This window comes from Vigna unguiculata, chromosome 8 (genome assembly GCF_004118075.2).
Source record: "Vigna unguiculata cultivar IT97K-499-35 chromosome 8, ASM411807v1, whole genome shotgun sequence".
In the NCBI taxonomy this organism is placed as follows: Eukaryota; Viridiplantae; Streptophyta; class Magnoliopsida; order Fabales; family Fabaceae; genus Vigna; species Vigna unguiculata.
In genome coordinates this window covers 13,174,750-13,318,928 of record NC_040286.1, presented here as the reverse complement: position 1 = coordinate 13,318,928, position 144,179 = coordinate 13,174,750, and the positions used below count along the sequence as shown (strand labels likewise).

The window sequence follows — 144,179 nt, the reverse complement described above, 5'->3', positions numbered from 1 at the left end:
AAGATTGAAAAGGATACCAGAGAGGTTGATACTCGGTGTAGCCTAGAGAGCTTGACACTCGTGTAACCTAGAAAGGGTAATACTCGTTACTGATCAAAGTTGTTAATTAGTGGAATTTCTTAAGTAGGTTGCTTAAAAGATTGAACGTAGCCTCAAGTGGAGACACAAAATAATGTTTATTATAAAGTTTGATTTCCATTCTCTATGATTGTCGTGCCTGGGTTCACTGTTGTTCTTATTGACACCATCTCTCTTGAGATCTACTCGGCCTCAGTGGGGGCCAAAATGTTCTTATATTGAATCGATTTGCCTCAAGAGTCTTCAATCCATCATCCCCTTTCGCAAGGCTCCCCTTAGACTACTACTTAGCGACACTCCCAAAGGATTGGAAGTTCTCAATACTGTTTTTATTCCTTCATCAATACCTATAAACCCGATGAATGCCCTATCATAACTCACATTCATTGTAGCTTCTCATTACACCATGAAGGCTCTTGAAATCTATCTAGAATGTATGTCTGTACCCCTAAGCCTATATGTAATGTACATTTATACTTTAAATCCATATGTAGATTGGATCGAGATATACCTGTCCTTGTTGAGGTTGTGATGTACTCATCCTTAGATGGGGCCGAAATGAATTTGACTCTATAAAAGTATTTTTTAATAAGTCGATGTTTGTATATTAATGAAATTTAATTTTTATTTATGTTTCATAATTGCAAAACATTTTATTTCTTTTTTTTACCTTGTTCGTTATGTCTAATTTTCACATAACATTTGGTAATAAAATATTAGTAATTTGAATTTGTAATGTTAAATTCCTTTTAATTTGAATCGGATAAAAGAAATTACGAAAAGAAAAGATGAAAAATAGTACAATAATTAATAATATTTATAGAATTGAAAAATATATATATATATATATATATATATATATATATATATATATATATATATATATATATATATATATATATATATATATATATATATATATATATAAGGAAATTAAGAATAATAAAAACATTTGTTAAAAAAGAATGGAGAGTAGTGAGAAAACCAAATAAATGACATGAGCTAAAATTATTTGAAAAAATTAGAGGAAATAAATTGTAACTTATAAACTACAACTTTTGAAAATATTATTTTGATATCTTACCGAATATACTTGTACATGATTTATAAACTAGTAAAATAAGTTAATAACAAGGTAGATACTTGACTTTACTAAGTACTTGTTTATGATTCTTAAGACAAGATATATTATAACCGTTAACAAAAAATAATTTACGAGCATTAAAATAAAAATAATTGGAGAGCACCTTTTTATGTGTAAGTCCAAACACAAATTATTGTATTTGAAAGGAAAGAAAAAAGAAACAACTAGTGTAAAAATCATAGTTAATTATTATTAATTTTGGTGAGGACCTAGCAAATTTACCTAAATTTCAGTTAAACTAGAAACAATAGAAAGAACCTGTTGTGCTAATGCTGATCTAAAAAAAGAAAAAAAAAAGTCAAACGTTAACATTTCTTGTTATTTGTTTGTTTTGAAAAGTTTGAAGTTCATATGAATTAAATACAACTATGCTACTCCCACTATATGAAGTTACCAGTAGTAACGTGGCTTCACTGTTTCTCCCTTGCAATTAAATGTGTTCTTAGGTTAAAGATAAGTGGAAACGTTAGTATGTAAGTTAATAGAAAGGTTTCTGCTTTTTAGCTGTTAATTAATTACTTACATAAGTTTTCATTTCATCATGAAGAAAATTAAAACCTAACCATTAGCAATATTATTGAGCTATAAATATAACTTGTCCCAACCTATTTCAGCACCATCATCAAAGTGTCGTTGTAATTAAGTTACAATAATCAAGACATTCTTCGGCATCAAACATGGCCACATTCAGTAGCAACTTTTGTCTAATGTTGTTATGTTTAATGATGAGTTGGTCACTGATGTGCAACACTGTGCTTTCTAACGTTGCTCCGGCACCATCAAATTGGCCTGGGCCAGTGTCATCGTACCAAAGTTATTTGGCTAATTGTGCTGCAAATTTAGATCCAATTTGTGGCAGAGACATATACTTTGCTGTATTTTATGGTAACGCAACTGTTATTGAAGATTGTTGTGACAAACTTGTGAGCAATGTTGGAAAAGTGTGCCACGATGATATGACCAAATTTGTTTTGACTAAGACACAGTTCTTGAGCAGTGCTGTTCAGATCGTGGAGAGGAGTCAGAAGGTTTGGAATGACTGTGTTGCTGTCGTTAAATCATGAGAGTTTATACAATTATTACACTGTAATCTCATCTCATAAAATAAAACATTAATTTCAAGTGATGGTTTAATGCATTTTTTTTTCTTCTTCTTGAAATTAAATAATAATTCCATATTTTAACATCTTTAGTGACTTGGTAAGAGTGCCTTAAATATATAATTAACTATTTTTATTTTACAAAATTTATGTTAGATAATAACTCAGGTCACATATTTAATTCCACGTGAAATTTTGTGTAAGGAAAAATTTTTGCGAGGTGTACAAGTCTTATTATGTAAGTTAAGTGGCCTATAATCGTTAGTCAATAGTATCTCTGTGAATACATCAATCATTCCATTTTTTTACCCACCATATGATATCCACAAATCCCATTATAGACTTTTACAATTGTAATATATAAGCTCCACCAAGATATTGTATAGTAATATTCTTTCAACACAGATAATTTAGATTTACATAATTATTAGCCCGATATTTCACTGTTCATTCTATTATAGATTACAATATAAGAAAACAAAAAATAATGACCAATTTTATGACCAAAATGATTAGAGACCAATTCAGAAACAAATTTCTTAATTAGAGACTAATTTAGAAATCAATTCTTTTGTTAGTCAAAACCTAGGTAGCTAATGTTAGTGACCAATTTAGATACCAATTCATAATAGAAATTATTTTAGTTACCAATTTAGAGACCAATTATAATTTTTTGAAAATATTTTAGTTATCAATAATTTCTAGTTTATAAATTATTGTAATGACCAATTATTTTTTTGTTACTAAAATTGGTCATAGATAAGAATTTTCTTGTAATGTTAGGATTATTTAAATATTTGACTATGGGACTTCTTGGATCATTACCTTTCAAATCATCTATTTGTAAAACGTCAAATTCTTTAGGTTAATATATTTTTTTTATTTTGATTAACTTATCAAAACTTAGATTGAAAATTTTATACTTTGAGGTTATTTGTGCCAAATCAATGGCTTCAATATTAAACTCTCAAGATATACTCAACTAAATTAGTGTTTACACAATTATATTCTCGAGTTACTTGTTTTATAAGCAATTGTGAATCACAATGTACTAACACAGTTTTTGCATGTAACATCGTCAATGTCTTGAGTCCTAAAATGCCTCACAAAACACTTTTGTGCGAACATTATTAGGAAAAATTATTACTACTCCTACACTAGTATCATTAATTGTTCTTGATCCAATATTCTTTGATCAGTTTCCCTATAATTTTGTGTATGACCATTCATAAAATAAGCCACTACTTGGCCTTTAATTACGCAAAATAGGTTTCGATAAAAAGAACTTTAATATATTGTTCCATGAAAACACAATAACTCCATCAGGTCTCAAAATAATGCTTCAACTTACAACAAGAATAAAACAAACATAAAAACATTTTCTCAATATAAATGTATCGAGTTTTAGCATCTATCAACATTCTACTAAAATAATAAATAGTACATTGGACCCATTTGAGTCTAACACATATAACTTCGATGATCTTCCTCGAGTCACTAGAATCAATCACTATTTGATTAACCAACGCTAACTTCACCTGTGCAAAAGCTTCCTCGTGTTCTTTCTCCCACTTGAGCTCTTGCTCTTTCTTTAATCTTAACAAAGGAGAAAACACATCAGTTTTTCTCGCTAAATTTGAAATAAATCTTCTCAAATATATTATCTTACCCAAAACAAATTATATTTGTTTCTTATTTATTGAGGATCTTGTATCAATTATCAACTTGGCCTTGTTTCTATCCATCACATTTTAATGGATTTATTTTCAAACCATGTTTTCTCATTGTTCCAAAAGATTCACTCAAATTATCTAAATGAAGGCATTTCAATTTGATCTCAATATCATCGATATATACTTGCATAAAATCACCAATTAAATCATGAAAAATCAAGTTTGTAGCTCTTTGATATGTAGCTCCATCATTTTTCAATCCAAAAGACACTACTAACCATTCATATGTTCCTAATGTCTCGAGCATAAAAAGCTATTTCTGAAATGTCATTTTCAGCTATAAAAATTTGTTTGTGTCCAAAATATCCATCTAACAAACTCCACATTTCATTTCGTTCTACCTCATTAATTAACATCTCAACAATTTGCATAGGGTATTCATCTTTTAAAGTAGTGTTATTAAGATCTTTAAAATAAATACAAATCCTCATTTTTCTATTTTTCTTAATTATTGGAACTATATTCGAAGTCTAATCAACATACTAGTTGCTTTGATAAACTTTGCCTTTAGCAACTTTTCAATTTCTTCATTGATAATAAGAAACGATGTTCAATACCACTTCAAGTGCAAATCTTCGAGGGGGCTTGTTTAACTGGCTTCTTTCCCTTGATAATAAGAAACGATGTTCATTTAGGTTCCTATCCAATCTAGACATCTCCTACTCCCAAGCAATAGTATAAATTTGTTGTGTGCATTCTCTCTATCCATATACTTTTATTTTCAATGTCTAAACCCTAAATTTGTAATTGTATAGTTGTGTGCATAATTTTTGAATTTGCTTTCAGACTCTATTCGCTTCCCCTTTTAGAGCCGCATCACACAAACAAAACTTACAATATTTTCTTCCTCTTCCTTGTTCTAAAGAGTGGATTTTATGATCATATTTCCACTTTGTTTGTTTATCTATCTACAAAATATAAAAAATTTCATCAACTTTAGACACTTCAAATGTATAAGTTCAATTTTCCATTTTATCATTGACCTCACTTTTTGTAATAATTTACATATATAAGGAGGCCCTACTTTTAATTTAGCTTAGTTAACTTTTTCACTTTCACTCATACTGTCCCCATCAATTTTTGATATCTTTGGCAAATTACTTCTTGAAGTGCCTATATAACAACAACCCTATGCTTTTATATTTTCACCCGCACTCTTTGTTTTTCTACCTACTTTGTTGCTCGTATATCAGTTGTCCCAGACAAAGAAAGTAGTGATGTTAATAATTAGAAACAATATTTCTTCTAGTGATTAGAATCAAGATTACTAATGGTGATTGATTTTGTGATATGATTTAACTCTAAACTTAAAGATACCGTTTCTCCAGTGGCAAAACTTGGACCAAAATTTTAGTGGGGCAAATTATATTTTTTATATATAAAATATTTTTTCTATATTAAAAAAAATTATTATTATCTTATGTCATTCTCTCTATTCAAAACAAGCACATATGATAATAGAATCCAAAAAATATGAAAATAATAAATATGAAAGTGTAACATAAAGTTTATTATCATCAATCATATATTAAAAAAAGCAAAAGTTACCTTTAGTCAGAGTGATTCTCAACACTCTTTCAATGACTTAAAATCTTCAATAATTGAATCAGAACTGAAGCTTGTGGCAATATTCCTTTCAATATAGATTATCATAGTACTTGCTACAAAAAATTTTAAAACCTATAAAAAAACACTCAAAAAAGTTAAAACATGTTGATGACAATCAACTCAATGGCAATTAGAATTCAATGAAAATCTACTCAATTACCTACAACAATGAAGACATCTGAGTCAGGTCGTCCACTTGGGTTTTTATTAAAAAGATAGTACGGTAAGCAATATGTAGCATCTTTTAATGGCGAATACTCTAACCATGAAGGAAATAAACTAAACCTTGTGCATTGAAATCTTTTTAGATGATCATTTTTACCAAACAACGAATAATTTTCTAGATGCATTTGACATGGTTTAGATAAACCCTTTGTACCTCATCAATTTTATTTGGTGGGTATTGCCAAATTTGAGGACGTTTCCCCGGATCACGTTCTAACACTAGTACAGAATGTCCATTTTACCTCGCCTTATATGCCTCGGTTGGCCAGGAACCGAAGCATATAATGGCGCGGTGGCATTTTTGCAATTAGAGCCAAGTTTTAGGCCTCGGTTCTCCAAATACCCGAAGCCAAAGAGGGTATAGGCCCCGGTTCGCTCAAAACCGGTGCCAAAGAGGGGTATAGGCCTCGATCCAGTAGGACCCGAAGCCAAAAAGTGGCTGGAAGTCAAGGTATAGGCCTCGGTCCAAGAAGACCTGGTGCCAAAAGGGGGTCAATGGCTTCGGTTCCTCTAACAACCGAAGCCATAGGGTTTATTTAGGGTTCGAAATTCGCGAACCCTTTTTCCTCCCCGCGCTAGCGCCTCTGTTCAAGTCCCAGCGTGGAGTGCCCTTGTCCCCTCGTCGCCACCTTGAAGGGGACAGCCCCCCTGTACGACGCCTTGATCAGCCTTGATCAGCCGCGCGATGTCCTGCGCCGACGCCGGGTGGAACACCGCCAGTGGGACTTCCCGCGCTATGTTGTCGTAGTCCTTGAAGAGCTTCGGAGTCTCCTCGGAGCTTGTCGAGGACATCCTCGTCTACCCCGGCAAGCTTGGCAGGTAAAACAGCCTTCCATTGGGAGGTTTTTCCGACAGTGGAGATCAAACGCGTGATGGTTATGAGCAGGAGGATGAAGTATGTGGGAGAAGGGTGGTTCTCAGCAAGTCAGGCACCACCGAGGAGCTCCTCCACCTGGTGCCTTGCACGAGGGCGAAGGGCGCAAATCCAGAAACCATGGATGAACTCCTTCAGAACTTCCAAAATTCTGGAGTTTTTCTTCTCCAAGTACGTTCCTTCCTCTCTTCATCTCTTTCTTACCATTTTCTCTTTTCACACCATTTGTTTTCCCCTAATTTGTTGTCTGATTGGAATTTGAATTGAGAATTTGAATTGCAGGTGAAGGATGTGATGAGGAATCAGGACGACCTTCCAATTTGCAGAGAATCAGATTTGATTATGGACCAGCTTGTGGAACTGACGAGTAAAGGAATATGCCTCGGTTCTTACCAAGACCGAGGCAAAAAACTGGGTCTATGGCTTCGGGTGATAACTGAGGCCAAAAGATGTACCTTTTGGCCTCGCTCCAATATGCCTCGGTTCCAGACCCGAGGCAAAATGTGGAAAATAACCGGGGCAGAAAGCCCTTTCTGCACTGGTGTAAAGCATTTTCAAATTCATTGTATGTAACTCTAAGAACTTTAGAGAGTTGTTTTTCATTTTCTTCAATTTGTGGATTATCGTGAAGTTTCTCAAGTTTAGATGACGTAGATGCATTTTTTTTATCTCCATCACAAGCCTTCCTCTTGAAAAAAAAGATCATTTCTTCTACTCTTTATCATAATTTTCGTAATAAAAATTTGTCATCTCTCACCTATTTAGGAAAAGATAAAATTATGAATACCCTAAACTAAATGACACAACCAAGACTTAATATTTTAAGAAAATTAACACCTTCTAAATGATTATTTTCTTTACCTTAAAGTAGATTTCTAATATTGCTAAAATAGCTCAATCTACACAAAGAGAGTTTGATCAACAATTAAAGCATGATTTTATGATCTCTAACCGATAGAAATATATGTAGAGTGTAGAAAAGTCATACAAGAGGAAAACATATTGCTTCGAAAAAAAAAAGGTAAAAAATAAACTTATTCAAAAGAAAAAATTGTTCGGTTTAAAATGTTTTTTAACTCTTCAATTTTACTGTGGTGCAATTTAATTTTATAAATAATAAAAAATTGAGGATGAGAATTGGAATAGAAAGAAGAACAGAGAAAAAGATAAAAATACCAAAAAAAGAAAAACCAAATAAAAAAGTAAAAAAAATGACAACAGAGAGAAAAAAAATGTGATTTTTAAATTTAAATAAAACTTTTTAAAACTAAATTATATAAATAATGTAATAATATATAAATATATTTTTAAAATATATAAATAAAAAAGAAAAAACGTTTTAGGGAGGGGCTCCCCCGTCGTCTCTAAGTTCCGCCCTGCTTCTCCCTATTTTTTTTCCCCTAAATCTCATACACAAAAACCCACTCTCCTCGTTTCCGAAATCACTCACTCTTCATTTTCTCGTACCTCAAAGATTCTCCACCTCCATTGTCATCTTCAACCCACACCATTCACTTTCCCAACTAACTCACGTTCCATACACCTCCCAACCCATTTCTAATATTGTTTTAATTTCTTTTTCAACCCCCACTTGCTATCCTCCTTCGATGTTGAACCTCTGAGATTTTCTCTAGCGCTTGGAGCTGGGACTCAATATGGATTATAGTGATTGCACGAAATTATATGCTGATGGTGATGAAGGATTGACCCCAACCAAGGATGAAGGCACATGCTTAAGAAGACTAAGCATGTTTAGAAAGGAAGTTCACTAATCCTTCATCCCTTTTCATTTGTGTTTATTATTTTTGATTTCCAAAGTTGACTTAGTTGAATCAACTTTAGTTGACTTTTTGACCTTTGACTAGGTTTGACTTATTGACTATAGTTGACTTGACTTAAGCCAACATGCTAATCTATGTTTATTTGCTTTGTAGGTTAATTAGGAGTAAGAAAGCAATGCTAGGTGGCGCATGGTGATTGGGGAGCATAAATGATGTGGAAGAGAGAGTAAAGCAAAGGCATAAAGCATAAAGTAAAAGGCATGAAGCAAGTGTACCTATGTACCTTTGGTCTCCTTTGTTTTTAGCACTCTTTGGCCACTTTTTGGAGACATATGAGACACATTCTTTGTCTCCTTTTGTGCTAGAACGAAATTAGCCTTGCACACACCATAGCTAGTTCTTTTGTCTCTCATTTTTTGTAACCTTATTTGACCTAGTTTCTAGAAGCTAGGGTTAGGTTTTTGTAGAGACATCGTTAGGTATCTTTTGTTTGCTTAGAGGCCCCTAAACTCTTCTATATAAGGGGTGCTCCTAGACATGTAAAAGGGTTAAACATTTTGAAGTAAAAACACTCTTGTGTCTCAACCATTTGTGAGAGTTTCCTCCCTTGGGAGTGAAACTTTTAAGCCTTATCTTGCATAGCAAGTGGCGGCACACATCCACTCATCTTCAAGGTTGCCATGGCTTCTAGCCTAGCCTTGTAGTGGCGTGCTTCTCACATTTTTACCATTTCTTCCCTTTCCATTTTATGTTTTCTTCTTCCTTTAATTGTTCTTGGTTTTCTATGATTTATGTGATTTCCATTGCCTTTTCATTTTGAATCAATCCATCATCTTCTTCTTTTGAGCTTTGTGAAAGGAACCTTCACATCTAGATAGCTTGCTATCTTAATGTCCAGTGGGGATTTCACTTAGCTTTCTTAATCAACTCACACCATATTCAATAATCTTGAAAAGGAACAAGATAATCCTTCATCAGATGGGTTTAATTTTGTTTTGAATTTGAAGTTTTTAAGTTTTCATGAGATATGACATTGAGAATGGGGAAGTTCATATACCGACAGAGCTCTAATTAGCCTAATCCTGTTGTCTAAGAATTTATTTGCAGGCCAAGTTTTGAGAATGGGATGTTGGGATTGTATTTTTATAACTTTACTATTGCCAAAAACTCATTTGCAGGGTTAGGTCGGGTATATGTTGGAATCATAGGTTAATGCATTTAAAATCAAAAAGGTAACATAATATTGGTGCATGTGATAGAATAGTGTGTGGGTGGATTCCACTTTGATTCATGTACCACTTTCTTTATTATGTTTTCGATCGATTGCAATAACCATTATGTGATTCTACGTGTGGAACATTTGATTGAAAGGTGGATGTTACACCGTGGGCCCGTTTGGAATTTACATAGCATATATGGTGGGCTCCATTATGCCGTATTATTTAATGCCTTTTGTTCTTAAAGAAATTATTTAAATATATTTTTTAAAAGTGAGTAATTATTGAGTGGTTTGTGTAAGCTGATGTCTTTCATTTTTAAATATATGTTTAATTAGTCAGATGATACTCACTTACTTTTGTTCAGATGTGTTAGTTTGGTATCTATTTTTAAGAAGGTGTCAATCGAGTTTTAACTTTTGAAAAATGTCTCAACTAGCTAGGTCCTTTTCAGAACAAAATTATTAATGTCGTTAACTTTATTCATGACTTTTACCACTAAATTTTAATATAAATATCAATACTTAATTTTGTAAGTCATTTTAAATATCAATATGTTAATGACGTTAATATTTTTTTTCTAAAAAATACTTAATTGAGACATATTTTCAAAAGTTAAGACTCAATTGACACATTTTTAAAGGTGGGTACCAAACTGACACAACTAAACGAAAGTGGATACCATCCGACTAATTAAACCTTAAATATATCATCAAAATATGCTTTTTAAAAGGTAAGAGTACTCGAGTGACCGTCCAGATTATCCTGGTACTTTGTACTTTCTCTTATTTTTCTTTTAAAAAACAATATCCAAAACAATATAATATTTTCAAAAATTAAACAATCAATATTCACCCACTTAAGTCTAGGGATGACAATATGTCGGGTCGGACACGGATAGCGCGTACTTGCAACAAAAAAATCCACACACAACTCGCTCGTTTACCCTTTGAGTACTTGTTTAAAAAATACTTGCGGTTATTTTAAAACCCGCGAGTATCCGTGGATACCCACAAATATTTAAAAAAAAATTTATAAAATTTTAAAATAAAATTAATATAATATTACAAAAGATATATATAAAAAATAAAATATAAGTTAACTTTTAATTTTAATTAAGTTTAATCTAATAAAATATAATTTTAATCTTAATTAACTTTAGCTTAATAAAACATAAATTAAATTTTACTTTAACTTTTTGTAAGTAATAGGTACTCGCGGGATATCCACACCCGACCCATTTATAAATGAGTATTAAAATATTCTTTAACCGCGGGTAATAAGTACTCGCTACCTACGGGTGTCAATTATCCGTCGCGGATTTTATCCGAGGGTACCTCAAGCTCAAGTAGACTATTTTTCCCTCTATTTTTTTTTATAGATACTTTGCTATACTTTTATCCTATAAATAGAAGGCTTACCTCATGTAAAAATCAGCTTGAATTTGAGTGTTGAATTTCTGCAAAATTGAGTGCAGAATCCTCTTACTTGAGCTCACTCTAGCGTAACCTCTCTACTAGTCTACTTTAGCTTTTTTCATGGAGAGTTGACCTCACCTCTATTAAGATTTCTTCACCTCCATTGAACCAAAAACATTTCTCCTTCATCCTTCATAGCTTTCGCAACCTTCAACCTTCAATGGAGTCCTCCATTTATGCATTACACTTCATGGAGCAAAGAAGAAGCCATCATTTGGTATCATGAACTTAGGTTGCTTTCGGTTCTTCAAGAGTTAAGTGCTTTTTCTCCATTTTCTTTCACTTTTGTGTTGTTCATCTATTCTTCTATATATCGTGATGTGTTTGACCGATTAGTTTGGTGATCATTGTCTTCTAGGTTGGTTCAAAGTTTTTAGTTCATCACAAACTTCCATTTCTATGCTTTAGGTGCTTTATTTTGTGTTTACCCATTTGTTTTTTTTCCTGAGTATTTTGTTGTTTTGTTCAGTCGAATCTCCTTATCTTTGATTCATTTTGATTTTGTGATCTATACATGTTGTCTTGAAGTCATGTTTAGTCCATATATGTTATCACTTCCTTGTTTAGCCTTTTAAATTTACTTTGAATTTGTGTTGTTTCCTTGAAATGGTGACTTGTGTTTCTATTCATATTTTTGATGCAATATTCTGTTTTAAAATGAACATTCTCTTCTCTCTTTGAGTCTTGGAAATGCACCTTCTCTTCTAGATAACCTTGGTTATCTTAATGTCCAATGAGAATTTCCTTGTGATTGCTTAAGCATCTAATCACCATTTCTTATTCTTGTTGTGCTTTTGAGTGCTTTTCCTTTCTATTTTTGAGTTCTAGTTTGCTAATTAGTTCTTAGCAAATTCTTAGAGTTAAGATTTTATTATGTTTCATTGAGTTTCTTGTTCTATACTTTGCTTCCACTTGTTTCTTTCCTTGAGTAGCTTCTTCTTTTCAATAATTTGATTCAAGAATTGTGATATGTTGAATATGGAATAGTAGTAGTTCTATTTTGAATTAAAAGTGTTGTTGGAAAATAGTTAACAGCAGAAAAGAAAGCATAGCAAACGAATAAAAGAAAAGAGCAAAAAGAGTTATGCAAAAAGAGCAAAAGAAATTGAAAAAAAAAAATGCACTAGAATCATTATTACTATTGGCATTTGGTGTTGTTTATGTGCTTTCAACTTTGAAGTTTTTAAATCTGGAAAACAACACAAGTATGTCTTGATTCATGGCACATTGAGTGACTTTATGCACCAATAGTCACAACCTTAAGATGATGATAAGTTTCTAGTATTAGTTAAATTGCATATCATTTAGACACTTATCGCAATAATTCAATATAAAAATCATTAAAATAGCCCATTTTGCGTATCAATATAAAATGAACAGAGTTTGAATAATAAAAAGTGGAAGTTAATATATTTGTGCTGTTTTTGCAGGAAAATGAAGGAAATTGAGAAGTTGATGCTAAGTCCCAAACTTGCAGTTTAGTCAAAAAGATAAATTGTGAAAATTCAAATTATGAGCCTACGACTAAGCAGTGATATTGGCGCAGAGCCACATTTTAGGAAACCTTTATTGCAACAAACCCACTCATGAAGGAAACCTCTATGGCTGATCTTCAAGGATGGAAGTTAGAGTAGTATTGTAACATCCCGTCTCAATGTTACTTGGTACAATTTAGAACTTTCCATTCACAATACTTCCCAATTTCATATCATACACATCTGATACCATCCTATTAACATAGGAAAAATATTTAAAACTTTCCATTCACAATACTTCCCAATTTCATCCAAATAAAAAACCATGCAAAAATATTTATAAATTAACCTTGATGGTTAATATTATAAACCATAAACTATACTTAAAAAAAAAAAAAACTCAACTTAAAACAATTTCTAAACTCTTTTACAAAACCTATCCAAATAAAATCTCAAAGCTTTTCCCTAGTGCATCTCTCCTCGTCTAGGTGTCGCCAACCGCACTTGTATCATCCATTGCTCCCCACACATTATATGATCATCACACAAACACAAACAAGAGAAGGGGTGAGCTAACATCAAACAATTAATCATGATTAATTTACATCATCTCATCCAATAAACATCACAATGCATAACACGTCAACCATAACAAATCCTTACACGACGAAGGATATCAATTCAATCTTGAACTTGATCACGCGCATGCATACACCATCATGAATATTCCTAGCTAATCACAAAGTATACCAACCAATGTCAATGGAAAAATGAATAGTAACTCTCGCACATAAGACTACACAAGATGCCACATTAACACAAAAAAGGCTTTTAACGTCTGATATATTTGGCCTTTGATGTCTGCCCAAAATCCAACGTCGTATTAGGTCACGTCGAAAATATACACCGATGTCAATTAACGTTGGGGGACTGGACAACCGACATGCATTTTCGTGCCGAAAGAAGGGGAAAATCTGTTATATTTGAACACGTGAAACAACTATGAAGTAACCACAATCAACCAAACCCGAAACGGAGATGGCATGGCCACTGAATGAGCAAAGCAACTGGTCTTAGATGCACTGTACATTTCGAAACGCAGCACATGATTAGTAACTAGCTATGTTTTAAATCATGTGTTGATTAGGCTTATTTTAAAGAAAACTCTTTATGAGTTCTTCAGAGGTAGAAGGTCTGTTTTGACTCACCTAAAAGTGTTTCGCTGTAAATGTTTCGTTTTAAATAATAGCAAAGAACAACTTGGCAAGTTTGATGCTAAAGCATATGAAGGTATATTTCTTGGTTATGCTACAAATAGTCATTCATATAGAGTATATAATAAAAGGTTAATATTTGTTGAAAAGTCTATGCATGTGGTATTTGATTAAACTAACCCTAAACTTCAAGATCAAGTGTTAAAAGATTTAGATGAGTAACACATTGTCTTGGAAAAGCAATCTGGATCATGAAATGAATCAGTTGAAAAGGAAAACAATTGACTAAAACAACAATTCATAACAACTTACCTAAGGAATGCATTGCTCCTAAAGCGCTATCAAAGGAGAACATCATTGCTGACATTAATAAGGGAGTATCTATTAGACGCAAACTTAGTTACTGTGAACATGTTGCATTTGTTTCATAAAATGAACCTGGGAATGTGAATGATGCTTTAAATGATAGTATTGGGTTGTTGCTATGCAAGATGAACTCAACCAATTTACTAAAAATGATGTGTGGTCTTGAGTTCCTAAAAGTGATGACATGAATGTAATTGGTACTAAATGGGTGTTTAGAAATAAAATGGATGAAGATGGAAATATAGTTAGGAATAAAGCTAGGCTAGTGGCTAAAGGGTATAATCAAGAGGAATGTATTGATTTTGATGAAACATATGCACTTGTGGCAAGACTAGAAGTTGTGAGATTACTATTAGCATATGCTTCCATGTGTAATTTTAAACTTTCCCAAATGGATGTGAAAAGTTTATTCTTGAATGTTTCTTACATGAAGAAGTGTATGTATCACAACCTCTTGGTTTTGAAGTTCACCTCTAATCCTAATCATGTTTTTAAATTGAAAAAGACCTTGTATGGTTTGAAACAAGCACCACGACAATGGTATGAAAGGCTAATCAATTTTCTTTTATCAAAAGGATATGCTAGAGCTGTTGTTGATAAAATAATCTTCATTAGAAAAATGAAATATATGTCATACTTATTCAAGTATATATTGATGATATATCTTTGGTTAAAACAATAACTCTCTGTGAAAAGTTTGGTTAGAGCTATTTTTAACCTACTTTCTAGGGATGCAAGTCAAACAACTTGAACAAGAGACATTTTAAAGTTAGTTAAAATAATGTTTTGATCTCCTGAAAAAGTTTGAAATGGAGAATTGCAAGAAATTGTCACTCCAATTGCTATAAAATATTTTATGGATTCAGATGAGGCTAGACAACAAGTGGATTTAACTAAATATAGAAGGTTGATTGGTTCCTGGTTCTATCTAACAACAAGTAGGCTATGCATTCAATTTAGTGTGTGTTTGTGTGCATGATTTCAATCCAATCCAAAGGAGTCACATTATAAAGATGCAAAGAGGATTCTCAAGTATCTAAAAGGGAAAATCAATGTTGGATTATGATATCCAGGTAATTCTATGACAACTCTTATGTTAGTTTTGAAATGGTTGAAAAGCCAAGAAGGGGAGGTTGAATTGGTTAGTTAAAAATTTAGGCTATCTTTGCAAACTAAAAACCACCTTTAAATGAATCAAATAGATCACCAAGTTAGGATGCAAACAGTACTGAACTATGCACTTTCAATCGATCAAAAATAGAGTTAACAGAGTGATTTTACTAAACAGATTTTGTTCTGGTATAATCAATCGATTGAAACTGAAAAACAGTCGACTGAAATACTGGGAAAAATGCAGAAATGCGAATTTAAATTTTAAAACAAAAACAATGCTCAAGAATGATCAAGACCAGTTCCAAATGATCATACAAACATGTTTAATGCTGCAGATGCCATGAAAACATGCAAGAACATGAAAAAGATGATTAAAGCACAAGTTCTTGAAACTTTAAAATGAAAATGCAAGAGAGAAAGGTTAGAGAAGAGAGGACACCACGAATTTTTATACTGGTTCACTCATACCTCAGCTACATCCAGTTTGTCAAGGCAACCTTAGCTTGACTTTGCACTATTTCAAAAGTTTTACAAAGTATCCACCCTTACACTTCCAAAATATGCAAAAACACCACAAAAGACTCTTGAATCACACAATAATCACACCAGCACAGCAAGAACCCTCTTGCAGACCTGGAAAACCACCAGGCACACACACAAAGCTTAAGAAAGATCAAACCTTAGTGGTAGCACAACCTAGCCTACCACAAACCACTTTCTCCAAGCTTCAAACCAAGCCAAAAGCTCTAAGAATTGATCCAAGATCAATCTTCAACAGCTGCAACACCTATGATCACGAAGGAGAGAGTTTCCACAAGTTTCCAGAACCAAATCGTGCTAAAAAATGATCAACTACTCTCTCTTTCGAAAATCACAGCTTAAATAGTCAAACTGTTACGAAATTCAATAGGTTGATTTTCAAATCAGTCGGTTGATTTCACTTGACTTAAGTGAAATCAGTCGATTAAAAACTAAATCAACTGATTAAATTTGTTGCAGTTTAAGACTACTACAACCAATCTTTTAACCTGTTAAAAAGTCATTCAATAGATTAAAAGAGACATTTTAACCTGTTGAAAACCATTCAACAGATTAAAAACACAATAAAGACCAAACTACATCTAATTAATGCTATAAGGTCTACAACATGAATTACAAACTACAAATACACTTTCTTAATGATGTAACTACATGGAGAGCACACGTTCCAGCCTTGATCACCATGGATATCATTAAATCTCCTTTCCTTCATCAATGTAGGCTTCATTCTAATGGTAATGGCTTTAAGATAGTTCAAAAGAGATTCATTCAATCTTCATTAAATCTTCAAGAAGCAAACCACCTTGGCTTCTCATGTCAACATCTTAGTGAATTCTTAGATTCTAACTATGCAGGGTGCAAATTGGATAGGAAAAGCACAAGTGAACATATAACCTACTTGGTTGAAGCTTGATATCATGGAATAACAAGAAGAAAGCTTGTGTCGCACTCTCCATAGTTGAGGCGGAATATATAGCAGTTGGTCATGGTTGTGCTCAAATCATATGGCTAAAACTTCAACTCTTGGACTATGGTATGAAGTTGGAAAAGGTACCTTTGTATTGTGATAACACTAGTGCAATTAATCTAACTAACAGTCCAAAACAACACTCTAAAACCAAACTTATTGAGATAAGACATCACTTTATTAGAGACATGTACAAAAAGGTGATTGTGAAATTAAGCTTGTTAAAACATAGAACTAATTAGCTTATTGGTTCACCAAACCACTTGTTTGTGATAGGTTTAACAAGATTAGAACAAAATTATGTATTCTAGATATGAAAATTTTGATTTAACACATTTCTAGGTTGTTAATCTCATTGAATCATGTATTATTTTCACTTAAATAGTTAAAATTTGCATAAAGTGTGAACTGCTAGTATTTTAATCTGTTGATTCTACAAAACAACACATAGATTTCACTTAAATTGTTAAATTCTTCATAAATTGTGCTCTGCCAGTATTTTCATCTGTTGATTTCATAAAACAACACAATAATTTCACTCAAATTATCAAATTCTACATAAAGTGTGATTTGCCAATGTTTTAATCTATGGGTTTTGCAAAACAGCATGAAGATTTCACTTAACTGTTAAATTATGCATAAAGAGTGATATACCAATATTTTGATTTGTTGATTATGTACCTTTCATGTGTTGATTTCACTTACGCTAATTTAAATCTGAATGAATTAAAATCAATTAATTGACCCAATCAAATAATCCATCATGTGACATTATAAGTACTATAGTAACAACTATTGCATCAGCAAAAACTACCTTTTGAATTTCATTGACCATATAAACACCTTTATTACATGAATCCCAATGTGTATGCATTTGTTGTGATTAGAAAAGATTAGATAACACATAAAAAGCCTAAGAAACATCATGCTTTATGATCATACTTAGATTACAATACATTTAATTGGCTCTGATTGCTTATGCTGCTTTGAATACAAAAATATTGTGCAAATGAATTGACTGATTGTAAAATTCAATATGTTGATTTTATAAATATTGATCTTGGCATAATGCATTTGCATTCATATTTGCTAGTAAGAGCCAAACTACAATACAAAATGCCTCGCAGATAGAGAAATGTGCAATTTGATGGGGAAATCTCCACCCCTCCTACACTAAGGCCATGCCGACAAAATCTAGGTGTTCCTCATTGAGATAACTTGCAAGCAGATTATCATCCCCAAGATGTTGTGTTTCTCTTGGTTGAGGGATGAAAAATGTAAGGCTTTCTATTAACAACTAAGAACACAAGAGCTTAAAACCTTTTTTGAGCTTTCAGCTAAAAAAAATTATCCAGATTTGGTGAAAGTATTCTATGTCAACCTTAAGTTTGGTGGTGATGTGCTAAAATCCAATGCGAAAGGTGTCCAGATGGAGATAACAAGGAAAGCATGGAAGGATGTGGCTAGTTTGAGACAAAGAGAGGTGCATGTTAAATATAAAGAAACCACGACTGTTGAGGAATTCAAAATAGTTCAGTACTTTGGCCAATGTGTGAGAAATCCAGGTGTTCAAATTCGTAATTTTCATGTGGGGAGACTTCGTATTGATAAGAGACTGCTAGCCATGATTGTGATAAAAATGATTGTTCTTAGGGGGAGCAATTACTCAAATTTGAATGAGGGTGTGGTTATGTACTACATCCAAAATGATATGTGATGAAGGATTGACCCCAACCAAGGATGAAGGCACATGCTTAAGAAGACTAAGCATGTTTAGAAAGGAAGTTCACTAATCCTTCATCCCTTTCATTTGTGTTTGTTATTTTTGATTCCCTAAGTTGACTTAGTTGAATCAACTTTAGTTGACTTGTTGACCTTTGACTAGGTTTGACTTGTTGACTATAGTTGACTTGAATTAAGCCAACATGCTAATCTATGTTTATTTGCTTTGTAGGTTAATTAGGAGTAAGAAAGCAATGCTAGGTGGCGCATGGTGATTGGGGAGCATAAATGGTGTGGAGGAGAGAGTAAAGCAAAGGCATAAAGCATAAAGTAAAAGGCATGAAGCAAGTGTACCTATGTACCTTTGGTCTCCTTTATTTTTAGCACACTTTGGCCACTTTTTGGAGACATATGAAACACATTCTTTGTCTCCTTTTGTGCTAGAACGAAATTAGCCTTGCACACACCATAGTTAGCTTCTTTGTCTCTCATTTTTGTAACCTTATTTGACCTAGTTTCTAGAAGCTAGGGTTAGGTTTTTATAGAGACATCCTTATGTATCTTTTATTTGCTTAGAGGCCCCTAAACTCTTCTATATAAGGGGTGCTCCTAGACATGTAAAAGGGTTGAACATTTTGAAGTAAAAACACTCTTGTGTCTCAACCATTTGTGAGAGTTTCCTCCCTTGGGAGTGAATACTTCTAAGCCTTATCTTGCATAGCAAGTGGCGGCACACATCCACTCATCTTCAAGGTTGCCATGGCTTCTAGCCTAGCCTTGTAGTGGCGTGCTTCTCACATTTTTACCATTTCTTTCCTTTCCATTTTATGTTTTCTTCTTCCTTTAATTGTTCATTGTTTTCTATGGTTTATTTTCTTTCCATTTCCTTTTTGTTTTGAATCAATCCATCATCTTCTTCTCTTGAGCTTTGTGAAAGGAACCTTCACATCTAGATAGCTTGCTATCTTAATGTCCAGTGGGGATTTCACTTAGCTTTCTTAATCAACTCACACCATATTCAATATTCTTAAAAAGGAACAACATAATCCTTCATCATTTGGTATCTAGAGCCTATGTTACCTTGAATATGGTGTTTTTCATGTGCTAACCTTGTCTTGTTGTGGCTATCTTTGTATGGTTCAAATCCATTTCCATTGCACACAAAAACAATGCTGGCAGAAACTGTTCACGATTTTAAAAGATTAAACTGCACCTGCTCAGTGATCCAAAATTTACGTTCTTTATATCAAAAGAAAGCTCTGTGAGTCTAGTTTCCATCAAAAAAAGAATTAACGCATTTGGAGTTCTGTGGAGAGAGTTATGATCAAATGAATGAGCAAAGGTCAGAGCTGTCGAGAATACGAAAAACAACGTTTTCAGGTTATGTTGTGGCAATTTTGGCTTCGGTTTTGTGACTCTTTTGTTCCTAAATGTGGTTGGATAACATGTCTTTTGATGCTTAGTCTTTGAGCCTCAAATCCATGAGTTTAAATGCATGATAGCTACATGTTTGTGTCTTTGTGTATGTCATGTTGAGTCTTTAAATGTGTCTAACTTTTGCTTGAGTCTCTTGTCATATGCTTCTTTGAATTTTCTTGTTCTTGTTTCTAAGTTTTTGAACTATTGCATGAGATATATGCCTTGTGTTGTTGTATGCTCCTTGAAATTGATTTTGACCTAATTTTAAGGAACTAAGTGTTCAAGACACCCTAAAACATCCTTCTCATCATTTTAAGTACCTAGTTTTGAAAAGAAAAAGTGTTTTCAAGACCAAAAACAGTTTGGCCAAGAGCTTTTACAATGCTTGGTGAATCCATTTGGCAATTTTTACAAGGTGTTATGCTACCAAATTTTATACTTGGATTTTGGGTGATATTGGCGAATTAGTTCCATGTTTTGACTTGGTTATGATCTTTCATGGTGTATGCATGATTTGAGGTATAATCTTGGCTTGTTCAAATGTTTTCCATAGAGTCCTTAAAAGTGCTTTTCATTGTTTTAGTCTTGTTAAAAGTTTTGTCTCAAACTTTTCTTCTTTAGAGTGTAGCTTTCCTTGTTTTTGTGCTTTTCTTGCTTGTCACTAGGTGTTCTTTGTTTTGTCTTAGTAGTTTTCTTTTCTTGAAACTCTTGGGATGTTGTGGCCGAATCACTTGTATTGCATTTGAAAGGTTTTGAACAAGTTTTGAAAAGTGTTTGCTTCACTCCTTTGGTGGATTTTGAGTGCTAGCCTTGCCTTGTTACTTTGGGAGAGTGAACTAAACACTTGGGTTACAATTTGGGTTGGATTTGGTCTCGGTTTTCATGTTGTCTAACCTCTAATCCATTTATTTTGTCTCGGATTTGAGTGTTTTTGTTGTAGGAATCATGGCAAGTTCATCAAATGCACCTACACCAAACAAAAATAATACATTGATGAGATTGCTTCGGGATTTGGAGTTGTCTAGTAAAGAGGCCTTTGAACAATTGATAAAAGACAAGGAGCAAAGTGACCTAAGAATCCAAGAGCACATTGAAAGGCTTGAAGCTAAAGAGCAAGAAAGAGAGGCTAGGAAAAGAGGGCATTCTAGGCGCAAACCATCACAAGAGAAGCAAACTCTAAAGATTCCTAAGTTCTATGGTGGAAGTGATCCCAAAATCTTCCTTGATTGGGAAGCTAAAGTTGATCACATTTTCAATGAAAATCATGTAAAGGATCAAGCACAAGTTGATCTAGTAGTTTTAGGATTTTTGGAGTATGCCAATACTTGGTGGCATAAAGTTTGTAAGAATTATGACCAAGGGCCACCCGCGGCTTCTTGGATGGACATTAAATCTCTTATGCGCGCTAGATTTGTTCCTCCCTCCTATAGGAAGGAACTTCTTTTGAAGCTCCAAAGGCTTCATCAAGGTTCTATGAGTGTGAGTGAGTACTTTAAAGAATTAGAGTCTCAAATGCGTAGGGTTGAAATAAAAGAAACTAACAAAGAGAAAATAAAAAGATTTGTGAGTGGTCTTAGGAGAGACATACAAGATTTAGTAGAGTTATATGAGTACTCCTCTCTTGACAAAGTTTTACATTTGGCCACCAAAGTTGAAACTCAATTGCAAAAGAAAAAAGAGGCCAAGAGGAGTAGTTCATACAATGACTACTATTCTAGTACTTGGAAAGATAAAGAAAGAAAACATGATAAATCACCACTCAAGAGTTCCCAAGACCCACCTCCTAGGACTAATTCATCTAGGCCTTCTAATGAAACTCCTAATTCTTCTCAAGGTATAAGGATAAGTTCTATAAAATGTTTTAAGTGTTTGGGATATGGGCACATAGCTTCAAATTGTCCTACCAAAAGAACCATGGCCTTAAACCTTAAAAGAGAAGTAAAGAGTGGACATTCTTCTCCCCCTTCCCCCAAAAGTACTTCTTCCCACACTTCTTCTTCAAGTGAAAGGATTAAACCCCTTGAAGGTGGATTGTTAATGATAAGGCACCAACTAAGACAGGTTTCTAAGGAACTTGACCCTTCTCAAAGACAAAACATTTTTTCATTCAAGGTGTCATATCAATGACAAACTATGTCCCCTCCTCATAGATAATGGAAGTTGTGTAAATGTGGCTAGCACAAGGGTTGTGGACAAGCTTGGCTTGAAAACTATCCCTCATGCCAAGCCCTACAAGCTATCATGGCTTAAGAAAGAAGACATTAAAGTAACTCAACAAGTCCTCATTAACTTTTCAATTGGAAATTTTAAAGATGAGGTGTTATGTGATGTTGTGCCTATGGAAGAAACTCATATTTTGTTGGGTAGGCCATGGCAATTTGATAGAAAAGTCTTTTATGATGGCCATGCTAACACCTATTCTTTCTCCTTCCAAGGCAAGAAGTTCACACTCCTACCTCTCTCACCCAATCAAGCAAATGAGGACCAAAATAAAGTGAAAGATAAGAGAAAAGATGAAAAAGAAAAAGAGCAAGTTACCTCCAAAGTGTTGCTTGCTCTAAAAGAAGATTTTCAAAGCAATATGGACATCACCATTCTTTCTTCTCTTGCAAGGCTCAAAAGGAAGACCCAATGCGCAAGCATGAGAAGAAGAATGGTCTAGAAAAGAGGGATGGCCTAACCAAAGCTAGGGGTAGTACCCTTAGAAAAGATGGAACAAGAGCTCATAAAAGGGAGGCGCAAAACCTCCCCCAAATCCAGTCAAGCTCCATCTACAAAGGCTTAAAGAATTTGTGGTCAAATTCTCTCCAAGAAGGGGAGGATGATGAAGGATTGACCCCAACCAAGGATGAAGGCACATGCTTAAGAAGACTAAGCATGTTTAGAAAGGAAGTTCACTAATCCTTCATCCCTTTCATTTGTGTTTGTTATTTTTGATTCCCTAAGTTGACCTAGTTGAATCAACTTTAGTTGACTTGTTGACCTTTGACTAGGTTTGACTTGTTGACTATAGTTGACTTGAATTAAGCCAACATGCTAATCTATGTTTATTTGCTTTGTAGGTTAATTAGGAGTAAGAAAGCAATGCTAGGTGGCGCATGGTGATTGGGGAGCATAAATGGTGTGGAGGAGAGAGTAAAGCAAAGGCATGAAGCAAGTGTACCTATGTACCTTTGGTCTCCTTTGTTTTTAGCACACTTTGGCCACTTTTTGGAGACATATGAAACACATTCTTTGTCTCCTTTTGTGCTAGAACGAAATTAGCCTTGCACACACCATAGTTAGCTTCTTTGTCTCTCATTTTTGTAACCTTATTTGACCTAGTTTCTAGAAGCTAGGGTTAGGTTTTTATAGAGACATCCTTAGGTATCTTTTATTTGCTTAGAGGCCCCTAAACTCTTCTATATAAGGGGTGCTCCTAGACATGTAAAAGGATTGAACATTTTGAAGTAAAAACACTCTTGTGTCTCAACCATTTGTGAGAGTTTCCTCCCTTGGGAGTGAATACTTCTAAGCCTTATCTTGCATAGCAAGTGGTGGCACACATCCACTCATCTTCAAGGTTGCCATGGCTTCTAGCCTAGCCTTGTAGTGGCGTGCTTCTCACATTTTTACCATTTCTTTCCTTTCCATTTTATGTTTTCTTCTTCCTTTAATTGTTCATTGTTTTCTATGGTTTATTTTCTTTCCATTTCCTTTTTGTTTTGAATCAATCCATCATCTTCTTCTCTTGAGCTTTGTGAAAGGAACCTTCACATCTAGATAGCTTGCTATCTTAATGTCCAGTGGGGATTTCACTTAGCTTTCTTAATCAACTCACACCATATTCAATATTCTTAAAAAGGAACAACATAATCCTTCATCAATATGGTTGTTGACTGGACCTACACAATCCTTGACCATATGATGAAAGCAAATAGGCTCACATATTTCAAGCTGCCTTATGTTATGCTCATCTCCAAATTCATTAAGCATTTTGGAGTGGATGTAGAAGGAGAACTTGAAGAGTCTACTAGCCTGTTGAATGGATTCTCTACTCTCAACATGCATAAGATGGTGTTCACCAAGATTGGCAACACATGGATCACAGAAAATGATGCTGCTAAAATTGTTGTAGTTGGTTCACATGATCATGAGGCTGGAATAAGTGGAATACATCAAACTGAGGAGGAAGTTGTTGAATCTGAGCCGATGGCCATTGAGTTGTACAATGCTCATAGGAAACTGGTCCTACCTACTCTCACTTTGAAGGGATGGTTCTCAACCAACTTCAAGAGCTTAACGTGTCTCAAAATGAGCATCATGCTTTCTTTACTGCAAGGTTTCAAGAACTTGATGACCATATCTAAAATGTCAATGACCAGCCAAAGGCCCATTCCATGGCCCACATGCACCTCAAGGCCCAATAACAAGAGGCATGTTAAGAAAGATTCAAATGAACTTCTCTTAATATGGCCAAAATCCTCATGGGCTTCAAATGTTCTTCTCATGGGCCAAAGAGGATGTCAAAATATGAGAGGTGGCATGTCAAAGCATTAGAGTAGACTTTATTTTTGGGCCACATGTTAGGCCATGCTTTATAAAATAAAAAAGCAAAGTACATTGTTGATTAGCTTTCAAATTGGCCTAATTCAAGCCCAATCGAAAGGCTTAGCCGAGAATTACATTCCTTGCACACTTGGAACGCATGGTGCAAAGGCATGGAGAGCATGACTTGCCACTTGGCACATGATCCTTCACTCCCTTACATCAAACGGATCTAAGGCTAGATTATTTTCCAAGCCAAGTTTGCATTTCATTTCAAGATGCATTTGTATTACATCATTGGCCGGCCACCTTACTATAAATGGAGGTCTCCACCACTTGTATTGGGTTACTCTTTGCTTGGTAATAGAATGATGTTGAGATCACTCCACACTATTACCTTATGAGTCAAAGCTAGACTAAGCTTCTCCTTTAGCTCCTCTAGCTTCCTTCCCTAGGATAGGTCTCCTTCCTAGAACTTCATCTCCACCATACCATATCATAGCTACAAGAGCCTTCAATCTTGTCTCCATTGCCATTCCGTTGCAAGCTCATGGAGTCTCCTCCTCACTTCCACGTCCAAGGAGCTCCATCGTTGTCTATAACAGAAAAAAAAACCCAAGAAATGATTGAGTGGGTTGGCTCTTAAGTCATGCATTGCATCTACTATGTTGCATTCATGTTTTTCGTGGTTGTTGTCAGTTTTTAAATCAATTGTTTTTAGGTTTCAATTGGTTGATTATATCAATCTTTATCAGCTTTAGTTTTATTTTTTTCTTTTTGCTTTTGTCAGTTGTATCTTATCAGTTGTCCTTGAGAGTTTATCTGTGTTGGTCTAATGAGTGAAATTTTAGTACTTCCCTAAATCTAATTGACTAACTCTATTTAATGAATCCAAAGGGTAGAAAACATGGATAACTAATGAATTGAAAAGTTACAATTAAAAAGTGAGATAACTAATGAATTGATCCAATATTAATACTAAGAGATAATCAAACCAAGAACTAAATGAGAGATATTAAAATTGAAATTGAATCTAAAACGAAACCACAACAGTGATAGGGGGAGCATGTGCATATGTGGATTGCTTGAATGCTTTTCGTTGTGGTGAATATGCATGTGTATACTTTGTGTCTGCGAGAGCTATTTCAGGTTTTCAGAGTGGACATATCCTCATCAATTCAATTCAAAGAACAATGGATATTGGCTTCATTAAATTAGGGGGAGATTGTTAGCACAAGTGACCTTAGTGCATGGATTTTATGAAGCTAGTGCATGTGATCATGTGAGATTGATGAGATTTAATGAAGAATTGAAGTGATTCGTTGATGATCAAGCTTGTGGTTTGTTGCATTTGGAGTTAACATGGAGATGTCAAAGCTTGAAGTTTGAATTATATTCTTAGACTATATGACATAAAGTAGATGTCTATTTTCTTTTGTTTGCTTTTTTCAATCTGTTAAAAAAGGTTTTAACAGGTTAGAAGGCCTGCTACATATAGTTCTGGTATGAATGCATTCAACCAGTTCAATTGTTATTCAATCGATTGATTTCACTTAAGTCAAGTGAAATCAACATATTGTACAGACAAATTAACCTATTGAATTCACTAATGACCAAGCTATATTAGTTTGTTTTTCAAAGAGTGGAGTAGCACTTGAGATTTTTTAGCACGAAAATAGTGAAATGATTTGGGAAAACTCTCTCTGGATTAAACACAATGCAACTTGTAACATCCCGTCAGGATATTACTGATTTATAAATAAATAAAACAAATAAATAAAACAACGCATTTAATAATACCTCATTTTCCCAAAACGCGGGAAAATTTAAAGCTTTATTAATTGAGCGGATAAAGTTTGGAACATCGATTACATAATTAAAAAACCACAATGTTGTTAAGTCACCCAACCGGGTTTACAAATGTTTCCAAAACAAAGTAATACAAGTAAAAGTTCCCCAAGTCAATCCCCTCTCCGCGACTAAGCTGCACCAGAGTCACCTGCATCACCAACATCTGCTCCCGTGTACCGCGTACACGATCATCGCCACACACACGCAGATAGGGTGAGCTTAGCAGAAAAAAAACACATATATATATAAAGCTATAAACATATATATATATATATATATATATATATATATATATATATATATATATATATATATAAATCAGTATACATATACATAACATCACTTAAATTAACTTTCCACATTGCCCTATATTTTTATTCCCTCGATTTAATCTCTAGTACGTTTATTCGCGTTCTACTTCGTCTGCTGATTACTTCAAGGTGACTTGCTGCCATACCTATCGGCCACAACCGATAGAGCACGTGCGGGAAAACATGCTACGGATCATACACCGCAACGCCAAGTAGAGTTCCCATATACGAACAAAGCCCGTATCGTCCCAAGACTACCAAACTCGTCAGCCAACAACTAAGGAGGGCAATCTATCTGGACCCATCCGTACTGGCCACAACCAGCACACTCATACCGGCCACACTCGCCAACCCGAGCCACAACTCAAAGGTTTCTCGTGTTCATCCGCCATCCCGAGCCACAACTCAAGAGATGCTATTCCGAGCCACAACTTAAGGAATACCACATGCTTAACCCCTATCCCGAGCCACAACTCAAGGGATACGTTCCGAGCCACAACTCAAGGAACTCCAGCAACCCCACCTTTGAAGCATCACCAAAAGCCTCGTAGATCACGCCTAGAGAATCAACAACACCAATACTGATGCAGTAAAAATCGTCTGGCGGGGGACACGTACCGCCAGGCACTGCCGCTTCCAGACCGCTTGGAAGCTATGATGAGTCGAACCTTGGCTCACATTCAATAATTAACTTTTGGGGAATTTAATATTATTTTTGCGCTTACAAATTTGATATTAGTTGCATCAAATTTATTATTAGATATTCTTGAGTTTAATAATGCAAGTGTAATTTAATTTAGGTCCTTAAGGGTGTAAATAGTGAATCTTTTAATTCCTAAATTAAGTCCCAAAATAGGAATTTTGGAGAGAAATAGTTCAGGTACTAAATGCACCCCCAATTCTCATGTTTACACCCTTTTTTTTTTTTAATCTGAATATCTATTATTAAAATAAAATATTTCTAGAGCTAGCTGCACCCCCTGTTTTCAGGTTTACACCCCCTTTTGTAATTTAACTTTAAATTTCTGCTTTGCACCCCTCCTTTTTACTAAGCTGCACCCCTAATGTCACTTAAGATCTAATCCATCAGATTTCGCCACGTGGCAATCCTCCACTTACTAAATTAACCATTCACAGTTTGCCACATCATCAATCTTCCATTAACTCAAATCACCAATCGAAACATGCCACATCATCACTCTCTCTCTCTCCTTCAAACAACCAAAACCCTAACCCTAACTCTTTCTCTCCTTCCATCTCCATGCCGCAGCCGCCAATCCCGACGCCGGCCGTCACCACTACTCCAACCGTCGTTGCAGCTTGCCGGAACACGTCCACCAGAACTCCGGCAACGCCTGCGCCACTACCCACATCTTCTCACACCAACTGCCATTCTCGCGCCTCTTCCTCTCCTTCATCCCGATGCAACCACCGTCGCTCAATCGCCGGAAAACATAGCCATCGTGGCTGAACCAGTTCTGCGCGACGTCTGCGTCCTCTTCGCAGTCCCGCAACCACCACCACACCGTGACAGCTTGCGTAGGGACAACGGCCGCCACCTCCTGCAACTCTCGCGCCACCGTGAACCACCGTTGCGTCTTCTTCATCACGAAGTCACCACCAACGTGCGCACACCAAAACCGCAGCCCCTTCATCTTCGCATCATGTCAATATCACCATGCCTGCAACATTCTCTCACACGTCCAGACCCACCACTGCTGCACCAGGTCTGCTCTTGAGATCTGCAGCGACCAACTCTAAGCTCCGTTGTGTTGCCATCGCCACCATCGTCTTCGTTCAGCATACTGTGGGAAACACCATTGCAGCGGCACTCGCGGCATCTACAGCAGTCACGGCCACTCACGGAACCACCACCAAACCCTAATTGCGGAAAGGAAATCTGATTTGGGGAGAGAGACTGCTCCGACACGTGGCAGCCTCTAATTGGGTTGTCAAAAATTCAAGACTGGTCAACCAGTCAACTCTGGGCAAGGATTTGGTCAACAGTGGTCAAATTATCTATTTTATGCTATATCTGGCAGGTGGTTCCTCTATAGGAACCCTAAATTGGCCTAAGAAGGAAAAGATAGTCTGGCGGCAGTTCACCACCAACCAGACTAATTCTGGAAATTTCCCAGAATCACAATCTTTAAAAGTGGAATATACAAATCCTACATAATCATACCAAATTCGGCATACCAATCAGAATTAAATTAATCAACGCCAGAAATTACCCTATTTAGCATGCCATTCAAATTTAAAATAAAGTTAACGCGTAAAGCTCCCCTAACCTGGTTCCTTAGCTTAAATTCGAACAATTGATGAAGCTCTCCCTTGATCACCAATGTCCAACCTTGGGTTCCCTCAATTCTGCCTTCAACTCCCTCACGTCAGCCCCTCTCACTCACCCTTGCCTCTGTTTTTCTAAGTCTAAGTTCAGCCTTGCCAAAACCTTGCCTCAACTCCAACTTTTTCCTTTTAAACTAGTACTTTAGGTTACTTAAAATATTAAAACGAATTTAATTTCATTTACATTTTAATAACCCTCCATCTCTCATCATGAATGGGAATGCAGCCCCCCCCTTGGCCGTACTGCTTCCCATGACCTCTGTTAACCTTTCCCATTTCCCTCTAAAGTCACCATTAGCAAAATAAAAACAAGCATAATTTCCATTTGGCATTTCTAAGGTTTGAACCCATGACCCCTTTGTTACCACTCAAGTGCATAACCATTTCAACCAATTATGTTTCATGCTAACCATCACAATTCAAACATCATATCATAACAGAGCATGCCTTCATAGATTGAAATAATAATAATAACACAAAAGTATCATGCATAGGACTCGAACCCAAGTCCTCTCACACAATCAAAGTGCTCTCAACCATATGAGCTAGCACTTTTCCACGTCATACCAACCATAATTTAATGTCATAATTATTACCCCTCCCGTATTTATTAATTAATTATTTATTTAATTAATTAAATTCTACGGGTCTTACAATACTCCCCCCTTTTTAAATTTTTCGTCCTCGAAAAAGAGTACTTACCAGTGAAAAGATGAGGATAGGACTGCCTCATGACATCGTCCATCTCCCATGTCATTTCTTGAGTTGCCTCATCCCATAAGACTTTCACGGTTCTGATTTCCTTCCCTCTGAGCTATTTCGTTTGAGAATCCAAGATTCTCACTGGTTCGGCTCCAATGGTTAAGTCCTCCCGTATCTGCACATCGTCATCCTCCAAGATATGTGTAGGATCGGCTACATATTTTCTCAACTGTGACACATGGAAAACGTTATGCAAGTTTCCCAAGTGTGGTGGCAATGCCATCTCGTACGCTGCAGGACCAATCCTCCTCATGATCTGATATGGTCCGATGAATCGAGGTGTCAGCTTCCTCGATTTAAGTGCCTTGCCAATACCTGCATTAGGGGTAACTCTGAGAAATACGTGGTCCCCTGCCTCAAACTCAAGCGGCCTCCTCCTCTTGTCCGCGTACGACTTCTGCCTGCTCTGAGTCGCGTGCATCCGATCCTGAATCACCCTCACCTTCTCGGTGGTCTGCTGTAAGAACTCTGGCCCAAGAACCACTGCCTCACCATCCTGTTGCCAACACAATGGCGTCCTACATCTCCTACCATACAGGGCCTCGTAGGGAGCCATTCCAATACTGGTATGGTAACTGTTATTATACGTGAATTCTACCAATGGCAACACATCACTCCATGTACCCAGATGGTCTAAAACACAGGTCCTCAACAAGTCCTCCAACGACTGTATAGTCCGCTCAGACTGTCCATCTGTCTAAGGATGATAGGCGGAGCTCATCCTGAGCTGAGTACCCAAAGCATTCTGCAGCGACTGCCAGAACCTCGATGTGAACCTCGGGTCTCTATCTGACACAATACTCGCTGGCACTCCATGTAATCTAACAATCTCTCGCACATACAAATCCGCCAGCCTATCCATATTCATCTTCTGGTTAATCGGCAGAAAATGTGCACACTTCGTCAACCTGTCTACTATCACCCAGATTGAGTCGTGTCCTTTCACTGATCTCGGCAGGTGAGTGATGAAATCCATGGAAATGCTGTCCCATTTCCACTGTGGAATATCCAGAGGTTCTAACATACCACCCGGTCGTTGGTGTTCTATCTTCGCTTTCTGACATACCAAGCAAGAAGCGACGTAATCAGCCACATCCGTCTTCATACCCGTCCACCAGAAAGAGGCTTTCAAATCTTTGTACATCTTAGTCATACCCGGATGTATGCTAAGACGACTCTTATGCCCTTCATCTAGGAGCATCTTCCTCAGAACCCTGCTGTTTGGAACACACACTCTCTCCCTGAACCGTAGGATCCCGTCGCTGCCCATTCGGAAATCCTTCCTCTTCTCAGTGCCCAACTCTCCAATTATCATCTGCAGTTCCTGATCCTTCCCCTGTTCCACCCGAAGCTCATCTAGGAACTCATTCGTGATCCTCAGCATGCTGCATCGTATCTGTCCAGGCCCCATATCCAACCCCAGATTCATGTCCCTCAACTGTTCTATCAGCTCCAACTCCCTAATCATCATAGTTGATACATGAATTCTCTTCCTACTCAAGGCATCCGCTACGACATTAGCTTTACCAGGGTGGTACAATAGCTCAAAGTCGTAGTCCTTTAAGTACTCCATCCAACGCCTTTGTCTCATATTCAGCTCTTTCTGATCAAACAAGTATTTCAAGCTTTTATGATCGCTGAATACTTGGAACTGCGCTCCATACAGGTAATGCCTCCATGTCTTGAGGGCAAACACGACTGCCGCTAACTCCAAGTCGTGTGTCGGGTAATTCTTCTCATGCACCTTCAACTGTCTCGATGCATAAGCTACAGGTCGTTTATCCTGCATCAGCACACAGCCTAACCCCTGATACGAGGCATCACAGTACACCTCAAATGTTTTAGTCGTGTCAGGGATTGCCAATATCGGTGCGGTGGTCAGTCTCCTCTTCATATCCTCGAAGCAAGCTTCACACTCATCTGTCCACGAGAAAGGCTGGTCCTTTCTCGTAAGCTGTGTAAGAGGACTCACCATCTTGGAGAAACCCTCCACAAACCGTCGATAATACCCTGCCAAACCCAGAAAACTCCGCACCTCTGAAACTGTTTGGGGCCTCTCCCACTTCACCACAGTCTCTATCTTCGCCGGATCAACGGCTATTCCTTGGGCTGAGATCACATGGCCCAGGAATTGTACCTCTTCCAACCAGAATTCACATTTCGACAACTTCCCATACAATTGGTGCTCTCTGAGAATCCCCAATACTACTCTCAGATGCTCTGCGTGTTCTTCTCTACTCTCGGAGTAGATCAGAATGTCATCGATAAACACTACTACAAACTGATCTAAATATGGCCTGAAAATCCTATTCATGTAATCCATGAATATAGCCGGCGCATTGGTCACCCCAAAAGGCATCACTACATACTCGTAGTGACCATACCGTGATCGAAAAGCTGTCTTCTGGACATCCTCCGGCCTGACAAGGATCTGATGATACCCAGATCTCAGGTCTATTTTTGAGAACACCGCAGCTCCCCTCAACTGATCCAACAGATCATCAATCCTCGGCAACGGGTACTTATTCTTTATCGTTAGCTTATTCAGCTGCCGGTAATCAACACACAACCGGGAGCTACCATCTTTCTTCTTCACTAACAGAACTGGTGCTCCCCACGGTGATGCACTCGGTCGGATGAACTTCTTCTCAAGCAGATCCTCAATCTGTTTCTTTAGCTCAGCTAACTCAGCAGGCGCCATTCTGTACGGTGCCATAGAAACTGGCCCAGCGCCAGGGATGAGATCAATGGAGAAATCTACATCCCTGCTAGGCGGTAGTTCTGGAATCTCATCCGGAAATACATCTGCATATTCATCCACTACCGGAATTCTGCTGATCTTCTCGGCCGTGCTCATCTTCTCTGCCTGAGCCACAATCATGTAACATGTAGCTCCAGCCTCAATCTCCCTCACAGCCTGATTAGACGAGATAAATTCTAGCCCCACCGTCTCAGGAAACACTATCTGACGGTGCCCGCAATCAATGACGACATGGTTACTCGACAACCAATCCATGCCCAGAATCACGTCTAGACCCTCCATCGGCAAACAAATGAGGTTCAACCTGAACCTACGGCCTGCCACCTCCATAGGGCACCCCACGCACATAGAAGTGGTGGATACTTCTCCAGACGCTGGCGTCGCAACTAAAAGCTCGCACCCCAGCTCTCGCATCGTGAGCCCGAGCCTCCTCACACATTCATTAGACACAAACGAATGAGTGGCTCCTGAGTCAAACAACACCACTACCTCGTGTTCACACAACAAACATAGAAACTGCAAAAGTTTACCTGACTGTCGCGCCTCTGCAGTCGTCAAGGCGAACACACGCCCCGGTGCTCTGGGTCGGTCTCCTACTGGTCTCGTAGCTGGCGCACCACCAGCTTGTCTTCTGTTAGGACACTGACGTGCAAAGTGCCCTGTCTGCTGGCATACATAGCACCTACCAATACTACTGCCTCCACCTGTACTGCTGGCAGGTTTAGTACAATCCCTCCTCAAGTGTTCCCCGCCACAGTTATAACACCGTAATCTTCCCCAGGTAGTCGGTGGTCTGCTATAGGGGTTTCCTCTGAGGTCTGACATCTGGGGTAGTCCTCTACTGTTTCCCCCCACTACTCGACCCGGTCTCCAACTGCTCCACAGTTTTGGCCTGCTCGACCAAAATTGGAAACTCTCTAATCCGAAGCGGCACAATGAAGCGGCGTATCTCATGTTTTAATCCGCTCTCGAACCTCCTACACCTCCACTCCTCGGTGACTACTGGAGTGTAGAAACGCGCCAGATATTCGAACCTCTCTATGTAGGCCGCCACAGTCATGGTCCCCTGCTGAAGAGTAAGGAACTCTGCCTCCCGTTCGTGCCTCGCACTGTCGGGAAAGTACTTCTCCAGAAACCTCGTCCTGAAGGCAGTCCACGTCACCTGCTCCCCACGGGTCTGCATCAACTGCTGCATCCCCTGCCACCAATACTCTGCGTCTGCCACCAAGAGAAACGTGACAAACAACAGCCTCTGCTCATCTGTGCATCCCAGCACTCTACAGATCTTCTCACATTCCCGCATCCAGGCATCTGCCTCATCCGGAGTGGCCTTGCCAGAGAACTTGGCCGGTCGGTGTTTCATGAAATCCTCCATAGCTACTGGCCGGGTAGGTGCCACTACAGCTCTGGGTGGCGCCGCTATGGGCTGCATTGCGTCCACCATATGATGGATCGCCTGAGCTATGTCATCAGCTCCAGCGGTGTTCCTCCTCCTCCTGTTAGCCATAGCTCGTGCACGCCACATATTATAGCTGGTTCACACACACAGCCCATATTAGGATTTCATATCCAGAAATAAACTAATAACACAGACAATTAGTCACACAAATGTAACGCGGTATGCTCACTCCCCATAGACCCCAAAATCATTTTGAAAACCATTGCTCTGATACCAAATGTAACATCCCGTCAAGATATTACTGATTTATAAATAAATAAAACAAATAAATAAAACAACGCATTTAATAATACCTCATTTTCCCAAAATGCGGGAAAATTTAAAGCTTTATTAATTGAGCGGATAAAGTTTGGAACATCGATTACATAATTAAAAAACCACAATGTTGTTAAGTCACCCAACTGGGTTTACAAATGTTTCCAAAACAAAGTAATACAAGTAAAAGTTCCCCAAGTCAATCCCCTCTCCGCGACTAAGCTGCACCAGAGTCACCTGCATCACCAACATCTGCTCCCGTGTACCGCGTACACGATCATCGCCACACACACGCAGATAGGGTGAGCTTAGCAGAAAAAAAACACATATATATATAAAGCTATAAACATATATATATATATAAATCAGTATACATATACATAACATCACTTAAATTAACTTTCCACATTGCCCTATATTTTTATTCCCTCGATTTAATCTCCAGTACGTTTATTCGCGTTCTACTTCGTCTGCTGATTACTTCAAGGTGACTTGCTGCCATACCTATCGGCCACAACCGATAGAGCACGTGCGGGAAAACATGCTACGGATCATACACCGCAACGCCAGGTAGAGTTCCCATATATGAACAAAGCCCGTATCGTCCCAAGACTACCAAACTCGTCAGCCAACAACTGAGGAGGGCAATCTATCTGGACCCATCCGTACTAGCCACAACCAGCACACTCAAACCGGCCACACTCGCCAACCCGAGCCACAACTCAAAGGTTTCTCGTGTTCATCCGCCATCCCGAGCCACAACTCAAGAGATGTTATTCCGAGCCACAACTCAAGGAATACCACGTGCTTAACCCCTATCTCGAGCCACAACTCAAGGGATACGTTCTGAGCCACAACTCAAGGAACTGCAGCAACCCCACCTTTGAAGCATCACCAAAAGCCTCGTAGATCACGCCTAGAGAATCAACAACACCAATACTGATGCAGTAAAAATCGTCTGGCGGGGGACACGTACCGCCAGGCACTGCCGCTTCCAGACCGCTTGGAAGCTATGATGAGTCGAACCTTGGCTCACATTCAATAATTAACTTTTGGGGAATTTAATATTATTTTTGCGCTTACAAATTTGATATTAGTTGCATCAAATTTATTATTAGATATTCTTGAGTTTAATAATGCAAGTGTAATTTAATTTAGGTCCTTAAGGGTGTAAATAGTGAATCTTTTAATTCATAAATTAAGTCCCAAAATAGGAATTTTGGAGAGAAATAGTTCAGGTACTAAATGCACCCCCAATTCTCATGTTTACACCCTTTTTTTTTTTAATTGGAATATCTATTATTAAAATAAAATATTTCTAGAGCTAGCTGCACCCCCTGTTTTCAGGTTTACACCCCCTTCTGTAATTTAACTTTAAATTTCTGCTTTGCACCCCTCCTTTTTACTAAGTTGCACCCCTAATGTCACTTAAGATCTAATCCATCAGATTTCGCCACGTGGCAATCCTCCACTTACTAAATTAACCATTCACAGTTTGCCACATCATCAATCTTCCATTAACTCAAATCACCAATCGAAACATGCCACATCATCACTCTCTCTCTCTCCTTCAAACAACCAAAACCCTAACCCTAACTCTTTCTCTCCTTCCATCTCCATGCCGCAGCCGCCAATCCCGACGCCGGCCGTCACCACTACTCCAACCGTCGTTGCAGCTTGCCGGAACACGTCCACCAGAACTCCGGCAACGCCTGCGCCACTACCCACATCTTCTCACACCAACTGCCATTCTCGCGCCTCTTCCTCTCCTTCATCCCGATGCAACCACCGTCGCTCAATCGCCGAAAAACATAGCCATCGTGGCTGAACAAATTCTGCGCGACGTCTGCGTCCTCTTCGCAGTCCCGCAACCACCACCACACCGTGACAGCTTGCGTAGGGACAACGACCGCCACCTCCTGCAACTCTCGCGCCACCGTGAACCACCGTTGCGTCTTCTTCATCACGAAGTCACCACCAACGCGCGCACACCAGAACCGTAGCCCCTTCATCTTCGCATCATGCCAGTATCACCATGCCTGCAGCATTCTCTCACACGTCCAGACCCACCACTGCTGCACCAGGTCTGCTCTTGAGATCTGCAGCGACCAACTCAAAGCTCCGCTGCGTTGCCATCGCCACCATCGTCTTCGTTCCGCATACTGTGGGAAACACCATTGCAGCGGCACTCGCGGCATCTGCAGCAGTCACGGCCACTCACGGAACCACCACCAAACCCTAATTGCGGAAAGGAAATCTGATTTGGGGAGAGAGACTGCTCCGACACGTGGCAGCCTCTAATTGGGTTGTCAAAAAGTCAAGACTGGTCAACCAGTCAACTCTGGGCAAGGATTTGGTCAACAGTGGTCAAATTATCTATTTTATGCTATATCTGGCAGGTGGTTCCTCTATAGGAACCCTAAATTGGCCTAAGAAATAAAAGATAGTCTGGCGGCAGTTCACCACCAACCAGACTAATTCTGGAAATTTCCCAGAATCACAATCTTTAAAAATGCAATATACAAATCCTACATAATCATACCAAATTCGGCATACCAATCAGAATTAAATTAATTAACGCCAGAAATTACCCTATTTAGCATGCCATTCAAATTTAAAATAAAGTTAACGCGTAAAGCTCCCCTAACCTGGTTCCTTAGCTTAAATTCGAACAATTGATGAAGCTCTCCCTTGATCACCAATGTCCAACCTTGGGTTCCCTCAATTCTGCCTTCAACTCCCTCACGTCAGCCCCTCTCACTCACCCTTGCCTCTGTTTTTCTAAGTCTAAGTTCAGCCTTGCCAAAACCTTGCCTCAACTCCAACTTTTTCCTTTTAAACTAGTACTTTAGGTTACTTAAAATATTAAAACGAATTTAATTTCATTTACATTTTAATAACCCTCCATCTCTCATCATGAATGGGAATGCAGCCCCCCCCTGGCCGTACTGCTTCCCATGACCTCTGTTAACCTTTCCCATTTCCCTCTAAAGTCACCATTAGCAAAATAAAAACAAGCATAATTTCCATTTGGCATTTCCAAGGTTTGAACCCATGACCCCTTTGTTACCACTCAAGTGCATAACCATTTCAACCAATTATGTTTCATGCTAACCATCACAATTCAAACATCATATCATAACAGAGCATGCCTTCATAGATTGAAATAATAATAATAACACAAAAGTATCATGCATAGGACTCGAACCCAAGTCCTCTCACACAATCAAAGTGCTCTCAACCATATGAGCTAGCACTTTTCCACGTCATACCAACCATAATTTAATGTCATAATTATTACCCCTCCCGTATTTATTAATTAATTATTTATTTAATTAATTAAATTCTACGGGTCTTACACAACTCGTGATTGAAGATCTTTGGATCTTGGAGCAAAGTTTTGCTTGTGTTAAAGCATTGAAGAACATGTTTTTGTTGGCTAGGGAGAGCCATCACTCAAGTTTGGTTGTCTTTATGCTTCTAGGTGTTTCCAGTTGTGCTTCTAGGTTTACAAGTGGGATCTTGTAGTGTAGGGATTGAGATTCTTGTGAGATTCAAGAATCTTGGTGTTTTTCCTTATATTCAAAATTATAACTTTTAGAGATTGTGTAATCCTTTTGAATATAGTATACTATCAAACTCAGATTGACCTGAAAAACTGGATGTAACTCATATTTAAGTGAACCAATATAAAAACCAATATGTGATTCTCTCTGCCTTATCTTGTTCTTCATTTAAATCTCAAGAAAACTCTTTTGACCAATCTTTGTAAGGATTTAATGTGTTTAAATGTAATCTGGTAGTGCAACTAAGTTTGATATATCAATTGGAACCAATCTTGTATGATAAAGCATGTCGTTTGGGTGAGTTTGGTGATTTGCGATTTTTTGTAGAATTTCCCAAAATATCAATCTATTGATCTTATATTTCAATTTGTTGAATCATATTGTATGAACAAATTAATCTGTTATTTTTGTTTTTAATTGACTGAAATGTGTGGTCCTGCAGTAATAAAATCTGATTTGTTTGTCAATTAATTTCAAATAGCAAGAGCTTTTACAAATTTTAATTGAACATTTTTTTAAGTACTAAGCCAATCCAATCTCCCCTTCTTGGCTATGAAGGTAATTTTAAACCTACACGCTTAAGCAAAGACAAAGTTCCAAAACAAAGGAAGTCCAAAACTCAATCCTCGAGGGGATGATCCCTTTCAAGTAATCAAAAAAGTCAACAACAATGCATATAGGCTAGATCTGCTTAGTGAATATGAAGTCAATGCTTCATTTAATGTAAGTGACTTAATTCCTTTTACAAGTAGCATAGATTATGAGGCATACCCTCTAGATTTGAGGTCAAATTCTTTTTAAGAGGGAGTGGATGATGGAGAACCCCTAGCCAAAGGACTAACCATAAGAACCATGGCAAGAAGGATCCAAGAAGACTGACTTCGTTCGAGCTAAGTAGGCCCAAGTTGATTTTCACCTAGCTAAGGAAGTTATGAAGACCTAGTCTAGGATTCTTTGTAAATATTATAATAATATTTTGAGCCTTGTATTACGAGCCTAGTAAAATAGGATTTCTTATTTGGGTATTGTATTTGGGCCATAATTTGGTTTTGGCCATAGTAGGCTAATTTGCTGTAAAAGAAGATATGCCTAATTTTTTGCCCAAGGTAGAATGCGTTTAGAAAACTAATTTTAGGCCTAACTTGGTAGTCATGCTTCTCCTAAGGAGCTTCCCAAAGCAAGAAGGGTGTGTGATGAGTTCATATTTATGCCCTTATTTAATGTTTAATAATGAATTTTTAATGAAATTTTCTTAAAAGATTGATTTAATTGGATTTCTTACAATTGAGTTTATTGAGCATGAGATACAAAAACATGTTAAAAATAACTTTTTATCTACATAAATGTTCTTTGGATATTTTGAGGTGTTTTAGTGCAACTGCAGCTAAGTTGAGCTCATGGAGGTATGGAGATAAATTTATTAAAACTTCATGACACCTTAAAGATAAATCCAAGAATAGAAAATTACCAAAATCAAAAAAACCCAAGCCAAGCATTGCATGAAGAAGGCAAGAAAAACTTGAAAGAGTGAAGAAGTTTGGCTAAGCCAAGGAGAGGGAATAGGCAACAAAAATTGGACCTTACGATTTTTTCTATTTTTTTCCAGAAAAAGGGCTTTGATAATTCATACATATTTACAATAAAAGATAATTTGGGGAAAATATATCTTTAGATATTTTATTTCATATTTTAAAATAATTATCTTATTTAATTATATCATGAAATATCAAAAGATAATAACTACCAATTCTTCTAAAATATGGCAAGATCTTCTTAAATTTCCATGCAATTAATAACTACTTTAAACTAAAGAATGAATCCATAATTTAAATTTTGTGCAAGAACGTGAATTTGATCATAAAAGATCAAAGTTGACTTGGAAATTTGAAACTCTTAGAGAATGTAAATGACTAGAAATACAATAGATTGATATTGTTGTGGTTCGATTTCATCGACTTCCCTCTTAGGCATACAAAACACTCAAACTTTTCCCCATTAAATTACTAATGTCAACCAACAAGTTTACTCAAACCCTAATCCCTTAATTAAACGAGTCTAGGTTTTCCCATTGAGAGTTAATTCCTTGAATCCCCAAATAAATGAACCCACTTTATAAACTGAGGTTTAAGACAACTAAAGGGTCAAGCTCCATTCCTAGATACAAGTTCCATTAGGTATCTTGTTCCAAATCTAGGTTTCAGGAGATATTTTCCAATACCTAATGACCCAAGTATCATATAATGAGTGTTCAAACCAAAGCAAACATTAAGTAAAGAAAAAAAGATATTAGCAATTAATGGAAGAAGGAAATCTATATTCAAAACATTCACAAATACATAAGAGTTTAGTGGCTATATCTACCCCCAACAAAATGGGTTTAGCTCTCCATTGTCATGGAGAGCACAAATTTGCAAAATGAAAGTGGAAGAAGATGGAGATATAAAGAGGAAGAAGAGATTAATCCCACAAGCCCTAGTTGTCGCAACCTCGGAAAAAATCATAACGAGACAATGAACACAAAATAACATCATTATAAAATATAAATTTTACAAAGGGAGTCACCACCATAGTTTAGGAAAGGAAAATATGGAAAACCTTAAATAAAAAATGGTTTGCGAAATCGGAACAGTTTCGTGAGTCGGTTACGTGTGGAGAAGGTATTAGCACCCCACACGTCCGTCATAAGATGCTTCCCTTTAATCAAGTGCACGAAACTAATGTAATTTTAAAATATTTGTTTTTCCCAAAAATCAAACAAAACACACTAATATGAATGGAGAAAACATTTTTAAAATTTTATATTTGGGTCTGACAAGCTGTTTGACCTTGCTCCAACGTATTCTCATTCAAAATGTGAAATCAGGGTTACATAGTTCTCTTTAAAACAAATTACAAAAAACTTCAATTTTATTAATATTTTTTTCTTAATTTTAAATTGTAATGTATTTGTATTATCTATCAAGTGAATCTTAGACTCAACATGATAAAGAGTTACCATCAAATGAGTCCAGACTAGACATGACGATTAAAATTTATAGTATATGAAAAAGTTAATTATCAAATAAACTTGATCCTTAACACAATAATCAAAATTTATTTAAATTGCATAATAACTATAATTATCGAGTAAGTCCGAGACTTAACATGAAAATTAAATCCTATTTAAATCGAGTAAAACCTATAATTATCAAGTAAGTCCGAGACTTAACATGATAATTAAATGTTATTTAAATCAAATAAAAATGATAATTATCAGGTAAGCCCGAGGCTTAACATGATAATTAATAATCCTCAATATTAAAAATTTTAACGTGAAAGAAGATAATGATTTAATGTAAAATATGTAAGGAGAGGAAAGCAAGGTTGTGAAAATCAAAACAGGGGTGTAGAGAACCTAAATTTTTAATAACTCTTAAAAGGGTGTAGATATCAAAACAATAGGTGCAAACCATAAATGATAGTGGTGCAAAGCATAAACTCTAGGGGTACGCAGAGTAATATAATCGGGGTGCACTGCATTAAAAAAAATGTGCATGGAGTAAGAGATCGGGTTAGCCCAGAAAAAATAAAAACCTACTAGAAGGTGTAGATATCATCTACCGGGATGCGTGCGGTGAATATTAAGGCCTACGTCTAATTTCAATTATTTATATTAATATCATTTTTACTTATTACTTTATTTTCTTTTTATTTTAAAGCAAACATTAAACCTAAAACTAAACGGAAACGTTATTTTGACTCCCTTCTCTCAACTCACTTTTGACACCGGGACACGTGTCAAACGATTAGGTTGAAGAGGACACGTGTCAAAGGATCTGCTTTAATGTAATAAAAAAAGTTATAACGTTAAATTTTTTTGCAAGAATTGCACGTGCCGTGGTTAAGTGGAAGAAAAAAAATTGGGACGTTCAGAGAATGGTCGAATTCGAGATTTTGAAATGAAAAAGTTGCAGAAGAATTGGAAATAGGGTTTGAGGAAGGACAGAAAGGCGTGAAAGGGGATATGAATGTAAACGCTCACGCAAAACCGCTCAAGGTTTGACCAGAATTTGAATCAGGGTTGCATCTACCGGAGGAAGGCGGCGAAGGAGGTTAGGGTTTGTGGTTTTGAAGAATGAAATTACGTTTTCGTTTGAAGAATCCGAGAAATTGAAGTTTGGCGAACCCCATTAGCATTTGTGCTATTCGTTGCAATTCAGGTATCGATTTAGATATGGATGTAATTTTGTTGTATATGATGTCAATTTTTTGATTGGTTGGCGGCGGTGAGAAACACTTGGGGGGATTTCTGTTTTCATTGCTGCAACATAAATCGTTCCATTTGCCTTTCAGTTATTGAATATGGCCAGTAAAGAGCATACCGAGGGCCTATTGATTGAGGATGTGAAGGTAGGTTTTGGTTATGTGTTTGAAAATCCTCTGTCTATTGTGTATGTTAATGTTAATATGGTATGATGTAACACAGTTTATTGTTTACACAGATGTTTTTCCGGCATTCTTACAAAGCCAAATATGTTGGAAGTTTGAATGAAAAGTTAAGTGTGAAACAACAAGAGTCAATTGCACGCACACCATTTTGGTGGTTTATGTCGTTAAACCATTCTGTTAAGATAAGTCGCAATTTGTTACCTGTGTTATGTTATAGATGGGTTGAAAGGAGGGGTGGTTTTGCTATTGGTAGGGAAGTAGTTGAATTTAATTTGTTAGATGTTTGTTTAGGATTTGGTCTTCGGGTGTTGGGTGAAAAAATTGATATAAGTGACGATGATGAAGATAGTGACTGTAGGAAGTTATTTTCTAGTGGGAAAGTTCATGTTAAAAGGATTTATGAGTTTCTTTTGGAATATGACAATGATAGTGTTAGTATAGAATTGTTTACCAGCCTTTATATATTGTTAGGCATATCTGAGTTCTTGTTGCCAAATAGAGACGGGATCGTGTTTCCCAAAATTTTTAAGTTAGTGGATGACTTGCAAAGTATAGGTAAATACAATTGGGGCAACTTAGTCTACGACTATTTGGTCGGTAGCTTATGCAGTGCTTCAAGGGCGTTGAAGTATGAATCAAATACAAGTCACATTCATTTATTTGGATGTGTGTATATGTTGCAGGTAAAGTTTCGTTGTTTCATTTTCATGTTCAGTATTTACTTAGTAGTTGGACATTTTCTTGTGGATAATCTGTTTTTATTGTTTCAGTTGTGGTCATTTGATCATATATTTGTTTGCAACGCAACGTTTAATTGCAACAAATCAAAGTTCCCACGATTGTTGCACTGGATGAAAATTAAAGTTGGTGACAAATTAGTTAAAAGTTCGTTTGATAAAGAATTGGTTAGTGTGGAGAAGTTATAATAATTTAGTTAAACACTGTTATTGAATGGTTTGTATTAAGTTGTTTTTGTTGTTCACAGGCTATTAATGAGGTTGTGGTGTCTAACGAAGAACTTGGTTATGAGTTTGTGAGAGAAGCATTCCAAACTTTTGGGACTTCATACAACAGATCAATTGATAAGGAGAATGAAGAGCTAAAATGTCTTGTAGAGAATGAAGAACGTGAGATTGCTGAATTGGAAGCTGTTTTGTCTCATTTGGAGGATATGGTTGCAAAAAAGGAAGAACATAACCGTACGGAGGGTGACGGTAAAGATGATCCGCATGATGATGGTAATGATGAGGAGGAGGTTGATGTTGGTGTTCATTACACCGTTAATGACCCTGCATCTGATGTTGAAGGTGATGATTCTGCTGGTGATGATGTTGATGTTGATGTTGGACAACAAAGCAACATGTATGACCGTATGAAGTCCCAACCTCGAAAGCGAATTAAAAGTCGTGCAATAAGGACGCCATTTGCGGGTTTTGGTGGTAGAAGGAAGACGAAGCTTCTTACATTGGGTTGAATTTTTTTGAATGTAATGGTTGCAAAGACAATCATTGTTGACTTTAATTTTGTTGTTATAGGCCAAGTTTGTGGTCATTTGTTGTGTCCTTTTGTAGTGTCTAACATTGTTTCCTTTAATTAGGCTTTAGTTGGTGAATTCTGTTGACCATAGTAATATTATTTTTGTTATGTTTGAAGCAGTTTACATTGGTGCCCACATACACTGTGTTTGGTGATAACTGAATGAATTTATGGACTTCATCATGTTTTAGGGATAAGGGAAATGTTCTAACGGCAAAGTCAGTTACATACATTATTTGGTGTTCACAAATTTAGGTCCAAGTTCTCAATTACTGAAGTGTAACTCCCCAGTTGTGGTTGGATAGGAAAATGTTGACATTTTAATCCAGTAATGAAGCATTATTACATTGTTTGTAAATTTAAGTTGGCTTTGTTCTTAGGTCAATTAAAATAATATAAATAAAAGAAAACAGTACGATCTATGTATGATTCATGAGTGTACAAGGTAACGAAATTGGTTACTGCATTTAAAGAAATTGTTACAAAAAATGTAAGTGGAAGTCCCCATGTATATTCGTTTAAGTCCACATATGACTTTTTTGTAAGTTACGTACAAGTGAACTTAATACAAAATTTGTATGAAAAGTGTCCATGTATATTCGTTTAAGTCCACACATAACTTTTGTGTAACTTACTTGTACATGAACTTATTCCAAATTTTGTATGGGAAGTCACCATGTACATTGGGTTAAGTCCAGACATAATTTTTTTGTAAGTGACTTGTATTTGAAGTAAGTACAAAAACTTTCCGACAACTTCCCATCTATATTCCTTTAACTCCCCATATAACTTTGTCGTGACTTACTTATAGGTGAAGTTGTTACAATATTTGCATGACAACTTTCCATGTATAGTCTTTTAACTCCCCATATAAGTTTTTTCTAACTTATAGGTGAAGTCATTACAAAATTTGCATGACAACTTTTCATGTATAGTCCTATAACTCCCCATATAAGTTTGTTGTAACCTTCTTAAAGGTGAAGTTTTTACTAAAATTTGCATGACAACTTTCCATGTATAGTCCCTTAACTCCCCATAAACCTTTTTTTTCGAACTTTAGTTTATGTCAACTTATTACGAAATGTGTGTGACAACTGTCCATGTTTATTCGTTTAACTCCACACGTAATTTTTGTGGAACTCAGTTATTGGTTAACACAATTTGTTGGTCAAGTTTCCATTTATAATCGTGTAAGTCCACACATAACTTTTTTGTAACTATTGCGTGAAGTTATTACAAAATTTTTATGACACCACTCCATGTATATTGGTTTAAGTGGACACAAGTTTTTTGTAACTGACTTATATTCGAACTTATTTCAAAAGTTTTGCAACAACTTCCCATGTATATTCCTTGAACTCCACTCATAACTTATTTCTAACTTACTTTTAGGTGAAGTCATTACAAAACTTGAATGACAAATTTCTATGTGTAGTCTTATAACCCCCCATATAAGTTTCTTGTAACTTGCTTATAGGTGAAGATGTTACAAAATTTGCATGACAACTTTCCATGTATAGTCCCTTAACTCCCCATATACGTTATTTTTCAAACTTCAGTTTGTCAACTTATTACGAAATGTGTGTAACAACTGTCCATATTTATTCGTTTAACTCCACACGTAATTGTTGTGGAACTCAGTTATTGGTGAACACAATTTGTTGGTCAAGTTTCCATTTATAATCGTCTAAGTCCACATAAAACTTTTTTGTAACTATTAGGTGAAGTTATTACAAAATTTGTATGACAACACTCCATGTATATTGGTTTAACTCCAGACATACGTTTTTTGTAACTGACTTATATTGGAACTTATTTCAAAAGTTTTGTAACAACTTCCGATCTATATTCCTTCAACTCCACTCATAACTTATTTGTAACTTAGTTTTAGGTGAAGTCATTACAAAACTTGAATGACAACTTTCCATGTATATTCCTTTAAGTCCCCAATTTGAAATTTTGATATTAAATATTTCCTTTTTGAATTGGTTTGAGTGTTATGGTTCTTTAATAAATGGGTTACAAAAATCCGATGACAAGTTTGTACCTATATTAGCATTAGTTCCCACTTAGGTACGTTGATTATTTTGTGGATGTTTGTACAACATTTGTAGGACAACTTGCCATGTATATTGGTTACGGTCCCCACCTAAATTTGACAATATTTTGGGATTCAAATGTGGTAAAAAACACAAAGAAGTGTGACTGATCTGGATAGATAGGAAGTTAAATCCAATAAGAGGAATCAAAATACATTTGGTGACTTCTTTTCCATATGTTGTCATGGTAACAAAATTAAACATAAGACCATGAAACTGTCACTGCAAAATATAATGACAAGGCTTTCATAAAACATGACGCTGGACAGAATAGTGGTTGTGCCAACTTCAAATATCATTCTGAACGGATGTTCCACCTGCATTACTTGCGAAGGTTTCGGCACGTTCATTGGTTGAAGGCATCCTTGACGGGTGTAAAAATTTCTTCAAGATGTTATCAATGTTCGGATCAACCGATGGATGAGGATCAATGACCGGCTTGACTGTTGCTTTCACTAGATCATCCGTTGGAGGAGAAATGTCTGGTTTGAAAATCTAGTGTCCATGGATATGAAATGTTTAGGTTTACAAACATTTAACAGATCATTATTTTAGACGTGCATATACATTTTGTTTCCTAACCTTCACAATGTTACGTACAGTGATGTTGAGGTATGTATTTCTGTATGGAAAGGTGAAAGCGGCAACCTACCCAAAGGGAAATGACAAACAACATCAGGGACATAGGTTATGGACAAATAATATTGTCATGCAAATTGCAATGGAAGTGTTAGATAATTACACCCTGCAGGAGCAAGACAGCTCCAACCATAAGTTCTGTACCAAAGTCAGTATGATCTAGCACTTTCTTGTGCACACTAGCCCAGAGTGTGGCGCTTTGGTCCTGCAATTTTTGAGGACTTATCAATATTAACCAAACATGGTTGCATTAACGAAGGTGATGCTCGTGTTCATGTGTACCTTAATGCATATTTGCATGTCACCTAGACCATTTGGTTTGCACTCCTTGACCAGACAGGTCACAAATGGGAGTCTTGGTATCGTCTTACTACATGATAGTGGTGTTACATTTTTGAAGTCCCCATCCTGAACAAGACCTGCGAAGCATGGTGATAATGCGTCATTAGGGTGTTTTTCATTGAACATCAACAAAGCATAGTATAGACCAAAGTTCACCATGGAAGTGGATGAACCGCTCCGCCCATAGCCAGGCATTGGATTTGAAATCTCTGTCGTACGTTGCAGCAGCCACGTCCCTAGCAAATTCTTGGGTGCTCTGGGCCTCTTGTCTTTCCCGATTAAGCATTGCAGCTTGAACATTTCCCGCAGGCCCTGGTATTAGCATTGCACCGGAGTTGCATTTTTTCAAGAATGCCTCCAGGTCTTCTTGTTCAACATCTAGTCCTTCCCAAGGTTCCATCACAAAGTGATCTGTAATCACAAAATGCAATAACATTAACGCAAATAATAAAACATAAAAAAGTTATTAAGAGGTTAGTCAATATATGAAATGGTGGGTGGGGCGAATGCTTAAAGCGAAATGTGTCAACTTCCTCCATCGAAGACGAACACAATCAGTGATTACCTGGTGGTGAAAAGTAAGGTCTTGCTTTGAGTAGCGTTTGGTTCCCGAATACAGTATTTATAATAAAAAATTAATAATGTTGTTGTTTGACCGAAATACCCTTACTTTTCTTGTAGGGTAAGTTTAAGTTGGCGGTAGTTTAACTTAACTTTTCCTGTTACATCGCGAAGCCATAAAGAAGCTACCCTCCCTCACTCCCACCTACCACCACTGAATGCACATTTATGGCACCACCATCTTCCACGGTCTGGTAGATGGAGTTCATTCATTGTCCACAGTCGTTTTGGAAGAACAACTTCATTGATTACAACAACCAACCTCAAAGGTCGTGCACATATTGAAGACATTAGGTTGGCTTCGGTTTTGGCAAAGTAAGTTCCCGTAAGTTGTGAAACTCATTTCGAAAATGGTGCAGTAGTGTAGTAAAACAGCCACATTGTGTTGGACGTTGTTCAGACAGTTAATGGAGATGTTTGTATTGTTGTTTAATATTTATTTAGGGTTCTTAGATCAGTTGGTTTGGTTTTTTTCTTTTTAATTTAAACAACGGGAAGGGGTCATAAATGTTGTTATTAACTCAATATGTACGACACTATGTTGAAGCACGCTTCATTAAATGTTGCTTTCAGGCACGTCGTTCATGTTGTTCATATGATGGAGACAACACTTGATGATATTTCTCTTGAAGAATTGAATGATGGTGCCCAGTGTGTGGTGGACGACCAAATTGTTGACAATGACAACGATGTCGACCTTGTTCCGAGAGTTCACATGTGCTTCGAGACACTTGATGCAATTAAAAAATTTTACAGAGACTTTGCTGTTAGAACTGGATTTGGTATTAGAATAAGAAGTTCAAAGAAGGGAAAGGACAACGAACTTAAATATGTTAAACTTGTCTGTTGTCGTGAAGGTAATTATGTCTCCACCATACGTCCAGAGGTTAAGACACTACCTAGCCAGACCAAGCAATGTCAGGCTAGAATATCGGTTGGTAAAAAAGATGGGAAATGGCACATAAGAAGTGTTGTCATGGAGCACAGCCACAATATTAGTCCTATTGAATCAAGGCTGATATCAGGAAATCGAAAAGTTAATATTCATGTTAGGCAAACAGTTGACATAAACGACGAAGCTGGGGTCCGCATCAACAAGAGTTATCGTTCACTGGTGTGCGAAGCTGGAGGATATGAAAATGTTACTTTTATTGAGCGAGATGTTAGGAATTACATAGCTCATAAAAGAAGGCAATTATGCAAGGATGGGGATGGACAAGCTTTGCTTCGACACTTTTCCCACATGCGTCAAGTCAACAATGATTTCTTCTTTGAAATTGACATGGACGAAGACAATAGAATATCAAATGTTTTTTGGGCGGATTCAAGGAGCCGAGCGGCATGCGAGTATTTTGGTGATGTTGTATCGTTTGACACAACATATTTGACAAACAAGTACGACATGCCATTTGCACCGTTTGTTGGTGTTAATCACCACGGGCAATCAATTTTATTGGGGTGTGGTCTAGTATCTGTAGAGGACACATCAACATTTGTATGGTTGTTTAGGTGTTGGTTACGTTGCATGTCCAACAGGGCACCTGAAGGGATCATCACTGACCAGTGCAAAGCTATGCGCAATGCAATTCAAATTGTTTTCCCCAACACTAATCATAGATGGTGCCTTTGGCATATAATGAAAAAGGTTCCGGAAAAATTGCAGGGTTACACACAGTACAATGTTATCAAAAGTCAAATGAAGGCACTAGTGTATGACTCAAGTGGTGTTGACCAATTTGAGGTTGGTTGGAATGAATTCATCACAAATAACGGCCTTGTTAACAACGAGTGGCTTTGTTCGTTGTACGAGGACAGACATCTGTGGGTGCCTTGTTATTTGAGAAATAAATTTTGGGCTGGAATGTCAACAACACAACGAAGTGAAGGTATGAATGCATTTTTTGATGGGTTCATAAATTCCAGCACTTCATTGCAACAGTTCGTCGTCCAGTATGACAACGCACTTAGGCAAAAAGCAGAGAAGGAATTTGAGGCTGACTTCGCATCTGTTAACACCACAATTCCGTGTGGGTCGCAATCCCTAATTGAGAGGCAATTTCAGTTGCATTATACCCATGCTAAATTTGGTGAGATCCAGAATGAATTTAGAGCGAAGATGAATTGCTTTGTTATGAATGTTGTCAAAGATGGAAGCATTTGGAATTACAATGTTAAGGAAAACTTCTTATGGAATGGCAAGAGGGCCAACAAATTTCATGACGTGTTGTTTGACTCCATCACAACAACAATCAAATGTAGTTGTCTACTATTTGAGTTTCGTGGTATCTTATGTCGACACTGTTTCTTGGTCCTTGGGCAGGAAGACATTGATTGTGTCCCTGAACAGTACGTGCTAAGGAGGTGGTCCAAAAATGTTAGAAGACGACACACTTTGATGAAAGCAGCGTACAACCGAAGTTTGGATGATCCACAAATGCAAAGATTCCAGTCATTACGGAAGAGATTTAATGACATCAATGAGGTCGCATGTGAAACAGAAAGTGCTGCCCAATCGGTGTATGATCAGTTGAACACCATTGCAACTACATTAGGGTTACCAAATGAACCCAATCCCTTCAGATGTGGGGACGACCATCCAAGTGCTTGTCATGAGGATCACAGCTTACCCGACCATGTAATGTCTTCTGCACATCACAGCAATATTGTTCGAAGTCCCATTCACGTAAAAAGGAAAGGTAAACCACAGACAAATAGGTTGAAATCAACTGTGGAAAAGATAACAAAAAGGAAGAAAATAGTTGCGGCAAGAAACAAAGCATCTCGCAATTTAATGGTTTGTATCTTGCAGTATTGTGTGTTCCTTTATTGAATTTTAATATTATATAAGGAAGTCCATAACAGGTGTGTATTTTGTGGTAGGACCCGCCGACAATTCATTCAGAACCAAATTTCCAAGATATCCCAGTGCAAGACCATCAAACATTACAATCCTACATTCCACACGCAGGTTTCATGTCTCTTCTAACATCACTGCACTCTGAATTTAATCAGTGTCCCCTTTCCATCACAACAACAAACCTCGCATCAGTTGAGGTATGATTAACCATGACTCAGTACACACGTGTCGTCCCAGCACATTAAATATATTGTATCGTGATCATGTAATTGTGTTTAAATTTCAGGATTACTGAAGGCCTTGTCCGTGGACAAGAGGAAACATAATTTGAGTTATTATTTTTATGGGTAGACAATTTTTGCTAGGAACATGCGAGTAACAAACACCAATTGCTTTAATTGGTTGTGTTTGTCATTATCATGTTCCCTATTACTGGTGGTCATAACATGTTAAGGTTTTTTTGATTCTTTTGTTAAATGCACAATTAGGATGCATTGTATATGGACGTTGTAAAGTTACGCCATAAGTTATGAATATAAAGAAAATATTTTAAGTTTATAACCATTTCAATTAAATAACGTACAATTTAATTCACCTACAATTTATTACCATGTCTAATTTATTCGATGGTGGTTGTAATTGAATTGGTTTTCTTAGGACACATGTAATACACCAACCATCCAAGTTTTGCCATTAATGTTTACGGAAACGTTATATACCCTTGTCGGTTGCATGAGATGAGTTGTTTCATCTCTTCCCAACGTTTGACCATTTAAAAAGTTGTGACAAGACCATTCAAACTTTTGGTTTTGGGAAACGCTATCTCTTCTCGGTAAGGCGTCATTCACACTTATATAAAGTGGTCTACTTCGTTGTATGGGACCACATACTAACCCAAAAAGAACCCCGTTTCAATGATGGCAGCAAGTGGGCGTGCACATGGGGCAGTGGTGTTGTGGAAATTTACAACCATCTACATCCGAAATCAGGTTCTACTGTGTTTTTTTTTTTGTTTTCTTATTGTAATTGTGATGTATTCGGTTTCTAACAAAAAACGAATTCGTAAAATGTAAATGGGAAGGATTTCGGGTATGTAGATCGTCATTTTGCAGCAGCTTTCGAAGCAGATCTAACCCCTAATTGGGTTTTGAGTGATAGTTTTGGAAGCAAATTCAATGTCACCTACAACATGGACACCGCAAATCCCAGAATTGTTCATGGGTGGACAGATCTGGAAAAGTCGTACGTCTCGCAAATTTGGGATGCACACGTCCAATTTCGTTACATTAGCAATTCAGAGTTCGAAATAACGGTCTTTGTGGGTGAATGTTCACCAGAAAACATGCTTGCATTCTTACGTCGTGCAAATAGGGTCCCTAACGGTTCTTTTTTCTCTGTTACACTGACGAAATCTCAAGCCCAACGAAGCCACCTGGTATTTCTTATATTTTGATAGTTATTTGACTAAGAATGTGTATTGGTTATGAGTAATCCCATTAAAATTGGTTTCTTTTTGGCGTTCCCATTTTCCTTTCACACAGGATTTGAGTGTTCCATTTGGTAACCTAATAAGAACAAAAAAATTAAGTGAAGTGGTCTTGCTCACACCAAAGACAGGAGTGCTGTGCAAAGTCTTACTTTCAAAAACAAAAAACTCAACCAAATTTGGCATGGGATGGAGGCAGTTCTGCACAGAGCATGGGTTGAAGGAAGGAGACACATTGTTGTTTGAAGTTGATCACAGTGAAACAGAACCTATAATAGATGTATTTATTAACGAATGTTTCTGTGATGTTGCTGAATCTGTTAACTTGGTGTAACCCATGAACTTTTTTTATCAATCCATATGGTTGTTTGCGTTAAACGCATTTCTGTTGTGTTATACAATTGTGTGTCTAAATCCCGGATTTAACTTTGTTTTTTTCGTTCATCAATTGTGTGTTTATAATCAGTCATTCCAGGTGGGGAGTTGCGATCTGAGGTGTGTGAACTGGGATATATGATTATGAACACATTAACCACAATTTCTAAACACAGTGCAAATATAAGGACTATACCTACATGGGGAGTAATGTGGGCTGAGGTGTGGAGGTCATATGCAAATATAAGGACTATACCTACCTTCAACTTCGTGGACTTACACTGTAATTTACGAGGTAGAAATTGAGCATTGCACTTCTTGACCCATCATTACATGTTCGTGGGGAGTTAGGACTTAAAATTTGTGGACTGACAGTATTATTTACGAACAAAATATTAACCATTGAACCTAATAACCAGCCATAAGAATTAGGTGGGAACTTATGACTTCAAATATGTGGACTTATTATGCACTTCAGGAACGACAGGATCAGCGCTGAACTCGATCAATAAGAATGAAACGTACATGGGGACTTATGTGGAATTACGCGGGGAGCCTAATAATTTATTTTGTTTAAAATAACATCTGCCCTCCCACCTAAAATTGGTGAACGTTTAAATTTATTTATGTCCAATAATGGTATCATTTATATGGAAAGAAGTGGGGAGTCAGGACTTCAAAACTGTGGGCTTACATCATCCACTGAACCACATTACCCGCATTAACACCCAGGTGGGGAGTTATGTGCTCTGAAACGGGGACTGGCCTTATGTATTTTGTACAAATAAACCAATCGGAACAATGTGTGCCCACAACGAATTTCCAACCTTCAAGTTTGCCCTCCCACCTAAAATTGGTGAACGTCTAAATTTATTTATGTCCAATAATGGTATCATTTATATGGAAATAAGTGGGGAGTCAGGACTTCAAAACTGTGGGCTTACATCATCCACTGAACCACATTACCCGCATTAACACCCAGGTGGGGAGTTATGTGCTCTGAAACGGGGAATGGCCTTATGTATTTTGTACAAATAAACCAATTGGAACAGTGTGTGCCCACAACGAATTTCCAACCTTCAAGTTTGCCCTCCCACCTAAAATTGGTGAACGTTTAAATTTATTTATGTCCAATAATGGTATCATTTATATGAAAATAAGTGGGGAGTCAGGACTTCAAAACTGTGGGCTTACATCAACCACTGAACCACATTACCCGCATTAACACCCAGGTGGAGAGTTATGTGCTCTGAAACGGGACTGGCCTTATGTATTTTGTACAACAACATATAATTTTGTGGACAGTTAATTCATGGGCAAGTGCAACGCGAGGTATTGCACGTTGTACGGAGTCCTGAATACAAACATGGGGAGCTGCATTGTCCTTTACGAACTATACAGTCCCATTTACTTCATAACTCTGCACCAAACACAAGTGGGTACTCATGTGGTCCGACAGGGGAGCAAAGTTATTTTTTTTGGTATAAAATAACATTTTTAAGTTAACCAACATCAATTTTTCAAAGCAAAAACTGTGATGACAATAACATTTTTTGTGAAGGTCTTCCAAATTAAATATAACCCAGGCCTTGTACCTGCAGGGGAGTAAGATCACAATAGGTGGGGACTTACACTGTCCTTTATGAACTATAGTTTAACATATGAACTTCATTGCTCAGCATCAAACACAACTGGGATTAATGTAATTTAACGTTACAACACTGTTAAATGTGTCATAACAAAACACAGAAATCAATATTAATTGCATAAACAATAAACATGAAAGAACCACTGGGATGACATGTATATATTATCAAAAAATTATATCATGTCATCTTCACATAACTAACTAATTCCTAAAATCTGGTGCAAATGACAGTCCTGTACAACTTACATTACAATGAGGATAATAAAAACAATTTCTCAAAACATTACAGTGATCCTTTCATGACATCAAAATTTATGCACCATCATATTAACATATCCACCTATGTACATGGCACAAAAGTCTGTTAGGCAACGTCTAAGTGCTCAGCATCAATCCAAAGTGCTGAACAACTCTTTCTCTTTCAATGTTATCTACATCTAGAACCCATTGACAGATGTAGTCCTGCCTTATCATTTGAAGTTGTTCCTACAAAATATGTTATATCCAACTCAATCATTTATAGGAAACATTAAAACAATACTTTTAAAAATCAATGACAACTACCTACATTTAACAATATGCAACTTCCAACTTACATTTGTAAATGCAGGCATGGTATTCCCATCAAATTTTTTTGAACCATCCCAAATCTCCATCATCTTCAAAACAATGACACCACAATCATATCTACAAACACCATTCAAAAGCATTGATTGCACAATACGTATTACATCAATTATCTCTAAATAAAATTGATAATCTCAACAACTTACAAGTTTGGTTGAATTGGAGTCATTTCGTGATGCACTTCAAACTTTGGCATTGACTCATCACCACAATTCATCAACATCCCAAACAACAATGACAAATTATGTGCCTATAAGGTCCAACGTAAACAATTTATTACATTGCCAAACAAATTACTTATCTACTAAATGCATGGTGGCCAATAAATACTTACAATAGCATTGTCTATTTTTTTCCGCTCCTTCCTACAATGGCCAAGCGAATCCAACACAAAAAACTGTTTTGTATCACACTTCACAACATAGCACCACCAATGATGGTCATGAACAATTGGGGCAAACAACGACATCAAAATTAAAAAAAAAATCAACCACTATAAAGAGCAACAAATTCAATCATATTAAAAGAAATCTAACTCCATCAATCTCACAAAATCTGTAGTCAATATATCTTGTAAAGCAAAAAGACCAGGACGATAGTAGGTCTGATAATCTTTCAACGTCCACTGTCGTCTGTTAACCTTAATCTTGCGGGAGTCGTGAAGGATATGGCTCTACAAGAACACAAGGGCATACCATTAGCTTTTGTAAAAAAAGTTCACTAATTAATGTACAATGTTTACCGCATATAAAGGATTGAAAGCAATTCTCTTAACATGCCCAAACAAACGTCGTTCACAATACATCATCGTGCTTGCAGCAAAAAGGACAGCCTGCACAAACATGTACTACTTTCGTCAAAGTGAAATCAACACTAGCAAAATAATCGGTGTAAGTGTAAGTAAAATTACCATGTTGTCAACTTTCATCCCTGGACCAAAACCATTACATTCAGAGGTTCCCAATATCTGACCATTTATATTACAGACAACCCTACCATCAACAATAAACAATTAGTATTACATAAAAACAAATATTAATATTTCACAAATAAATTACCTACTTAAGTAAAAGTACCTATATGGGACACCGTAACAAGTCACACTATTGTACAACTTTAATAAGTCCACTTTCATGGCAGCAGAAGGAGGCTGGAATGAAACGCATGGCATCACAACTGCACCCGCAGACAAGTCGTTTCTGACACCAATATCTGCTGCACAATTCAAGTCTATCCCTTTCGCCATTTCTTCTTCATTAACTGACGCAGCACCTGTTAAATGAACATTTTGAACACCTTCACTTTGCACATCAGCACCTTCTCCATCTTCAGCTACATCACATCCTGCATCAACATCTTCACCATTATCTTCCTCCGCAACATTACCTGCGGACATTATCTTATCATGGAGGAAAGATATTCTCTTCTTCATCTTGCGTATGCTTTTTCCATGCCTTTTCAACCTTTTCAACAAAGCTTTCTTAGAAATTGACCTCTCATCTTCATATTCATCATGAGCGTCACTATCCTCACCAAAAGTCAAAGCTGCATGAATTAACTCATTCCCATAATCCTCTTCTTTCAAACTCCAATCCCAAATTATCTGAATCACAAAACAAATTACATACAAATTTTAATCAATGACAACCACATCATAACATTAAATTGAAACAGCAGAACAATTTCATTACTTGGGTATCTACAAAATGCATCTCAATCCTTCTTGTCTTGAAGGTTACATCCGGCCAGCTGAGAATTCTTGGGAAAACAAAATCTCTTTGTGGGCCACATAAACCGAGTCGTTCAACAGCCCATAGCTGCAACAAAAACACACACTCCATTAAATGATTCAATATACAACGAAAAGGTAACTTAAACATATGTAATACAAATGCTTACTTGCAACACTACAGCTGAACCGCTCAAGCAAATCTCACGTTGACCTAATGCCAAAAATGCTCGACCAATGCTCCTTACCAAATAACTATGTACTGCTTTCGCCCAATTGTATTTTGACAAACCATCTATATTGTCTAAAATACTACAAGGAATATTACAGACATTTTTGGAATTCCTTGGAAAATATAGTACGGCGAAACAAACAAAGAGATACATACGGCATACATTATCACATCATCAACCTCGCTCCCTACCAACAACTTCATCTTCTCAATAACATTGTCAATTGTTATCAATTCACCACTCAAAAGTGAACCCACACTACCGCACACGTTCTTATAAAATTGTACATCTATTCCACCAACGCCTAATCCTAAACACATACAAATGTCACCTATGGTTAAAGGGACAGACCGTTGCATGATACGAAAAGAATTGTTTACAGAAAACCAACGCTTAACCAACTCTAACATAAGTGGGTTGCAAATAGCTAAAGCTTTATCCATATGCAAACACCATTTGAATGGTGTGTCTCTAATCTTTGCACGGTGCCTATCCAAGATAAACCCGTTCATTTCCACAATATACTTTGTATAACAGAAAGTACGCAGCCGAGCCTATCATACACCACAAACATAAACAATGTATAAACAACCAAATTCCCAATAATTGGTACATCTAGCACACAACAAAAACCAATACCATATTCAACCAACCTTATCATTAATTGCATGGGTAAGAGCCATGAATTCCAACACTTGAATTCAATAACACCAAATATCACTGCCCAATGCAAAACAATTCGTATTTAGTCACACAAAAATTTTAAAACAATTAACCACATCAATTATTAAAAGTTCACATATGCAATTATTACAACAACCAAATGAACATATTCAAACATGGCCAATAACCATATAACAAAATGGACATATTCAATCATAGCCAATGCATTTGGAACTAAACAAAACAAATCACACCTACACACAAACGGAAAATAACAACAAACATCACTATTAGACTTACAATATACAAATAAAACTTAACTAAAAATGAAACAATTTGGACCCTGTGTTTCAAAAACATAAAACTATAACCCCATACATAAATCACACTTCATAGACACCACATTTTAGGATACAAAACCGTGACAAACAATCTTTCTAAGTAAAAATTCAACATGGCTGCAAATTCGATTTCTTCAATAATCACAATAACATTGTAAAACAAAATCAGAACCTGGTTGGAAAGAGATGAAGAAATGTGTCGCATTGGTGCTCCAGCTGAATACTCCACCTTCTTCTCCGTCTCTGTGCGAAAGCCCCAACCTTTACCAAATCCTCTCCACGATTCTCCTCTGCATTCTGCCACGACGCAAACGGAACAAAAAAACAACACAGCTCCTAATTGACAAACAACAACCACAACCTCCTCCACGAGAAAATCCACCAGGAAAGGCCACACCCTTACAAACATACTCACACAAACCACAAATGGAAGGACAAAACATACCCACCTCAGAACTTCAATAGGCGCAGTCCTGGTTCTATTCTCCGGCAGCCTTCCGTTCAGGACGATGATGTGCCGACGATGATGTTTCCTGTGACTTCTTTTCCCACCGACGAACACTTCGCTGTTTTTACGTTTTTTCCCTCTCAAAACCAAACCTTCACTTTTCACTTCACTCCACGATTGCTTTTGTTCCTTTTTCTCCAACCACCCGCACGTGACACCATTTTGCGGAGAAATAAAATTTAAATGTGAGAACTGCTGTGCGTTTGACACGTGTCCCGGTGTCAAAAGTGAGTTGAGAGAAGGGAGTCAAAATAACGTTTCCGAAAACTAAAACATTCACTCTTACAACTAAATCCACGAAACATAAAACACCAACACACACATCATCTTCACCCAACCCTAACCCTCTACCTTATTCTTCCTTCATCGGCGACAAGTTTCGGCCATCATTGACCCTCGCCAGTGACCATGGCAGCCATTCCCAACCTCCTCTGTTGCAACACCATGATTCCCCCATTTCACTCCAGCCACCGTCAACTCCATAAATTTTAATTCTCTCTTTGTATCTTCTTCGTTTAATTTGTTGTCTTCTGGTTATGCGTAATTAGCCTTTTTCTTTCTGATCGCATATTGTTTCCGATTAGAGCCCAAATACAAAGTAATAAAAAGGATGGCATTTGTTTTGGTATATTTTCTTCTGTGTTTATATTATGAATATGCATTTAGGTTACAAACCGAGCCAGTGCAAGAATCAAAGCAAAAAAAGTGTCAATTTGCAATGAAATTGAAAATCACTGAAACTGGAAACGAAACAAGCGCGACATTAAATTCAATAGCGAAATCCAAAACAAGTACCACAATCAATCATATACTCAAATAGAACTAGAATAGGACAACAAGCACTTCGAGTAGGATGACAAAATGGGTCAATTTCGACGGGTCAGTCCGTTAGACCGTCCAAAAAATAATGGATTGGGTCAGAGTTTTTAACCCATCATGTAGCATTCTTATTTTTAATAAATTGTATTATTTATTTTAAATAAAACAATTAGAAAATCTTATGTTTTACAAATGTTTCATATTTTATCTAAATGTAGTTTAAACAATAAAAATATATTTTATCATGATGTAATTTTTACTTATTGAAAATAACAATAAGAGAAAAACAAAACTAATAATATATATATATATATATATATATATATATATATTAGGTAAAAATATTTTAATTAAATAAGTGTGTGTAAAAAAAATGAAGAATCTCCTACTAGAGATAAAAAAAATAGAAAAGAAAAAGAAAAGAAACAAAAAAGAAGATAAGATCATGAGAAAAGATAAGAAGGAATAAAAAAGAAAAAAAAAAGAACCTAAAGAGATAAACATTATCTCTTAATTAATGAAAACAACGATGATCTAAAAAGATAAGCACATGCATGTTATATATATATATATATATATATATATATATATGGAATGAAGGTTACGGGAGAAAAAAAGTGAGAAGTAAAGAAAGAAAGAATAGAGAGAGAGAGAAAGAAAGGAGAAAGAAAAGGAGAGAGAATGAGAAAGAAGAGAGAAGAGAGAGAAAGTTTAGAGCAAAGATTCAAAGAGATCTTAGTCTTCTACAAATATTATTAGTGTGTCCTTCAATCAATAAGGTAAGGAGGAGTGAGGTTAAGCTCTTTTTATATTAATCTTGATAAACTCATGAATTTTATTTTAATCTTTTATTTATTTTGACTCATATTATTCTATTTACTTTTATTTAACTTATTTTCATTTATTATCTTTTTATATTTATTTTATTTAATCTCCAATTATGCATTGATCCTGTTTATTTATTTTACTTAATCTCTAATTATGCACTGATCCTGTTTATTTATTTTATTTAATTTATCTCTAGTTATGCACTAGTTCTGTTTATTTATTTTATTTAATTCATCTTCAGTTATGCACGGGTCTTGTTTGTTTATTTTATTTAATTTATATCCAGTTATGCACTGGTCCTGTTTATTTATTTTATTTAATTTATCTCTAGTTATGTACTAATTCTGTTTATTTATTTTATTTAATTTATCTTCAGTTATGCATTGGTTTTGTTTATTTATTTTATTTAATCTCCAGTTATGCACTAGTCCTATTTATTTCTTTTATTTATCTCCAGTTATGTACTATTCCTATTTATTTATTTTATTTTATTTATCTTCAGTTACGCACTGGTCCTATTTATTTATTTTATTTTATTGATCTTCAGTTATGCACTGGTCCTATTTATTTATTTTATTTTATTTATCTCTAGTTACGCATTGGTCATATCTATTTATTTTATTTTATTTATCTCTAGTTATACACTGGTCTTGTTTATTTATTTCAATTAATATATCTCTAGTTACGCATTGGTCCTGTTTAATTTATATTTTTGTTATTATATTTATTTATAACGTTCTAATCCTTATCTAATTATTTATTTAAAGTTCTTGCTTTGATTCTTATTTTTTCATTATTTTATAATTAAAAAATAAAAATAAATGTGAAGTGAAAGTAAATACTATTTTATTCAGTGAGCTTGGATAGAAGAAAATTGTATGTACATTTTATCGTTATTTTATATTCTTCGTGTATAGTTTATACAATGACATGAATTGATAATCATCAACATAGGATATTACATGCTCAACATTTCCTTTTGACACATCAAATGATCGCCTAATAGATAAAAACGAGGATATACCTTGAAACACAATGATTATACTTGTAAAAGATCACAAAAAACTCAAACACTGCCCCAGTTTGAATATCCAGGGTGAAAACATGATCCAAATGAATGTGTTTTATTGGCCGGAAAGACTAGGGTTAGAGGGGCCAGTATGAAACTGGGCTCAAAAGTCAGACAATACTGGAATTGAGGGTGGCCAAATAACTAGATTTAAGGGCTAGTCAACGCTAGGCTTGAGGGCTAGACAAAGCTACGCTTATAGGGCTAGGTAAACTAGGCTTGGGCCAGACTAAATTGGGCTTGAGGTGGCCAAATAAACTAGTCTTTAGGTGGCCAGATAAACTGGGCTTGGGCCAGACTAAACTGGGCTTCACGTGGCCAAATAAACTAGGCTTGAGCTAGACTAAACTGGGCTTGGGCCAAACAAAACTAGGCTTAGGGGTTAGTGCGAAATTGGGGTTGGAGAGTTTAGAAGTTACATTTAATCCCAACTATAGAGGAATTAACTACTCATGATGATGAATACAAGATGAACTTGGGGTAGCATCCTTCCTTCCATAGTTATATACTACGATACTATAATAATTAAGCTAATATAAGAGATTCTCTCTCTAGGATAGTATACAAAACCAGCATGAATAAACCAGGGGTCATGCCTTGTATTTAGAGATTTTAAGGTTCTGGTCTAGCTTCCAAATCTTGAAGTTTAGCCATGGAGGTTTCTTTCCGAAGTGCGTTTCTTCCCATGCTTGGGCATCTATCTTTTAAAGGTTAGCAATGGTGGTTTCCTTGCCAATGAGGTATCTTATTCGTGCTCAACTTCAAATCTGCAGCATCATGATTCTTTGTAGTGAAGTTTTCTTAAAATGTGGCTTAAACGCCAAATATCGTTGCTCAACCGCAGGCTTAAAATTTAACTTTTTGGTTCATCTTTCTGGCTTGAGCTACAACTTTTTGGGCTCAACACCAACTTTATAATTTACTTCAATTTACTTACAAAACAACACAAAATACATTAAATTCCACATTTTATAATTTCTCATAACCTCATTCTGTAAATATATAAATTTAGGACAATTCTAATGATTTTTACAATGATTTAGTGCAAGATAAGTGTCTAAATAATATGCAATTTAACTAATACTAGACCCTTATTAGCCAACGACGACATGCAAAAATAACATTTTTGTCGCAATTTAGATTTTTCCTAATTTTAATTATCACCTCAAAATGATAAACTAAATTAAAAATAGACCAATATTTTGAAGAAAGTATAGTCGTTATAGTATAGTGATAAGTATTATCGCTTCTCAACCTACCCAGGTTTGATCCCCAACAACGACGTCGTTTGAAACTAACACTTTGGTAACCATTCAAAATTTTCCCAATTTTAATGATCACTTGATAGGTGTTCCTACAAATGTTGTGCGACCAATATTTTGAACAAAATAAAGTCGTTGTAGTATAATGGTAAGTATTCTTGCCTTACACGTGGGTGACCCGGGTTTGATCCCTACCATCGATGCCATTTGGAAAATAAAATTTTTGTCGCAATTCAGTTTTTTCCTAATTTTAATAATCACTATGTAAGCATTGCTTCAAATGTTGCGTAACCAATATTTTAAATATTTTGAACAAAAAAAAGTCTTGGTTCGGTATCTGACAATGATGCCATTTTTGTAGTATAGTGGTAAGTATACTCAAACTGGTAACTTAGGCAATTGTGTCATTTGAAAATAACTTTTTGGTAGTAATTCAGTTTTTTTTTTTTAATTTTTGAAATTCTACATAGTTAGTATTGCTACAAATGTTGTGCGACCATTATTTTAAGCAAAATTAAGTCGTTGTAGTATAGTGGTAAGTATTCCTTCCTATCACACGGGTGACCCAGGTTTGATCTCCAGCAATGGCGCCATTTCGAAAATAACATTTTGGTCACAATTCAGTTTTTTCCTAATTTTAATAATCACTTTGTAAGCATTACTTCAAATGTTGTGTAATCAATATTTTTAACAAAATAAAGTCATTGTTATATAGTGGTAAATATTCCCGCCTTTCACTCAAGGGAACTTGGTTCGGTATCTGGCAACGACGACTTTAGAAATTAATATTTTGGTCACATTTTTTATTCCTAATTTTAGTTATCATCTTAAAATGATAAACTAAATAAAAAATAGACCAATATTTTAAAAACACAATTTTTGTAGTGTAGTGGTAAGTATTCTCAAACTGGTGAATTAGGCCATTGTGTCATTTGAAAATAACTTTTTGGTAGTAATTCAATTTTTTTTTCTTAATTTTGGAAATTCTACTTGGTTAGTATTCCTACAAATGTTGTTCGACCATTATTTTAAACAAAATTAAGTCGTTGTAGTATGGTAAGCAGTCCCGCTTGTCACGCGGGTGACTTGTGTTCTATCCCCGGCAACGATGCCATTAGAAGATAACATTTTGGTCATAATTTAGATTTTTCCTAATTCTAATTATCACCTCAAAATGATAAACTAAATTAAAAATAGACCAATATTTTGAAGAAGTATTGTTGCTATAGTAGTGATAAGTATTATCGCTTCTCAACTTAGTGACAAATGTTCAATCCCCAACAACAACGTCGTTTGAAAATAACATTTTGGTCACTATTCAATTTTTTCCCAATTTTAATGATCATTTGATAAGTATTCCTACAAATGTTGTGTGACCAATATTTTGAACAAAATAAAGTTGTTGTAGTATTGTGGTAGGTAATCTCGCCTGTCACGCAGTTGACCCTAGTTCGATCCCTGACATTGTTGCCATTAGGAAAATAACATTTTGGTCTCAATTTAGTTTTTTCCTAATTTAATAATCACTTGGTAAGCATTACATCAAATGATATGTAACCAATATTTTGCATAAAATAAAATCATAATATAGTGGTAAGTATTCTCGCCTGTCACGCGGGTGACCCAGGCTCGATCTCCAGCAACGGTGCCATTTGGAAAGTAACATTTTGGTCCCAATTCAGTTTTTTCGTAATTTTAATGATCGTTTTGTAAGCATTACTTCAAATGTTGTGTAATCAATATTTTTTGACAAAATAAAGTCATTGTTATGTAGTGGTAAATAATCCCACCTTTCACCCAAGTGAACTTGGTTCGGTATATGGCAACGATGCCATTTGAAATTAATATTTTGGTCGCATTTTTTATTCTTAATTTTAATTATCACCTCAAAATGATAAACTAAATAAAAAATAGACCAATATTTTGAAAAAACTAAACTTTTTGTAGTATAGTGGTAAGTATTCTCAAACTGGTGACTTAGGCAATTGAGTCGTTTGAAAATAACTTTTTGGTAGTAATTTGGTTTTTTTCTTAATTTTGGAAATTCTACTTGGTTAGTATTCCTACAAATGTTGTGCGACCATTTTTTTAAACAAAATTAAGTTGTTGTAGTATGGTGGCAAGTATTCCTGCTTATTACGCGGGTGACCTGGGTTCGATCATCGGCAACGGCGGAATTTGAAAAAGAACATGTTGTTTGCAATTTTGTTTTTTCCTAATTTTAATGATTATATATAGTGGTAAATATTCGCGCCTTTCACCCAAGAGAACCTAGTTCGGTTCTGACAACAACGTCATTTGAACTTAATATTTTGGTCACATTTTTTATTCGTAATTTTAGTTATCACCTCAAAATGATAAACTAAATAAAAAAGAAACCAATATTTTGAAAAAATTAAGGTTTTTGTATGATAGCGGTAAGTATTCTAAAACTGGTGACTTAGGTAATTATGTCTTTTCAAAATAACTTTATTGTGGTAATTTAGTTTGTTTCTTAATTTTTGAAATTCTACTTGGTTAGTATTCCTACAAATGTTGTGTGACCATTATATTAAACAAAGTTAAGTCGTTTTAGTATAGTGGTAAGTATTCTTACCTGTCACGCGGGTGACCCGGGTTCGATCCCCGGCAACGGCGCAATTTGAAAAAGAACATTTTGTTTGGAATTTAGTTTTTTCCTAATTTTAATGATCACTTGGTAAGCATTGTTTCAAATTTTGTGCAATCAATATTTTGAACAAAATAAATTCATTGTTATATATAGTGGAAAATATTCGTGCCTTTCACCCAAGAGAAACTAGTTCGGTATCTAACAACAACGCCATTTGAAATTAATATTTTGGTCGCATTTTTTATTCCTAATTTTACTTATCACCTCAAAATGATAAACTAAATAAAAAAGAAACCAATATTTTGCCTTTCACCCAAGAGAAACTGGTTCGGTATCTAACAACAACGCCATTTGAAATTAATATTTTGGTCGCATTTTTTATTCTTAATTTTAGTTATCATCTCAAAATGATAAACTAAATAAAAGGGAAACCAATATTTTGAAAAAACTAAGGTTTTTGTAGTATAGTGGTAAGTATTCTGAAACTGGTGACTAAGGTAATTGTGTCTTTTCAAAATAACTTTTTGGTAGTAATTTAGTTTGTTTCTCAATTTTTGAAATTCTACTTGGTTAGTATTCCTACAAATGTGTGCGACCATTATTTTAAACAAAATTAAGTCGTTTTAGTATAGTGATAAGTATTCCCACCTGTAACGTAGGTGATCCGGTTCGATCCCCGAGAACGGCGCCATTAGAAAATAACATTTAGGCTACAATTCCAATTTTTTCTAATTGTAATTATCACTAGGTAAGTGTTTCTACAAATGTTGTGCAACAATTATCTTAAACCTACTAAAGTTGTTGTAGTATATTGGTAAGTATTCTCGCCTATCATGCGGGTGACCTGGGTTTGATCCCCAACAACAGTGCTATTAGAAAATAACATTTTAGTCACAATTTAGATTTTTCCTAATTTGAATTATCACCTCAAAATGATAAATTAAATTAAAAATAGACCAATATTTTGAAGAAGTATTGTTGTTATAGTATAATGATAAGTATTATCGCTTCCCAACCTAGTGACCCAGGTTCAATCCCCAATAACATGTCGTTTGAGAATAACATTTTGGCCACCAGTCAATTTTTTCTCAATTTTAATGATCACTTGAGAAGTGTCTCTACAAATTTTGTGTGACCAATATTTTGAAGAAAATAAAGTCGTTGTAGTATTGTGGTAAGTAATCCCGCCTATCACGAGGTTGACCCGGGTTCGATCCTTTACATCGACGCCATTTGGAAAATGACATTTTGGTCGCAATTCACTTTTTTCCTAATTTTAATAATCACTTGGTAAGCATTTCTTCAAATGTTGTGTAACCATTATTTTTGAACAAAATAAAGTCAATATATAGTGGTAATTATTCACGCCTTTTACCCAAGTGAACTTGGTTCGGTATTTGGCAATGATGGCATTTTTGTAGTATAGTGGTAAGTATACTCAAACTGGTGACTTAGGCAATTGTGTCGTTCAAAAATAACTTTTTGCTAGTAATCATGTTTTTTTTCTTAATTTTTTAAATTCTATTTGGTTAGTATTCCTACAAATGTTGTGCGACCATTATTTTAAACAAAACTAGTATACTGACCCGTGCGTACACACGGGATGTATTTGTTTTATTTTGTATATTAAATAATAAAATATTGAAAGTATTATGTAATGAAATATTATGAAAATTAAGTGATATTATTGTAAATGTTGTTATTCAAGTGATGAAATAGTAAATCTAAGTGATGCAATAATAATTTCAGTTTTAAATATAATAAGTAGAATTGATGTCACAATATAATATAGTTAATTGAGGGAACATTCTTTCACTTTAAAATTTTTTAGAATAATAGTATAATTGCTATTATATTTATTTAACCATTAAAAATACTAATAATAATATTAATATAAATTATAAAACTTTAAAAGATTAAAACTCTATTTAACAAAAGTATTTAGTAAAACAACATTTTCTATAATTAAAACAAACACACTTATAATAATAACACCATTATGAATAGTAATAATAATAATAAAAATAATAATGATACCAGTAGTAATAATAATATTTATGCTATAAATATTAATATTAATGCTAACACTAAGACTAATGTCAACTATAATAATTTATAATTATATATAAAGTTATACATTAACAACAAAACAAATAAAAATGACAAGTAATTGAAATACGATCCCGTAATAAATTAATTTAAGATGTGTGTTTAACTATAATAATAATAATAATAATAATAATAATAATAATAATATATCGTAGTGATAAAAATAATAGTAATACAATAACTACATGTATAAAGATATATACATTTGTTGTGTCATCTTTTGTTTATATAATTTTATCCTCTTAATTATTATTTGTTAAATTAAAATAATTATTCATAATAAAAATTATTTGTCTATTTTATCATTTTAATAATTTTAGTAACTATTTTTATAATTCAAATAATTACAAAAATATAAAAATAAAATGAACAACAAAACAAATAAAAGGTGTAAGTAATTGAGATATGATCCCGTAGTAAATAAATGTAAAATGTGTATTTAACTACAACAACAACAACAACAATAATAATAATAGTAATAATAATAATAATAGATAATAATAATAATAACACTAAAATAATATCGTGTGATGATAAAAAAATAATAATAATACAACTACATATACAAAGAGATAAATAAATAAACAACAAAACTATAAAAGGGTCAAGTAACTAAAAGATGATTCATAGATAGTAAGTAAAAGTAAAATGTGTATGTAAACATAATAACAAAAACAATAATAATAATAATAATAATAATAATAATAATAATAATAATAATATAATAATAATAATAATAATAACTATTATAATAATTATACTTCTAATTAATAATAATAGTAATAATAATAATAATCTATAACAATATATAAAGAGGATTCTCTTTTGTGTTCACATTGTGTTGAACGCCATTTTATATTTATTTTTATAATTATTTGGACTTGTATGAACTTGAGTTTATTTGAACTTTATTTAAAATTTATGACAGTGATGTATTTTATTTTATTTGAATTTATGATTAAATATTTGTTTCTTAAATAATTTTATAAGTATCCGTGAGTACCCGTGGATACCTGCGGATATGAAAAAAATAGGCGGGTACCCGATGGATATAGAAATAAATACGAGACAGATATTTATCCAGCAGGTAGGGTATGGGGGAACTACTACCCGTACCCTACCTGTCCTATCCAGTAGGTAGGGTATGGGGGAACTACTACCCGTACCCTACCTGTCCTGTTGACATCCCTAAAAATGTGTATCTAACAATAATAATAAAAACAATAATAATAATAATAACTATTATAATAATTATAGTTCTTAATAATATTAATAATACTAATATAATAATATTAGTACTATAATAATAGAAATAATTATAATTAATAATAATGATAATAATATTTATAGTTGATAGTAATAATGATTATTAATTATAATTGATAATAATAACTTGTGACGGATCTTGACCAATAATTTTGAATGAGCAAAAATAATTTATAGTAAAAAACTTTGAACTCATCAATAATTTATTCGGAATAAAAATCTCAAGTTATTCCTTTTTGAATATAAATAACCATATTGCATTCAAGAAATTCATCTTTCATCTTATTCCGAATTTTGTTTTGATAATCTTCGTTGTAGAAAATGAAACATTAAGAGTTAAATAAAACGAATTAGAAAATCAATCAAGTAAAATATCTTTAATTTATTTGTTTTTGTCAAAGATTGACATAATTCAATAATGGTCGACAAATCCTTCAAATTTGAATGAATATGAACATTAAAAATGAAATATTGGAGTGAAATTTTAAACTAATCATATATTTATCAATATACCTTTTTTTTTTAAGTTTAAGACAAAAAAATAATTTATCATAATCTAATAAAAATTGAGATGTAATTACTAACAAAAATATATAATAGTAATAATATTATATATTACAAATAAGAGTAATAACTTATTAATAATTAGAAATACTAATACTTATAAAAATAATATAAATAATAATATTATTTATAATTAATATATAGTTGAAATCATACAGTAAAAAATTTTGAACTCATCAATAATTTATTCAGAATAAAAATCTCTAGTTATTCCTTTTTGAATATAAATAACCATATTGCGTTCAAGAAATTCATCTTTCTTCTTATTCCAAGTTTTGTTTTGATAATCTTCGTTGTAGAAAATGAAACATTAAGAGTTAAATAAAATGAATTAGACAATCAATCAAGTAAAATACCTTTAATTTGTTTGTTTTTGTCAAAGATTGAAATAATTCAATAATGGCTGACAAATCCTTCAAATTTGAATGGGTATGAATATCAACAATGAAATATTGGAGTGAAATTTTAAACTAATCATATATTTATCAATATACATTTTTTTTTGGGTTAAATATGTTTTTGGTCCCTCAAGTTTCAGCGAAATTTGGAATTAGTCCCTCATCAAAACTTTTGACCAATTTAGTCCTTCATCTTTCAAAATGCGTGAATTTAGTCCTTTTAACCAAATTTTGTCAAGTTTATCTAACGTTTCAAGCGCATTTCATGATAGTATTTAAGTTAACATTGAAGCAAAAATGTGTCAAACAGTATAAATAATTTAAATACTATCATGAGATGCGCTTGAAATGTCAGATAAACTTAACAAAATTGGATTAAAAGGACTAAATTCATGCATTTTGGAAGATGAAGGACTAAATTGGTCAAAAGTTTTGATGAGGGACTAAACCCAAATTTCGCTCAAACTTGAGGGACCAAAAACATATTTAACCCTTTTTTTTTTAAGTTTAAGACAAAAAAATAATTTATCATAATCTAATAAAAATTGAGATGTAATTACTAACAAAAATACATGATAGTAATAATATTATATATTACAAATAAGAGTAATAACTTTACTACTAATAATGTAATAATACTAATAGTAATAATATATAATAGTAACATATAATAATAATAACTATTATTATAATTATTATAATAATAATACTAATATTTGTTATAATTTTACTACTATCACTATAAATAATATTTATAATAATATGTTATTAATAATTAGAAATATTAATACTTATAAAAATAATACAAATAATAATATATTTATAATTAATATTATAGTTGAGATTATATAGTAAAAAACTTTGAACTCATCAATAATTTATTCGGAATAAAAATCTCCAGTTATTCCTTTTTGAATGGAAATAACCATATTGCATTCAAGAAATTCATCTTTCATTTTATTCCGATTTTTGTTTTGATAATCTTCGTTGTAGAAAATTAAACATTAAGAGTTAAATAAAATAAATCAGACAATTAATGAAGTAAAATATCTTAATTTGTTTGTTCTTGTCAAAGATTGACATAATTCAATAATGGTCGACAAATCCTTCAAATTTGAATGGGTATGAACATCAACAATGAAATATAGGAGTAAATTTTTAAACTAATCGTATATTTAACAATACACCTTTTTTTTAAGTTTAAATTTAATAAAAATTGAGATGTAATTACTAACAAAAATATATAATAATAATAATAATATTATATATTACAAATAAGAATAATAACTTTACTACTAATAATGTTAATAATACTAATAGTAATAATATATAATAGTAACATATAATAATAATACTAATATTTGTTATAATTTTACTACTATCACTATAAATAATATTATAATAATATATTATTAATAATTAGAAATACTAATACTTATAAAAATAAAACAAATAATAATATTATTTATAATTAATATTATAGTGGAAATCATAAGTAAATGAAAAAAATAAAAACAAATTCACTTTTGTAGGATTTGAACCCAGGTCCTTTTGTACCAGAGTTTTAAAATGACGAAAAAACAAATTTTTATGACACGTGTCAATAAAAGAAATTGGGTATCGTAGTAATTTTGGTGATATCTTCTTTTCTTAATATGTAATAGATTAAGGCGGTGTAGTATAGTAGTAAGTATTCCTGCCTATCACGCGGGTGACCTAGGCTCGATCTCCAGCAACGGCGCCATTCGGAAAGTAACATTTTGGTCCCAATTCAGTTTTTTCCTAATTTTAATGATCGCTTTGTAAGCATTACTTCAAACGTTGTGTAATCAATATTTTTAACAAAATAAACTCATTGTTATGTAGTAGAAAATATTCCCGCCTTTCACCCAAGTGAACTTGGTTCGGTATTTAGCAACGACGCCATTTGAAATTAATATTTTGGTCGAATTTTTTATTCTTAATTTTAGTTATCACCTCAAAATGATAAAATAAATAAAAAATAGACCAATATTTTGAAATAACTAAAGTTTTTGTAGTATAGTGGTAAGTATTCTCAAACTGGTGACTTAGGCAATTGAGTCGTTTGAAAATAACTTTTTGGTAGTAATTTGGTTTTTTTCTTAATTTTGGAAATTCTACTTGGTTAGTATTCCTACAAATGTTGTGCGACCATTTTTTTAAACAAAATTAAGTTGTTGTAGTATGGTGGTAAGTATTCCTGCCTATCATGCGGGTGACCTGGGTTCGATCATCGGCAACGGCGCAATTTGAAAAACAACATGTTGAGAACCTGGTTCGGTTCTGACAACAACGTCATTTGAAATTATTATTTTGGTCGCATTTTTTATTCGTAATTTTAGTTATCACCCCAAAATGATAAACTAAATAAAAAAGAAACCAATATTTTGAAAAAACTAAGGTTTTTGTCTTATAGCGGTAAGTATTCTCAAACTGGTGACTTAGGTAATTATGTCTTTTCAAAATAACTTTATTGTAGTAATTTAGTTTGTTTCTTAATTTTTGAAATTCTACTTGGTTAGTATTCCTACAAATGTTGTGCGATAATTATCTTAAACCTACTAAAGTTGTTGTAGTATATTGGTAAGGATTCCCGCCTGTCACGTGATGACTTGGGTTTGATCCCCTGCAACAGTGCCATTAGAAAATAACATTTTAGTCACAATTTAGATTTTTTCCAATTTTAATTATCACCTCAAAATGATAAACTAAATTAAAAATATACCAATATTTTGAAGAAGTATTGTTGTTATAGTATAGTGATAAGTATTATCGCTTCTCAACCTAGTGACCCAGGTTCAATACCCAACAACGACGTCGTTTGAGAATAAAATTTTGGCCACCAGTCAATTTTTTTCCAATTTTAATGATCACTCGATAAGTGTTCCTACAAATATTGTGTGACCAATATTTAGAACAAAATAAAGTCGTTGTAGTATTGTGGTAAGTAACCCCGCGTATCACGAGGCTGACTCGGGTTCGATCCTTTACATCGACGCCATTTGGAAAATGACATTTTGGTCGCAATTCAGTTTTTTTCTAATTTTAATAATCACTTGGTAAGTATTGCTTCAAATGTTGTGTAACCAATATTTTGAACAAAATAAAGTCATTATATAGTGGTAAATATTCATGCCTTTTACCCAAGTGAACCTGGTTCGGTATTTGCCAATGATGGCATTTTTGTAGTATAGTGGTAAGTATACTCAAACTGGTGACTTAGGCAATTGTGTCGCTCAAAAATAACTTTTTGCTAGTAATCCAGTTTTTTTCTTAATTTTTGAAATTCTACTTGGTTTGTATTCCTACAAATGTTGTGCGACCATTATTTTAAACAAAATTAAGGCGTTGTAGTATAGTGGTAAGTATTCCCGCTTGTCACGCGGGTGACCCAGGTTTGATCTCCAGCAACGGCGCCATTTGGAAAATAACATTTTGGTCATAATTCAGTTTTTTCCTAATTTTAATTCTCGCTTTGTAACCATTACTTCAAATGTTGTGTAATCAATATTTTTAACAAAATAAAGTCATTGCAATATAGTGGTAAATATTCCCGCCTTTCACCCAAGTGAATTTGGTTCGGTATCTGGCAACGACGTCATATGAAATTAATATTTTGGTCGCATTTTTTTGTCCTAATTTTAGTTATCACCTCAAAATGATAAACTAATTAAAAAATAGACCAATATTTTGAAAAAAACTAAAGTTTTTGTACTATTGTGGTAAGTATTCTCAAACTGGTGACTTAGGCAATTGTGTCGTTTGAAAATAACTTTTTGGTAGTTATTCAATTTTTTTTCTTAATTTTTGAAATTCTACTTGGTTAGTATTCCTACAAATGTGTTGCAACCATTATTTTAAACAAAATTAAGTCGTTGTAGTATAGTGGTAAGTATTCCCGCCTGTCACGCGGGTGACCCGGGTTCGATCCCCGGCAACGGCGCAATTTGAAAAAGAACATTTTGTTCGCAATTAAGTTTTTTCCTAATTTTAATGATCACTTGGTAAGCATTTTTTCAAATTTTTTTCAATCAATATTTTGAACAAAATAAAGTCATTGTTATATATAGTGGTAAATATTTGCGCCTTTCACCCAAGAGAACCTGGTTCGGTTCTAACAACAACGTCATTTGAAATGAATATTTTGGTCGCATTTTTTATTCGTAATTTTAATTATCACCTCAAAATGATAAACTAAATAAAAAAGAAACCAATATTTTGAAAAAACTAAGGTTTTTGTAGTATAGCGGTAAGTATTCTCAAACTGGTGACTTATTTAATTATGTCTTTTCAAAATAACTTTATTGTAGTAATTTAGTTTGTTTCTTAATTTTTGAAATTCTACTTGGTTGGTATTCCTACAAATGTTGTGCGACCATTATATTAAACAAAGTTAAGTCGTTTTAGTATAGTGGTAAGTATTCCTGCCTGTCACGCGAGTTATTCGGGTTCGATCCTCGGTAACGGCGCCATTAGAAAATAACATTAGGCCGCAATTCAACGCCATTAGAAAATAACATTTAGGCCGCAATTCAAATTTTTCCTAATTGTAATGATCACTAGGTAAGTGTTTCTACAAATGTTGTGCGATAATTATCTTAAACCTACTAAAGTTGTTGTAGTATATTGGTAACAGTGCCATTAGAAAATAACATTTTAGTCACAATTTAGATTTTTTTCTAATTTTAATTATCACCTCAAAATGATAAACTAAATTAAAAATATACCAATATTTTGAAGAAGTATTGTTGTTATAGTATAGTGATAAGTATTATCGCTTCTCAACCTAGTGACCCATGTTCAATACCCAACAACGACGTCGTTTGAGAATAAAATTTTGGCCACCAGTCAATTTTTTCCCAATTTTAATGATCACTCGATAAGTGTTCTTACAAATATTGTGTGAATCCCACCTATCACGAGGCTGACACGGGTTCGATCCTTTACATCGACGCCATTTGGAAAATGACATTTTGGTCGCAATTCAGTTTTTTTCCTAATTTTAATAATCACTTGGTAAGTATTGCTTCAAATGTTGTGTAACCAATATTTTGAACAAAATAAAGTCATTATATAGTGGTAAATATTCATGCCTTTTACCCAAGTGAACCTGGTTCGGTATTTGCCAATGATGGAATTTTTGTAGAATAGTGGTAAGTATACTCAAACTGGTGACTTAGGCAATTGTGTCGTTCAAAAATAACTTTTTGCTAGTAATCCAGTTTTTTTCTTAATTTTTGAAATTCTACTTGGTTTGTATTCCTACAAATGTTGTGCGACCATTATTTTAAACAAAATTAAGGCGTTGTAGTATAGTGGTAAGTATTCCTGCTTGTCACGCGGGTGACCCAGGTTCGATCTCCAGCAACGGCGCCATTTGGAAAATAACATTTTGGTCATAATTCAGTTTTTTCCTAATTTTAATTCTCGCTTTGTAACCATTACTTCAAATGTTGTGTAATCAATATTTTTAACAAAATAAAGTCATTGCAATATAGTGGCAAATATTCCCGCCTTTCACCCAAGTGAATTTGGTTTGGTATCTGGCAACGACGTCATATGAAATTAATATTTTGGTCGCAGTTTTTTGTCCTAATTTTAGTTATCACCTCAAAATGATAAACTAATTAAAAAATAGACCAATATTTTGAAAAAAACTAAAGTTTTTGTACTATTGTGGTAAGTATTCTCAAACTGGTGACTTAGGCAATTGTGTCGTTTGAAAATAACTTTTTGGTAGTTATTCAATTTTTTTTCTTAATTTTTGAAATTCTACTTGGTTAGTATTCCTTCAAATGTGTTGCAACCATTATTTTAAACAAAATTAAGTCGTTGTAGTATAGTGGTAAGTATTCCCGCCTGTCACGCGGGTGACCCGGGTTCGATCCCCGGCAACGGCGCAATTTGAAAAAGAACATTTTGTTCGCAATTAAGTTTTTTCCTAATTTTAATGATCACTTGGTAAGCATTTTTTCAAATTATTTTCAATCAATATTTTGAACAAAATAAAGTCATTGTTATATATAGTGGTATATATTCGCGCCTTTCACCCAAGAGAACCTGGTTCGGTTCTAACAACAACGTCATTTGAAATGAATATTTTGGTCGCATTTTTTTTTCGTAATTTTAATTATCACCTCAAAATGATAAACTAAATAAAAAAGAAACCAATATTTTGAAAAAACTAAGGTTTTTGTAGTATAGCGGTAAGTATTCTCAAACTGGTGACTTATTTAATTATGTCTTTTCAAAATAATTTTATTGTAGTAATTTAGTTTGTTTCTTAATTTTTGAAATTCTACTTGGTTGGTATTCCTACAAATGTTGTGCGACCATTATATTAAACAAAGTTAAGTCGTTTTAGTATAGTGGTAAGTATTCCTGCCTGTCACGCGAGTTATCCGGGTTCGATCCTCGGCAACGGCGCCATTACAAAATAACATTTAGGCCGCAATTCAAATTTTTCCTAATTGTAATGATCACTAGGTAAGTGTTTCTACAAATGTTGTGCGATAATTATCTTAAACCTACTAAAGTTGTTGTAGTATATTGGTAACAGTGCCATTAGAAAATAACATTTTAGTCACAATTTAGATTTTTTTCTAATTTTAATTATCACCTCAAAATGATAAACTAAATTAAAAATATACCAATATTTTGAAGAAGTATTGTTGTTATAGTATAGTGATAAGTATTATCGCTTCTCAACCTAGTGACCCAGGTTCAATACCCAACAACGACATCGTTTGAGAATAAAATTTTGGCCACCAGTCAATTTTTTCCCAATTTTAATGATCACTCGATAAGTGTTCTTACAAATATTGTGTGAATCCCACCTATCACGAGGCTGACACGGGTTCGATCCTTTACATCGACGCCATTTGGAAAATGACATTTTGGTCGCAATTCAATTTTTTTCCTAATTTTAATAATCACTTGGTAAGTATTGCTTCAAATGTTGTGTAACCAATATTTTGAACAAAATAAAGTCATTATATAGTGGTAAATATTCATGCCTTTTACCCAAGTGAACCTGGTTCGGTATTTGCCAATGATGGCATTTTTGTAGTATAGTGGTAAGTATACTCAAACTGGTGACTTAGGCAATTGAGTCGTTCAAAAATAACTTTTTGCTAGTAATCCAGTTTTTTTCTTAATTTTTGAAATTCTACTTGGTTTGTATTCCTACAAATGTTGTGCGACCATTATTTTAAACAAAATTAAGGCGTTGTAGTATAGTGGTAAGTATTCCCGCTTGTCACGCGGGTGACCCAGGTTTGATCTCCAGCAACGGCGCCATTTGGAAAATAACATTTTGGTCATAATTCAGTTTTTTCCTAATTTTAATTCTCGCTTTGTAACCATTACTTCAAATGTTGTGTAATCAATATTTTTAACAAAATAAAGTCATTGCAATATAGTGGTAAATATTCCCACCTTTCACCCAAGTGAATTGGGTTCGGTATCTGGCAACGACGTCATTTGAAATTAATATTTTGGTCGCATTTTTTTCTCCTAATTTTAGTTATCACCTCAAAATGATAAACTAATTAAAAAATAGACCAATATTTTGAAAAAAACTAAAGTTTTTGTACTATTGTGGTAAGTATTCTCAAACTGGTGACTTAGGCAATTGTGTCGTTTGAAAATAACTTTTTGGTAGTTATTCAATTTTTTTTCTTAATATTTGAAATTCTACTTGGTTAGTATTCCTTCAAATGTGTTGCAACCATTATTTTAAACAAAATTAAGTCGTTGTAGTATAGTGGTAAGTATTCCCGCCTGTCACGCGGGTGACCCGGGTTCGATCCCCGGCAACGGCGCAATTTGAAAAAGAACATTTTGTTCGCAATTAAGTTTTTTCCTAATTTTAATGATCACTTGGTAAGCATTTTTTCAAATTTTTTTCAATCAATATTTTGAACAAAATAAAGTCATTGTTATATATAGTGGTAAATATTCGCGCCTTTCACCCAAGAGAACCTGGTTCGGTTCTAACAACAACGTCATTTGAAATTAATATTTTGGTCGCATTTTTTATTCGTAATTTTAATTATCACCTCAAAATGATAAACTAAATAAAAAAGAAACCAATATTTTGAAAAAACTAAGGTTTTTGTAGTATAGCGGTAAGTATTCTCAAACTGGTGACTTAGGTAATTATGTCTTTTCAAAATAACTTTATTGTAGTAATTTAGTTTGTTTCTTAATTTTTGAAATTCTACTTGGTTGGTATTCCTACAAATGTTGTGCGACCATTATATTAAACAAAGTTAAGTCGTTTTAGTATAGTGGTAAGTATTCCTACCTGTCACGCGAGTTATCCGGGTTCGATCCTCGGTAACGGCGCCATTAGAAAATAACATTTAGGCCGCAATTCAAATTTTTCCTAATTGTAATGATCACTAGGTAAGTGTTTCTACAAATGTTGTGCGATAATTATCTTAAACCAAATATCATTGCAAAACACAAGTAGATAGGATGAGCTAACAGTTAAACAACATATATATAAAACTTATATACATACAAACACACCAAAAGAATTCTATCCTTTGATTCCATATCACATGGCCACCACCACGTCATCCATGGTCTACATCTTTAGACGAATACCTCAAGATGTCTTGCTGCCACACCTACAATCCACAACTTGTAGAGCACGTGCGGGAAACCAGCTACAGACTGTACTTTGAAATATCAGGTGGAGTTCCCAATACGAACATAGTTCGTAACATCCCAAGACTACCGAACTCGTCAACCACATACTGAGGAGGGAAATCTATCTGGACCCATCCGTACGAGCCATAACTCGCACATTCACACCGGCAATACTCCCCAACCCGAGTCACAACTCAAGAGTTCCTAGTGTTCATTTGCCATCCCGAGCCATAACTCAAAAGATGCCATTCCAAGCCACAACTCAAGGAATGCCACGTGCTTAGCCCCTATCCCGAGCCACAACTCAAAGGATACGTTCCGAGCCACAACTTAAGGAACACCAGCAAGCCGACCTTCGAGGTATCACTAAAGCTTTGTAGACCACGCACATCCAAAGCGAGCAAAACATATTTTCCGTACAATTAGTTGATTTGACTTGACTTAAGTGAAATCAGTCAATTAGAAAAAAATTCAACTAATTGAATACATTATACCAAAAACTATATACAACATGTCTTTTAATCTGTTAAAACCCATTTTAATATATTAAAAAGGACACATTAAGACTAACGAGACATCTAACCTATGTCATTTAGCATACCAACATGATATAACAACTAATCATTACATTTAACACCCCAGATTTAATACACTAGAAACACAATCTTCAGGTGGATATTCATCAATCTTCAACAAACACAAGAGATCTTCATTCACTTGGCTTTATCAAATCCTTTCTTCAAGCTTTCTTGTGCCAACAAATTTCAACTAAAGAAGTTATGAAGTAACTAAAGGGGGAGCTACATGTTTCATGGTGGTAGCTCAATGGACAGTCAAAGATTGTCAAAGTCTGGTCAAAGTTAGTCAATGTTGGTCAAATAAAAAGGGATTAAGATGCAATTATTGATATTTTGTGATTTCCTCACAAATTTGGACTGCAAGAGCGAAGGGGCTGAATTGGAATTTTGGGCATTAATTAGTTTTTGTTAATTATTTAGATATTTTTAGATAATTAATCAGATAATACAATCGAGAATATCTCCTAAATATTTTTAAAACTCATAAATCTATTAATTATTTGAAAGATATTGCACCAATAAATAAAATGACTATATCTCTCCAAATATTTTAAATATTCATAATCACTATAAAGATAAATAATATTTATATTTATCTTTATATTCAAAGATATTTGAGAGATTTTAGCAATAGAAAAGCCCAGTCCAAGTCTTTTATAAAGAGACTAGGGGGAAGCAGAAAAGACAAGCTCGACACTTCGGAGTTTAGGAACCCTTAAGGGGGCCTAAATTCTTCCTCTCTCTCTCCACTTTTTTTTCTATTTTTATTTTATTTTGCATTTCATGGAGTGCTAAACTTCTTGGGTTGGTCCCGTTATAATTTCTTTATGGATTCTGTGGTTAGAATGAAATAATTTCTTTGTTTTTTTTATTATCGTTGTGGTTTTCATTCATCTATGACTTTTATCTTTGATTCACGTAAAAGGTAATGATTTTAAATCTACATGTTGGTCATATGAGTCTAAGGGATTTTAAATTTTATCGAGACTTTACTTTGATTTTGTTTAGAAACTTTCATGTGGTAAAATGAATTTTTACCAATAATTGAGACTTTTCTTTGGTTAATGGTAATTACTCTAATTAAAATTAGTCAGGACTTTACTTTGATTAACTAAGCTTTTCATTTGTTGTGTAGATAAAAGAATAAATATGATTAGGCATAGTAAAATTTGATTAAGACTGTAATTTGGTTGAATTTACTATGGATAATCTAAAAGTTCTCACTTTTAATTGAAACTATACTTTGGTTAAAAGTGAGAACGCTAAGAAATTAATTGAGGTTTTACATTGATTAATTTGTAAATCTACAACAATAATTAATTGAGCAATAATCTTTAGATAACCGATGATGGATCTGTTATGAAAAAGTAGTGGAATGAATCTATTTTCTTTATCATTGTTTTTTTTTATATATTTTTATCTTTATCTTCTTTTGTTATTTTTCTCAATTTTATTTGAATAACTTTTTTCTATAGGTTTTATAAGAACTAATTACTATAAATCAATTCCGCATTCGTTGGGAGACGACTACGGGTTGACTTTACCCATACTAGTCTTTTGACTACTTTCTTAACAATATTGAAGTTGTTACAGATAAGTAGTATTAATTTGATCGCTCCACGACAACGTTATCAACTACCGCCAAGTTGGGATATAAATTTCATTGTTGATCTCATCCTTAGAGTTGTTCCAATGTTAGTTACTTCGTATTGAATGACATTGGCAGAATTGGCAGAACTCAAGAAGTATATTGACGATCTACTAGAAAAGAAGTTCATTAGACCAAGTGTGTCACCGTGGGGAGCTCTAGTGTTATTGGTCAAGTAGAAAGACGAGAGTTCGAGGCTTTTTGTTGATTACTACCAGTTAAACAAACTCAAATTCAAGAACAAGTACCCACTACTAGGGATCGATTAACTATTGGATCAATTAAGAGGAGTAAGGATATTCTCTAGGATTGACCATAGGTCTGGCTACCATCAGATCTTGGTCAAACTAGAGGATGTTCAGAAGACAATGTTTAGGTCACGATATGGGCATTATGAATATGTAGTGATGTCATTTGGAGTAACTAATGCTCTGACAGTGTTCACAGATTACATGAATCGGATATTCCAACAATGTTGGGATAAGTTTGTCATTGTGTTTATAGACGATATTCTTATTTATTTCAAGGATCAGTAGGAACCTGCTGGGCACCTGAGGGTTGTATTGTAGATACTCATAGAGCATTAGTTATATGGGAAGTTATCTAAATGTGAGTTCTAACTGGAAGAAGTATAGTTTTTAGGGCATGTAATCTTAGTCCAGGGTTTTGCGGTGGACCTAGTGAAGATAAAGATTTTGTTGAAATGGGAACGACCACAGACTGTGACCGAGGTAAGAAGTTTCTTGGGATTGGTCGGATAGTACTAGAGATTTGTATAGGGGTTCTCCAAGATGGTGAGTCCCTTAACATAACTCACTCGAAAGGACCAACCTTTCTCTTGGACAGAACAATGTGAAGCATGCTTTGAGGAAATGAAGAAGAGGTTGACTATGACTCAAGTATTGGTCATCCTAGTTACGACTAAGACGTTTGGGGTGTACTATGATGCATCGTATCAAGGTCTTAGATATGTGTTAATGTAGGAAAAGAGGCCAGAGGCATATGCTTCTCGAGAATTGAAGATTCACAACAAGAATTATCCCACCCATGATCTAGAGTTGGCCGTCGTGGTGTTTGCTCTTAATACTTGGAGACATTATTTGTATGGCTCCCAATTCCTAGTCTTTAGTGATAAAAAAAGCTTGAAGTACCTATTTGATTAGAAAGAGCTTAACATGAGGCAGAGGAGGTGGATGTAGTATCTCAAGGATTACAATTATGAGCTCCTTTACCATCCGGGAAAGGCTAATGTTATAGTATATGCTTTGAGTCGGAAGCGTGTGCATATGTCCTCATTGATGGTGAAAGAATTGGAGTTAATTGAGAAATTGTGTGATATGAACTTGGGATTGTAACTGGGTCCCAATCATATAAGGTGTAGTACATTAAAGGTCACCAATGCATTTTTGGAGGAGATTCGAGAGAAGCAGGGGAATGATATCGAGCTACAACAAATTGTTGGCTGGTTGTATACTAAGAAGGGGAAAACATTCAAGATGAAATCAGATGGCATCCTACAGTTTCGAGATTAAGTGTGCATTCCCAGGAAGCGAAATTCATGGAGGCAGATTCTGGAGGAAGGGCATAAAAGTCGTCTTAACATACATTTGGGTATGAATAAGATGCATAAGGATCTAAAAGAATCCTTCTGGTGGGCTGGAATAAAAATAGATGTGGTGGACTTCGTAGCATCCAATTTTGTGTGTCAAAAGGCTAAAATTGAACACCAAAGGTTGGGAGGTACGCTACAACCGCTTGACATTCCCCATTGAAAGTGGGATAATATTTCCATGGATTTTGTGACTCACTTGTCGCGGTGCGTTAAGGGTCATGACTCCATCTGGGTGATTCCAGACAAACTCACAAAGTTTGCCTTACCAATTAATCAAAGGATGTCCATGGATAAGCTAGCGGAGTTGCATATCTAGGAGGTTGTCAAATTACATGGGGTTCCAACAAGCATAGTATCGGATCGTGATCCGAGATTCACTTCCCGATTTCGGCAATCCTTACAGGCACCGCTAGGTACCCAATTGAGGATGAGTTCAGCCTATCATCCTTAGACGAATGACCAATCTGAGAGGAGCATTTAGTTTTTGGAAGACTTGCTTAGGAGATATGCGTTAGACCATTTGGGTGGTTGGAGTGAGGTAATCCCTTTGGTGGAGTTCACATACAACAATAGTTACCACTCAAGCATTGGATGAAGCCTTCTATGGGAGAAGGTGTAGAACGTCGCCCTATTGGTACTAGGATGGCGAGTCAATGACTATTGGACCGAAATTGTTATAACAGACAACGAAGCAACTAAAACTTATTCAATATCGGATGCGTGCGACGCAAAGCAGGCAAAAGTCATATGCAGGCGAAAGGAGAAGGCCATTGGAGTTTCAGGCGGGGGATCATGTGTTCCTTAGGGTTACCCCACTACTGGCATTGGGAGAGCGGTAATATGCAAAAAAATGACGCCAAAGTTCATAGGGTCGTATTAGATTAACAAGAGGATCAGTCCGGTGGCATATGAGATCGCATTGCCACCGCACCTGGCAAACTTGCACAATGTGTTTAACGTGTCTCAATTATGGAAATACATTGCCATCTCCACTCATGTGCTGGAGGCAGATGATGTCCAATTTAGGGAGGATTTGACTTTGGACATGAATCTGGTAAGGATACTAGACTCTCAGGTCAAAAACCTGATAGGGAAGGAGATCCAAACAACAAAGGCTCTTTGGGACAAAGTTACACAAGAGGTGACATGGGAAATGGAGGATCTCATGAGGAAATCATACCCACACTTGTTTCTTGGTAAGTGAAATATTCGAAGATGAAAATTCTTTTAAGTTGGGGGAATGTAAGACCCGAGAAATTTAAATAAATAATAAGTAATAAATTTCAAATAATTGTTGGTTGAGAGTACCTCTAAGAGAATTACTTGGCAAGTCATGGATAAGGAGCAATGGTAGCTCAAGTGGTTGAGTGTGTTAGTTGGTGTTGAGAGGACTTGAGTTTGAATCCTGTGTACATCATAAGTGTGATATTTTAATTGTTTTATTTTACATATATGTTTTGAATGTGGAGACGTGATTTATCATTATATGTGTGCATGAATTGGCATGAAACATCTATTGGCTTGTTGGTTGTGTATATGCTTGAGGGGTTTTAGGCATGTGAGTTCGAACCTTGGTTGGCATGAGTAGACCCTCTTTATGTTTTAGTATTTTGCTAAGCAGTGCAAAACTTAAAAACTTTATAAATTCTCTAAGAAACAAGAAGGGTAAAGTAGTGGTAGTTGTGAGTTGTGGTGCAGTAAAAACATGACTAAATGGCCATTAACTCTTAATTTAATTATTTTAGTTTTATTAATATTTTTTAATTAATTCGGGGTGAAATAAGGGAGAGGGGAGTGTAAGTGAGAAAAGGAAGAGCCAATTGAGTGTGGCAGCGGAAAAAAGAAGGGAGATTAGTAAAAATTCGTGTTCCAATGAGAGATGAGTAAGTGTTAGAACAGAAGCATAGTGTGGGAGCAAAGGTTAAGGCTTGTGGGGGCAAAGGAAATCACCAGGATTGCAATTGGAACTAGCAATCCAGGTAAGGGGAGTTGTTCTACGTGCCTTTTTATTTGAATGCTAAATTTCGTGAATTTCTACTGTTTGGATGCATAAATTTTCTCTCTATTTACATTATTTTCCGTAGTTTTTGAGCTTCTGCCTAGAAACCGCCTGGCGACTATGAAGGCCTGCCAAGCGACTCAACTTATTTTCACACAGTTTTATAGGTTTGTGATGAACCACCTCGCGGCAATGAAGGACTACTAGGCGACGCAAACTGGAACAATGTGTTCTTGTATGTTTTTGGTGTTTTTGTGATATGTTTGGGTGTTCTACAGTTCATGGACTCTTAGTTGTATGTTTCCATGCATAATCGACTGATAATATTTGATTTTAATGATAATTTTATGAATTAGGGGTAATATGTACATGAGGGTTCAATAATGGGTTTGGGAATGCATGCAAATTATGATGTGCAAAATTTGAATTTGATGCTTTTGGAGATTTTATGAATTAATTGAATGTGCATACATATTAGATGTATGATTGATTGTGAATCATGTGCAACTGAATGAATAAATCGCGTTCCAGGAGGTTTATGGTTCCAAGTAGGTAAGAGAATTCTGGAATTTCCAAAAACCTAATGCACCGTCTGGCGGTACATGTGTGCCGCCAGGCAGTAGAACGTTAGCTAGTAGCCTCCATTAGTTGTGTGTGCGGGAAGATAAAATTGGGGTTGTTGGGGACTCTTCCAACTCGAAAATTAGCATGATGGTATGATGTACAGGTGCCCACATAGGTGTGTTTAATGTATAAGTTAGAGACATAGATTAATATGAAACTTGAATTGGTTTGGGTCATGGAAAGGAAAAGAGTAGAATGGGTATTGTTCATATCAGTAAATTGTTTGCATGTTTTAAAAGTCTAGAAGGTGGCTATTTGGGAGTGTTTCACATTCATGTATGATCTAATAACCTAATCCAATAACTATTAAGGTGCCCTTATGTATGAATTTCTTATCATGTGGCTGTATAAATCTTGAAAGGGGATGTGGTGTATTACGATGCAAGTCTATCATAGGTACTGTGATGCTGGTGTGATTAAAGGCATGATTGAATTGTTGGTTCCTACGTTCACATCTTCCATGTATCTGCTTGACTACACTTAAGTGATGTCAAATTTCCAAGTTTGAATGAATGAATGTTTATGCTTGATTAATGGTTAAGACTGTGAGGATGCAATTTGAGGTATGTTGAGTTGTGATAATGTGTAAATGGTATTTTAGATATGTAATTGTGATGCTTGATGTGTGAGAAACCATTCCACATTGTTTAAATCAATAGAATTCTCTCTACTCTTGTTACGCTTGGCAGTAGGAATGGCAGCGCCAAGCAATAGTGCAGGGGCATGGCCTCTTTATGGAGGGTTACATCATGGGTGGTTATGATAGTTTGGTATGGGATATGCCTGATTAAATTACGAGCGGTGAGGTTTGTAGTGGAGTTGGAAATGCGTGATTAATGCAGGTGAGGAGGTTCGTATTGGTTGTACTCTTTTGTAGGGATATGGACAAGGAAGTTCGTATGTTTTGTGCCCACACTTAAGGCTATTAGGAGTGGGTAGGTTCATAATAAGTGTTTATGTATATTGGACTACGAGTGAGGAGGTTCGTAGAGTTGGACTACGAGCAAGAAGGTTCGTAGAGTTAGACTACGAGTGAGGAGGTTCGTTGTAACATCCCTACAGGAAATTACTTAATTAAATAAATAATTAGAGAAATAGAAATTCAAACGTCATGATTTTATTAATCCCAAACGCAGGAAAATTTAAAATAATATCCAGTGTGCCAAAATTTAAATGAAACTAGAATGTAATGGTATTACAAGTTCCAAATTTCGATAAAACAAAGGAAAACATAGTAAAAATACCTAGCTCATAGTTTCCCAAGCTAGCCCTCTCTCTGCATATACGCATCAACAACATCACCTGTGGCATCATCTGCTCCCATGTAACGAATCACACAATCATCGCCAATCACAAACAGAAAAGGTGAGCTTATAAAATAAAAATAACATATAATACATAATACATAAGATTAAAAGCAATACATCCATCTTACTCATACTAGTTAGTTCTTAGCCAAGACCTAAATCCTCAGGCTTTTCAACCTTCACAACACACAAGTAGTTAGCCTCGGATTTAGGATTTATGATGCTCACATGAACCTGCCCGCTCGTGGTCCTGCCTCTACGAACCTCCTTGCTCGTAATCCTACTCTACGAACCTCCCCGCTCGTAGTCCTACTTTACGAACCTCCACGCGATACAAGGACTTCCCTAGAGGTCTTATTGCCTGGCGTAGCTAACTGTGTCGCCAGGCGCTATATCAGTAGCAAAACCTGCTGGTTTTTGGCACCCAAACTGGTTTGTTCTTCAATCCTAATTGCTCAAAAGCTATATTGCGCACTTGCTTGTCAGAACCTACTAATTACCCAGCCATCCCACCATCGCTTCAATTTCCTATAGCTTATTCATAGGTTCATGTATTCTAGCCATTTGATTCACCAAGTTCTCTATCCATGCATAATGGCACAATCAAGAATAAGAAAATTGCCTAATCCATCCTAGTGGACTTACTCAAATCTGAAAAATAGAATTTAGTCACCACCCTAAGCTATATAAAGCTCATATCATAATAATAATTTCTTATCTCCATTGTCACTAAATTCCAGTCAGCTCCAATTCTAATGCTTAACCAATTTAATACATTCTTTCATCCTTCAACCATTATTAATTGTCTTACCAAAACACAACATCATATAACCCACTATTTAAATATAGTTATTCTCTTCTTCCACCATTTTCTTATATCAGATTATTTATCATCACTAGAGTTTTCATTACCTAATTGACATCAATGCATTGCAAATACACTCCCCACATCATTGCACTACCTATATCATCACTAGTTCCTTATTCCTCCATTCTTTATCATCTAGTCGAACTAGAATTCCTCCCACTTTTGATTCACCGTTCACGTCTCTCGCAACCACTACATCACGCTTCCCAAAATAGCCAGATTTTGTGGCCCAGCTTTATCTGGCCCAAGCCCAGTTTATCTGGCCACCAAGCTTAGTTTTGTATAACTCTCAAGCATAGTTTTGTCTAGCCCTCAAGCCCAGCATTATCTTGTTTTTAGTATTAGTCATGGTTTCTACGCCTTTCTATGTTTCCAAGGTTTCCGCACCTTGTTTTTGTGATAGTTAAGGTTTCTACACCTTGTCAAGGTTTCCACACCTTGTCAAGGTTTCCACGTCCTGTTTCAGTATTGGTAAGGTTTTTTCACTTTGTTAATGTGTTAATCATGGTTCCCACACAAATCCATCTGACTCATATCTTGTTCTTCATGTTTCTAACCTGGGGAAACGTTTTAGGTTTCATTTTTTTTCCCATCTAGAGTGTTAGCATACATTGTTCACATAATCTCTCAAGAACAAAAATGAGTCTCTTTCATTCATGAGTTTTGTTTCTCACAAAATTCAATTAGACTTCCACATGTTGATTTCATATTAGAACCCCCTTTACAAAATGGTTAAAAAATTTCATTTCAATATCGGCCCTCTACGAGGCAATGGTCGAGCCTAGGTTTTCTTTTGGTATCTCGGCCCTCTACGAGGCAATGGTCGAGCCCAGGTTTTCTTTTGGTATCTCGGCCCTTTTCAAGGCAATGGTCGAGCCTAGGTTTTCTATTGTTATCTCAGCCCTCTACGAGGCAATGGTCGAGCCCAGGTTTTCTTTTGGTATCTCGCCCTCTACGAGGCAATGGTCGAGCCTAGGTTTTCTTTTGGTATCTTGGCCCTCTACGAGGCAATGGTCGAGCCCGTGTTTTCTTTTGGTATCTCGGCCCTCTGCGAGGCAATGGTTGAGCCCAGGTTTCTTTTGGTTTCTCAACCCTCTACGAGGCAATGGTCGAGCCCAGGTTTTCTTTTGGTATCTCGACCCTCTACGAGGCAATGGTCGAGCCCAGATTTCTTTTAGTATCTTGACCCTCTGCGAGGCAATGGTCGAGCCCAGGTTTTCTTTTGGTATCTCGGCCCTCTACGAGGCAATGATCGAGCCCAGGTTTTCTTTTGGTATCTCGGCCCTCTGCGAGGTAATGGTCGAGCCCAGGTTTTCTTTTTGTATCTCGGCCCTCTATGAGGCAATGGTTGAGCCCATGTTTTATTTTGGTATCTCGACCCTCTGCAAGGCAATGGTCGAGCCTAGGTTTCTTTTGGTATCTCAACCCTCTGCGAGGCAATGGTCGAGCCTAGGTTTTCCTGTGGTATCTCGGCCCTCTGTGAGGCAATGGTCGAGCTTAGGTTTCTTTTGGTATCGTGGCCCTGTGCGAGGCAATGGTCGAACCCAGGTTTTCTTTTGGTATCTCGGCCCTCTGCCAGGCAATGGTCGAGCGCATGTTTTCTTTTGGTATCTCGGACCTCTATGAGACAATGGTCGAGCCCAGGTTTCCTTTTGGTTATATTGGCCCTTTGTGAGGCAATGGTCGAATTCTCTTTTTTTCATTTTTTGAAACCCCGAACGAAATTAGTGTTTTTATCTTTACTTATCTTTTACTATGATAATATGAAAATTTTACTTTCATACTATCTAGTCAAATCTAAGTAAAGAGGGGTAGCTGTCAACACCCAATTTCGTCCGGATAAATGTATTTGTTTGGTTAAAAATAATAATAATAATAATAATAAAAATAAAAATAATATATAATATAATATAATAATAATAATAATAAATAATATAATAAACTAAAAAAATATGTTTTGATTGATGGTAGTGTTTTAAACTTTAATTCGAAGAAAGAAAAAAAAATAAGAAAAAAGAAGAAAAAAAAACTAAGAAAAGGAGAATATAATTTATTGTTAATTATCACATTCTTTTCATGAGCCCAAATGTTTTACATATTTTTACCCCACTGTTTGCTATTTACACTCTTCGCATGAGATGTCAGAAAGGGACGTTTCATAATTTCTGTTTTTAGAGAAGCGTATAATATTAGGAGCAATATTTTTTATAATAATTTGAATAAATATCGTGCATTTACACTTATGTGTCTCTTTGCGTTGTCAGACTGGGAAGGTATTATTCCAGACATAATGCTTTTAGAGAATGGTACGATTTTAATATTTAGAAGAAAATATTCCTGGTAATAATTAGAATCAATTATATGAATAATATGTTATGATTTTGATCACGATCTTTATGTGACAAAGAATATGATTCTAGTAATTACAGACAATATTTCGTTAATTATTATAATCAATACCGTGGATATTATGCAATGATTTAATAAGACCAATTCCTTCCCCATATATTTTATTATAATTAAAGACTAGGATCTCAATGATACCCCAAGGGGCCTATATAAGCACAAAATTTCTCTAATGCGATGGACAGAGAAAAGAGGGATTCGAAAAACCCCTCTCCTTTTTTATTATAGAGCACACACACAAAAAAGAGTCACCTTAAGGTAAATTTTCTTTTGGTCCTAGTATGTTATTCATGATTCTCTTATAACATCAAATATATGATCGTTTGAATTGTTGTATGATTAAATGTGTTCGGGGTTCTCATGTTAGATGATTTTGGATTTGTCCTTGATGTGCTCAACCTTTTTCCTTCCCTTTATTTTTATCTTGGTAATTAAAAATCTGTTTTTTTCGTAGGCTTTAATTCTCTAAAATAATAATAATAATAAATAAATAAAATAAAAAATTATATTTTCTTTTATATAAGTTTTGAATGTCATGTCAAGTCTCGGACTTGCTTGATAATCAAAACACTATTGCATAAACTTTTAATTCTTTTTTTTAAATTAATAATAATAATAAAATAAAAATTTATAAAATCATTTTTAAATGTCATGTCAAATCTCGGATTTGCTTGATAACTAAATTTGTTTATCATGTAGAATCTCGGGTTCTCTTGATATTAATAATATATATATATATATATATATATATATATATAATCTAAAATTTAGAAAAATAAAATAATAATATCAAACAACAAATTTTTTATAAAGAACTACGTTATCCCTGATTTTCCAAATGGAAATACGTAGGAGCGAGGTACAATCCTCGTCGGGCCAAAAAAATAAAAAAATAATTTTGTTTTAATCTTTAATATTTTTGTATGTGTTTTTTTTTTTATTGTGTTTGATTTTTTTGGGAATAGCAAATATTGTAAACATCAAAATTCTACTTTTCACACTTAATTAAAGAGGGAACCGTCTTAAGACCGGCGTTGTGGGGTGCTAATACCTTCCCCACACGTAACTGACTCCCGAACCCAAATTTGGTTTCGAAGACCATTCTTTTAAGGTTTTTTCTATAGTTTTCCATAACAAACTATGGTGGCAACTCCTCTATTTTTTTTTAAATTATTTTCGTCGTCCCAGCGCGATCTCGGTTGCAACACCATGCCAGAAGCATGGCAACCTCATCCATCAAAAGCAAGAATAACTCCACTCCATACTGTCCCCATGGCGCTTCGCAAAGTGGGGAGTGGACATCCTCGGTCCCTTTACCCCGGGGAAAGGCCAAGTGAAATTTCTAATAGTAGTCATCGACTACTTCACTAAATGGGTAGAAGCCAAATCATTAGCCACCATCACAGCCCAACAAATCCAACAGTTCGTTTGGAAAGATATCATATGTCGTTATGGCATCCCACTTACGATCATAACCGACAACGACCGACAATTCATAGACAAAGAACTCGCTAAGTTATACACCGGCCTCGACATCAAACATGTCACCAGCTCTGTTGAACATCCGTAGACCAATGGCCAAGCTGAAGCAGCCAACAAAGTTATACTAGTGGAACTACGTAAAAGGTTGGATAACGCCAAAGGTCGGTGGCCAGAAGATTTATTAGAGGTGTTGTGGGCCTACCGGTGTACCCCCCAGTCAGCAACAAATGAATCCCCTTTCAGCTTAGTATACGGTGCAAAAGCCATGATTCCAGTAGACATTGGTGAACCATCTCTGTGCCGAGAACTATACGACCCAGATCGAAACCACCAGAATATGTGCACCCGTCTCGACCTCTTACCTGAATTAAGAGACAAAGCGCAAATCTGCAACTTAGCAACTAAGTAGAGAGCAGACAGAAAATACAATGCCAACTTATGTCCGCGATTGTTTGCAAAAGGAGACCTAGTTTGGAGAATAGCCAGCAGCGCAAGAAAGAAAGATGGCAAATTCTTCGCCAAATAGGACGGCCCGTTCCGAATACGTGGTGACGTAGGAGGCGGTGCTTACAAGCTTGAACAGTTATCAGGCGAGGAGATACCGAATACATGGAATGTATCTCATCTCAAATTTTACTTCAGTTAAACTACTTACCTTACCGAATACTTGGGTGTACTCTTTTTCCTCACCTGGAATTTTTCCCTAAGGAGGGTTTTGGCCAAGGAGTTTTTAATGAGGCACCCTAAATATGATGAATAAAATAAAGGGTTCCTGATCATACTCTTAACTCTTGATCCGACTTTTTAAATTGTTTAAGTTCCCCACCCTTACCACAAGTAAGCGGTCTGAGTCGAACACTTATTATATACGCTTTAAATTGTTTAAGTTCCCCACCCTTACCACAAGTAAGCAGCCTGGGTCGAATACTTGTTATATACGCTTTAAATTGTTTAAGTTCCCCACCCTTACCATAAGTAAGTGGCCTGGGTCGAATACTACAACTTACATATCGTCCACATGACAATACCCTAACCACGCTGGAACAATCAATAATACTCATCCCAACAAACAACGTATACAGTAAACAAACTGAATACATAACGTCATTCAAACAAGTGCATTCCTATCACATACTATCGTTAACAATCAAATAGCAAATATAATCCAGAATATGCATCACATTAACCAAGAAGGAAAAATATTGTACGAGTTATTACAAACTTAGAATGAATCGAAAAAAAGAAAGCATTAGAAACCCTATCCTAAGCTTGATCATCACCACCCATCATGGCTTCTTCTTCATTCTTGTCGTCGTCAACCGCCGCCTTCTCTCCTTCCTCCTCAGGACTCGACTTAACTTCATTAACAAGTTGCCCATCCACCACATCCTTGTTCACGTCAAACCTCGTGTCCGCCACATCGACATCCTTACAATAGAATGATGCCTGCCTCAAGCCTTTTTGAAATCCGTTAATGTCCTCTTGGATAATGCACCCTTTAAGGTCCTCCAGCTCCACTTCCAGGCTCTCGTGCTTTTCCTTTAACTCATCATAATCAACCTCAAGATCAACAACCTTGGCTTTGAAGTGTCATGTTCTTCTTCCCAAGTTGTGTCATGTGCCCTGCATTGTTCACAAACTGTCGGTTAGTTCACTTACACACATTAGAGCATTTGAAATTACAAAAAGATACCTTCAATATCAATAATCGGATGAACTGAATTATAAACCCTAACTAAGCCCTTAGTGGGTAGCCTATCATTAAACTTCATCAGCATCTACACCACCTCCTTATCCTCCACCGACAACTTCCCACTCTTCATGTCCTTATATTGCCAAGGGTTATCAGTCCAACTAAAAGGGAATTTAGTACTCCTGTCATCATTATAGAAATACGGTTTCCCAGCCTCTTTCACCACCACTTTGAAGAACCCATCCTTGAAATGTTTGAATGACTGGGTGAACGCGTCCAGCTTGCTTATACTCGGCCTACTCCCCAAAGATAACCACGTTGTCGGCTGCCGTGGTCTTGTGTCATAGAAATACAAAAATGCATGCGGAGAAGGTTGCATGTATAACGAGCGGCAGAGAACGCGAAAGGCTTGCAAGTACGCCTAGCTGTTCAAATGCAGTTGGGTAGGAGCAACATTTAGTAGACGAAGTACCCCCATGGTAAAGTCGTCGAATGGTAGCCTCACGTGCAATTGTGAAAAATGACACATGTACATGTAGAAAAACTTATCAGTCAATCCTTCTTGACCGTGGCAAACACGTTCAACAGTGCTCACCCGCTCCAAGGACACTATATCACGGCTTACATCCCTCCCTACGACAAGAGTGCAGTTAAGCCATGAGTTAAGGAACCTTGACCATCTGAATAATGAAGATTGGTTCCGGACATCGGCAGCGACCCATTCATAACCAGTCTTCACTGGCCAACTACTCTTCGCTATCTCCTCCGGAGGGTCTTCCCTCACCTCAGTTATCGTCTCCATCGGGATCCTCCTTGTCCCAACCACAGGACTACCACTCCCCTCATCAGACTGTCTACCTATATCTTTCCTAGACCGCCCACTCCCACTACTCGATGTAGATAACAACATACTATCCCTTGTACTAGACATACCTTTCTTAGTAAGAAAGATGCCGACAGGAACACAGAACTAATCAGACAGCTCTAACGCATACAAATCACTAATCTCAGATTTCTTACAAATGAGCCAGTGTAAACACACTTTCAATAGCATCCTCATTTATAACCATCGATCCGAACCGCTACAACTCCTTCTCGCCAAAAGTTATAAGGCACACGAAACGTCACAGTGCACACGAAAAGTCACAAAACTTCAAACGACGGTGCAAAACCCTTTTTATTATACCCCTAACATATGCACCTTTTCACCTACTACAACCTATTAAGACTTTAAGCCTTAACATTGTTCATCACACTTAAAGGCTGGGGGACTGGTGTACTTCACCTAGGCGGCTTAACAAAAAACACTCACACCTCTCATCCTCTGCCGCTATAGATATATCGACACAGGCTGGGGGACTGGTGTACTGCACCTAGGCGGCCTGACATTACTATAATCGTAAAATCCGCCTACAAAACCCCCAAGGACGCAAATAATCACCATATATGTCAAACGAACAAGAGTAAGCGACCTAAGCCGTTAACTTAAGAAAATGAAGTGAGAACTTGACAGACTTAAAGCATTACTAGCAAGCCCCTAGGCCCACAATAATCGAGCTGAAGGGCCTGGCTAGGCCTAGGCCCACTTTCGGCCCAAACAAGGGCCCAACCCACGACGCGGCCAGACATAATTAATAATCTATAAATATGCATGGACCCCAACAATTAAATGTACGCATTCATTAATCCCTTAATCACGAGATTTGACTTTTCTGAGAATTCTTTGCTGACTTGAGCGTTAGAGTCTTCTCCGTAGGTAACCCATCTTGGGTCCAAATCGGTCCAAGCCAAGACACCAGTAGATAGCATATGCCAATCGGAAGGAAGCCTACTGAGGAGATTGCGGATTGAGGTAAGGTGACATTTGTGTCTGACATCTCTTATTTGTTCTCCGCGGGAACAATTATAAACAATAGAAACACACGAAAACAGCTCCCCTTACCCGGATTTCCTTGCTCAAATCAAATTTGGTGCACGTCCTTGGCCAAAACTCTCTAAGTCTTTGCTTCCACTCCAACAATGGCTTCCTCCCTCACTCTCTTTGCTACCAGCACGCACTCTTTGTAAAAATATCTCTGCTCAATCACCCACACGACAGGTAGCCCTTTTTTCTCCTCCAAGACCCTTCTCTCTCTCAATTACTACCCTAATTAAGAGTGATTAACACCAAAACCGAAAATGCCATTAAGCTTTAGGTTAATGGTTAATCAAAGACCATTATTTGGTTGTCTCTAACCCACTAAGCTGCCTCCCTTGGCAGCTAGAGTTTTCTGCCTTTTCATCCTCATGCCAAAGGAAATTTTGGCAAAAAGAAAGTTAGATTTGTTCTTAGCAAGGTTTGAACACATAACCACTCAATTACAAAGTCAATGCACAATCAATTCAACCAATTCATGTTTCGTGATAATTCTTATAATTTTAAGATTACATTATCACCAATCGCATTCAAACATAACATTAAAATAACATATAATTAACATACATAGGACTCGAAACCAAGTCCTATCACACACTAAAGTACTCTCAATCATTTGAGCTAGTACTTTTCCACGTCATAGGAATCCGCATTAATTGCCTTAAAGGCTCCTACTACCCGTATTTATTAAATAGTTATTTAATTAATTATTTAAATTTCTCGGGTCTTACATTCGTAGAGTTGGACCACGAGCAGACAGATTTGTTGAAGCATGATAATCCCTAAGACCAAGGTTGGGTGCACATTGTTCTCATATATGTTATGAGATCGGGATAACATGGTAAATGAGAATCTATGAATGATTAAATGGTTAAATTAATTTGGGGTGGGTGTAATTATCATTACTTATGCATGATTGTTTATTTCATCTCACCCTTTCTGTTTGTGTTCGGCGATGATCGTGTGACTTGCCACATGGGAGAATATGTATGGGGAATGCTTTATGACCTGTTTTCAAACATTTTGTAATTTTCCTTTATTTGGCATTTGAATTATTAATTGTAATAAGCCCTTTGAAAGGAATTTCTATTTCATGCGATATAAGTTTTAAATTTTTCCCGCGCTTAGGAGCTTTATGCACTATTCAAATTCTATATTTTAATATAAAATTTGGTTTATCAAGTAATATCTTCCTAGGGTGTTACAATGCATAAGATATTTGTCACAGTATGACGTAGTGAGTGGGCCGAGATGTGCCCACCCCTAGTTGAGGCCGACTAAGATGTACTCATCCCTAGGTGGGGTCGGAATGTACTCGATTGTGGTGAATGGAAGTTTGGGAAATAGAGTTGTTCATATCGTCTAGAAACATAAGGGACAATTCTTCTATTTGTAGTGTTCCGTTAGATATATATGGGAGGGATCATCTAGGTCGTTAAAGCTTCCTTACCCACTCATGGGAGTATGGCAAGGGTCATCGTTTGTTGATAAAGCTTCCTTACTCATTTTCATAAAATGCGGGGGGATCGTCTTATTTTGATGAAGCTTCACTTTCCTTTAATGAACATATATGTGCAGTGTTAAAAGAATATATGATAATAGCATGTGTATTAAAGACAATTATTTATTTATTACTATGGTGCCTCATCAAAACCTTCTTGACTAAAACTTTCCATAGGGAAAATTTTATCAAAGTAGAAAAGAATACATCGTTTTACATGCAAACATTCTAATATAATAAAATTCTAAATAGGAGGCATTCAAGGTTACTGGTATAGGAGCCCCTAACAAATATTTCAGCCTGTAAGCACCCTTACCTATTGCCTCTTTGATGCAAAAAGAACCTTCCTAGTTTGGTGTCAACTTCTTGATCGAAGGTCGTACCTAACGAAATAAAACAGTTTAAATTTAGTACTCAGGAGCTATCCCAAGGTCATCTATTAGTGACCAATGTTTTCAATCAAAGGTTCCAAATACAACACAAAGGAGGGGGTGGTGGCAAATTCAGAAATTAACACAAAGTGAAAAACGTAATTTCAATTTTTATAAAAGAGTAGCGAAGACAATATTGATTCCATGATTCAAATGAAAATCCACCAATAACAGATTACAAAATTAATTATTCTATCATGTTTACTCTCATGATACCCAAAATAAATCAACTAAGCGAAAATTACCACGAGTTCAATATGCCATTAAGCAAAGGAAACTTCAAACAATTAACACCCACAGATTAAACATGTTGTGAACAACCCACACCTATTAATCATGAATACAAGTCGATTAAGGTGCATAAACACTAGATTTAGATTAAGCATACACAAATTTTGTGTTTAACCATGAAAATGCAATTTGAAGAAAGGCAAACAAAATAGAACTCAAAAATGAACATCTTAAGGGTTCATTCCATTCTCTTCAAGGAATCAATACATACAATTAGTTCTCCATGGGATTCGAATTAAAACTCAACCAAAAACGAAAATGCATCATTATAATGAAGAGAGGAAAACTGAAAACATAAACCAATGTGCAAAAAACTTGGGTGTAGTTCCAATGAGCAGAAATGAAGTGGCTACCTTTAATGGTTAGGGGTGACAATATGGGCTTGGCCCGCCATAAAAAACACGAGGCAGGTTAGGATATTAAGTTTGCTTGCTTGTAGAAGCCCGACCTACAAAAGCTCGCAACCCGCGCAAGTTGGCTTGCTTGCCTACATGAAAAAAAACTTATACTTGTGTATATCGGTTACTTTCCTTCTGGACTTCTGTATGAATGTTCTAAATTCTTGTATAACTGGAAAAGAGAAGTATTGTGTATTTTTTAATGTGTTAAAATTTGAATAATATATCATGTTTGTCAAAGTACAAATATGAAAATGATGAAAATGTTGAATTATCAATTTATTATCCAACTCCCTAAAGTCTTTGCTTAATTTTGTGAACTTGTTAAAGTGTCCTAATTTGTTGAACATTGAAAGCTTTATGATAATTTAAAATAAAATAGGTGGGCTGGCCCGCGAGCTTGCACTGGTGCGGGATGGGCCAGACTTTTCAGCCCTAGTTGAAAATGCGAGACGGGCCAACCCGACCCCATTTTGCAAGCCAAGTATGGGTTAGGCCTAAACAGGTCGGGTCAACCCGCATTGCCACCCATATCAATGGCTACTCAAGGGTCTCCAAAAATGCTCTAAATAAAGACCAAACATGAAAATGAGGGTTCTGCCTACTAAAACCCTAAACCCCAACGTGGTCACAATAACTCTGCCACTTCTAATAACAAAAATGTCACTACAAGCTTCATAATTAAAAAAATGCCACTCTAGGCAAAATAAAATGTTGGTAATGACGTGGACAAGTGTAAGACGTGAAAAAAATTAAGTAAATAAATAAGTATTTATTTAATAAACGTGAGGGAAGGAATCTATAAAGTAACTAATGCAGAAAGCCATGAAAAAGAAGTAATGGAAGCTCAAGTGGTTAGACATGCTTGGTGTGTTTGAGGGGACTTGGGTTCAAGTCTTGCGTGTGTCATTAATGTGATGTTTTAATTATTTAATTTATTTTGGGCACATATATGAACACATGTTGTGACGTTATAAGTATATGTGTGCATGATATGTCAAGAAATATTTATTGGCTTGATGGTTGGTCATACATTGGTTAATTGGGTGGATGGGAGTTTGAATCTTGGCTAGCACAAAATAGATCTTATTTTATGCTTTATTAGTTTTGCTATGTATTGGAAAACCTAGAAATCTTTGCATTGGGTAAGAAACTCAAGAGGCAAAGGTAGTGCAATAATTGAGCATAAACTTCCATGTAATGGCTATTGAAGACCATTAATGATAAAAATTCGTTTTAGGTCTTAATTAATAATTTTAGGATTGGAAAAGATAGTGGAAAGGGTAAATTAGTGAAGAAAATAGAAAGGGCTAAGTACAACTCCTAGGGTGAGTTGTGAGAATGCTAAAAATCTAGATTAAGGAGAATTTAGAGGGCTGGTGAGGAGATCTTTTGGGCGGAAGCAAAAGGTGGATCCATTCTTGTGCAAGGGAGGACTCTAGGAATGGAGCTGGATTCCAGGTAAGGGGAGCTGACTAGTTTAATCTATTCCTATGAAAGAAGATTTTAATTTTTGTTTAATTGAATTATTGTTTACAATAAAAAAATATGTGATGTATTTGTTTTATATTTTAGAACTTTTGATTGTAATGGTGATTTAGTATCCTTAAATTTTCATTTGAATGTTAAGTATGTGATTGATGAATTTTAGTGATACGAAATCTAATATAGCATGAATGCATTGAGGTTTTCGTGATTTATGGGTGAATGATGAAAAGGAAAGGTTAGGGTTTATGTTTTTCTTTTACGGTAAAGTGACTTGGGGTTGCATTCTAGAGCTTTAATTTTTTTTTAGTTATATGAAAAGTAGATAAATATGGTGTTATGGTATGTTATAATATTATAGGAGGACATTTTATGAAATTCATCCTATAGTAATTTATATAGTATTAAAAGGAAAAAAAGGGAAACAAATTATCGGCTTTGGTGTAGAGTATCGATTACATTAAATAGTTTATTTTAATATAAATATGCATATATATATATATATATATATATATATATATATATATATATATATATATATATATATATAAAGAAGGGTAGCAGTGGTGTTGGCTTTCTTTCTTCTTTTTTTTATTGTATTTGATATTATATATGACTTGTAGCTTTTGGGTATTTAGTTTTGATAGTGACTAAACTTTTTGTATACTATAGTTAAGGGTTTAGAATAATAGGTGGTATTTTTGTTGTTGTTATTATTATTATTATTATTATTATTATTTTATTTTACTGTTATTATTTTATTTTTATTTTTTTATTATTACTATTATTATTATTATTATTATTATTTTATTTTATTATGATTATTATTATATTATTTTATTATCATTGTTATTTTTATCATTGTTTTATTTTATTTATGATTTTATTATCATTATTATTGTTTCATTATTAATGCTTTATTGAATTATTATTATTATTATTATTTTATTATTATTGTTTCATTTTACTTTATTATTATTTTCATTATTATTATTTTCATTGTTTATATTATTATTATTATTATTATCAGTATTGTTGTTGTTGTTGTTGCTGTTATTTTTATTATTATCATTCTTACTATTTTATTGCCCATGCGATATTTTGGACCAATGGTTATGTGTTCTTCTTAGTTTGTATATTGTTTGGTTGTCCAAGATTATGTTAGGTATAACACTTTATTTTGATGGTTTTATATAAATTTATAAAGTGATAGATGTGTGCTTATACTTGAATGATGCATATGAGTTGTGACGTTGTAAATTTGAGTATACGAAGTATATGAATGCGTAATTTTGGTTTATGGTTGTTTGAGAATTGAATTGTTGGATGCTATGAACTGAATTAGAGTACCAAAAACCAGTAGTGTCACATTACTAGTGTAGCGCCTGACGGTGCAAAGTGAACTGTCAAGCTATAGCAAGAAATAGGGAAGCCCAGTGTGTCGTGGCGCCAACGATGTTGTGGAACCGCCAAACTGTCTGTAGTGTCATTTCGCCTAGTGGCGCTTAAGTTATGCCAAGCAATAGTGCAAATGGCAAGGTGTGTTATGTGTGTTTTGCATGGCTTGTTGTGCTAGGTATAGTCTAGGATATGCTTGATTGTATCACGTGCGAGTAGGTTCGTGATTGGTGTTGAAATGTGTGGTTAATATGAGCAGGGAGTTTCATATTAATGATACTCTCGTGTGAGGATATGAGCGGGGAGGGTCGTATTTTCCATGCTCACACTTGAGAGTTGTTGCGAACAGGGAGGTTCGTAGCTAGATGGATCACGCGTGTTAGACACAAGCGGGAAGGTATGTAGAGTTGGACCACGAGCGAGCAGGTTCGTGGAAGCATTGGAATCCCTAAGACCAACTTGAGTGTATATCTTGTATAAAATAATGTATTTTTCTTAATTTCGTTTTTAATGTGTTGAGATGTGGACTTGGACCAGGAGATGCTAGATTGTGTCATGAGCGGGTAGGTTCATGGTTGGTGGTGAACATGTAATCATATGAGCGGGGAGGTTCATATTATGATGATCTCGTGTGAGGATACGAGCGGGGAGGTTCATATGTTTCGTGTTCACACTTGAGGGTTGCTGCGAGTGGGGAGGTTCGTAGCTGTTGGATCACGTGTGTTGGACTACGGGCGGGGAGGTCCATAAAGTTGGACTACGAGCGGGGAGGTTCATATAGGCAGGACCACGAGCGGGCAAGTTCATGGAAGCATATTTATCCTGGGTCCATGGGCATGAAATTGTGGGTTGGAAACCTTAGGGCAATAAGGTTTCTTGGTTAAGCATTGGCTGAAATAAAGTAATTTGGGGTGAACTTCTATGTATTAAATTATAAGTTTATATTGTTACATGAGCTCACCCTTCCTATGTGTGTTTGGTAATGATCGTGTAATTCGTTACCCGGGAGTAGACGCTGTTTCAGGTGGAGCTGGTGACGCTTAGAGCCGAAGAGGGGTTAACTTGGGAAGGTTTATAGACTATATTTGACTATTTTGTAAACATTTAGTTGATCATTTTTAAACTATGTAAACATGGATTTTACTTGATGGTTTTAAATTTCGAGACATTTTAGTAAGGTTTTAATTTTCCCACGTTTTGGGAAAGAACTTTGAATAATAATGACATATTTAATATTATTTTACTTTATTTTATTTAAAATAGTAATATCCGACCGGAATATTACAACAAGCGAATTGACATGACGTAGACATGGTAATGATGTGGGAAGGACATTTTCCCTTTGCGTCTCCCAATCTCTTTTTTTACTCTTGTAGTATGACCTTGTTAGCCACCTCGACCTACCCATTTGTCCGCAGGTGCTCAACCGAGTTAGTAACTTGACGTATGTGGAGTCACTGGTAGAACTTAGCCAAACCCTTATCAAGAAAGTGCCTACCATTGTTGGTGATAATGGTTCACGCGACGTAAAACCTGTATACTTTGTTCTTCCAGACGAACTTTTGAACTTGGTGAGTCGTGATTGTAGTAAGAGGTTTTGCCTCAATCCACTTGGTAAAGTAGTTGATAGCTATAAGCAGAAATTTAACTTGACGGTTTCCCAAACTAAAGGGTCCCAATATATCCATGCCCCAAACAACGAAAGGCCAAGGGGAAATGACAACATGGAGTTCCTCAAGCTTTAGGTGTATCATATTGCCATGTTGTTGGCACTCAACACATTCTTGACGTACTTTTCATAATCTGCTTTCAAGGTTAGCCACTAATAGACAACCCATAAGACCTGGAAGGCCATTGCACCGAATCCAGAATGCATATTGTAGATTCTCATGTGTAGTTCATCTAAAATGTACTAAGCCTGGGATACCGTCAGACACTTTAAGAGGGGATTTAAGAATCCCCACTTATACAACTCCCCGCCAATTAAGAGAAACCGAGAGGCCCACTTTCGGATGGTGTGATCGTTCCCACCACTCTCTTCGCCACTCTGTATAAATTTGACAATAAGTATAATCCATTCCTCTTCTTCTAGTACCGCCACCTTTGTGACATTGCTATCTGCCAAAGAAGGTTAGCCCTTCACCTTGGTAGTAGCTAATTTTGAAAGAAGGTGAGCCTTGGAATTTTGCGATCTATTGATGTGTTCTAACCTTGCTACCTTAAATTTTTCCAACATCCCTCGTACCACATGGTAGTAGCATAATAAAAGCGGATCTGTCACTTAAAAAGTGCCCTCCAAGTGTCCCACCACCAATTGGGAATCTCACCTGCTCGTAATATCCTCCACCCCATTTCCCTTTCCAAAAGCAAACCTATAATCACCACTTCATATTCGACCTGATTGTTAGACAGTTTGAACCTAAAACACAAGGATTGTTCCAATAAGTTATTCTGACCTTGTAACATGATGCCAACTCTTCCTCCTTTTGTGTTGGCAAAGCCATCCACTGAGAGAACACATTCATCTACATCTGGATCTTGTACTCTAGCAAGCTCATTGATCAAATAAGCTAGACATTGTGCCCTAATTGGCCCCCATACCTCACAATGAATGTGGTATTCGAATAACTTCATAGACCACCTAACCATACGACCTGCCAAATCCGATCGCCTCAAAACCTTGTGTATGGGATAGTCTGACTTGACTATGACTTTGTGTCCATGAAAATATGGTCTCAATCACCTTGTTGTCGTAACTATTGCAAAGGCTACCTTCTCAACCATTTGGTATTGTATTTTCGCTTCCTAGTGTACCCCGCTAATGAAGTATATGGGTTGTTGTTGCCCTTCAAGGTCCTACACTATAGTTGCACTTACAACAAGATTAGAAATCTCTAGATATACCAAAAGACGTTTTCCTTTGTCAAGTTTATGCAACATCGGCGATGCAGAAAGGAAAATTTTTAAGTCTGCAAAGGATCGGTCACACATAAACTTGCTGGCTTTTTTCATCAGTTTGAGTATAGGTTGTATCCCCCACACTTATTTCAAAAAAAATGTCCTCAATGGACTTATTTTGGGGAGAAGACAAAAAATTTATGACTTCTGGATCAATCTAGCCATATGTCAAATTTGATCAATGGATCAATCTGGCCATACAGTGCCAAATTTGATAACATTGTCGTTGACGCGATCAAATTAATACTACTAAACTATAGCAACTTCAGTATTGCTAAGATAGTAGTCAAGAAAATAGAAAGGGTAAAGTAACCCTAAGTCGTCTCCCAACGAACACAAAATTGATTTTTAACAAGTTAGTCAAATAAAATAATAAAAATATAAGAAAGGATTAAGGTAAACAAAGAAAGAAGTAGAATTGAAAAGATAAAAAAATATATAAAATAAAAACAATAGTAAAGAAAAAGAGATTGATTGCATTGCTTTTTCAAAATAGATTCATCATCGGTTATCTAAAGATTATTGCTCAATTAATTATTGTTGTAGATTTACAAATTAATCAATGTAAAGTCCCAATTAATTTGTTGGCGTTCTCACTTTTAACCAACGTACAGTCTCAATTAAAAGTGAGAACTTTTAGATTATCAACAGTAAATTCAACCAAAGTATAGTCTCAATCAAATTTTACTATGCCTAATTATGTCTATTCTTTTATCTCCTCACCAAATAAAAAGTTTGATTAATCAAAGTAAAGTCTCGATTAATTTTCGTTAGAGTAAATACCTTTAACCAAAGTAAAGTCTCAATTATTGGTAAAAACTCATTTAACCACATGAAAGTTTCTAAATAAAATCAAAGTAAAGTCTCAATTAAATTTAAAAACCCTTGATTCATATGATCAACATGCATATAGATTTAAAATCATTACTTTTTATGAGATTCAAAGATAAAAGACATAGATGAATGAAAACCTCAACAATAATAAAAAGAACAAAGAAATTATTTCATTCTAACCTCAGAATCCATAATGAAATTACAATGGAATCAACCCAAGAAGTTCAGCACTCCATGAAACACAAAATAAAATAAAAATAGAAGAAGTAAGGAGAGAAAGAAATTAGGCGCCCCTAAGGGTTCCTAAATTCCAAAGTGGCGAGCCTCTTTTCTTTTACTCCCATGGTCTCTTTATATAGGACTTGGACTGGACTTTTCAGTTACTAAACCTCTCAAATATCTTTTAAAATAAAGATAAAGATAAATATTAAAAAATATTTCGAGAGATATACATTATTTGACAAATATAGTTGGTTGATAATACTAATATCTAATATAATTAAATTAATTAATTACTTAAAGACATATGATAAATTATCATCAACTAATATTTGTATTAATTTTTCAAATCAGTCCTTTTCAATGCTATAGTCCAAATTTGCTGAGAAATCCAAAAATATCAATATTTGAAATTAAACCCCTTTAGTTTGACCAGTCTTTGACCATAATCTCCCAAAATTGATTGTTTGACCAACTTTGACCAGTTTGACTATGCAATAGCAGAGTGACACGTGGCCTCTTCTTCTTTTCTCTCATCAGTCCAATTCTCTCTCCTCCATTAGGGTTTCCGCTTCCATGTTTGTTGCAGCCGCATGCGCAATGACGGCTTGGAGATGGCTTTGCACATCGTCCTCCTTCTCCGGCGTGCGGCGCAGTTTTCTGCTGTCCTTTCTTCTTCGACATCATGGTCTCATTTTCTAGCGACTTTGCTTCGTCAAAGGTGCAGGAATAGCAAGGATGGAATAAAGGTGGCTGCTAGCGTGAATGGTGATGACAGAACTGCGGTGCAGATGCATGGAGGCTCGAAATCTGCAAAGACGCTGTTGTTGCATTGATGGCGCTGGTTTTGTTGGAGCTTTCATGGCTTGTTTCGCTTCCAGTGCAGGGATTGTGTGCTCGCTGCAGTGATGGTTTCCTGATGGTGGTTCTAGGTCCGTGGTTCCACGCAAAAATGGAGACTATTGTTTGTGATGGATGCGTTGCTGCAGGTGGCGTGGCTGCTGGCGTGAATGGTGATGACGAAACTGCGGTGCAGATGCATGGAGGCTCGAAATCCGTAGGGACGCTGCTGTTGCAGTGATGGCACTAGTTTTGTTGGAGCTTTCATGGCTTGTTTCGACGTGAACTGATGGAGGTTTCTGACGAGGTGCGAGGAGGATGGGGGTGGCCGTGACTGGTGTGGATGGTGGGGCGTGAACTTGCTGCCGGTGAGATCCATGGTGGCTGCCATGATGGAATGTGAGGCTAGGGTTTCTGGTTTGTGGGAGAGATGGAGATGATAATGTGGCACCCTTCCATTGGACAACTTGTTAGTGCAAGGATTGTTGCCACGTGGAATGTTTTAATTAGACAGATTTAAAAAGTGGGGATTGCCACATGGCATGATCTTAGTGCATCTAGTTTAAGAGAGAAAAGAAGGGTGAAAATAGACAAAGTCAAGGATGTAGAAGTAGGTTTTCTATAACCCATTTGGAATAGGGGAGTGTGTAAAATAAAAATTAGGGGTGCAGAAGTAATTTTTTCAGAACTTGCTAATTTTAGCCTTATTTAAAGGTGGTTTGTAACTTCAATCAATTTATTTTTCCACCTTGAATGAGCCTAATCTTAACTTCAGTTGCATCAACAAACATTAAAATATCCAAAAATAATTTATGTAGCTAAAAATCACTTTTTAACGCATTTTTATCACACAAGCTCAAACAACCTAATTATCAAAACTGTCAATTAAATCACTCTTTAAGCACACAAATTCAATTAAATACCCAAAATTAAACATTGAATGAGGGCAAAAATACGCACTCATCAGTCACACACAAACTTGTTGGCTTTTTTCATCAGTTTAAGTATAGGTTGTATCTTCTCTACCAATTTTGGAATGAACTACGACACCGTAGGTAGCCTACCCACAAATCTTTGTGCTTCTCGAACGTTAGTTGGGCTCCTCATTGTTATGACTGCTTGACACTTGTTTGGGTTGGCCTCGATGCCTCTATGGGTTAGCATAAACCCTAGAAATTTTCCCCCGATTATCCCAAACAGACATTTCTTTGTATTCAGTCTCATCTTGTACTTATGGATGGCCGCAAATACCTTATCCAAGTCGTTCACCTGCTAATCGAGTGAGTTCGACAATACTATTGAATCGTCTACATAGACTTTCACACACCTCCCGATAAGATGATGGACACTCTATCCATCAATCTTTGAAAGTAGCCCATGCATTCTTCAACCCAAAAGGCATAACCTGATGGTCGTACAAGTACATTGGGATCTGATTGTAGCTTGAGTAGGCATTGAGAAAACTGAGCACCTTATGGCTAGCCACTCCATCCACCAGCTTGTCAATGTAGGTAAATAGTATGTGTCCTTAGAACAAGCCTTGTTACGATCTGTGTAGTTGGTGCACATCCTCCATTTGTTGTTGGATTTTTTGACCAAGACTATGTTGGCCAACCATGTAGTGTACTTCTAATTTGGCCACTTCCCTTTTTTCTCCCCCCATCTTTTTCCTCTTCTACGCCACTAGTCTTGCCTCATCAAACATAGACAACCAATAACTGACTACTTTAGAGTCAATGTCTGGCATATCTGCAACACTTAAAGAGGACAAGTCCACACGCTTGTATAATATCTCCTTTACCTCTAGAACATTGGCAAATGTTTTTCTGACTTGAGTGTACTTATGCTTAACACCAAAGGGATGTTTTCTCTATCTTTAATTGGTTCTTCTCTCACTTCATCGTTTAGCCTAGGATCCTTTTTGTCTTGAGTGTACTTATGCTTAACACCAAAGGGATGTTTTTCCATATCTTCAATTGGTTCTACTCCCACTTCATCGTTTTGCCTAGGATCCCACTAGTGCAGTAAGGGCTTTTGGCCCCGGTTGTTTTTGATATTTTGCACTGGTTCTAGAACCGAGGCATATTGGGGTGAGGCAAAAAATGGTAGTTTTTGGCCTCCGGTGTCAACCGAAGCCATAGGGGGTACTTTTCTGCCTCGGTTCTCTGAGGACCCGAAGCCATAGGGGTACTTCGCTCGCACTACCATTAGCACTGTTGCGCTCGTTCTCACCACCGAGATCGTCGATAAACGCTGCCGCGTCCAGACCTTCACCAACACTGAACGAGCAAACCCATCACGACGCTCAGACCCATGCTACCACTACACGGTCTAAATGCGACAATGACAAACCACCATGAACTAGTAGAGCTAAGAGATCTAGAGATTCAGCACCTCCATTGCCGTTCAAAGCAGAACTTCAAGCCACTGTTGCGGGCAACCCTACCACTATGCCGCCATCACCATAGTAGACAAAGGAAGAGAGTGACCACCAAATCACGCCTTTTCCGTGAGCCGCGAGCACGCCTCCTTTGCCAATGACGAACCAAACACCACCGCACGAGAAAACGAAGACGAGAATGCCTCCACCGCGCGCAAAGTGTTTGCTCAGGGACGAAGGTGAACAGTGCGAAGTCGCAAATTTAGAAACCTAAATAGGGCATATGGCCTCGGTTCAATTAATAACCGAGGCCTAAAGTCCCTTTATGGCCTCGGTCAATAAAGACCCGAAGCCATATGTGACGACGCTAGTGACATTTTTGAAATTAGGGTTACTGGCTGACTTATAAGCCTCGATTCTTTTTTAACCGAGGCCAAAACCCTCTTCATATTGCCTCGGTCCAGAAACACCCGAAGACCAAAAGTGCTGACGCTGATGGCATTTTTGAAATATTGGTTACTAGGTTGCCTTATAGGCTTCGGTTCTTTTGCAACCGAGGCCTAAAACCTCTTATTGCACCGGTTTTGCACACACCCGAGGCAATATAGTCAGAGGAAATTACAAAAATGCCACCGCCTCCTTATAGGCTTCAGTTCCACTATAACCGAGGCCTATAAGGCGAAGTAAAATGTCAAATATGCACTAATGTCTAGGTCTGCCCCCTCCACCCCCTTTGCTCTTTTGACACTATGGTTGCATCGTTAGGCTATTAGCATATTATCAACCGCCGTGGGTTTTTCAACGTGGGGGGTGTTAATGTCCCTAGAGGTAGAGGGTAACATTATCGCCAAGTGATAGCTCAATACCACTTCTCCCAACGCATTCAGAGTGGGTCTCCCTAGCAAGATGTTGTAAGAGGTGTGGGCGTCAATGATAAGATATCTGATCTTTATAGTCCACATCACTCTTCCCACACCAAACTTAGTGAAAGATCTATGTAGCCATATGTGTCCACACGCTCCCCCGAGAAGCCTTATCTGCTAAATCTCTTTTTCTAAGATTTTCAATTTTTTGAAGGTCCCTCCGTACAAGATATCTACTGAACTTCCATGGTCTGCCAATGTTTTTCTTACCGCAAAGTCCTTGATTTCCACCGAGATCATCATTTGTTCGTCGTGTTGTGGGTCTATCGCCTGGAAGTTGTCATCCTAAAACGTGATAGGGGGTATACGCCTAGGGGGTACATGGAAACAACATTCACGCTTTGTACTACCCTCACGTACTGTTGACATGATTGTCCCACCTCAAGCAAAGCCCCCCGATATTGAGTTGATTACTCCTCTTAAAGGTTTCTCTCTAGCATATCGTTTCTCTCACTTGTATTCTACCTACTCTTTATTCTACCTTCGCGTCCTTCTCAATATCGTGGCATTTTGCCAGCCTTGCCTTCACTCTTCCCCTTTCGCTCCTCTCCCTTAAAAGAAAAGCCACTATCCTCTCACTTAACAAACCTCCACAGGTGTCTTGCTTGGATTAGTCCTCAATTTTATCCCTTAGGGTGAATCACTCTTCCGTAGAATGCCCGTAATTGCAGTGATACCGACAATGTTTTGTGGTGTCGGCATTTAGGGGGGTTGACATCCTTCTAAGGGTGGATACGAGATCGACATCAAGGGTCTCTTCAAAAAGTTTTGCCCTGTTCGACATAAGTGGAATGCACCTAACACTACCTCCCTTTGTGCGATGTTTCCTCTACCTGTCACTGAATACTCTAATTCTCCTTGCTTAAGGCATTAATTTATTCCTCATTCTAGTGCCTTTGTTCCTCCAACTGAAGTTGCATCTCTCTTCGCATTTCCTCCTATATCTCCCATTACATCTCTATGATTGTCGCGCCTGGGTTCATTGTTGTTCTTATTGACACCATCTCTCTTGAGATCTACTCGGCCTCACAGTGGGCGCCAAAATATTCTTGTATTGAATAGAGTTGCCTCGAGAGTCTTCAATCCCTCATCCCCTTTCGCAAGGCTCCCCTTAAACTACTACTTAGCGACACTCCGAAAGGATGGGAAGCCGCAAGCACTTTGACGCTCAAGTTAGAAAGGTCCCAATATTAAGTATTTGTAAAGAGTATTCCCAGATGCCGCTTACCTTGGGTACCAAACCCTCTTTTATATTACCTGCTCTAGTGCTGATTTTATAACTCTCAATACCGTTTTTATTCCTTCATCAATACCTATAAACCCCATGAATGCGCTATCATAGCTCATATTCATTGTAGCCTCTCATTATACCATGAAGGCTCTTGAAATCTATCTAGAATGTACGTTTGTACCCCTAAGCCTATATGTAATATACGTTTATACTTTAAACCCATATGTGGATTGAACTGAGATGTACATGTCCTTGTTGAGGCCATGATGTACTCATCCCTAGATGGGGCTGAAATGAATTCGACTCTATAGAAGTTATTTTTAATAAGTCGATGTGTGTATATTAATGAAATTTAATTTTTATTTATGTTTCATAATTGAAAAATATTTTATTTCTTTGTTTTTTTTTGTTTACGTTGTTCATTACGTCTAATTTTCACATAATATTTGAAAATAAAATATTAGTAATTTGAATTTGTAATGTTAAATTCCTTTTAATTAGAACCGGATAAAAGAAATTACGAAAAGAAAATATGAAAAATAGTACAATAATTAATAATATTTATAGAATTGAAAATATCTAATATATATATATATATATATATATATATATATATATATATATATATATATATATATATAAGGAAATTAAGAATAATAAAAGCATTTGTTAAAAAAGAATGGAGAGTAGTGAAAAAACCAAATAAATGACATGAGCCAAAATTATTTGGAAAAATTAGAGGAAATAAATTGTAACTTATAAACTACAACTTTTGAAATATTATTTTGATATCTTACCAAATATATATACTTGTACATGATTTATAAACTAGTAAAACAAGTTAATAACAAGGTAGATACTTGACTTTACTAAATACTTGTTTATGATTCTTAAGACAAGATATATGATAACCGTTAACAAAAAATAATTTACGAGCATTAAAATAAAAATAATTGTATTTGAAAGGAAAGAAAAAAGAAACAACTAGTGTAAAAATCATAGTTAATTATTATTAATTTTGGTGAGGACCTAGCAAATTTACCTAAATTTCAGTTAAACTAGAAACAATAGAAAGAACCTGTTGTGCTAATGCTGATCTAAAAAAAAAAGAAAAAAAAAAAACGTCAAACGTTAACATTTCTTGATATTTGTTTCTTTTGAAAAGGTTTGAAGTTCATGTGAATTAAATACAACTATGCTACTCCCACTATATGAAGTTACCAGTAGTAACGTGGCTTCACTGTTTATCCCTTGCAATTAAATGTGTTTTTAGGTTAAAGATAAGTGGAAACGTTAGTATGTAAGTTAATAGAAAGGTTTCTGCTTTTTAGCTGTTAATTAATTACTAACATAAGTTTTCATTTCATCATGAAGAAAATTAAAACCTAACCATTAGCAATATTCTTGAGATATAAATATAACTTGTCCCAACCTATTTCAGCACCATCATCAAAGTGTCGTTGTAATTAAGTTACAATCATCAAGACATTCTTCGGCATCAAACATGGCCACATTCAGTAGCAACTTTTGTCTAATGTTGTTATGTTTAATGATGAGTTGGTCACTGATGTGCAACACTGTGTTTTCTAACGTTGCTCCGGCACCATCAAATTGGCCTGGGCCAGTGTCATCGTACCAAAGTTATTTGGCTAATTGTGCTGCAAATTTAGATCCAATTTGTGGCAGAGACATATACTTTGCTGTATTTTATGGTAACGCAACTGTTATTGAAGATTGCTGTGACAAACTTGTGAGCAATGTTGGAAAAGTGTGCCACGATGATATGACCAAATTTGTTTTGACTAAGACACAGTTCTTGAGCAGTGCTGTTCAGATCGTGGAGAGGAGTCAGAAGGTTTGGAATGACTGTGTTGCTGTTGTTAAATCATGAGAGTTTATACGATTATTACACTGTAATCTCATCTCATAAAATAAAATATTAATTTTAAATTATGGTTTGATGTATTCTTTTCTTCTTCTTGAAATCACATAATAATTCCATATTTTTAATATCTTTAATAACTTGGTAAGAGTGCCTTAAATATATATAATTAACTATTTTTATTTTACAAAATTCATGTTAGATATTATAAGAATCAGAATCCAGGTCACATGTTTAATTCTTTGTGAAACATTGTCCATAGAGAGGAATGATTGCAAGTTGTAAAATTATCTTGTTATGTAAGTTAAGTGATCTATATAAGTCATAATTATCAGTCATTAATATCTTTGTCAATACACCATGCAATAAATCCCTCCGTTTAATAAACAATTTTAATATATGCTTGTGTTTTTATCATGACAAATAGTCATTAGCTTGAAAATAAAGATAGAAATAGAGAAAATAAAATTTTATAAATGATGCAATAAGAATAAGGGAATAATGATAACAATAAAATTATATATATGGACAATGAAATGCAAAAAAGCAAATATGAGCAAAACAATTAAGCAATTTCATTCAAACAATCAATACATATCATTTTACTCTTGAAATGTCGAGGTATATGTTAGATAATATATTTGAAATTTTGTAAACTATTATAATTAATATATCATATGAATGAGTAATTAAGTTATCCTCTATTACAAACAGGTTATATTATCTTTTTACAATTGAATGACATGAAACAAAATTTAATTTGAACATCGACAAAATTTGACATTAAGATACAAAAATTGCACAATCATTAAATTATTGAATAAAAAACTTATTTAAGCCTCAAATTTCTATTACTATTTATGAGTAGATTTTTTTTCTCTGTTATTTTAATTTGTTATTAATTTTTATATCGTGCACTACAAAAAATATTATTTCTATTAGTGGTACATTTTTAGCGGTCGGAAGGTAGCAGTGGAGAATTTTCCGCAATGGGCGAAAGCCTGACGGAGAATGCCGCGTGAAGGTAGTAAAAGGCCTATACACCGTTACAAATCAATAAAAATTCTGTCAATTATTCAACCCGTTACAAATTTTAAAACTTTAGGTTTAATTTGTGTTTCATTCAGTAGTCTATTCTTCTCAACAACTCAGCAGTGCACTTTTTCTCTCTTTTCCTTTTTATCTAAAAATCACGATTATTTCTTCCTCGTGCCCCACCAATCAACGCTCCTCCAGCAGTAGTGGTCCCCTCCAGCAGCGAGTCCTCTTTTTTTCTTCATCAACTTCATAACAGGTACCATTCTTATGTAATTTTGGTTCATATGTTCTAATCATTTTTTGTCTAGCATTGTTGTTTGGTCATTGCTTTAATCTATCTTTTATTTGTGCTGATTACAAGTCTATCTAACATCAGTCTTCTATCTTGTCAAAGCATGTGAGTTGTAATTCCTTTTTGAATCAATTATTTTCTACAGCAAAATCCAACTTTTGCTCCTGCAAGACAATTTCTCTCTATAAGAGCTGTTGGTGCTCCTGCAGATGTACTTTCTTTGGCTCTTCAAGGCATTTTCCGTGGTTTTAAGGATACGAAAACTCCTATTATATGTCTAGGCAAGTGATTGACACTTCAAGTTTGTGTTTCTTTGTTAATTTCTCCTTTTTAACCCCTTTTTATATATTTTTTGCTGTCTATTGTATTTATCTGCATGTACTCTGATACCTTTTGAAGGATGTTGTTATACTTGCAATTCATGAATACATTATTATGAGTATTGTTTTAACTTGCTGGAGTAAATTACTTAAAATTAAATTTTCCATCACTGCGTTCATTTCTTGCTTCGCTAATAATCTCCTTCAATATTTGACACTGTCTTAGCCTTTTGATATCCTTTCTCATGATCATGATTCTTAGAAATTGATTAATTTGAATTTTATCCTGAACTCGGTGCTTACGGTCGGTATTGTGGACTTACTATCTATTGTCTTCTACTGCAAATTCCTTGCATGTGGTTTTATTCACGAGGGACAAGAAAAAGTTCTTTTCTGTCATATGATAGGTTAATGAATATCTATTGGGAAAGTTGGCAGCTAAGAGTGATTTGTTTGTAAATGATTGGAACCGTAATTTGACAAGATGCCAAAACTATGACTGTAATTTAATCTTGAAAATTAATTTTAGATTTTGATAAATTAAGTGTTCTTGTTGTTTTACTTTCTTTCAATATTTAAAATATTTTTCATTATACTGTGATATGTAAGTTTGTATTAATTTCTCTATTCTCTATGAAATTGCAGGCATTGGCAACTTTTCATCCGTCTTCTTATTTCCCTTACTTATGTATTACTCATCTTTGGAACTCATCTCGGTTGTTGTGTGTTGTGCATTCTAGGATTTTTCTCTGTATGATGAAGAAATCATAGACTATGGATGCATTATTTGAAAGATGCACTATTTGAAAAAAAGGTGATTATTATTTATCCATCATATCAACTTGCTCACCCTTTTCTATTGACAGTAAGCTTGATTCTTGGACTAGTGCTTAATGATTTTATTTGATGGACAAGGATGTTGAAGAATTGGCTGAAGTTGAAGCTAAATTGGTTACCCTTTTGTTGAAACTAGTGCTTAATGATTCTTGAACTAGTGCAATCAACAACGGAAGAAAATGCAGTGCTATAGAGAAATGTTATATTAACTGTTTTAAATTTCTTTTGCAGGCAGTCCAAATCATCTTGAGTCCAACAGTAGTAGCCAGGTAGGAAGCTTTCTTATTAACCGATCCACAATTTTAGACCTTACCTATTTGAATTTTGGTTTAGTATTCAATCATTTGTACTGGTAGGAACACCGGGTCCCCTATGCTTGAAATTTGGGAGACATTATTTCAATGATAGTTTGGTGTACATGGCATACTTTAATTATAAATTGTGATCTATCTACTGCACACTTTTTTTGGATACTTTACCACTTTTATCAGTTAATGTTGATCAAAATGAATATTACTCAATTTAACTTGGGCCTCTTGGCTAAAATAGTCCATGATTTCAGTTTTTGCAATTGATTTGTTTAAACTTTCAATATGTGACAGGTAATCCCTGTAGTTTTAACTTTGGCAAATAGTCTGCATATACTTTCAATGTGTGACAAACAACAATAACCTTATTTCCGTAGGTCATGAGGTCGACTACATGGATTACACCATGTCATTAGCAAATAGTTTGCCTAAACTTTACTGTGTCTAGTAATCCTTGTGGGTTTAATTTTATGAATTAATTACAGGGGCTTATTTATTGTAAAGTTGAAAGCTTTACGGGGTTAGCAACAGACCAAAGTTGTAAACACTGCTAGTTGCACAACAGTCACAGTTAAACGGGGTGATTTGCAATTTAACCATAAATTTTACCAAACTTGTGTTAATCTGTCTTTTCAGCTTATTAGACTAGGTTCTTTGGAATGTTAGAGTTATATCTTTATAATGCATCTGCTAGCCATTCTCTCTGCCAGTTTACTACTCCCATTTTCCCGCATCTAAACTTTCCAGACCCTAGGCCAATGAGACAAGATGAACAATTCTGCCCATTGTGTCCATGATTTCTTTTGGGTCCTAACATCATTTTGCAAAACAGGCAAAACAATATTTTTATAGATTTTCCCAAACAGCATATAATCTCCTGCTTAATGCAAAGCACCAATGCTTGCATTTGCTTCACATGTATCAATCATGTGCATCCCGAATGCTGTGGCACTTTGTGTACTTATCTGATACTTATGTACGGGTGATGCTCAAGGAGGGAATGATATTGGTAATAGGCAATGATTGATAGTAACATGTATCTGATATGTTATGTGAATCATTTTTGCTTATGTGGTCTAGAAACCAAAAAGGAGTTTTGAAGTTAAACATCATTTATTTGTTATTATCAAATCCTGGGGACCTTTGCCTCCTATCTCATCTTCCTTTTTTGGGTATATTTTCCGATTGATGACACTTAATCAAATAGGATTTGTATTGTTGCCAACGATGTTATTGTCTTTTTCGTACAAAGTAGTTTACATATGTTGGTTTTTAGACTTGGTTTTCTCCCAAAACGGTTTTCATATGAACTGATAATTTCTACATCATGTAAACCATCTTCAGTTTTATTCTTGCTAGAAGTGTCTCCAAATAAACGTTTCTTTATTGAGTAAACTGAGTCATGGGAATGTTACCAAGCCAAAAACAAACAAAAATGTTGTACGGAAAATATGAAGACAATAACGAACCTATTAGCGATTAGATGTCAATAGGAAATGGTAGAAATCTTAGTTGATATAACTAACTAACTGATTGTTATAACTAATTGTTGATGTTCTACTTTAACTAACCATTAACATTTGGGGATCACTAACTGGGAATGATTAAAACATAAACAACACATGACTAGATTTGTTGTTTCTTCTGTACTCCGTTCTTCTGTTATACAAAAGCAGGGGTTTTATACCTCTCATCCTGGAGCTCAATATTTGTTCAGAATTCAATCCACAAAGATGTTATTTGAACCCTCTAAATTGATTTCATGTGCTTCCGTGTATAATTGTTCTCTCATAAGCTTGATCAGACTGGGAATTATATTATTTAAAACGAGGACTTGAAAAAACTTGAGTTGAGATCTCTCTGCATTTCAGTTGCTTAATGTCAAAAAGTAGTTAACCCTTCTCTATGTTGTTTCCAACTTCTAACTTGATAATCAGAACCAGCATAAAAATTTATCATCTGAAGCCAATAATCCTTGGGGTATTGGTGCAGGTCATATGGCAAGACAACATCGATCCTGATAATATGACTTATGAGGTGTGGTACATTAAATGTTTTATGTGTAAATGCTGATGTATGCATTCTTACTTTTAGAATGTTGTTTTACGTCTTTTATATCATTGATTATTAAATTAGTTATGTTTTACTAAACATCATATTCAATTAATTCATGCTGAGTCAGACGGGTAAGCATCCAAAATTAATATATTTTCTACATTCGCTGATTTATTTAGCGAATTAGGGTTTTTAACTGCTATTATTATTATTTTTTTCTGACAACAATACCACCAGTTAGAATATTTTTGTCACAAACTATTTTTGACATATGTAATTCTGACGATTTTTTAAACCGTCAGAAATGTCATTTGTGATGATTTTTAACTGCTAGAACTTATAATTTTAATCGTCATAATTATCCATTTTTTATGTAATGGTGGTTCCCATGTTTTATATACTTTTATTTTATTTTATTTTTTTAACAAATTTTTATATGATAATAAATCTTTAATGAATTTTGGGGTGTATATATAGTTTACATGTCAAAATTCATAATAAAATCTATCATGACCTTACTAGGAAGTTATTAATTTTTGTATATTTCTCAAGTGTCATTGTATGCTTTAACCCATTTCAACTACATATTGTGACCCTATTATCATCAATATACATTACAAAAAAAAGAATTTTTACTAGAGGTTATTTATGACATTTCCAGGGTTTTAACCTCTATTAAAGGAGTTACCAGCGGTTTGTTTTTTCCTAGAAGTACTAGCATCGTTAATGGATTACCGACGGTTTTGATTAATCCTTGGTAAAGCAACACTTACCGACGGTTTCGAAATCCTTGGTATTTACCGACGGTTTTGACACCCCAAGTATTCACCGACGGTTTTAAACCCCTGGTATTTACTAGATATTTTTAAACCTTTGGTAATTATCAGTGGTTTTGAAACACCTGGTAATTACCAGCGGTTTTGAAACCCCTGGTATCTATCTACGGTTTTGGAACACATGGTATTTCCTCCTTGTATGCAGTTTTAAATCCTTTTATACTATATAATAGTACTGAAAGTCCTTTTTTACCCCTGTAATGCAATTTATTATTTATTGATGTTTTTACTTTTCAAATTCCCTTACCTTTTGTTTTGATGAAGCATTTCAACAATGCTCTTTGAATTGGTTGCAATTAAATCCCCTACATTTTCTAAATAACTTGTTTGGTTAAAGAAATTAAAATATCTTACATTTCAATTTCTTGTTTAGAAAAAACATTTTAATTTCTTGTGAGATAAAATTTAATTTTTACAATATTTATTTTAGGTTTAATTATGTTTTTGAGTTCATGATAAATTTGGAAACGGGCTCGATGACCCAAATGGGTTGGGTTGACCTGCCTACCCAACCGAATTGGTCTGACCCGATGACCCAAACGGACTGGGCTGGCCGAAAAACCTAGATAGCCTGGGTCAGCCTGATGATCCAAACAAGCCTGACGACCCATACCTGTCGATCGAGCCTGTCAAGTTCATCAACCTGGCCCAACACGACCTAGCCTAACTCGACCCCTCTAGGTCATTGGCCCAGCTTGGCCCCCTAGGTCGTCAAGCCCACTCGACCCATCTGGGCCATCTTGAATGAAACATATGATAAGCAAAAATTAAAAAATTTAGATATTTGTTTATAGCTAGATATAACATTCATAAAAATAAGGAACATTGTCTATAAGTTCAAAATAAATAATAAAATTAAAATGTTCAAACTAGTGAAATATTACAATATCTTTGTTCTAATTGTTATAAAGTCAAATAAAATGAAAGTCTAAAAAGATTCTTCAACTATCAATCTTGATCTGAGTAATTTGTTTCTCCATTAGGAACACTCCCCTGATCAGATACCTAACATTAAAAATAATCATAATTAGTAACATTCTTCAAAGTATAAAATATTTATTAATATACTTAAAATTTAAATATTACCAATGATGAATGAAACACAAGAAAGTCATAAGGCAAATCTCCTTGATAGTTTTGTACAAAGAAAGTCATTATTGCCTTCATTTCATTGACACTAATGAGGGAAAGGGTTTTGGCACCGGTTGTTTTGGCTATTATACCTCGGTTCAATAAACGAGGCATATCTGGATGAGGTAAAAGGAGTGAGTTTTTTGCCTCGGTTATCAACCAAGGCATAAACTTCAATCTTAGGCCTCAGTTCTAGAGAACCGAGGCATAAACCATTAATAAAAAAAATAGAACCCAAGAAAGCTGAACAACAATAGAGATGGAAGAGGATGGAAGACGAATTTTTGAGAGCTAATCAATCCCACTAGACACCAACGATTGCAAAAAAAAAAAACTCAAGAAAGACATCAACTTCACCAAAAATGCAAGAAAATTCAAAACAAACACAAACCAAAGTTAAACGTTGAATGGCGGTGTGGCAAAGTTGTGTTAGTTTTGAAATGGTTGAAATGCCAAGAGGGGGGGGGGGGGTTAAAAGCTATCTTTTAGGCTATCTTTAAAAGCTAAAAACCACATTTGATTGAATCAATTTGATCACCAAGTTAGGATGCAAAAGCTATTGGACAATATACTTTCAATCAGTCAAAAACAGAGTTAATCGGTTGATTTTACTAGACAAATACTGGTATACTCAACCGATTGAAACAGAAAAATAGTCGACTAAAATACTAGGAAAAATGTAGAAATGCAGATTCGAGTTTTAAACCAGGAACAATGCACAAGAATGATGAAGACAAGTTCTAATTGATTATGCAAACATGCTCTATGTTGTAGATGCCATGAAAACACACAAGATCATGAAAAAGAATATTTAAACTCAAGTTCTTTAAACTTTAAATGATTATGCAAGAAAGAAGGGTTAGAGAAAAGATCGGATCACAAGATTTTTATACTGGTTTACTCAAACCTAAGCTACATCCAGTTTGTCAAGGCAACTTGAGCCTGACTTTGCACTATTTCAAAAGATTTACAAAGTTTCCACCCTTCCACTTTCAAAATAAGCAAAAACCACACACAAGACTCTTAAATCACACGAGATTCACACCAGGACAGTAAGAACCCTCTTACAGACCTGGAAAACCACCAGGCACACACACAAAGCTTGAGAAAGATTAAATCTCAGTGGTAGCACAACGCTGCCTACCATAAACCACCTTCTCCAAGCTTCAAACACAAGCCAAAAGCTCCATGAATTGATCCAAGATCAATCTTCAATAGCTGCATTCTGAATGATCACGAAAGAGAGAGATTTCCCAAGTTTCCATAACGGTTTCGCTCTAAAAAATGATCAAGTTACCTTTCTTTCGAAAATCACAGCTCTTATAGTCAAACTGTTACGAAATTCAACAAGTTCATTTCCAAATCAACCGGTTCATTTCCAAACCAACCGGTCGATTAAAAACTAAATCAACTGATTGAATAACTCAGTTTAAGACTACTGCAGCCAACCTTTTAACCTGTTGAAAAACCATTCAACAGATTAAAAGAGACATTTTAACCTGTTAAAAAACCATTCAACAGATTAAAACACACAACAAAGACCAAATACATCAAATTAATGCTACTCTCTCCTAATGATTTATCCATGTGGAGAGCACACGTTCCAAACTTGATCAACATGAATGCCATCAAATCTCCTCATCTTCATCAATGTAGGCTTGATTCCAATGGTAATCACTTCTAAGTAGTTCAAAAAGCTTCATCAAATCTTCATGAGACACACCACCTTGGCTTCACATGTCAACAAGTTGTACGTTTATGTGACAGAGAATGGAGGTTGGGAAGAACGGCAGAGAACGACACAAAGAAGAAGAAGAAGAAGAAGAAGAAATTGCACAGTGCTTGGAGAAGAAGAAGCGGTGCAGAGAAAATGAAGAATGAAGCCTCTACAACTCTTCGAAATTTAACCCTAGACAAAGTTTAGGCCTCAGTTATTTGAACAACCGAGGCATAAACCTCTAGTAAAATAAAATAATTAAAGAAAAGATCATTTTGAAATTTTAGCAAACTTATATGCCTCGGTTCTAAACAACCGAGACATATACCATGTATAGGCCTCAGTTCTCTAGCAACCGAGGTGTAAACATCTGCGTAAAATAAAATAATTAGAAGAAGAGCGACAATTTTGAAATTTTAGCAAACTTATAGGCCTCGGTTCTAAAACAACCGAGGCATATAGCATGTATAGGCCTTGATTCTCTGGCAATCGAGGCATATAAGTTCGCGAAAATTTCAAAATAGTACCTTGATTTTATATGCCTCAGTTTCTTTAAAATCGAGGCATATCACCCGAGTTAAAAAGACAAAATTGTACTACTGTGACTTGTGATGTTAATGAAGAAACCTATTTGAGAACATAATTAATCAAATTAGTCAAACTGTCTGCATTTTACAAACATGACTAACAACAATACAAACTTAAATCAAACTCAAACTCATCAATAATGAAACATATTACAGTGAAGTTATGTAAGCAATTGAAAGCAAGTGGGTGTCAAAGATATTACAGTATGCTCTTAATTAAAGTTCCTGGCTAAAATTCGTGGGGCAAAAAGAGAAAATCATTTATACATTGACCCACTGATGTTCACATTTTTTCTTTACATATATTTATGATATCAATGACAAAATTATAATTAAAACATTCAATTCAAGTCACAGACTACTCAAATTCAATGCACAGTCTACAAAATCGTGTCTCTCCTCCCCAACTGTCTCTCACCAACATATACCTATTTTATGTAAATTTCAAAGTTCATCTTCTCACTCTTAATTAAAACTCATAACTATTTTTTTAGTTTAATTAAGGCTCTTTTAGGGTAATGAATCATCAGATCTACGAAGGAAAATGTTTTGAAAAAAGATAATTGTTGTTGAAGATAATTAATTTGTAATAATAAGGGAATCCAAAATGTCTTGATGATGATGATGTATAATCTGGAATGAGTTCCGAAAACATGTCATATGAGAAATGGTGAAATAGTTTTTGATAATAAATGAATATGCAGTGAAATTGTAAGAGAAGAGAAGAAGATGTGGCTAAGTGGGTAAATTAATAATATAGTAACTTGCAATAGCAGGAACTGCGGGTTTTTGTTTCACGTGGGCCACTGTGGGATGGCCATTACATGAGACAAATTTTGTGCTACAGACATGCCTTGCTTAACACATGATCAACTATAACACATGGGTCAATGTGTATATTTTATTCTACCCACTTTTACCTTATACCTATTTTATTTTGCATCCATTCATTTTGGTTCATTAAGAGAAACTAACGTTCCAATCACATATATGGTTCCAATCACTAATAAAATACTTATTTATATTCTATTGGTTTGGACGACAATGATGAAAACAATATTCCCAATATAACAACAAAAAAACCATATTCACTTCATGGCAATAAAATACCATTATATAGAAGAGATAAATTAAAAAAAGCAATAATTGAAAATAAGAAATTATTAACCTAATTTTGTAACTGTGTATAAGAAGGACAACTCAAAGACGCCCCACTATATGAATGTGCATTGAAGCCAAACATTTTAGATGGGCAAGGTCCCAAACCTAAACCCCTAACATGCCCGCAATGTTCTTGACTTCCGAAAGCAAAAACTAAGGAATTGATACTTGATACATCTTTTGATTGGGATGTTGATAACTTTGATTCATATGATTGATTTTTTTTCCTATACAGAACACAAGAAGAAACTAATTAAAATAACATGAATTGTGGATGATAATTATAGAGTTATTAGAATCAAACTTACACCAATTTCCCTTGCTTCATCACTAACAAATGTTTAATTAGCATGCTTAGGAGTGGCTACCCATACCTCTCTTCTACTGACCTTTTGGCCACACTCTTTTTCCTATAAAATTTAAGAAAAAAATTATGACATAATTCAAAAAATTTAAACATAAACTGAGGATCAAACCCAACTAGCCAAATACTATGACTAGTGCTTAGATTGCCATATAGATTAAACCCATAAGTAGCCAAACCAAGTCTCACATTTCGAGGGTCCAAGGCAAATTGAGGATGTTTAAGGTCAAATGTCTTCCATGCCTTAGAATCTCTTGATGTCTTAAGAGGCCTTCATTTGTACTTTTTAATGCATGCCATCGCATATGCTCAACTATTTTTGAAGACATAAACATCCTTTGTAAGCATGGCTTCAAAGGAAAATACCTTAAAACCTTTGCAGGAATCCTTTTTCTTTTATTACTTGTATCACTATCACTTGTACCTTTCTTTTTTGCCTTCCATCTAGATGTTTTACATTTCTTACAAAATTCCCTATTTGCGTCTTCTCTTAAGTACAACATGCAATCATTTGGACAAGCATCGATTTTTGTGTAATGAAGACCAAGCTTGTTAATGATTTTCTTCACCTTATAGAATGAGCATGGTATTTTAACATGTTCAAAAGCATCAACTAACAACTCTAGCATCATGGACAATCCCTTGTTAGTTATTTTGCGCATACATTTGATGTGATACAACTTGATCAAGAAAGAAATTTTAGAATCTTTATCACACCCTTCATATAAACTCTCTTGACCTTCTTGCATCAACTGAAAAAAATATCCAAGATCATCATTCATATTATGGCTTGACGCTGCACCTATTTCCTTATCATCCACCATGCCATCATTGTATTAATGATACCTAAATGCACCATTAATCATGTCACACATTGGATTATTAGAGAGAATTACTTCATCGTTTTCTTGTGGCATTACATGTATTTCATCTAGCACATTTACTCCTCTTCTCTCCCCATATAGAAGCCACATTGTATATCCTTTAGGAAAAGGTTTGAGAATCAAGTGTTCATACACTATTTCACGACATTGCCACTTGTTAAAGTTGCATTTCGGGCACGAACATACTATCTCCCTCCCCACACTGCTATTGGCAAATGAAAAACCCAAATATGTGTTCAATCTTTCCATATATTGAGGTGTGTTTCTAGGCATCTCTATCCAAGATTTGTCCATTGAGAATGGGGTCTATTCAAGTCAATTAATTGATACATTATTTCAAGACAAGAATAACATACATAACAAAGGAGAATAGGATTGATAAAATCATAACAAATGTAATGTGATTATGAACATGTGTCATTTATTAAGACCTAAGGCACTCTTTCCAAAATCTTTAGTCCTAAAATAAGTGGGTGGTGCATAATAATGTATAATTACTGCTAGACCTACTCTTATTGTGTATTAAGTGCAAAAACTGTAACAGTCTACAACTGTTTATGTTCCTTGTAGAGCAAGCTACTTGTGTAGCTTTATAATCTTTATTGTAGCATATTCAAAATGTAATGAAGTATAAAAAGAAATATCTTGATTAAACTCTCTCTCTCTCTTCTTCTTTTTGTTCTTCGTAAACTCTAATATCTAGAATAAGATTGACAATATAATCAAGTTATAATAAACATCCTCCAAAATAGAAAACATAAAAATCAATTATGCAACAATAATATAAGTTGAGAAAAATACGTTTTTAATCCATGTACTGTAACGTCCTAGCCGGAAATTACTTATTAAAATAAACAAGAAAATAAATAATGATAAACAACCTCATTTATTATTCATCAATTTCCCAAATCCGCGGGAAAAATTAAAACCTTAAGTTCAACGCGCCAAAACAGAGAAAATAATTCGCATTAATACCGTATTACAAATAAAATGGTCCATAAAATTATTACAATAACACCATAGTCCGATAAAATAAACTAGTGAGAAAAATCCCCAAGAGTTCCCCACTCCGTCTCTATGCATCTGTTAACTCACCTGCATCAACATCTGTTCCCATGTAACAAGTTACATGATCATCGCTACACACACAAATAGGGTGAGCTCATTTAAATAAAACCAACAAATATAATATTAAATACAACATCTAAGCATTTAAACCCGGGTTAGTATATTTCTCCATTTTACCCTTACTTCTCCATTTCCAGCACTTGCATTTAGACGTCTATCATTTCTATATACCCTTTAGGTGAGATCAATGATCGATCTTTGCTGCACGAGTGTCTACTAGCCCCTCCGACTACAGGCCACCACCTGATAGTCCACACGTGGGAATAACTTTGTCAAAACATCTCACCGTGACACCAAGTGGAGTTCCCCAAAACAAACATAAGTTTGTAGTTGTTCCCAGACTACCAAAACTCTATCAGAATGCACTGAAGAGGGCAATCACCCGAACCTCGCCGTACGAGCCATAACTCACACACTCCACTAGACTTCTTAAACCATTAGGCTAAAACCTAGAGTGGTCACGTGTTACCCCAATACAAGTTACACTCGTAATTGGGCCCTCAGCCAAAGCGTCGCATCATGAACATCACCTAAAGCTGTGTAGAAACCTTTCGTCGCGCACTATCACTGAACCAAAACCGCCTGACGCGCATCTCACGCCTCTAGGCGGAATATAGGTCCAGACCGCCTGGCGGGGATCACACACCGCCAGGTGCCAAGCGCCAGCAGAATCCTCTCTGCACCGTCACCGCCTGGCGGACTTCATCCCGCCGCCAGGCGCCTCGTGCCGCCACCGCCTGGCGCACCGTCTCGTGCCGCCAGGCGCCAACTACCTTCCAGACCCCCTGCTTCATGATTTTCGCATGGTGGAACCCTCCTCGCCGTCAGGCACCTTGTGCGCACTATCACTGGATTGTGACCTTTCCGCCTGGCGGCTCGCCCACGCCGCTAGGCGCCATACTAGTAGCGTAATGCTACTAGTTTTTTGCACTTTAAACAGATCCCCAAGGGATCCCAATCACACAGCACACCAATTGATAACACAACATGGTTTTCCAATCATAAGTCTATAAATAAACTATACCACACGAATTCAACCATACCATTAAATTAATCATCATCATGCACACATACTCTCTGTCTTTGATCATGCAATCTAATGTTTATATAACTCATGCCACTGCAGTTCGTTCCAAACATAACATCAATATTTTATAGCAAACCACTTTCGCAATAACAATTGTTTAGGAACCAGATACAATCCCTGCCACATTACTTATATTAATCCCACCTTCATTGAAAAATTTACACATAGTTATGATATTCTTATAGTCTCCCGTGCATATTCTCCTTCAATCTTGACATTTATATCTCAATTAACACCTTCTCCTACTCTTCCCTTTCATACTCGTGATTGAGTTCCCTTCTACTCCCACTGCACTACCAATCCCAACTTGCCTTCAACCTATTCCACACGACACCCATCACATAAAATCACCACTGAGACTCAAAATAATCCACAACAGTGTCCATTGCATACGATTCCTCATGCTCATACAAAAAACATATATGTACTTTGCATAAAATAACACCCATTTGATCAAACAGTGTACTTACATCATGCATAATGGTTTTCAACCCCCAACATAAACCCTAGCCCCAAATTTCACGTAGTAATTCTGATAACGCTGTCGTTGACGCGATCAAATTAATACTACTTATCTATAACAACTTCAGTATTGTTAAGAAAGTAGACAACAAAATAGAAAGGGTAAAGTAACCCAAAGTCGTCTCCCAACAAACGCGGAATTGATTTTTAACAAATTAGTTCTTATAAAATCTATACAAAACAGTTAGTCAAATAAAATAATAAAAATATGGGAGGATTAAGATAAATAAGAAAGAAATAGAAAAGATAAAAACAATAGTAAAGAATATAGATTGATTCCATTGCTTTTTCAAAATAGATTCATCATCGGTTATCTAAAGATTATTGCTCAATTAATTATTGTTGTAGATTTACAAATTAATCAATGTAAAGTCTCAATTAATTTGTTGGCGTTCTCACTTTTAACCAAAGTACAGTCTCAATTAAAAGTGAGAACTTTTAGATTATCCACAGTAAATTCAACCAAAGTACAGTCTCAATCAAATTTACTGTGCCTAATCATGTATATTCTTTTATCTCCTCACCAAATAAAAAGCTTAATTAATCAAAGTAAAGTCTCAATTAATTGTAGTTAGAGTAAATACCTTTAACCAAAGTAAAGTCTCAATTATTGGTAAAAACTCATTTAATCATATGAAAGTTTCTAAATAAAATCAAAGTAAAGTCTCAATTCAATTTAAAAACCCTTGAACTCATATGACCAACATGCATATAGATTTAAAATCATTATTTCTTACGTGATTCAAAGATAAAAGACATAAATGAATGAAAACCTCAACAATAATAAAAAGAACAAATAAATTAATTCATTCTAACCTCAGAATCCATAATGAAATTACAATGGAATCAACCCAAGAAATTTAAAACTCCATGAATGCAAAATAAAGAGAGAAGAAAGAAATTAGGCCCCCCTAAGGGTTCCTAAATTCCGAAGTGCCGAGCTTGTCCTTTCTGCTTCTCCCTTGGTCTCTTTATATAGGAATTGGACTAGGCTTTTATGTTGCTAAAATCTCTCAAATATCTTTTAAAATAAAGATAAAGATAAATATTTAAAAATATTTGGAGAGATATAGACTATTTGACAAATATAATTGGTTGATAATATCAATATCTAATATAATTAAATTAATTAATTAATTAAAGATATATGATAAATTATCACCAATTAGTATTTGTATTAATTTTCCAAATCAACCTTTTGCAATCTCCTTAAATTATCTTCTAAATAATCCAATATCTTCAAGATATTTTTGTTTGTTGTGGAACTAAAAAGATTCAAGAAGATCTTGTCATATTTAAAAAGATTTGGTAGTTATTATCTTTTAATATTTTATGATATAATTAAATAAGATAATTATTTAAAAATATCAAATAAAATATCTAAGATATATTTTTCCCAAATTATCTTCTATCATAGAGATAAAGAAAATCGCAAGGTCCAATTTTTTGTTGCTCTCTTCTTGGCTTAGCCAAACTTCTTCACTTTTTCAAGCTTTTCTTATCGTCTTCATGGAATGCTTGGCATTTTTGTGATTTTGATAATTTCCTATTCTTGGATTTATCTTTAAGATGTCATGAAGCTTTGAGCAATTTATTTCCACACCTCCATGAGCTTAACTTAGCTGCAGCTGCACTAACACACCTCAAAATATCCAAAGAAAATTTATGCAACTAAAAAGCTATTTTTAACATGCTTTTGTACCTCATGCTCAATAAACCCAATTATAGGAAATTCCAATTAAATCAATCTTTGAACACACAAATTCAATTAAATACCCAGAATTAAACATTGAATGAGGGCAAAAATACGCACTCATCAAATTCATACGTTCACCATAATCTTAATATGCTCAGAAAATTATACTCATCAAATTCACATTCACGCATAAAAACATCACTACGACATCACTGATACCCCAAAACTTCCAAAACATCAAAACTGAGAAAATTCAGCCCGCGTTGCCTGGCGAATCGTTTCCTACCGCCAGGCGGTTCATGAAGAAGAACCCAGAAACTGGGTCTGGAGAAAGTGTCGCTTGGCGGTTATGCATGACCCGCCAGGTGGTTTCTGGAATTTCCAGAAATGCGGGAATAAAAGACGAAGCATGGCAGCACACGGTCATACAATCATCTAATTTAAAGCATAATCATATAATTAATATTATAAGACAAAGTGGAACTCCCCTAACTTGGATTCCTTGCTCAATTTGATAAATTTGCTATTTCCTCCTTGTTCGCCAATTTCTTTCTTGCTCTTCTACCAACTCAGACCCAAAACCTCACCCAACACTCACCAAAACTCTCACTTTCATGCTCTGTTTCTGGTATAATTTCAGCCTTGCCAAAACCTTTCCTAATACTCAAATTTTTCCTTTTAAACGGTGCTTTAAAATTTGGTCAATAATGCAAAACGAAAATGCAACTTAATTGATGGTTAATTGCCATTCATTGTCCCTTTATGGGTTGTTTTACAACCACCCTTGGCTGCTAGATCAGTTAGAGTTTCCTTTAACCCTTCCCATTCCATCCAAATCTAACATTAGCAAAAAAAAAAATAAAGTTTAAGTTAGGTTTCCCCAAGGCTTGAACCCATAACCATGCAATTGCCAAGTCAATACTAAACCATCATGCCAATTCATATTTCATGCCAACTAATATATTTCAAATATTATATTCCTAATTAACACGCACATTCATTTTATTAAAACAATAAAATTAAATACTACACAAATGGCATACATAGGACTTAAACCCAAGTCTTCTCACACAATCAAAGTACTCTCAACCACTTGAGCTAGTACTTTTCCACATCATACCAATCAGAATTTAGTGTCATAAAGGCTTCTACTACCCGCATTTATTAATATTTATTTATTTAATTATTTAAATTTTGTGGGTCTTAGATGTACTTACTGATTAGGGCGTCAACTAAAGAGAAAACAATAACATAAATGCAATTGTATATTGTTCCCGTTAACAATCTAGTGGCAAGGAGGTGTCCTTTAAGATGAATGCATGCATGCATTCTACTCAACTAAATACACCAAAACCATTTAATTTCATCTGAGGTAATTTTTTAAACTGAATGACCACACTGAAAATTCATCAAATACACTGATTATTTAAGTGAACTATGCAACGTCCTTACTGGAAATTACTTAATTAAAATAAATAAATATGATTGAAAATCAAACATCATAATTTTATTGATATCAAACGCGAAAAAAATTGAAAATTCATCAACACGCCATAATTTAAATAAAACTAGACTAATAATGTTGATACAAGTTCCAAAATATGACAAAATAGTAAAACACAATAACATCCCTCTCTTAAGAGTCCCAAGCTAGCCCCCTCTTCGTCACTATGCATCAACAACATCATTTGGAATATCATCTGCTCCCATGTGATAAGTCACACGATCATCGCAAAACACAGAAAGAAAGGGTGAGCTTATAAATAATTAACACATAAGTTAACAATATCAAAATACACCCCACTATTTTATTCCACTTAGTTCTTGGCCAAGACCTTAATACCCCAAGGCTTTCAACCTTCAATCACACAAACAATTAACCATGGACTAAGGATATGTGATGCTCACACGAACCTGTTCGCTCGTGGTCTTGCCTCTACGAACCTCCCCGCTCGTAGTCCTACCTCTACGAACCTTCCCACTCGTAGTCCAACTCTACAAACCTTCCAGTCTGTAGTCCAACACACATGATCCACCAGCTATGAACGTCCCTGCTCGCAACATCTCTCAAGTGTGAGCACGGAACATACGAACCTCCCCGCTCGTATCCACACACGAGAGTATCAGGATATGAACATCCTCGCTCATATCATCACGTGTTCACCATCATCCATGAACCTACCCATTCATGGCACAACATCTCCCTATTCAAGTCTCGCATCACTGCGTACAAACAACACATGCAAACCATTGCCTGCAACGCTATCACCTAGCACTGCCTAAGCGTCGCCAGGCAAAAATACTACACAGACCGCCTGGCAGAACATCCTCGTCGCCAGGCGCCAGGCTCACTCCAGACCCATTGTCTTAGAGTCTATCGCCTGGCGAATCACACCTTCCTCGCGTCGCTAGGCGCTATATCAGTAGTGACTGTTTTAGCACACAAAATAGGTCATACCTAATTCAAACTCGTCCAAATTCAATAATACATATTCCAAAGCTATTGCTTAACTTCATACTCAGAGGCACATTTCATATATTTCCATCTTAAATATTTACTATCATATTTCATCCACTTACTTCAAGCTCAATTCTGCAATTTGACATCGCCAACCCATTACCACATAACTGGCGACACAGAACAGGTCTTACATCAATTACCACACTCAATCAGAATCATTCCTTACCTCTAGTCCTACTTGTAAGTCTAGTCATTCCATTTCCCCTACTCTCCATATTTAATAACCAAATTAACCATTCAATTAATACCTCCCATCTTACTAAATTTCCTTCATGAAGTGACCACATGTACAGGACTCACCCAAGTGCTGTCAGAAATAGGATATATAATACCTGCTTGCAGCAACTTGGTGACTTCTTTCTTCATAACCTCCATCAGCTGAGGATTCAGTCTCCTCTGAGGTTGCCTTACTGGCTTAGCATCCTCCTCCAAGAGTATTATGTGCATACAGAAAGAAGGACTAATACCAGGAACATCTGCCAAAGTCCAGCCTATTGCTCGCTTGTGATCTTTGATAACCTGCAATAGCTATTGTTCCTGCTCATCAATAAGCAAGGCAGATATAATAATAGGGAGTTTCCCATCCCTCTCAAGATAAGCATATTTCAAATGAGATGGTAAAGGTTTCAACTCCAAAGTGGGTGGTTGTTCCATAGATGGCAACATTTTACTGCCTAAGGTAATTTCAGCCACCTTAGCATCAAACTTGGATGTCATAGAGGTATCAAATAGTGACACCGCGTCCTCAATATCACCTGTTTTATAATTTTCTCTTTCGTCTAAAATCAACCCCAAAATATTCGAAAAAGAAAAATCCAAAGAAGAAGAAAAACCAGATAAAATGTCCAAAAGTCCAAAAGCATAATTGTTCACTACATTACTCAATAAATCAATACAAAACAAGGAATGGTCTTCAGTTGGGTGCTTCATGGCTTCTAGCACATTGAATTGCACCTTCTCATCTCCTATCTCCATAGTTAAGGATCATGCATGCACATCTATCTTGGTGTGTGCTGTCATCATGAATGGTCTTCCCAAGATAATTATGGTTGAACTCATTCCTTCATCATTCTTCATGTCCAAGATGTAGAAATCTGCAGGAAAAATTAACTTGTCCACACGGACAAGCACATCTTCTAGCACACCTGCAGGGTTAACTGTGCTACGGTTGGCCAATTGAATGACCACACCAGTAGACTTAAGAGGTCCAAGATGAAGTGAAGTAAAAACTGATAAAGGCATTACATTAATGGAAGCTCCTAAATCTAACATAGCATTGTCAAACTTAGTACTTCCACTACAACAAAAATTATTTTAGACAACACCACAAAACTATGGCCTAAATCGTAAAAACCGTGGGCTAAAGTTTAGACAACAGTTTCTTAGCCGTAGTTTAGGTGGCCGTTGCTGTAGGCATTAGGCCACGGTTTTCAGTACGACAACATTGTTAAAACCATGGCTTAATATCCTTATAATAGACAACACCCTTATAAATATTGTCTTTGAGTTTAAGCCACATTTATTAAAATGTGTTTTTATAGAAAAGTTCAATGTGAAAAGAGTGTACCTCTTCAAATCACAATATTATACAATTAGACACCACAATAATCAACACTTGAAACAATATTCGTACGCAAAATATTCATAATTGAATGCATATTAAATGTCATTCATACATATATTTCAATGTTAGAATGCAAACTATTAAAATAACTATCTTCAAGTCATTATTAAGGATGAACCTTTCAAAGTTTTAGCTAGAAAGCTAAAATATAATATGTCTAATGTTTCTTAACTACATAACAAAGATCATTATTCTATAAGATTGTCTTCATAATCTTCATAGCCTTCATTGTCTTCATGATCTTCATTGTCTTCTAGCTACAAACAACAACAAAATATATTATCACATTTTTCCAACATATTATACATTATAACAAGTTAATTAAGTCAAATTTAACATGTAAATTTGCATTGAATCACATGTTTTCAATCATTTCTAAGTTCCAACAAATGCATGTTCATGAGTGAAGTAGAGACCTAAAATGTAACATTATACTCATCATGATTCTTCTCTTACATAATGTATCATAGATGTTAAATAACAAACATGATTTGAGAGTTTATAGTATAGTATTAATCTAATGTAACACCTAATAAGCACAAAATACCAATATTTTAGTTGCTAAGAGTCTAAAGCATCAATAAGTAGTTATTGCAACATCCTAACCATATCCTATTTAGTATTAAACTTTTGGGTATTTTACATTGATATTAATGATGGAAGTACAATTAAAAACTATCTTTACCTGCGGATCATGGGTTGATGCAGATGAATATGGCCCTGTTGCACTACTTTCTTTACCTAAAACGCATGCCATCATATTATTTAAGTCCTCTTCATCTAAATCTGGATTTTGTTGCCTTACCACAAAATTTACAATTGCTCGTAGATCTTGTATTTCCTTTGCCATACCACTAATTGTGTTTGCATGTTCTTTCTTGATGGCAGCAATTTCTTCATTTTTCCTAAATTGTGATGGTGTCATAGTCTTTCCGTAACAACGTACCCTCCCAGGCTTTTCTTTTCCAAACAGTAATTTAAATGTGTGTTCTGCAGAATCAATTGAGTTTTGAATGGAACCTTGAAGCTTAATCTAATAAAACAAAAATAAAAAATCATTATGTAGATCTATACAATGAATAAAGGAGATTTATTTATATTGAGAAAAAGGAATCTATACAATGAATTGTAAACATACAATAGCATTATGTGTTTCTTCATCCAATTCTTTTCCTTTTCGGCCTTCTCGACGTTGACGAGTTGTAATAAACATTTCAGCTTGAGTAACTTTTTCTCCTACCTTTTTCTTGGTACGCTACAATAAGCAAAAGGTCAATTAGCATATTTTGCATTAGATATAAAACATACGATGACATAAGTAGAAATATATTACCAATTCAGCATGAATTCTAGCAAAACTAGTTGGTCCCATGCGATGGATGTACTTTTGCTTAGCTCTATTTGCATCATTTCTCTCGCTAATGCTCTACATTAGGATAAGAGAAAAATAACAATCAAGGTAGATTATAACACGTAACTTTAACGTAATAAGACATCAAATAAACTTACCTGGATAGTACTAATGTTCCAATATTTGAGCAATTGCTTGAAATGAGCTTCAGAAAGGAATAAAGGACGATGTTTTAGCCGATCCTTCAATGTGGAGTACTTTGAAAAGTGTTTTTTCTTGATAAAACTTTTGTAGCGTCTCCATGCATCATTTATACGAGTAAATACGGATTTCTCTCCTTTATCACTAATATTGAACTTTTCCTACATAAAAAAACATTAAATGGATGAACTTTAAGAAATATTTACGTCGCCAAATCAATATAAGTTTAGTTTTCATACCAGAACATATGTCCATATATGAGCCTTATTATCTTTATCTTTGAATAGAGCTTTGAAACTTGTGTAAATCAAGGGACAAAAGGTTGAATTCCTCGCTATTGTGCCAAGGAAATAACTCAAGTCAGTTACAATTTTGTCAGTCGGACCAATAGGTTCTCCATCTGCATCCAATACAACTTCTGGACGGTCTTGCATTGATCTTCCGTGTATTGCTAAGCATTGAGTTGGTCCTCTTGTTCTTTTCTTCTTTGTCCCTATTTTGACATTCAACTCACAAAATTAAATATTACATATGAAAAACAAATTGTCAAATGCTAATAATAAAATATTTACCTTCTTTTTCATTCAATTCACCATCTTCATCTTGGTATGTATTTCCTTCTCCAACATATTGTTCCGCCTCCTCACTTCCATTTTGAATATTTTCGTCTTCATCAGTTATTCCATTTTCTTTAAGAAATTGATCAATTGACATTGACCCCAATTTTGTTTTTGTATCCTTAGGAGCAGCACCTTGTCTTGTCATTGATTCAACATCTTCAATCACTAGTCCTTCCTTAGATCTTGAGTTATCATCTACCATCGTTCCTTTCATAGGCAATCTCCTTTTCTTAGAATTTTCCTCTTGTGACACTCCCTTTTTATTGGGTTGTTGATTAGCACTTGAATTAGTGACTTGAGTGAATGCTCTTTCAATTTGTAGTAGCTTTTCCTTTGATTTATCAGCTACATTTGCTGCCTTTTTCTTGAGTTTCCCATTCTGATTTCTCGAGCTAAGCCTCCTATCCAAATTTGCATGGTCATGCAACTTAAAAGTAGGCAAGTTTAGTTGTGTTTCAGCAGCAATTCTAGGTGCAGTAGTTCTACATTGATTGCTTGTCATCTTTTCATATGAAATTTGCATTTTCCTTAGCAATTCTTTGCTTGATTTTACTTGAGGAAGTTCCATACTTGAAGCACTCATTTGAATGTTGTTGCCTTGAGGTTTCATCTACACTTTTAGGAAGTTAAGAGCAAAAATAAGTAAGAACAAAAATGCAATTAAGCATAACTAACAAGCAAGGAAATACATATAAGTGAGAAGTGATGCAGATATGAAGAATAATAAACATATAAGTGATAAAGAGATGAAGAATAGGCAATATTAAGTTTTCTATTCAAGCTTATTCTAGAGTTGCAGATTTTGTGTATCCCTGAAATGTCACATAAATGAACCTAAATGTGGCTTGGAAGAAATATGAGTATGTTAAAGTTGTACACAAAATATGGTTCTTAGAGATCTTCAACTGCAATCTGTAGCTTCTTCAACTGCTTCCTTGACTTCAAGAATCTGTAGTAAAATTTAGCAATAAAATTTTGAAGCCAAATTTTCATTCAGAGCTTAACTTTGATACATTGTGTTAGTGTAATAAGAAATTAATTTATCATCGTTACCACTGTTATGTGTTCCTCTTTAAAGTTGACCTGCAACATAAAACAAATCAATTTAATGGCTACATATTTATGTTGATATAGACTTGCCAGAATTGTACAGTAACAAGATTTGTACAGTAGCTCAATTGATACTGTCATGAAAAGAAATGGTTCCACACAGTTTCAATGGATAAATCTCTCGATGAAAACATTTAAAGGTGGTCTAGCACACGAGCCTCATAAGAGGAGAGGTTCTTCTGCGAAAAAACCAACTGCACCTGAATTAGAAACATTGAAATTTACAACAGAAAAGAAAAAGACTTGAGGGATAAAGTGACATAAACCACCTACTAACATGTGTTCTATACTTGTATTTTTTGTTCAATCATGACCTTTACAACTGTGTATCATAGTTAATCAGCATATACCTAATAATCCCTGCACTCAATCAGCATAGAAAATGAAACATTTTTTAGCCATAAAAGGGTTTAAAACAACTAATTCGTTAATTCCTGGAAACTCCTTTTGAAACAACAAAAAGTTCTGAATGCAGAGCTGTTTCTGTCCAATACACTTCCAATACTCGGGATTCAAAAAATAGCAGATAGACCCTCTTCTCAGTACAGGACAATTATACAAAATGACATTTCACCACATTTCACCAAGATTTGTACAGTAGCTCAATTGATATTTGAGGAACTTTTGCTAAGGAAATTTTAAAAGTTATTCACCACATTTCATGATAGCAACAGTAGTTCATACAACCAAACATATAACAAAATTTTAAATAGAGACGAACAACAGAAAAACAGAGTCATTCTATCAACACCACATTATATGAGGAAATGTTTAAAAAGTTATCTTACAATTATAGGAAAAACAGAGAGACTTATTCATGTCAAACTAAAGCAGAGAGACTTATCTTACAATTCTGCATCTTGTTACATAAAAAGATCCAAACTACAAAATCCATTCTATCAACACTAGCCATCCTCCTCTTAGTCCATATAGTCAAACAAAGTCTCATCAAAATCAAGATCATCAGAATAATCTTTCTCCAAATCTTTAGAAGGTTTCTCAGCTACTGTTACAGGCATGTCTTCCCTAACCCAATTGAATTCATCATCATTATCAGAATTATTTACTTGTGAGTGATCACCCATATTAAATAAATCTCTTGGAATCGTCTTCAAAACATAATGTTTACTTGTTTCAAAAGGATCTTCAACATAAAAGCATTGGTGGACTTGAGAAGGCAACACAAAGGGATCATTTTGGTAACATTTTTTGTTGAAATAAACACATGTAAGCTCATATTTGTCTGCATCACTCTCAAACCAATCACACTTAAACATCACAAACTTGAAATGCCCATAATAGTCTAACTCAATTATGTCATTGATTGCCCCATAATAAGTGACGGGTTCTATCCTAGGATTTTCATCCTTGGAACTTGCATAACTTGGTGTTAATGAAACCAAAGTTACACCAGCATTTTGAGTTTTGCGTCTAGCATCTCTATTTGTAGTATGAAATCTGTAACCATTGATGAGGTAGCCTGACAACCTCCTTGCAACAGTATTTGGACCACGAGAGAATTCCTTAAGTTGAAGTGATACATCCTCACTCATGGCTCTATCTTTGAACCATTCACTAAACTCTTGACTTTGGGTTTTAGCTTTGATCCACTTTCTTCTTTTTGTCTTCCTATTTAAAATCTCATCATACTCTCTATAAAAACAAATAATTCTTTATTAGTGATTTAAGGTATAATTCAAAAGATGAGAATGAAAAAAAATAAACTAGTATCACACCTGATGTATATGTTTATTTCGTCACAGTTGAATAAGAAGTATCGATGAGCTTGATCCTTAGATGTCAAATCCAAAGAGAATAGTTTACCTTTTTTCTTACCACCCAAAGCACTACCTCTATTTGAAAAGTAATCACAAACATCTACATCACATAAATCATTACCTTCATAATTTCTTCTTTTTCTATTCAATCTTGTATCTACGTCTTTATGCATATATCTTGAGCAAAGTGTCAAAGCTTCTTCTGCTAAATACCCCTCGGCAATAGAACCCTCAGGATAAGCCTTGTTTCGAACATAACTTTTAAGTCTGCACAAATATCTCTCAATCGGATACATCCACCGAAATTGAACTGGCCCACCCAATCTTACTTCATTTGCTAGATGGATAGGCAAGTGAACCATTATGTCAAAAAAACTAGGAGGAAATATCGTCTCCATTTGACAAAGTATTTCTACAATATTGGCTTCTAAGTAATCCAAATCCTGCACTTAGATCACTTTTTGACACAAAGAGTGAAAAAAAGACCCCAAACGAATTAAAGGGCCAGCCACTACATCAAGCATTGTGCATCTTATTGGAACTTGTAACAAGTAGTGTAGCATGAAATGTGCATCATGACTCTTATAACCACTTATTTTCTTTTCACTAGCATTCACACACTTTGAAATATTTGATGCAATCCCATCTGGTAATTTGGCGGACTTTAAAATAGCACAAAAAATTGACTTTTCATGTGCATTCATTGAAAAACAAGATTTTGCAAACTGTACACGACCTCCATCAAGCTCCCAAGGATGAAGATTCTTTCTAATTCCCATGTCTTGTAAATCATAGCGTGCATTGACATGATCTTTTGTCTTGCCTTGAATGTCCAAAAGAGTCCCAATAATATTATCACATATGTTTTTCTCAATATGCATTACAGCAAGATTATGACGTAATTTATTTTGTGACCAGTAGGGCAACTCAAAAAATATTGATCTTTTCTTCCATGGACCATCTTTCTTATTTTTTCTATACTTTCCAAAATCATTGTTAAAATCCTTCAAGATTTCTACAATATCAGTACCTTCTAACACAGTTGGTGCAGACCCAAGTTCTTTCTTTCCATTGAATGACTTCTTATTCAACCTCCATGGATGACTTGTTGGTAAAAACACACGATGGTTCATATAACACATCTTATGGCTGTGTCTCAAGTATGACGAATGAGTGTCATAATTGCAACATGAACATGCCAACCTTCCTTTAGTGCTCCAACCTGACAACATAGCATACCTAGGATAATCACTAATCGTCCACAAAAGAGCTGCATGCATTTGAAATTTTTGATCTCTTGAGGCATCATATGTTCCTACACCTATTTCCCATAATTGCTTTAGTTCCTCAATTAGTGGTTGCAAATAGACATCAATATCATTTCCAGGTGATTGTGGTCCAGGAATTAGTAGTGACAACATTGTGTATTCGGGTTTCATGCATAGCCATGGCGGAAAGTTGTACACCACCATCATGACTGGCCATGTACTATGTGATATACTCATAGTCTTAAATGGATTGAAGCCATCACTTGCTAGACCAAGTCTTACATTGCGAGGCTCAATAGAAAAATTAGCATGGCATTTATCAAAGTCTTTCCAAGCTTCACCATCAGCAGGGTGTCTCATTTTTCCATCTTTTGAGCGCTCTTCTTCATGCCATCTCATTAAATATGCAGTGTTTGAGCACATAAATAGCCTTTGAAGTCTGGGGATCAATGGAAAGTGTCTTAAAATTTTTGCAGGCACTTTCTGCTCATTCTTTTGTTGCTCTAACTCACCATGTGCTTCACCAAATTCCTTCCATCTTGAAACTTTACACTTCTCACAAAAAGTGTCATTCTCGTGCTCCTTCCAATATAGCATGCAGTCATTTAGAAATGCATGAATCTTTTTATAATCAAGGCCTAAATCTTTAATCATGGCCTTTGTTTTATTAAAAGATTCAGGAATGTTTGGATTCGGCATGGCTTCTTTCAATAATTGTAAAAGGTCAGAAAATGAGGCATTGCTCCACCCATGAAGACATTTCAATAGATACATTCGGATTATGAAAGAAAGACTAGAGAAACTTTGGCATCCAGGATATAACTCTTGTTTTGCTTCATTAATCAACTTGTAGAACTTTTTTGCTTCCTCATTAGGACCAGTGTTGTCCCCACTTCCTTCTACCACATTTCTAAATGTGTCATGCAATAATCCATCTATATTATCTTCCATGTCGTCATCACTTGGAGTAGGCAATGATTGTATTGACTCCCCATGGTTTACCCAAGTGTTGTATCCTTTTAGAAATCCTTTAGCTATTAAATGATCATAGACCACATTTCTTGTTGCCCAATAAAGATTTCTACACTTGGAACAAGGGCATAAGATCTCATTCCCTTGAGCTCTTCCGCTAGCGTATGCAAAATCTAAAAATAACTCTACACCATTAGCATACTCTTTACTAAATCTTGGAAGTTTAGTCCACTCTTTGTCCATCATCTTTAATCTAAAAGATGATAACATAGTATAAGTCTCTCTAAAATTAACAATTTTAAATAAAAATAGGAATAACATCTTCCATAATTTGCTAATGTAAGCTAATAACAAACCTGATATTATAGAATCCACAACAGGTGTTGTAATAGTTGAAGCACAACAACTTCAGAAATCGTACTCCTCTTTCTGATCACTAACATAATATGAACTAAATTAAAGCATTTTAAACAAATAAATTAAAAACTAATATGAAAATTAAAACAATTAAAAATCTTGATATGGTTTCCATATTAAAAACTAATATGAAAATTAAAGCAATTAAAACAATGAAAATTAAACAAATAAACAATTAAAGCATTATATAACACATTAACACCACACACAACATTTAAACAAATAAATTAAAAACTAATATGAAAATTAAAACAATTAAAAATCCTAATATGGTTTCCATATTAAAAATTAATATGAAAATTAAAACAATTAAAAATCCTGATATGGTTTCCATATTAAAAGCTAATATAAAAATTAAAACAATTAAAATAATAAAAATTAAACAAATAAACAATTAAAGCATTATATAACACATTAACACAACACACAACATTTAAACAAATAAATCAAAAACTAATATGAAAATTTAAACAATTAAAAATCCATTTCAACGAAATACACCATTGATTAGCAAAAATCAATAGTCTTACGCTCACTGCTCCTAATTCCTACCAAAGCCTCTAGCTTCAATCCCAAGGTAAAACTAAGTACATCTTTTCTAAAATTTTCTTTCAACTCAATGAAATTACCAATCTAACCACAAGTTCTTAATTCATAAATAATGCTTCAACAAAGTTTCCACAAACAGCAGTGAAAATATCACCGAAAAGAAAAGTGACATTTCAATCATGCAATGCCATAGCATAGCCCGACCTTAGAGAAACAGTTCTCAATTTATTTTTTATGTTTTTTTCTTCACTTTTACTTGTAAGTGTGATATTTCTGAAAATAACTTTTAAAAATATAAAATTACACTGTGAAACAAATTTGGCTTTAAGAACTAATATTTTTTATGTCAATACCATTAGAATAAAAAATATAAGAAAAATATTTTTATTTTAGATTTGAATTTAGGTGTTTTAAATAATGAATAGTACATATAGTGAAGTGATAGTTACACTACCAGATTTTTCAAAGATTAAGGTGTGTTTAATAGTCATGTAGGCAACATTATTATATACTGAGGCTATGTAAAGTTAAGTAAAGCTTCTGACCTAATCTTACCCAAATGATGCAAAGAAGTTTCTTACTTCCCTTGAACGATATATCTCTCTGCTTCTTCTGCACCCGCCTGTTGGAACATGACAATCAATGAGCTGAGTTTCACTAAAAGCATAATTGACAGCTTTATTTAATAATATCATGGATTCTCAATAACATCATCAAATATCACCACTGTCTACAGTGCTTGCAATGGTTTAAGGGTAAATTATAGTTTGTCAAAAACAGATTTACAAAATAGAGAAGTTGCATGTGAGTAACATTCATTCATGCACAAAATAATAATACGAATGTTTCTCTCCTATAACCAACGACAAAATCCCATTACATTGGAATGCTTCTATCCTTATCTCTACAAAATAAAGGTCCAACATTAAATGAAAATTCAACTGGGCAAATCAAGTAAACCAGATTACTGTTGCCCCAAGGGAAGGAGGCAATGATGCAAAACAGCTGCTGATATATTGATATACCATATGGGACTCCAAATAATAATAATAATATTGAAAATACAAATTTTGGGTTTGATCAATAAAATAGTAAGCAATTGACACAAATAAAAACCAATGCATCCCTTCATATGGCAAACTCCTCTTATGGAAGGGTAGGTTAAGCCATGTATGCATCTAAGACATGCCATTATTTCCAATTAAAACTTCAATATTCACATAATCAGCTTCAAACTTGATAAGGGTGTAAACAAATTTCTGATAATGTGCAATAATGCTAATTTTGGAACAAATTTCTATGCATATAATAACAGGTAAATTTTAGAATACCTTCCTAGCAGCCTCTGTCTTTAGCTTGCTCCAAAATGAATCTGTACATTTGAAGAATTCACACAAGAATAGTATGCATTAATTTTTCAAAAACATTATTCTGTTTCCTACAAGTTATAACCAAAATAAATAAATATATTGCCATGTAACTCAAGGATGTTGATGTGCTTTCTAGAAAACTGAAGTTGATAAAAACGTCCCAAAGATAGTGGTACCATGTTGATCAAGTCCTTGCTTCTCAGAATCCTTATTTTCCTTTTCATCCCATGCATCTTGCCATTCCTTTACCTGAAGATACAAATTCGTTAGCTAACAATATATGCAAACATCCATGCATATAATAGATGCAGGTTCAGCATTACCACCTCATTTTGTGCTACCCCAGATGGAATTTGTCTGGATGACGCTGCTTCTGCCTGCAACTTAACTGTTATCAATTTGGTACTTGAATGCATTCTCAGATATAATTTGTAAATTATTTTAGCTAAGAAACACAAATTTTGAATTATCTGTATCTTAATTTCAGAAAATGCCACTCAAAGGAGTAAAGTGATATATAGTGAAGTGATAGTTACGCTACTAGATTTTTCAAAGATTAAGGTGTGTTTAATAGTCATGTAGGCAACATTATTATATACTGAGGCTATGTAGAGTTAAGTAAAACTTCTAACCTAATCTTACCCAAATGATGCAAAGAAGTTTCTTACTTCCCTTGAACGCTATATATGATTGTTGTAGGGAACATTAAACCAGCAAAGTCTGAAAATCACCAATAAAAACTTTAGCAGCTTTCTCTTATAACTGTGCCCTCCACACCACTTGGTAAAACTCGCCTCAGAACAACACAGAGGTCATAATATAATATAGTAGCACAAGTTGTTGATACAAATTATTTATTGTGTTTGTTTGAACCAAAAATAGATATTATGCATAAGAAAAAATACGACATCAACATTATTAGTATGTTTCTTATTCTTATTTTGGTTGAGTGAAGGTGCAAAAGGTAGCCTTACCAAACAAATATTCTTAACCAGAGTCAATTAAGCATGACTAAAATAAGATTACATATAAAACTCATTCTGTTCTTTTTTGGAATATTTAATTTAACCAAGCAGACAAATTTGTCTTCATGTTGCTTGGATTGGATATAAAGCATAAAAAATGTCTCACAGCAAAGCGTTATATGATGGGGGCCCTGCAAAAGGAAAATAGTTTACCAAACAATTGTAACAATTTGACAAAGCAACACAATGGTTATTTTTCAATTGCATCGGTTATAATAATAGCTTCTGCACACAGAGGTTTTAGCACCATTTACAATTTATATTCTGAAAAATTTAGATGTAATCACAGGTTCTGAAGAAACTACTCTGTATCTTTAGAGAAATATGATTACAACTTTACTTCTATTTTACTTATAAACTAATTACTACAATATGATTACAAATTTAATTTATATTATATATATAGAAGCTCTTTTTCTTACACCTCCTATCTCTGGCACTCTAAGTTTTTCATGAACAATAGTTTGGTCATTCCGTAGTAAGAACTATGATAGATATACTAAGAACAAAAACAATAAACCTCATCTCAGAAGCAAAATTAATTAAACCAAATTCAAAGAAATTAACAAAATCAGAGACTAAACACTAAATTGCAGAGGTAAGAGAAAAACCTTGATTGAACCGATATATTGTGAAGAGATTAGAAACAATGTAGATACAGAAGGGATAAACCCTAGAATGTGAGATGTCAAAATTACAAAAGGGGAGAACAATGAGTGTCAGAGAGAAACCATAAAGAACAACGAGCAATAAACGGAAATGAAGAGGGAAGAAACGATGGCTCAACTACCAGAGAAATGAAAATCGCAACAGTGAATGGGAGAGGAAGCCGCGACGCAGTTGGACTCGAGAGGAAGCCACGACGCAATTGGACTCGACAGGAAGTGGCGATGGTTGATCTGGAGAGGCAACGTAGTTGAACTGGCAACAGTCAACGGAGGAGATGGAGTGGTGTGCAACCGTGAATGAGAGAGACAATATGTGAACGTGCAACAGGGAGAGACATTTTTCGATCTAACGTAAGGGAGGGAAATGAAGAAAAACTCTTAAAAGTGATTTTCACTTTCTTTCGGACCATATCTCTTTTTAGCCCACGTGTTTTCAAGACAACATTAAAATAAATGTGGGTCTTGATTTACTTTATGTCACATTTACAAAATTGTTGTATTTAATATATTTAAACAACATTTATAGAACTGTACTACATTTTAGTGTGGTCTAAAATGCAAAATGACGTAGTGTTCCTATAATGTAGGGAACAAAAAACATACCTGAATCCTTACACTTTTGCGGTATTCTGACTGCAGGCTTCTTAATTAAGCTAGACATGTTTCTTCCCATGTTCACTACCTCTCTGTCCATAATACGCCTTTTATGTGTACATAATTCTTTGAGAAACTTGACGTATTTAGGAATTTGTCTCACAGCATCCAACAAAGGGATGTTTATCTCCACTTTCTTGAAAGTATTCAAGATTTCTTTGTCTAACTCCTCCATATTTTTAGTTTTTGGTTTCAAACGGTTTGGATAGGGAGGAGGAGGAGAATAAGGAGAAGAATTTTCAAAGGAAGTATTAGGGGATACCAACCTGGAGTTATCACTGGGTGCAGGCATTTCAGATGTTGCTTGTGTTGCTTCATTTGATCTTCCACTTTCATTATTAGGTACAACTTCATTGTCCTTATCTTCATCTTCTTGGGCATCCCCAAGGCCTTGTATTTGCCTACCCGATCTTAAAGTAATAGCACTTACATTTCGCAGGTTGATTACAGTTTGTGCAGGCAAATTGCTCGAGCCTTGTTGAGACTTCATCTGATTTAACTCATTTGCCATTTGTCCAATTTGGTTCTGCAAATTTTGATTGGTTGCTTCCATCGTCTGTTTCAACTCATTGATTTGTCCCTTCATCATGTCAGCCATCATTTTCATCATTATTTCCATGTTTGACTCACCAGAGGTTGCAGCTGGTTGTGGTTGTTGCCTCTGTTGAGGTGGAACATAGACTTGATGGTGTTCAGACTATAATTTCCCCATTTCTAACTGTGATATTCCTTCCAATCTGGGTTGTACTTGTTGGAGGACAAATCATGGTTGTATTGCTGCCGAGGTGGTCTATTATTGCCATAGATGTTTGCAGCATATGCTTGAGGTTGTTCACTGTCTAACGTCCCTGTCTCTTTTAACATAGAACAAGCCTCAGTAGGGTGATTAGTAGAAACACAAATTCCACATAAGGTAGAAGGGATAGGCTTTTTCTATAAGTTTGTCAAGGTCCTTACCATGGCCGCTAAGTCATCCAACTTCCCTTCTATTTTCTTGTGATCTGCAACATATGAAGCTTCTACTCCATGGGTTCCCTTCAATAGAGTTATAGAATTACTCCTGGTGGAAAATTGTTGATGGTTCGACGCCATATTCTCAATCAATTGTCTTGCATTTGTTGGCGTTTTATCCACCAATGACCCTCCACTTGCAGCATCTATCATTTGTCTATCCATGATACTCAATCCGTCATAAAAGTACTGAATGAGGAGATGCTCGTTTATTTGATGATGAGGACAGGAAGCACATAACTTTTTGAATCTTTCCAATACTCGTGAAGATTTTCTCTTTCTTGTTGCCTTATCCCATAAATATATTTGCAAATAGCAGCAACTCTAGATGCTGGAAAAAACTTTTCCAGAAATAATCTTTTTAGAGTCTCCCAAGTATTGATGGATCCTGGTGGAAGGTAGTATAACCAATTCTTAGCGGCATCTTGCAATGAGAATGGAAAATCTTTAAGCTTAATATGTTCCTCTGTCACTGTTGTAGGTCTCATGGATGAACAAACAACATGAAATTCCTTCAAATGATGGTACGGATCTTCTCCTGC

General features: G+C 35.2%; 5 protein-coding genes, 1 long non-coding RNA gene and 3 other non-coding genes across 10 annotated transcripts; 6 read left to right on the top strand and 3 right to left on the bottom strand.

Annotated features, from left to right (window-relative positions):
• Nucleotides 1-33,453: 33,453 nt before the first annotated feature.
• LOC114194872 lies at nt 33,454-34,122 on the bottom strand. The gene has a single exon (XM_028085278.1). It carries the CDS (start codon nt 34,120-34,122, stop codon nt 33,454-33,456), a length of 669 nt encoding a protein of 222 aa, XP_027941079.1.
• A 7,986-nt stretch (nt 34,123-42,108) lies between these two features.
• On the top strand, nt 42,109-43,797 carry LOC114194871 (protein MAIN-LIKE 1-like). The gene is made up of 5 exons (XM_028085277.1): nt 42,109-42,114; nt 42,228-42,284; nt 42,377-43,006; nt 43,094-43,228; nt 43,309-43,797. Exons 1-5 carry the CDS (start codon nt 42,109-42,111, stop codon nt 43,795-43,797), a joined length of 1,317 nt encoding a protein of 438 aa, XP_027941078.1.
• Nucleotides 43,798-48,086: 4,289 nt separating this feature from the next.
• Nucleotides 48,087-50,390, top strand: LOC114194870 (protein FAR1-RELATED SEQUENCE 5-like). The gene has a single exon (XM_028085276.1). The coding sequence runs from the start codon at nt 48,087-48,089 to the stop codon at nt 50,388-50,390; it is 2,304 nt and encodes a 767-aa protein (XP_027941077.1).
• A 22,455-nt stretch (nt 50,391-72,845) lies between these two features.
• On the top strand, nt 72,846-72,917 carry TRNAD-GUC. Its single transcript has one exon. It is a non-coding gene; the product is annotated as a tRNA-Asp (tRNA).
• Nucleotides 72,918-74,802: 1,885 nt separating this feature from the next.
• TRNAD-GUC lies at nt 74,803-74,874 on the top strand. Its single transcript has one exon. It is a non-coding gene; the product is annotated as a tRNA-Asp (tRNA).
• A 1,851-nt stretch (nt 74,875-76,725) lies between these two features.
• Nucleotides 76,726-76,797, top strand: TRNAD-GUC. The gene has a single exon. It is a non-coding gene; the product is annotated as a tRNA-Asp (tRNA).
• A 36,036-nt stretch (nt 76,798-112,833) lies between these two features.
• On the top strand, nt 112,834-116,458 carry LOC114193983. Of its 2 annotated transcripts, XR_003606328.1 has the most exons (4): nt 112,834-112,999; nt 113,254-113,291; nt 115,323-115,367; nt 116,047-116,458. It is a non-coding gene; the product is annotated as an uncharacterized LOC114193983 (long non-coding RNA). The 2 variants fall into 2 exon arrangements; XR_003606327.1 differs by lacking the exon at nt 116,047-116,458 and having other exon boundaries at nt 115,323-115,613.
• Nucleotides 116,459-130,831: 14,373 nt separating this feature from the next.
• Nucleotides 130,832-131,856, bottom strand: LOC114194869. Its single transcript, XM_028085275.1, has 3 exons — nt 131,782-131,856; nt 131,329-131,676; nt 130,832-130,900 (listed from the first exon to the last, which is right to left on the bottom strand). The coding sequence occupies exons 1-3, from the start codon at nt 131,854-131,856 to the stop codon at nt 130,832-130,834; spliced, it is 492 nt and encodes a 163-aa protein (XP_027941076.1).
• Nucleotides 131,857-134,845: 2,989 nt separating this feature from the next.
• On the bottom strand, nt 134,846-137,670 carry LOC114194868. The gene is made up of 3 exons (XM_028085274.1): nt 136,246-137,670; nt 135,662-136,146; nt 134,846-135,578 (listed from the first exon to the last, which is right to left on the bottom strand). The coding sequence occupies exons 1-3, from the start codon at nt 137,668-137,670 to the stop codon at nt 134,846-134,848; spliced, it is 2,643 nt and encodes an 880-aa protein (XP_027941075.1).
• Nucleotides 137,671-144,179: the final 6,509 nt, after the last annotated feature.

Excerpts from the sequence above, each read along its gene's own strand:
- LOC114194872 (XM_028085278.1), bottom strand. The coding sequence starts at position 34,122 with ATGGCTAACAGGAGGAGGAGGAACACCGCTGGAGCTGATGACATAGCT.
- LOC114194871 (XM_028085277.1), top strand. Across the intron at positions 43,007-43,093 it reads GATGTGTGTATATGTTGCAG|TTGTGGTCATTTGATCATAT; the intron begins GTAAAGTTTCGT and ends TTATTGTTTCAG. Across the intron at positions 43,229-43,308 it reads GTTCGTTTGATAAAGAATTG|GCTATTAATGAGGTTGTGGT; the intron begins GTTAGTGTGGAG and ends TGTTGTTCACAG.
- LOC114194870 (XM_028085276.1), top strand. The coding sequence starts at position 48,087 with ATGTACGACACTATGTTGAAGCACGCTTCATTAAATGTTGCTTTCAGG.
- LOC114194869 (XM_028085275.1), bottom strand. The coding sequence starts at position 131,856 with ATGTTTATTACAACTCGTCAACGTCGAGAAGGCCGAAAAGGAAAAGAA. Across the intron at positions 131,677-131,781 it reads AAGAAACACATAATGCTATT|ATTAAGCTTCAAGGTTCCAT; the intron begins GTATGTTTACAA and ends TTGTTTTATTAG. Across the intron at positions 130,901-131,328 it reads CATCAACCCATGATCCGCAG|CTAGAAGACAATGAAGATCA; the intron begins GTAAAGATAGTT and ends TGTTGTTTGTAG.
- LOC114194868 (XM_028085274.1), bottom strand. The coding sequence starts at position 137,670 with ATGCCGAATCCAAACATTCCTGAATCTTTTAATAAAACAAAGGCCATG. Across the intron at positions 136,147-136,245 it reads TGCTACACTACTTGTTACAA|GATTTGGATTACTTAGAAGC; the intron begins GTTCCAATAAGA and ends ATCTAAGTGCAG. Across the intron at positions 135,579-135,661 it reads GAAATAAACATATACATCAG|AGAGTATGATGAGATTTTAA; the intron begins GTGTGATACTAG and ends TTGTTTTTATAG.